This window comes from Vipera ursinii, assembly GCF_947247035.1.
Source record: "Vipera ursinii genome assembly, chromosome: 2".
Classification (NCBI taxonomy): Eukaryota; Metazoa; Chordata; class Lepidosauria; order Squamata; family Viperidae; genus Vipera; species Vipera ursinii.
The window spans coordinates 23,723,154-23,866,033 of NC_139513.1; the positions used below are offsets into that span (position 1 = coordinate 23,723,154).

Here is a 142,880-nt window from a genome sequence, read left to right on the forward strand (position 1 = left end):
TTTGGGAAAGTTGTGGGCAATGGAAGTCCTGCGCTTTAACTGCTTAGCAGAAAAATCCTTCAACTTCCTGTAAGGAACATTACAATGGAACATACATTTTTTTATTGGGAACTGCACAGATGTGATGAATAAACAAATAAACATATTCCATCACTGTAGGAGTAAAATGTCTGATTCCTCCCTGTGCCAAAATGTCTGTTTTGTTGAAATGCTTTTTTTTTTGTTAAAGGTACAGGAACCTTTTACCTATAGCAGAAGGAAGAAAGTTAAAATGTCTAGGCCAGGGGTCTTCAAACTTGGGACTTCAACTCCCAGAATTCCTCAGCCAGTGTGCCTGGCTGAGGAATTCGGGAAGTTGAAGTCTGCAAGTCACAAAAGGGCCAAGTTTGAAGACCCCTGGTCTAGGCAGTTGCTGCCAAAGGTGTTTCTGCTGCCTTATTTTAGTGACCAGGAATACCACCAGTATTGTTTTCAAAACACTGCTCTGCCTTTGTAAATGTATATTTTAATTCCGTATCTTAATACTAATGAAGCTTTTTTTAAAAAAAAATATCTTGGAATTCAGTGCAAAATAAATGTAATCTATTTTTTTAAAAAGAGAAAACTTGCTTGTTTGCCCGTGTTCTACTGTGTCTTAACATGTTTGGTTAAAAAAAATCCTTTCTTCTTTTCTCCTCCAACTTCAGTGGCGCCCTACGGGTTGGATGCTCAGCAGAGCATTTAATAATAGGCAAACGCTTCCGCCTGCGTAAAACCCCTTCCAACTCATAAAACCCTTAGAAGCCGGGACCTCTTTGTGAAAGATCAGTCCACAACAACGTTCCTATTTGGAGGAAGAGAAAAATCTCATTGGTTTTCTTGCACGACGCATCATCGTCCCATCAGAGGGGGAAACAGGGTCAGTGACACTGGAAACCGGCAACTTAAATCCTGTCCTTTTTATTACCAAAGAAAACATCTTTTCTTTGTTCCTGCTGTATCACAGAAATGTTCTGAGGCTAATTTTGTATCATTAAATGTTGTCCTTGCATTACAGGTAGTCTTCAACTTACGACCACAATTGAGCCCAAAATTTCCACTGCTAAGCAAGACCGTTTTGCTAAGCGAGTTTTGCCCCATTTTACAATTTTTTTTGCCACAGTTGTTAAGCAAATCACTGCAGTTGTTAAGTGAAACACGTGGTTGTTAGACAAATCTGGCTTCCCCCACAGACTTTGTTTTTCGGAGGCTAGCTGAGGTGGTTGCAAATGGCGAACATCACCCCTGGGACATTCCACTGTCATAAATACATGCCAATTTCCAAGAATAATCCTGAACGGACACTAAATGAATGGCTGTGAGTTGAGGACTATCTGTAGTACATATATAGTCCCTGACTTATGACCTCAATGGAGCCCAAAAGTTCTGTTGCTAAGTGAAACTTTTGTTGAGTTTTTGCCCCATTTTGTTTCTTGCCACAGTTGTTAAGTGAATCACTGCAGTTGTTAGTAATACGGTTGTTAAGTGAATCTGTCTTCCCCACTGACTTTGTCAGAAGGTCACAGAAGGGGTCACACTGCAATTGTCATAAATGTGAGTCAGTTGCCAAGTTTCTAAATTTTGACCATGGGGATGCTGCAACGGTCATAAATGTGAAAAACGGTCATAAGTCATTTTTTTTCAGTGTGTCATTGTAACTTTGGACAGTCACTAAATGAACTGTTAAGTCAAGGACTACCTCTATTGCAACTTGCCATGTCACATGACGCGACGTATCGTGGCTTTTTTTGCATTGCCGGCAATGGGGCGGGCACGGTTTTGGCATGAGACATCTGGCCCACGGGCCAACAATTTGACACCCCTGGTCTACTGCATGTGAACATCCTGCTAAAAACACTCCCAACACAAACATTCTGCGTTATGTACCGAAAGGTTACAGACAACAGCAAATAAAGGATCGGTTAATCATTACCCGTAAAATCTAGACCGGGATGCCTTGCGTACAGTCACTCATTGCGCTCGTGACTTCTCGTCTAGACTACTGCAGTGCTCTCTACATGGGGCTGCCCTTGAGGTCCACCCGGAGACTTCAACTGGTGCAGAATGCAGCCGCGCGAGTTGTCTTGGGGGTTTCCCGATACTCCCATGTTACACCTTTGCTCCGCAAGCTGCGTTGGCTACCGGTTGCTCTCCGGGTGAGGTTCAAGGTGTTAGTGATGACTTACAAAGCCCTTCATGGCATGGGTCCAGATTACCTACGGCAACACCTGCGGCCGGCGTCAACTTCCCTCCATCCAGTGCGCTCCCACAGAGGGCCTCCTCAGGGTGCCTCCGATCAAAGAATGCCGATTGCTGGCCCCCAGGGGGAGAGCGTTCTCTGTGGGCACGCCAGACCTTTGGAATAGCTTACCGGTCGAGCTCCGGATGGCCCCCGACCTTCGCTCCTTCCGGCGCGATCTCAAAACCTTCTTTTTTGAACAAGCTGGCCTGGTCTGACGGGATGGGATTGGGATTTTTATAATTAATTTTTATAATTAATTTTAATTTTTAATATGTATTAATTATTACGGGCATTATGGTTTAATCACTTTTTAATTTTTGTATTCTGCTTCTTATTATGTATTGCCCTGTTCACCGCCCTGAGTCCTTCGGGAGAAGGGCGGTATACAAATTAAATTATTAAAATGCTTTCATTGGAAACACCAATGCGTGGAAATGAGGGCTTCTTCATTCAAAACACTCCAAGCCAAGGGTGCCTCTCCTTTTCCTTCCTCGCTCTTACAACAGCATGAGAGAGAGTATGTATGTACAGAGCCCCAATCCCAGAGTCCCATCTGCTGTTAACTTCCATTTCAGTCTTTAGATAGGTCAAAGAGTTGGCCCCCACTTGTGTTGGCGATGGACAAGTGCCAGCTCTCGCAGCCACTATGGGAGCCGTTCCTTTTCTCCGGCACTCCAGGCGAGTTGGACTATAGCCCGGGTAGGCAACCTTGGCTCTTTTATGACCCGTGGACTTCAACTCCCAGAATTCCTGAGCCAGCTTGGCTGGCTCAGGAATTCTGGGAGTTGAAGTCCACGGATCATAAAAGAGCCAAGGTTGCCTACCCCTGGACTATACCGAGATTGCCTGTAGGGACCAGAGAAGCCCAACGCATCGGAAGACTCTTAGGGAAAACAGCTCAAATATGAACAGAACAAGATTCTGTTCCATGTTACAGAGGTCCCCAACCTGTGGGCCATGGCCCACTACTGGGCAGTGGCCTAATTGCCACCAGGGAGCGCAAGTGGCCGGCCAGTCCGCAGGCCTATGGGCACGCACACAGCACTATTTGCGTAAGGAGCGCTGCAAGCATCAGGCCTTCGCAGCCCCACTCGCACAAGCCCCAGAAAACCATCTCCTCTTTCCCGCCTCCCCCCTGCTTCGGGCCACCAATCCGGAAGAGTTGGGGAACTCTGCTACAATAGACCAGTAACGGCAAAACCTTTGGGTTCCACATGCCTAAAATTCAGAAAATGTCTGACTCTGCTCCCATGTCACCGCACCCCCCCAAATCCTATTCTTTCTTTCCCCCCCCCTCATTTAGGCCTCTATGAAGATCGACAATCAGTGGCTGTATTGAGATTGGACCTGAGATGGAGACCTGGGCCTCAACTTCCCCTCTAGCATCATCGCTACCATTCAAAAAGACCACCTTGCACCGTGCCCCAAGGGCCTTGGGGAACAGCACACGGTCCAGCACTCCGCAGGAACTGCCGCATGCCTTACCTCCAAGCGTTGTTCCCTGTTGACAAGCCCCCTTTGGCCTACCTGAGGCTACTCTGGGTTGCACAAGACCTTCGTTCTTGAAGCAGCTTTGGAGTATGCTCTTCTGCAGCCTCTGAAAACTGCATGAAAACGCACCACGTTCTTGTATGATTTTTTTTTTGAGGCTCCGGAGGCTGCACGAGAGCATAACCCTCTCTTGAGTGAATTCCAGAGTGTCTAGTGGCCACATAAGAGCACACCCCGTCTCACATGGCCTCTGCAGCCTCCCAAAATCATGTGAGAATAGAGCATGCTTTTGAGAATAGATGTTGCTGGGTGTTGTTGAACAGTTGTGTCACCCAAAATGTCAAGGCACGGGTGTCATTAGGTCCGCCATTACTGCACTTAATAATTGGCACAGATTATAGATAACAATGTATTGATTTTGAAAAGGGATAACCCTGAAGTTTTGACAGAAATTAAGCTAGTGCTGTCTTTAGACCATTGTCCTATATCCAGACAAGCCAGAAGACAAAAGATGATGACTAATGCATTATTTCCCTGACAATCATTGTCAAGAGATTTCAAATGAGAAAATGCAACCTTGGAAAATTCACTTGGTTACACAAGCATTTCATCTGAGAATGGTTAACAGCAGTTATAAGAAAGATAGTGATCTGTTGTCACTTTTGTTTTGTTTTATCTTGGGGTGATAGAAAACTTACATCCATTTAACATTCCTGTAACTCCCTCAGAATTGCTAAAAATTGATTCACACGAATGGAATTTTTTTAAGAGCACAGAATTAACGTATTGTCATTTGCCCCATTAATCTGGTTTTATCCTGATTTTTAGTTTGACTTTTGGTCTAAAAATCACACTAAAGCAGGGGTCCTCAACCCCCACTCTGTGGACTGGTACCGGGCCGTAGCATGCCAGAAACCAGGTCACACAAACAAGCGAAGCCCCACCCGCGGGATGCAGGCAGCATTCGAAACCACACCCCCGCCGGTCTACGGAAAAACCTCTCCACAGAGCCTGACCCTGGTGCCCAAAAGTTTGGGAGCCGCTGCATTATACATTCATTCATTTAGCCTCATTTGGCAATCAAATGATATCTCATCATTTGCGATGGAAGCTTTTATGTGTATATCTTGCACTAGATGTCAACGCTGCTAACATCAGATGTTTTTGCATTGACAACAAATGGAGATGCAACCATTTTCTTCTTTTTGCTTTTAGAGTTAGATGATGCTGGGGAGCGGGGGAGGAATGTGCATGAGAGTCTAGCTAGACATAATAATACTGCACCTAGTGTGAGAGCCAAGGTTATTGAAATAAGAGATGATAAGAATTGGCGGGCTGGAGAGCTGGAGGGAAAGCTTGCGTTTCAAACTAATTGGGGAATGTCATTTATGACTGTCATCTGGAGGAGAGAATTGTGCTTTGATACTATGTGCTCAGGGGAGGAGACCTCAGTTTTTGACTTCGATTATGTTAGTGCCGATGCTATGCTACTCAAATAAAGATTCTTTAAGGTAAACAATGCCTCAAAGTTCTTTGAAGAGTTTCATCTGTTGGAACCATGACACTAAATTTGAGAGATAGTCAGATTATATGGCAGTAGCCACCACAGAAAAATCTCTTTTCCATAAATGAAAATAAATCTCTTTTCCATAAATGAAAATGGTTCCATGGATATATCGTATTAAATACAGTAACTACCATGGAAACCAATGTAAGTGAAATCTGCAGCAGGACACTTACAAGGTAGGAGCTGCCCTGAGTCTTCGGAGAAGGGCGGGATATAAATGGAATTTAAAAAAAAAATTAGTGACCTATTTTTCACACGACCATTGTGGCATCCCCATGGTCACACGATCAAAATTCAGTCACTTCACAACCGACTCATATTTATGACTGTTGCCATGTCCCGGGGTCATGTGATCACCTTTTGCGATCTTCTGACGAGCAAAGTCAATGGGGAAGCCAGAGTCACCTAACCGCCATGTTACTAGCTTAAAAACTGCAGTGATTCACTTAACAACTCAGGCAAGAAAGGTCGTAAAATGGAACAAAGCTCACTGTCTGGGTTAACCACAGAAACTTTGGGCCCAATTGTGGTCGTAAATCAAGGACTGCCTGTATTCCCTACCCACAGCAGGCTCTGTTTTCACTGGGTTGTTTTGGGCGGTATGAATGATTAAAAAAATCCTCCCCTCCAACACACTTCTTTGTGCCTAAAGACGGCTCTACTTTTGCAAAGCCTGCTGTTTCCTTGAGCTTGGGGTTAATTTTGCTGAATGTGCAGATGATCCTGGCTAGATTACAAAAGGAGGCACATTTCTGAGAATGACTCTGCCCTAGCTCCAACAGAGACTGGACAAGCATTTGTCTGAAATGGTACAGGGTTTCCTGCCTAAGCAGGGGGTTGGACTAGAAGACCTCCGAGGTCCCTTCCAACTCTGTTATTCTGTTCTATTCTAGTGGCTAACCTCACAGCTCACAGTTCTGCATGCAGACGTCCCAGCATCTCCCAGCTAGCAACTATTACAAGAGTTCAGAGCAAGCGGACCACGGATCCTCCTGTGTTCCTAACCACTGACCTTTCACCTCTCCACAGCCACAAAGGTGGGCCAGGAAATAAACATCACCTTTATTGATACACCGCTCCGGAGCTGGGGAATGCACAGCGGGGAGGGCGGCTGGGTTGGGCTGGGCAAATCTATCGCCCATCCCTTAGTCCAAAAGGGGAAGCTACTAACATTCATCCTCCCCAAGCAAAGCAAACAAGTTCTGGGTCGGTAACTTTCCCTTCCTGGGAGGTGCCGGCTGGCTGGGCCCACTCTTGGGGGCCGAGAGGGGCTCCTCTTCCTCTTCGCCTTCTTCATCAGCATCCCGGTCTTTCTCTTCGTCCTCCTCCTCTCCCGAGCTGGAGATTTCGTCCTCCTCTTCTTCCTCTCCTTCGTTTTCCTCGGCAGAGCTGCCTTTCCCGTCTCGGAGGTGAACCTCCTGCAAAGCTGCCATCTCAACCGTCTCGGGGTGATGCTCCCACATGGCTGCAGAGAGAACAAAATGGAGGCGTGAGAAGCAAAGCGTCCACTGCTGGGGACAGTCTTAGGCCGTCTTCTGGCCTCAGCCACCACTTCTAGCAAAGCCTGTGCAGTGTATGCCTCCCAGCATACACAAAGGACAGCACAGCAGGAGGCTGATGGTGCAGATCAGCAGGAGGGTTGGACAGCTCCGGGCGATAACCGCTCAAGCGGGATAAGCCTAACAACTTAAGCTGCTGACAGCCCCAGGCATGGTCAGCCTGGCGGGAAGCCAGGATTTGAACCCATTGGTCACCTGCACTGGCGGGAAGCCAGGATTGGATGCAGGTACAAATAGACGCCAGGTACAAATAGACACCAGGTTCCCCTGTTTCCCCAGTTCGTTCTGTTCTGAATAAACTCATCGTTACCCCAGCTCTGTGTCCGTCTCTATGTGAAGCACGCGACCTTACAGCCTGATCAATTTTTTGAAGAGTCCAGAAGACTCTGCCATCTTCTGGACTCCTTACAGGAAGGAGTCTGTAAAAAGAGACACTTTCTGCTGCGGAAAAACGCTGAGCCGCAGTTACAATGTTTATGCTAATACGGTGCAGAAGTCATTGTGCATAATATGCTTCTAATATTCTCAGCAGGTAGGAAGATGTCAAAACAACATCTTTTGCCAAGCATTTAATTGTTCATTACTTCGACAGCTGATTCTAATTTTGGCTTCCATTGCACTAGTTTTACTCTTAGTTCCCTTTTGATCGCTGTGTGCCATCTTCAACGCTGGCATAGTCCAGAAGTTGAAGTACACGTAAAATAATACAGGTAGTCCTCGACATGCAACAGTTCATTTAATGACTGTTCAAAGTGACAACATTACTGAAAAAAGTGACTTACGACCATTTTTCACACAACTGTTGCCGCATCCCAGCGGTCACATGATCAAAATTCAGACACTTGGCAACTGACTCATATTTATGACCATTGCAGCGTACCGGGATGATGTGATCACCTTTTGCGACCTTCTGACAAGCAACGACAATGGGGAAACCAGATTCGCTTAACAACTGTGTTAGTAACGCTAACAGCTGCAGTGATTCACTTAACTGTGGCAACAAAGGTTGTAAAATGGGGCAAAATTCACTTTAACAACCGTCTCATTAAGCAACATACATTTTGGGCTCAATTTTGGTCATAAGTTGAGGATTACCTTGCATTTACCTTTTAAATGCAAATATAATAGTATAATATAAATAAAACAGGACAGGATGCCGGACTCCCTGAACATAAATTCCACTTTATGTTCACTTTCAATATTCATTTCTCAGAATTCGCTAGCATGGCTCAAATCATGGCCACCCGTACATAAGGATCAACATTCAGAAAACAGAGATGGAGGAATTCCATGAAGACATTCCCATTGCTTGCACATGGATCTCCTTCACTCTTGGCAGCTAAGCATCATGCTGCTCACATCTTTAACGGACGTGAAATAGGACTTGATGCCTGTACGGGTAGTCCTCAACTTACAACCATTCATGGTGAATGTGTGTCGTTTGGGCGTAGGACCGACACCAAACAACACCAGTTTGACTCATTGGCCAAGCGACCACCTGCCACGCTTGCGAGTTTATCGAAGCCGGGCGCTCCAACAAGCAATCCCATCAACAGACACGTCGACCTACAAGCAGCCTACGAACCCCTCAGGATCCAAATCAATTGCATAGCCAACCGGAGACGGCACCGACCCTCCACCAACTCATGCAAGCCCCCCTCCCCCCCCCGCCCACCAGCAGTTCACCTCCCAATGACCCTGGCCTGACGGAATGTCCCCATCACAAGCCTCTCACTGATGACTCACACCTGACCCATCACAAGACCCTCACTTGACACACCCACCCCTGAAGCCCTCACAAACAGAAGAACACTGATGCTGACATCCCTTAAACTCTGCTGAAGATGTTACCTAGCCAGGTAAGAAACCAACCCACAAGCTCGGAGAACGAGCTTGGTGGAGCAGTGGGCTAATGCCTCCTTAAGTAACACCAGCTGCCTGCAATTAGTGCAGGTTCGCATCCCACCAGGCTCAAGGTTGACTCAGCCTTCCATCCTTCCGAGGTAGGTAAAATGGAATTAAAATAAAATAAAAATAAAAAATAAACGGACTTTCTTCACCATTTACAACCGTTCGTTTCACGACTACTGAAAGGCACTGAAAAAATACGGCTTACGGCCATTTTTCAGTTATGACCATTGCAGCAACCCCGTGGTCACCTGATCCAAATTCAGGTGCTTGGCGACTGGCATGTCTTTACGACAACTGCATTTTCCCAGGGTCATGTGATCCCCTTTTGCAACCTCATCGGCCGGCTTTCAACAAGCAAAGTTAATGCGGGAAGCCAGATTTGTTTTAAGAGCCTCGTGATTCACTTAACAACTGTTGGGGGGGAGGAGGCAAAAAAAATGGACCAAAATTCACTCAACAACTGCTTTGCTTAGCAATGGTTATTCTGGGCTCAACTGTGCCCGTAAGTCAAGGACTACTGGTATTGAGAAAAGCACGTGGGAATTTATCAGGATATGGTCATCCTTTCCAGCAATTACGTGTGATTCCTGGCCAGCTAGGCGTGAGTCCTTCATAACGCCTGCCTATTTCCCTCAACCACTTTTCTCCAGCCTGGAAACTTGCGAAATGTGCTGGATTCATGGAGAACCACAGAGGTCCCATCTATCTGAAGACCAGCAGGCTAGAGATTGAATAGAATAGAGTTGGAAGGGATCTTGGAGGTCTTCTAGTCCAGCCCCCTGCTCAAGGAGGAGAACCTATACCAGTGATGGCGAACCTTTTAGAGACCGAGTGCCCAAACTGCAACCCAAAACCCACTTATGTATCGTCGGGTGCCGGGTGGGCGTGGCCCATTGGGTGGGCGTGGCTGCGGTGGTAACGGCAGACTGCGTGGGACTAAAAAGTTCAATCAATCAATTCCAACTTGGCAAGATCTTTTTTCCCGCGAGAAGTTGAAATTGATTGATTGATTGAACTTTTTTTTGTTGCACACGGCGGCGGAGGCCTAAAGCAAAAAGGTTTTATAAAACCCAGCTGAAATCCTAGGACTGGGGCGACGGCGCGCGTCCCCACAGAGAGGGCTCTGCGTGCCACCTGTGGCACCCGTGTCATGGGTTCGCCACCACGGACCTATACCATCTCAGAGAAGTGACCTTCCAGTCTCTTCTTGAAAACCTCCAGTGATGGAGCGCACCACCGTTTCTGGAGGCAAGCTGTTCTGCTGCCAAGATTCCCCACTTCCCTGTGGAAGTGGTGGAGAAACTGCTACAGGGGCTTCTGGTCAGAGACCTTTGTGTGACGTGTAGCCTGGAGGCCGCATACAGACACAGAGCCGCCCGTCAACTGCGAGGCGTAGAAGACTGTTAGCTGCTCGGTAAACATCGTTCCGGGCTCCTTTGGCTGTCTTGTAACCTCGTTTCTCAGCCCAGGCTGAAAAGAGAGAGAAGAGGAGGTAGCAGGTTAAGAGCCACATTGAACATCCGACTCAGCTGGAGACGTTGCTTCAGCACTCTTACCTTCACATACATCCCAGGCACACCAAGGGGGTTCGGCCTTGCCGTGTTCGGCGTCAGGATGCCGTAGCTTGAGCAAGGCCTGCACCGGAATCCGGCTAGCCAGGTACCCCACAGAAGTATAGGGCTCCTGGATTTGGGAAATAGGGTAGATACCAGCCAATATCTGAAAATTAAACAAAACAAAACAAAAGGATTTGTTGCTTGCCAGGGGTTGCTATTGGTAGGCTAAAAAAAAAAACTGGAGGAAAGGAGGGAGGTGGGTTTTTGGTGGGGGTTTTTTTTGACAAAAGACACAAATCTAGCTCCAAACATCGTCTCCTGCAGCCCAAGACACATCTCTCAGCAACACTGAGTCATCTCGTATTATTTCCAACTACCGCCCCTGAATTGCATAACAGAAGCTCAGAAACAAAAGTCTCTCCTTCAGTCTGATTTTTCATTGTTTTAGCAGATGCTCCAATACAGGAGATTTGGGCTTGCGGTACTCTCATCAAAGGGCATCTGGTTGTCTCATCTTCTGCAGCCAGGAAACATTCCCTGCCCTGCGGCAGTGCAGCCTGGTGGGCAGAGAATTGATTTTTAACAAGCGAAGGGACGTTCTTCTGTAATCATCATGGAACATGATGTTTTTCTATTATAATTTCCCTGCATACCCCCTAGTAGTCTGTCTCAATAAGAAATATACTGAAGTAGCCTTACATAAGCCTTCCTGAGCTGAAAGAGATGCTGGTGGTTGCACAAGCCTTGGTACTTGAGACCTTCCATCTGTCTTTTAAGCTTTTCCCAGTTGATTCACACACATATGTTCATCAGTCAGATCCAGAGGCACCAGCAACGTAAGTGGGCTTTTTCAGATTCAAAGCCCGCTCGTTTATTTTTCCTTGGCCCACAGTCAAGGAGTCAGAAAAGCACAGAGTCACTCTCTTTCTTAGCCTAATTCATCTCACAGGATTGTTGTGGGGAAAATAGGAGAAGATGCACTGGATATGTTCACCACCTTAAGCTATTTGTAAAAATAATAAAGGCAAGGTACAAATAAATAATAATAATAATTGCCTTCAATTGCAATTTTCATCACAGCACTACACTAGTATAGGAAACAAACAGATTTTTCCAGTTAGCAGAGTAGGGCTAACTGGAAAGATGCTTCGAAGAAAGATGCTTCAAAGCTCACAAAAACGTCAGCAAAGCGACTGTCTGCAATTCTTTGAAATATTGAAGATAGAGGGAAGCCCAAGGAAAGACATGGTGACTTTACAGAGTTGCAGGTAATGATACGATTGTACCTCTGCAAATGTCAAAGCATCTTCCGGTTGAGCTCCGGATGGCGCCCGACCTTCGCTCCTTCCGGCGCGATCTAAAGACCTACCTGTTCGAACAAGCCGGCCTGGCCTGATGGGTGATGGGTTTGGGTTTTATTGCTTTTTATGTATTTTAACTTATTGTTATAGTTCGTGGGCATCTTGTTTAATCTCTTTTAATTTTTGTATTCTTGTCTTTTAACATGTATTGCCCTGTTCACCGCCCTGAGTCCTTCGGGAGAAGGGCGGTATACAAATAAAATAATAATAATAATAATAATAATAATAATAATAATAATAATAATAATAATAATAATAATATCATCATCTTTTCGGAATTAAATCTAACCTTTCCACAGCCAGATCGGAGATACACTGCGTTAACAATACTCCCTACCAGAAGAGGCTGAGTGATCGAAGAATAGATGAACTCACAGTTATAATGCCTGCATGTGAATAAGCCCTAGAGAAATCACTTAAAATTCTCACTATCTTGCATTTTGCACCATGAGTTGGAAGAAAAGTCAGTTCAAGGTGAGGTTGGAGAAATTCTTTTTCTGGAGACTTAGAAAGGTCCTACTGCAGAGACCCAGAATAATAGTCCAGCTATTTACAGTATAAGAAAACTTTCTATGTTTAGTCCTTTATGCAGCTAGCCACAATCTTTTGCACATGTATTCCCACAGCACTGGAGTTTGACATCACAGTTTACATTTATATTCAATTACATCCCAAGGGCTATTCATGCTGGACAGGAAACCTTTACCGACTTTTTCCCTTTTCCAAGTCTTACCTGCTGTTTCCTGTCAACAACAGACGGGAAGATGAGCCCTGGACAATCACACAACTTGACCGTGGGTGTAAGGAAGTAGGTCTGGAAATACTTAGTATGACCGGGAGTGCGGGAGACGCTCACCACTTTGCGGCCCACCAGTCCATTGATAAGGGAGGACTTGCCCACGTTGGGAAAGCCTGTAGGGAGGTGGAAAGGGAAGGGCAAAATCAAAATGGCTCTTCTCATTATCTCCGTAGGGATGCGGTGGCTCAGTGGGTTAAGACGCTGAGCTTGTCGATCAGATGGTCGGCAGTTTGGCGGGTCGAATCCCGAGTGCCGCGTAACACAGTGAGCGCCTGTTACTTGTCCCAGCTTCTGCCAACCTAGCAGTTCGAAAGCACGTAAAAATGCAAGTAGAAAAATAGGGACCGCTACGGTGGGAAGGTAACAGCGTTCCGTGTGCCTTTGGCGTCTAGTCATGCCGGCCACATGACCACGGAGATGTCCTCGGACAAGCGCTGGCTCTTTGACCTTGAAATGGAGATGAGCACCGGCCCCTAGAGTCGGAAATGACTAGCACGCATGTGCGGGGGAACCTTTACCTTTACCTTACATTATCTCCACCATTAATCAAAGCTGTTGCCATGAATGGTTTGCTTGGGGGACCCTCCAGTTTTTCCATGAAACCAAACACTGGGACAGGTAGTCTATCTCAACTACCTTTCTTATTTATTATAACAAACTGATATAGCAGGAATCAGCTTCCTTCTTTTTTTCAGTCTGCATGGGGCAACTTCCATCTATACCAATTAAGCCCCGGGGTCTCCAAATTTGGCGATGTTAAGACTTGTGGACTTCAACTCCCAGAATTCCTCAACCAGCCTTGCCTTAAAGTTGCCAAGTTCAGAGACTCCTGAACTAAACTATCGCCAAGTTATTTTTTTCATCCATTCAAAACCTTAGCCAAGAACCGAGGTGAAACTACAGTGGCTATATTTAGCACCTCTAATCAGCAAGTTATAATGATGTACTGCATTCCAGATTTTTAGCTGTTATTAAAGAAAATTTGGATTTAATGGGCTGTTCTGGGGGAAGAAGTGCCCATTCGTCCCAAATGTCCATTAAATACGAGACTATGAAATTCAAATCAATCTGCATAATGGTGTCATGACACAAATTATGCAAAATAGCAAAGTGTGTCATTCTGCTTGATTTGCGTCTGAAAGCCATGACATAAATCAATGTCATTTGCATCATGATATCATACTGCAAATTATGCAAAATGGTGCAAATAAGAAATTTAGCGTTTTTCTTTTATTTCCTGAACATCTTGCCTGGACTACTTTAAGTGCAATGAACATGGCTATTACAGTATTCTAGAGGTGGGGGAATGTCCAGACAGAAGTTATGTCCGTCATTACTAAATAGGAGTCCATTAAATTGAGGTTTTGCTACACTCGTTTGATCTCACCTTTCCTTGTGAAGGGCTTAGGGTGGAAATCGTCATAATCATTCTATGAAATTAATTAGGTCAAAGAGAAAAAGCTGGCTGCAACTTTCAGCCAAGAGATCCATGAACAAGGGAGAACCTGAACCCAAATCCCACCAAGAGGAACCCAACACTTTAGCTAGTTCCTTAGACTGCCATCCGAAATTTGTTTACTTTAAAATAAGTCCTGTAAATTCAGTAGGCATTAGAGCAGGGGTCTTCAAACTTGGCCCTTTTATGACTTGTGGACTTCAACTCCCAGAATTCCTCAGCCAGGCATGCTGGCTGAGGAATTCTGGGAGTTGAAGTCCACAAGTCATAAAAGGGCCAAGTTTGAAGACCCCTGCATTAGAGGGACTGTAGTTCTCAACATACAACTGGTCATTCAATGGCCATTTGAAGTTACAGCAGACTTTATAAAAAAACTACTTATGACCCATCCTCAAGTTGTAATGGCAACCACCCCCACCCCCACCCCCGCATCATGTGATCATGTTGTGGGTACTTGGCAACCGACTTGCACTGACAACCGGTTGCCATGTTCTGCACCCACATGACCATGACTTGCAATGTTTTCTGGCAACAAAATGCAAAAACATCCATTGGATATGCTGGGTTTGTTTGATGACCAGATGGCTCACTTAACAACCATGCGATTCAGTTAACAACCATGCTACCTTGCTTTCTGACTATCATAAAAATAATCATACATTCAAGCCCGGTCATGTGGTGATTCAACTTACAGCCACAACAACATACAACTGAAATTCTGGGGCTCCATTTTGGCCCTAAGTAGAGGACTACCTCTGCTTCCAAATACATATGTACAGGATTGCCCTGTCAGTAATACACAGCTAGCTTTGTGTTTTGTGTGCAGGTCTGGACCTGACTTAGTCCATGTCCTTCTTCAGCACCTGGGTAGTAATTTCACCAAGCCTTGAAGTAGTCCTGGAAATACTCTGCTCTCTCCAGGACATTATCCTGCTGGGTAGCTTTGAAGGCTAACTCACCTATGCAGCCGACTGTCAAGATTCCATCTTTGTAGAGTTCCTGGGAGACTCCACCAACCTCCATAGCTACATCTGTCTGATGCTCCACCAGCACGGTTGTACTTCGGTCATCTTCCTCCTCTTCCTCAGAGTCATCCAGCGGCAGGCCAGCACCAGCAGCATCCCGCTCAATCTTCTCCTTCCAGCTACTCAAGTCCACTGTCAAAAAGAAAGGGGAAGTTACAATAATAGCAGAAATGACCAGCCACTTAAGTGTAGTGGAGGTGAAAGTGCTGGATTAAAAACCAGGAGACAGTGAGTTCCAGTCCTGCCGTAGGCATGAAGCCAGCTGGTTGGCCATTGTCCTTGTCTGTCACCCCAAACCACCTCATAGGAGACCTGCTATGTGCAGTGCCTTGAATTGTGCAAAAAGTGTGAGAAGGCGAGAGATAAATCTAGACATAAATAAACAAATGAGAGCCAGTTTGGTCTAGTAGTTAAGGTGCTGGCCTAGAAACCAGGAGACTGGGATTTCTAGTGTTACCTTAGGTGTGAAAGCCAGCTGGGCCAGTCGCTCCCTCTCTCAGCCCAACTCACCTCACAAAGCTGTTGTTGTGGGGAAAATAGAAGGAGGAAGGAGTATTAGGTATGTTCACTGCCTCAAGTTGTTTATAAAAATTATAAACGGGTTAAAAAAATAAAATTAAAATGTGCAATTTGTTGCCCAATGTATGTGTCAAATTAAATGAAAGAAATTGGAATGCATGCTTGTATTTGTTTCTTTCTTTGTTATGTGACCTTGTTGAAACCCTTTTACTCCAAATTTACTGACAAACTGGAGAACATTTCTGAATATATACAGTAAGCTAAGCCAGAGCTTATTCTTTAGTCAACTGAATCAAAGTGGCTGGGTTTCAAGGCAAAGAAAATAGCTTTTTTGCACCAACTTCTGGTACTTTTGCTTGCTAGCCCCAAAGTGAACCACAATGGCTCTGATTTTTAGGAGCAATTACATCCCATGTCAAAACACATCCAGCCAAAATGTAAGAGCAGTCACACCTTTGCCAGCGGTGATTGCCTCGCAGGCGCTCAGGAGCTGATTGGGGCCCATAGCTGTGCTCCACCCCTTCCGACGCTTCCGACGTTTCTTAAACACTGCAAGGAGAGAAAAAAGGCAGAAGATTCCAGGTCGAGATTTGAAGCCAAAAGTTGGATAATATCCATGACACATGAGGTAGTGAATAGGGGAAGAATCAAGGCCACAAACCACTCAGAGTTCCTGGGAGTTGGGTAGCATATAAATGTAATAAATTATTATTGATAAGAATGATCTTGATATTGTTTACATTGTTGACTGCCCAGTTCTTTTCAATACTGGCCAGAATATAAGAGGTCCAAAATATCTCAATAAATCCTGTTGCTTGTCCTCACATCAATGTTAACCTATTGACATTGTTTCCTCGAAAGTAAGGCCTACAGCAATAAGCGCTAGATTGATTTTTGGGGGTGGGCCTAATGTAAGCCCTATCCCCAAAATAAGCCCTAGTTTTGGGGCAAGGCACACACCTAAAAATCAAGCTAGAGTGGGGGTGGGGTGTGTGGAGCTGTCCCACATGCTCTGCACCCACTTACCTTGCAGCCAGGCCTCTCCTTGCTGGCCCACTTCTAATTCTGAGGCCTCTTCTGCAGCCAGGCTTGCATTTCTCAGTGACAGAATTTTCCGGAAGGCCTGTGCAGCCAAGAACCAAGCTATGGATTCAATCCATAGGTTGGTTCTGCAAGACCTCAGCAGCCGAACACTAAGCTATGGATTGACTGCAAAATGCAGGCCCGAATGTAGCTGCAGAACTTTGGCCCCAGAAGAAGTGGACCAGCTGGGTGTGGCTGTCGGTGCGGAGGTAAGGTAAGGCCTTCTTCGAAAATAAGACCTGGTGCCTCTTTTGGAGGCAAAACAAAGACCGTGTCTTATTTTTGGGGAAACAGAGTAGTACTTCCATGACACTGGCTGGTCAAGAGGAGAAATATTGGTAGCGCTTAAACTTATGTACCACTTCACAGTGCTTTACAGCCTTCTCTAAGTGGTTTACAGAGTCAGCATACTGTCCCCAACAATCTGGGTCCTCATTTTATCAACCTCGGAAGGATGGGAGACTGAGTCAACCTTGAGCCGGTCAGGATCGAACTCCTGGCAGTGAGCAGGGAGTCAGCCTGCAATGCTGCATTCTAACCACTGCACCACCACAGAACCTAAGAAATCTCAGAATGTAGTTAAAGGAATATTCCAGAGGAAGTTGAAGGCAAACCACTTCCATATATAAATATAAATATAATTGAGCCTGGAATTATGGTCATAAGTCACGGCAATTGTAAAAGGAGTCACCATGTGACTGTGTCTAATTTTATGACCTTTTTTGAGGCAGTTAAGCAAATACGGTAGTTGAGCAAACCTGCTGCGCTTAATGGGTGCTTTTTGCAACAGGAAATGCTAATTTCTGACAAAAAACTCCCAAATTGCAGTAACACGAGCATGGAATGCTGCACACAGCCCTAGATGCAAGCCAACTGCCAAGTGACCAAAATGCAATCATGTGACTGTGGGGGGGGGGCGGAGGGGAATGGCGGTTGGAGCTTTGAAATTGGGGCATAAGTAGCTCTAGGGAGGTCTGTTGTAACTAACAGCAGTCTCTAAGCAATCAGTCATAAGTTCAGGACTATGTGCATTTTTGCAAAGAAGGCGTCCTGAACATTGCACTTCAACTCGAGGGAGTTCATTGTTTTTAGAGACCAAAGTAACAAACACCTCAAATTTGGCCAAGGGATGAGGACTTTTTCTACATACTTTCCCCTACAATCTTTTTCTTATAAGAAAAAAAGAGATGAAAACAAACCAATTGATAATTCTGCTATTTCTCTCATAGCATACGGTGCTATGCTAAGCCTATGATAGCTCAACCAACACAGAACTACATTGAAACGTGAACATCCAGTGATAGACATGAAAGTTTATGAATATATTTCACAAAATACCCGCACTGGGATCTTGGTCTTGCTGTGGGTAAGAAGTGAAACAGATCACGTGGATCTCAGGGAACCGGCTCTTGAAATAATGCTTCCAGGCCACCACCAGGGCTGGTGGGGCTAAATCAATCTTGTTCAGTACTAAGATGAGGTTTTTCTTCATCTGCTTGGTGACAAACTCATAGAGAGCTGGAGAGAAGCTGATGACCTGAACGAGAAAGGTTTGAGAAAAAGAATATATATATATATATATAATGGGGAAATTTAGAAAAATAAAACATCGTCCTGATTTTAATTTTCTGGGCCAGGCATGTCAAACTTGCGACGTCACATGACGTGTTGCGACATATCGCGACTTTTTCCCCACTGCCAGAAATGGGGTGGGCACGGTTTCAGCATGACACATGCGGCCCATGGGCTGGCAGTTTGACATGCCTGTTCTAGGCATTGTGGAAAATTAGAATCCCATATGTTAACATGAACACAAATGTGGCTCGTTAGCTGTAGTTAGTAATTTAAACCTACACGTCTCTAGAACAGTGCCTGGAAACAGTGATTTCCTTTTTCCTTTTTTTATTTTTACAAATAACTCAAGGCAGTGAAATATCCAACATGCCTTCCTTCTTCTGTTTCCCCACAACAACCCTGTGAGGTGGGCTGGGCTGAAAGAGAGTGATTGCCTCAAGATCACCAGCTGGCTTTCGTGGCAAAGATGGGACTTGAACACATGGCCCCCCACCTTCTAACCTGGTGCCTTAACCAATAGACCAAACTGGCTCTCATCATTGACCATTTGTCTTCTTGAGTCTGACTGATGTTGCAATCCAACAACATTTCTAAACTTCTCTGGTTTTAATTTCAATTAGACAACCCATAACGCATTGGGTTATTAGGTCATCCTTTTACAAATATTCTCTTACCGGATTCTTCAATGCCTTCAATAGTGGCAGAACTTCTAAAGTATTAGGAAAGTTCTTTAAAATTCAGGGAGATTTGTATTCAAGGCAGAGATGTACCTACCTTGAAAATAGCTCTTGTTCAACTGTATAGCACAGCCAAACATCAGGAGCTGACTGTAGGAAATATTTTATGACATTTTACTTTATGATCGTTCTTAATGTCATAAAACGTTTTATAAAATTTGCTACATTTCAAGTTATGGTCCCAGATTTTGGATGCGTTCTGTAAGTCAGCCCATTTGAGATATCTTGGTTGAAAAGGTTTTGCTCTATGATGCAGCATTTTGCCCAGTTAAAGATTACAGACACGAGAGCTTTAGCAGTATATAGATAAATGTTATGCCAGAGGGCTGTTTTCTGCTATTAGGTGTCCCTAATACTGTCTACTGTCTCTTTGTCAATAAAGCCTTCTTCATTCCATCATTTAAAAGAGAAAGAACTCGGCCGATTGGGGCAGGATGAATGTCCAAGCATCTCCAGATCTTTAAAGCCTGGATGAATAAATAGCATGTGAATTAACAACTACAGAAGTAAATAGAAAGGCAAATAGAATGCCAACATCTGATTCTTCCATGCCACTCTATAACTCCTGCCGAGCAAAAAACTGCAACAGTCATCAATAGGATTCTCACCGGGTGCCGAATGTCTGTAATAAGCAACACAATGTCTGACATCTCCAATACACGCCATAGCTGCCTCCATGTCTAGAAAAGAAATCAGAACATTAAAAAAAAAGTCTTCTATAGAATTTATCTTTCCCTAATGAGCCAGTCACATCACCCCTGATCAGACTTTGTGTTACTAACAGAAGAGAATATTTGTAACTCAGGTTTGAACTGTGGGGTCCTTGGTGCTCTCTGAGCTTGGTTGTTTTCTTGAAGACGTTTCTGTTGTGATTCAGCGTCAGCCTGGGGTTCCGGCAGCTGGGTCAGATGATTCTGAAGAGGAGGAGGAGGAGGGGTTTGGAGAGCCTTTGGTGTCAGAGGGAGGTTCTAATGCACTGCAGGACTCTCAGCCTGGCCCCTCCCATCTTGTTCCTCCTCAGACTCAGCCGTGGGATTGGAAGAAGACAATCCACAGCTGGCTCTGTTCAGGGACGCTAGGAGCAGGAGGCAATCTAGCAGAGCAGAACAGAGGAAGGCAATGAGGCAACTTGGGAGAAGGCGATGAGAAGCCACGCCTTGAGACTGCTGATAAAAGGGGAAGGTGTGGGAGGTGCTGGTTGCTGAAGGCAACCATTTGAAGATCTTCTGCTAGAGTCCTGGTCTGTTATTCTTGTTATGGTAATTCTTGTTTGAACTTTTGGTTTAACTCTTGAACTTTTCATTTAACTTTTGTTTGAACCCTTTGTAAATAAACTTGGTTGGGTGTTTTCCATCCTATTGATTATAAAAAGGGGTTGTCCCTGACATTCAAACAGTTAATGAACTATCAACTCAGGCAAACAATCCAGTTGTAAACAACAGCCTAATCAAAGGACCAACAACAACATTCCCACCAACACTGACAGCCACTAGTATATAAACAGGAAGCAAACCTCTCACCTGCCCCCACTTCTAGCACTGATGATATTACCTAGTCATGTAATGAAACATCTGCAAAAAAGCAACTAAGTTCAGAGAGTACCAAGGATCCCACAGATTTTGTGGCCCTTTCAACTTTTCTTCTTGGGGCCATATAATTAATATTACCCAATCAATCCTAGTCCTCAAAGTGTACAGGTTGTTTTTTTTTTAAGCATCTACAAATACAAGAACAGATATTCCCCAAACCCATGCCCCTCCTCCAAAGGCATGCGCTATCAGGATTGATGGACAGCCTTTGACAACTGTAAATTAAGGGAACTGAATCTAGGGCACATGGTTTGTGAAGATGTACACGGTTATCTTTTTAAGGGGCAGAATCAGCACAGGCATACCAAAAATTTGGCATGTGTGCCCTGTCATGTATGCATTTTACTAGCATTTTGTTAATGTGTCATAACACTGTGTTCATCTATGGGGGGAAAAGCCAAAATCCGAATATCCAAGGGTCACGCAAAGACCATGAGATTTTCCCATTATCTGGTGCACAATATACTATAGCTTCTGGTAGAGAAACTGAAAAATATACCCTGGACATAGAAAAAAGGTGAATTAATTTTAGTGACAGGAGCAAATACTTATGTATTTATTTCTACATTGCTATCCCAATACTCCCCCCCATAGTGAGAGGTGCAGCAAATAGTGTTGGTATAAATTAAACGTAGTTACATTTTCTCTCCTATTCCATTCTCTCCTGTCTTTAATTCCTGGTTATCGCTTCCCTCTGTTTCTGTGCTTTGGGGATCACTGCTTTCCCAAAAAGCATGCATACAGTTAGCTAAATAAAACAGTTAAATTATGTATCCTACACATAAGAAAACATTATACAGCTTTCTCACAGCTCAGATTCAAAGCTCTCCCAAAAGAGAAAAGCGGACAACATTTTTCAACCCAGAGAGGGCTCTGTGTCCTGCCAAGGAGCCTCTTAGGTTTTGCCATGGTACCATGTCATTACTGGCAGGTGGATAGCTGAAATACAAGTAGTCCTTGACTTAAGACCGCTCACTTAGCAACCATTCAAAATTACAATCGACCTCCTGCACCGCCAAAAAGATATTTACAACTCAGATTTGAAATTCCTATGGCTGACTCATATCCCCCTACCCCCCACCTAATTCCACGATGACATTTTAGGCACTGAGTAACTGGCTGCATTTAGGACTGTTTGAAGCATCCCACAGTCACGTAATCATAATTTACCATGATTGTTTGCCCGAACCCAGCATATATTTCCAGTTTCTAGCAAAAAAAAAAAAAAAAGATCCCATTGTGCCCAATGGGTTCCCTTAATGACCATGGCATTCTCTTAATTGAGGCATTCAGATAATAACTGCAACATTCACTTAACGACCACCATGTTCACTCTCAAAACTTTTGCAAAAAAAAAAATGTCAGAAAATTGGGCGGGTCACATGGGTGCCTCAACTTACGACTGTTACGATGTGCCACAGAAATTCCAGGGTCCATTATACTCAATGAGACTACATTAAGCAGCTTCTAGTCAGTCACGCCTTGCATTCTGAGGTTTAAATATAGAGAGGCCTTACATCTTTCTTCCCCAAATGAGAAAGCTGGTGTCATGGTTCCGACAGATGAAACTCTTCAAAGAACTTCGAGGCATTGTTTACCTTAAAGAATCTTTATTCGAGTGGCATAGCACCGGGACGTACATAAGCGAAACCAAAATCTGAATTCCCCTCCCCTTAGCATATAGTATCAAGCACAATTCCCTCCTCTAATTAACAGTCACAAATCACATGGGAGCCCCGGTGTTGTTTAAAGGAAAAAAAATATCTGCTGCGAGCAAGCTCCACATGGTGTCAGGAAAGGCATGCGGCCTTAAACGCTCAGCTCAAGTTGCCACAACTCCAGAAGCCTGGACCGCTACCGACGAGATGAGGGCCCAGGCAGTCACGGGGACAACCAATCCCCAGACCGGTGTGGATAGGTGTGCATAGCGATCACCCAGTCTGGGCCCTCTGCAGCAATGGGGAATATGGCACTCTCCTTAGCCAGGTGGGTTTGTAAGTCCTTCACGAGTGGGGGAGGGGGTATTTATTTTCATTCTGGGGGCTTCAAAGGGGATGCCTGGGGGTGATGAGAGCTTAGGTCTTTCAAGGCTTACCTCCAGATTGTGCTCAAAGTAACTCAACTGGTTGGGCTGGAATGTACTATAGATATTCTCTAGATATTCCCGGAAACATTTCTCCTCTTGGGCCAACAACTGATCCTTGTTCATTTGGTAATTCCAAGGGGGACGTTTAGGAAAATCAAGTACTATCGGGAAAAAGAAAGACACAAGGAGCGTCAGGAAAACTTGCCAGCCTCATGAAGGAAGTGAGAATCAAGTCCTAAGAGGTTACAAATATTCTGAATGGATAAATGTACACAACCTCCACTTACACGCCTTCTTCTCTAAGACTGCCTCTGAAAATCAGGCAATGCAAGCCAAGTTAGAGAAGGATGAGGCGTGCCTTGATAGCAGTTATGTGATTATTACAGTAATGACATTAAATTAGTTTTGGGAGTTCTGGGCAAGAAGAGACCTTAACACAAGAAGGGGGATATAAGTGGTCCTCGACTTACAATTATTCATTTAGTGACTGTTTGAAGTTAAAAGGGCACTGAAAAAATTGATTTATGACCGTTTTCCACACTTAGAACTGTTGCAGCATCCTCATGGTCACTTGATCAAAATTCGGACGCTTGGCAACTGGCTGGTATTTATGATGGTTGCAGTGTCCCAGGGTCACGTGTTCAACTTTTGCAATCTTCAGACAAGCAAAGTCAATGGGGAAGCCAGATTCACTTTCCAACTTAACTACTGCAGTGATTCACTTAACAGCTGTGGCAAGAAAGGTCATAAAATGGGGCAAAACTCACTTAACAACTTTCTCGCTTAGCAACAGAAATTTGAGGCTCAGTCGCAGTTGTAAGTCAAGGACTACCTGTATGAAGAATGGGAAATGATACAAGACTTTAACTAGCCAGCAGCGTGCAGCAGCCGCCAAAAAAGCTAATAAAGTCTTTGGTTGTATAAGCAGAGGCATAGAATCAAAATCACGCGAAGTATTAGTACCGATTTATAAAGCCTTAGTAAAGCCACAGCTGGAATACTGCATCCAGTTTTGGTCAACATATAACAAAAAAGATGTTGAGGCTCTGGGAAAAGTGCAGAGAAGAGCAATTAAGATGATTAAAAGCCTGGAGACTGAAGCATATGAAGAACGGTTGCAGGATTTGGGTTTGGCCAGTCTAGAGAAAAGAAGGACTAGGGGGGACATGATAGCAGCGCTCCAGTATTTGCGGGGCTACTACAAAGAAGAGGGGGGGTCAACTTATTTTCCAAAGCGCCAGAAGCCAAGTCAAGAAACAATGGAGGGAAACTAATCAAGGAGAGAAGCAACCTGGAATTACGGAGAAACTTCCTAACAGTGAGGACAATTGACCAGTCAAACAGCTTACCTTCAGACGTTGTGGGCGCTCCATCACTGGAGGTTTTTAAAAAGAGACTGGACAGCCACTTGTCTGAAATAGTATAGGGTCTCCTGCTTGAGAGGGGGCTGGACTAGAAGACCTCTAAGGTTCCTCCCAGCTCTATTCTGACTCTGAGATTCGGCTGAATCAGCACAACTGGGCAAAAACAGTGTCTTGTCTCCAAACCAGCCCTCCCCAACTTGCTGTCCTTCAGCTATCTTAGGACTAGAGCTCCATTTTTTTTTCCTGCCAGCAGGCCATTTGTTGGAAAAACCCAGGAAGAGATTTATGCCGCGTTTTTTAGAAACAAGACGGAGGAGCAGAATGTTCGTGTTGAATCTTCAGACTCGTTCATGCATTTCAGATAATTAAAAGCTCCTCGGCGCAAATAGATCTCCTGCCTGAAGCAAGACCTTCAGAGGCCCGGGAAAGGCGAGGGAAGCCCTTCAGATTCACTCACCCACCGAGAAGCTTTTTCTTGACCATCTTCACCTACCTGATCCGGTCTTGTAAACATCTTCTATGTCCACTTCTGTCTCGATTTCTGACACCGGTTCCAAGATTTTCTCCCGGGAAATCTTTTTCCTCCGCTCCACTTCCTCTCTGCTTTCCCGCTCGAAGTGCAGCCGGTATCTAACCAGTAGAGAAAATAGCAATGTGGGACTAGTGGAGGGGTTATTCTAAGGGTGCCCTAGAGGGAACTTCCATTATAACTCAGAACTAGATAACACTGCTTAGCTCATAATTACAAGGAGTTGCACAATCCCTTGGACATAATATTGGGCATGCTGATGCTTGAAGGAAGGACCACATTTGAACTGGACCTATAACACACCAATAACAATAAGAGGTTTGGCCTTATTATTTATGAATTTATTCTCTTGAAACTTGTCATTTCACCAGTGAAAGGTTAGACACAGGAGACACTGTTTCTAAATAGTACAAACACATACCATTTTAATAGCATGTTGCTTTCAGACCATAAACACAAAAATAAGATGGGTACTTCATGAGAACCTTAAGGGACACAATCATAAAAATACAATAAAGCTAAGCAAAATATTCCATAAAAAGGTAACAGCATCATGAAGTCTGATCATCACTTCAGAGATAAGTCTCAGCCAATATTTAGAAGCTGGAAATCAAAATGGTCTTTTCTGACACTGAACAACGGATGCCAGACCAGTTTCTATGGTCACAACCTCAGAAATCAAGCAAACAAGCCCCAGGGGTTTCATCTTCCCGTAACTAGGTGTCCTCCCTATATGTTGGAATGATGATTCCAGGAATTCCAACCAGCAGAACTAAGCCTGTGAAGATTTTCAAGCAGGTAGTCCTCATCAGTTGAAACTTAACATTAAGAAAACCAAGATCATGGAATCCGGCCCTCTCAATTCCTGGCAAATAGATGGGGAAGAAATGGAGGTAGTTGTTCTGTACCAGCCTGCTACCGGCCCTGCAGCAAAAGCAGGGACAACCCCTTTACAAACGGCAAGAGGCTGGAATAAAGCCTGCCAAATTTATTAACATAAAACAGAGCAAGACAAGACACCAACCATGAAACAGGAGCTATGAAACAGGAACTATCCAAGCGGTTGCCTTCAGCAAACCAGCCCTCCCACACATTCCCCTTAAATACAGTTCAGGGCGTGGCCTCTCTCTGCCTCCTTCCGAGGTGCCCCATTGCCTTCCTCTGTTTACTCCTGATTGACTGCCTCCTGCGTCGGGCGTCCTTGAACAGGGCCAGCTGTGGGTCATCTTCATCCACGCTGTCAGGCTCACACAGCTGGGTCTCCATCGTGACCAGGTGGGAGGGGCCCGGCTGAGGGCTCTGCGGAGCCTCAAGGCCATCATCAGCAAGCTCTTCAACACCCCCTTCCTCCTCCTCTGAGTCGTACGACCCAACTGCCGAACCCACAGGCTGACCCTGAATCACAACAGTAGTGACAGATTTTATTTTCCTGGGCTCCAAGATCACTGCAGATGGGGACTGTAGCCAAGAAATTAAAAGACGCTTGCTCCTAGGGAGGAAAGCCATGACAAATCTAGACAGCACACTAAAAAGCAGAGACATCACCCTGTCAACAAAAGTGCGTATAGTCAAGGCTATGGTCTTTCCAGTTGCAATGTATGGCAGTGAAAGTTGGACCATAAGAAAGGCTGAGCGCCAAAGAATTGAGGCCTTTGAACTCTGGTGCTGGAGAAGACTCCTGCGAGTCCCTTGGACTGCAAGACGATCAAACCGGTCAGTCCTAGAGGAGATCAACCCTGACTGCTCTTTAGAAGGCCAGATCCTGAAGCTAAAACTCAAATACTTTGGCCACCTAATGAGAAGGAAGGACTCACTGGAAAAGAGCCTCATGCTGGGAAAGATTGAGGGCAAGAGAAGGGGACGACAGAGAATGAGGTGGCTGGATGGAGTCACTGAAGCAGTAGGCATGAGCTTAAATGGACTCCAGAAGATGGTAGAGGATAGGAAGGCCTGGAGGAACATAGTCCATAGGGTCGCAATGGGTCGGACACGACTTCGCAGCTAACAACAACAAGTCCTCATCAGAGAACACAACGATTGGGCATATTCTGCTCCTCTCCAATTGCCTTATAGCTAACCCTCATGATGGAGAGTGGCAGGCTGGGGAAGGTGGCCTTAAAAGCTTGTTCAGTCATTAATCCTGGGTATTACCTGTTGGGATCATAGCCCCGTTCACCCGGCTTGCGGATCTGAGGCTGCTGGTTGAGCTTGCGGACCTGAAGAGAGAAAGACTCGCTATCTGATGTGTCCGTGTGCTCCTCATGTCGATCGTGGCTGCCACTCCGACTGTTTGAGCTTGACCTCACACCATCCTGAAAGCCTGGAAAGACAACAAAGGAAGTTAGTCTATCTCACATGCTTTCTTCAATAGTGACTACATTTGACATTATGGTCAACTACAGAACAGGGGCAGGCTATTTTGTACTCTTCAGATTTTCAAAGTCAACCAGTCTTTGTCAGCTCTGGTTTTGTGGAAGCTGCATAGCCTAGTAGTCCAAGGTTAGGCAACCTTGGCTCTTTTATGACTCGTGGACTTCAACTCCCAGAATTCCTGAGCCTGTATAAAATAAATTCCTGTATTTATTTTAAAAGCGTTTTAACTTGATTTTCCTCAAAAAGAAGAGTCAAAGACTGCTCACATTTAAAAATACTAATTACTATGGTGGAGTAAAAGTAAAAGAAAGCTGTTAAGTAACAAAGCTAAGACAAAATCAAGAGGAAAAAGTAAGTATGTGAAAAAGATTTCCAACAAAGTTGAAGACAGTTAGAACAAGCCAAGTTCCTTAGAAAGAAGCTAACGATGAAAAGCCGTTATGGCCATTAATGTAGTGGAATGTAGTCTGGATTCCCAGGAGGAAGCGATTGCATTCCAGAGGGCAAAGGGACAGCAAAGTTTAGATACTTTGGTTGTAAGAAAGCTCTTCCCCAGCAACTCCCAGAGTACATCTTTAGTGTTCCAAGTTCAGGTAGTCCTCAGCTTACAACCACAACCGAGACAGTTGTTATGTGAGTTTTGCCCCATTTTACAATCTTTCTTGCCACAACTGTTCAGTTTTTTAAAGTTAGTAACATGATTGCTAAGTGAATCTGGCTTCCCCATTAACTTTGCTTGTCAGGAACACTGCAACCATCATAAATATGAACTAGTTGCCAAGCACCTGGATTTTGATCATGTATCCACGAGGATGCTGCAATGGTTGTAAGTGTGAAAAACGGCCGTAATTTACTTTTTGCAGGACCACTGTAACTATGAATGGTCACTAAACAAATGGTTGTAAGTCAAGGAATGCTTGTAGTTCAGCAAGCATTTCTGTTGACAGGTAAGTAATGAGTCACCTTACAGGAAGAGGGACGGCATAAAAATGTAATTAAATAAATAAAACAATAAAAAGAAGCAGCTCAAAAGCAACTATGTGTTTTTCTTGGTTCTTGGGGCCTTACAGTCAACAAAAGGGGATAACTTGCAGGATTATTTATTTATTTATTATTTATTTATTTATTAATTTTATTTGTATACCGCCCTTCTCCCGAAGGACTCAGGGCGGTGAACAGGGCAGTACATGTTAAAAGACAAAATACAAAAATTAAAAGAGATTAAACAAAATGCCCACAACTCTTACAATAAGTTAAAACACATTAAAAAAGTAGGTTAAAACACATTAATAAAACCCAACCCCATCCCATCAGGCCAGGCCAGCTTGTTCAAAGAGGTAGGTTTTGAGATCGCGCCGGAAGGAGCGGAGATTGGGTGCCATCCGGAGCTCAACCGGAAGATGGTTCCATAAATCCGGCGCGCCCACACAGAACGCCCTCCCCCTCGGGGCCACCAGTCGGCATTCTTTGACCGGTGGCACCCTGGGGAGGCCCTCTCTGTGGGAGCGTACTGGGCGGAGGGAAGTTGACGCCGGCCGCAGGTGCTCCCCAAGGTATTCCGGACCCATGCCATGTAGGGCTTTGTAGGTCATTACCAACACCTTGAACCTCACCCGGAAGACAACTGGAAGCCAATTATAAATTCTTAAAAAAGTACTGATGGATACTTTGCTACATGGGGGGAGGGGGGAACTAGATGGTCCAAACAGGTCAGTTTTTACCCTTTCGAAGGAGAATAATAGAAGATGACATCCACATATTACAAACAACATTATGTAGTCTTGTCTTACTTACAGGTGAGAAGAACTATAGGAAGCCATCACATTCAACTCTCTTCCGGACTACCTGTTGGCTAAAATTTGCAAGGGAAGGCTAGAGCCGGTTTGGTGTAGTAGTCAAGGCACCAGGCAAGAAACTGACTGTGAGTTCTAATCCCACCTTAGGGACGAAGTCAGCTGGGTGACCTTGAGCCAATCACTGTGTCTTAGACTTAGAAAGGATGCCAGGGCAAACTACTGCCAAAATCTCGCCAAAAAACCCTGCAGGGACTAGTCTAGGCAGTTGCCAAGAGTCACAACTAATTTGAAGGCACCAACAAAAAAAGGATGGTAACAGTTCAATTAGAAGAGCCTTCAAGCATTAATCTGATATCTATAGATGGAAAGAAACTCCATATTGATGAAGACTATAGTATATAGAGGGACACGGTGGCTCAGTGGGTTAGGACGCTGAGCTTGTCGATCAGATGGTCAGCAGTTTGGCAGGTCGAATCCCGAGTGCCGCGTAACAGAGTGAGCACCTGTTACTCGTCCGAGCTTCTGCCAACCTAGCAGTTCGAAAGCACGTAAAAATGCAAGTAGAAAAATAGGGACCACTACGGTGGGAAGGTAACAGCGTTCCGTGCGCCTTTGGCGTCTAGTCACGCCGGCCACATGACCACGGAGACGTCCTCGGACAAGCGCTGGCTCTTTGGCTTTGAAACGGAGATGAGCACTGGCCCCTAGAGTTGGAAACGACTAGCACGCATGTGCGGGGAAACCTTTACCTTTCCCTATAGTATCTAGCTTGCAAATTTTCATATAGCCAGGAGATGGCAACAAAGAGTTGAAGTTTTTCTGTATCTCTTCTGCCCCTAGTGATTGTCTGCAGTTTTACAGCACTGATCTGATTCCTTCTGTTTAGATGGGCAAAGTAGGAGAAAGTCTCCTGATGGCAAAAAATCAGGAGGAGCTAGTAGCACCTTTTCCAACTAACAGATAATATATTTTTTATTAAAAGCCATAAGCTCTTGTGAGCTGGAACTTACTTTGACAGATGCACAGATGCATCTGATGAAAAGTTGCAGTTCATAAAAACATATACCTTTTATGGTAATAAATTTTCATACAGATGAGCAAGTAAGTTGTGATACCATGAAAAAGAAGTGCACTAAGAGAGAATGGAAATACTCTCAACACCTAGATTGCAAATGCAAAACTTGGCTGCAGGAACTACAATTATAGAGAAAGCAGTCAGCCAAGATTGCTTCTAAATAATAACTCAGCTCTTTCAGATCACTGGGTTTTTTTAAAAAAACAATTCAAACACTGCCATGTTCTCTTTTAATCAGGATGCCCATTTTGAGACATCAAGCAAACTCTGACAATCTTGATGTAAGCAGATCGACTCATCCAAGAAATGTAAACTCTTTTTCAGCAAAGACATGTAAAATAATAAATTCAGGTGTATGATAGGGATACTTCTTATGAGGAAAATGTGATAATAAAATCTCCTATAAGTTGTGTTCATCTCCTAGAGCAGGACTTTTTAAACCTGGTTCTTCTAAGAGACTTAAAAAAGAAAAGTTCATCATCATTAGAGTTTTTGCCTCCTTTTTTTCTTTTTTTGTAATCTTTTTTCAGGCTTCTGCAGCCTGAAATGTTTTTGAAAATCCTCGTCTTGGACATTTCAAGGACTAACCCATCATTTGGGAAGGGGGGTAATAATTTAGAAATGGTTACCTTGTTTTGTTTTTTGGGTGACTTCCCAGTCTAGCTTTCAGTTATGAGATTTCCTAGTGGCCTCCCCTCCTTGTGCAAGCTACACTTGACTTTGCTTAACTTTGTGGGCTTGACTAAAGCTAGTCTGGCACTATTCCCTGTAATACAGGACTATCAAAAGCTCCTAATCATGATGGCATTATATAAGGCCACGTTGAGCAATGTGTCCTTCTGAATCCTTCTAAATATATCTGTTAACTAGTTTTGGCTCTGAATTGTGGAAATACCCCTGCATCTTTACACCCCTCCCAAATTCCTCCGATTGCCTTCAATGCCCTTGTTAGCTACTGTGACCTAAAAAGCTGTTAAGCACTGGGGATGTAGCCATCTCTGGGTGGCTCTCAAACTAGAATGAATTACAGCCTACAGTTCCAGCTCTCTCAGAGGGCTGAAGATCTATGTGTATTCAAATGCCTTTTAGCCAAGATATCATGTTATTTTGGCAATGACTGGCTTCTCAATGGCTACTGTCTAGCCTTCACATGAACCTTGCTGGAAATAAGCAAATATTGCGTAGACCAGAAATGTCAAACTTGCAACGTCACGTGACGTGTCGTGACGCATCGCATCTTTTTTTCCATTGCCAGCAATGGGGTGGGCGCGGTTTCGGCATGACGCATCCGGCCCACAGGCAGGCAGTTTGACACCCCTGGCATAGACTGTTTTTCCTTTGAAAAATATTTGTGGTTTTATATTACCGGAATTGTCACTTTATACACTTTTATCTATTTTGATTTGCCCTGGAATGACACTGCTGTGAAAAGCTGCCCAAAAACCATGTTCTTGGCACCGTTTGAATTGAATGTGATGCACTTGCTAGACTCTGGTGTACTACAGAAAAGAGATTATTATGATCATCAGTTAAAGGACACACGCCTACTTTTCCTGTTTCTGTTATGTGTTTGGAAGCTGCCAGACAAAAGTTTTGCTCCCAGCCAGCTGCCCATTTAATTCCCTGCAGTGTTATTTCACTACTTTTAGCACATAATTCATAACCCTCCAAAAGCTTTTGTCATCCTACTCTCGATAGTGAAGGCTTAACTTTTTTCAAAGTGTTCTGCCCAGTAACCATTTACATTCCCCCACTCTTTCTCCTAATTGCAAAGGCATTAGTCTCCTTTGTAAAATGTCCTTGGTTTACTTTATCCAACTACATAAGAGGCTCCAGGCTTTCTCTTTTGCTCTCTCTTCCAAAGATGTTAAAGTTTATTTATTTTATTTTATTTTATTTATTTTATCACATTTATATACCGCCCTTTCCCGAAGGACTCAGGGCGGTTTACAGGGTGATTAAAAAACAGAGATACAAAAATTAAAAACAGATTAAAAAAAATTAACAAAAAGTTAACAAAATCTACCAGGCAGCCTGGATCACTCCTGCTATTATTAAATATACTGAGATCAGAAGTGATTGTATTATATTGTTATGAATGGTTAAGTGATTTTTTTTTATCGATGCCCCACACATGTCTGTCTGTAGTTAGAAAGTCCTGTCTCTGAAAAAAAATAGTTAACGCAATATCTGACTCAGGAATGAAAGCTTAGACCCACATATGCATCACCATCAAGCATCATAAGGAACAATATGGAATATGCTTGTGCAATTGGCCACCCACCATACTACACACAGAACACTTGTCATGCACGACAGGCCATGAACGACTCAACACACCTCTTGATTCTGTAAACCCATCTGCTTTCCTTCCTGCCACTTGGGAGATAGATCCCACTTAGCTTGGCGGGGAATTGCAACATACACATGCGTCACATGAAATCTAGAAACTGCAATCCTAAACAAAATTCCATGCAACAGACACATTGTCCAGCAAGATTCGGGCTTGCTGCCCACATAAAAATCCTAGATTTATGACAACCCATCCAGTACAAATGCCATTCTTATGATTGCTGTATTGTTCCATTACATTGTTATCTCATCCCATTTTCAAGGTACTTTGAGTACTTCTCTCGTCACCCATGCTATCAGACTCACAAAAACTCTATGAAATATGTCTACTTTCAAATGCTTGGCCCAAGGTTACTTGGGGGGGGGGTGTTTATGACTCCACTGACATATGGACACAAAAGGGACATTTCTAATACATTTTTTAATTACAGCACCATACCCGTTTTCTTTGATATTAATTCTCCTCTCTTCTAAAATTAAAAGCTTTATAGAGAGAGGTTGGGAGATATTTAATAAAAAATATAACTAGGAAGAAAATAAAATTAAACATGAAAAGTAGAATATAATGAATGTGTATGGTCTCCCATATATATTTTTTGGAGGTAAGTGCTGTTTCTTTTCCCATGTCTGAAATATATTTCTTCTCCTCAGTTTTGGGAAAGAAGTTGAATCTAACAATGAGATAAATAGTAGTTCTAACAAGCAGTTTAAGTGGGGGAGAGGAAAAAGAGAGTGATATAATACCCACTGCATTGCAGATATTAGGGCAAAGAAATCCAGCTTTAGAAAGAAACTGTTATCTTTCAAGTATGGCTCAGGAGGCAAAGAAAAAGTCATTCTGCAAAAATTTTGGAAGATGGCCTGGATTTTATTTTGACGGAGACTAAAAGAGGAAAGTTGGAAGCCAAGGGGACTGGCTGCTTCTTCTAAAATGCCCAAGAGGTGGATTCTCTGAATTTTGTCATGAAGAAGGGTTGTTAACTGCTTCAAGAAAAAGTTGACGTTTCTGTGCAATTGCACTGAACACGCTGCTGCTGCTTCCCTAGCAGTCACACCTTAGTTAAATTTGGGCCACCTTTCTTTTTTTTTGGGGGGGGGCACTTAGAAAATCAGCCTTAGCTTCAGATTTTTCCAGAAGACAAACAGAAGAGAAAACATCAAGTGCTTTCTAAATATTTTCGGGAAAGCTTTGTTGCCTACAAAGAATTTTCTCTCCATTTCACCCCAAAAGGAGGAAATGGAAAGGTCACATTTCTCTCCCCGCCCTCCACTAACCAATGCTTCAAGAAGAGCGCCCCATGGGCGCCTATGGATGACCATTTGATAAAGGGACAACCCCTTTCCAAAACGTTACGGGATATCCGAGGGGGAGGAAGCGATGGGGACGATCCAGGAGCAAAGGACACTCCTGCATATTCTTCTAAGGAGGAAGGGGAGCTAGGAAGATGATCCAGATGTTTCCTGGAGACAGAGAGAGGTGCCCCGCCCCCCCTCCCGATCCCCTCCTCACCCTGCCGCTTTCGCTCGCGTTTGTCCTGCAGCTGCTTCTTCTTCTGCTTAGCGCTGAACGGCCTCTTGCGGGGCATGTCCCGTCCCGGCTACCGTCCCCTCCTCTTTCCGCTCCTCCAACAGCACCGAACTAGCAGTCCCGGAGTGGGGAGGGGGGGAGAGGGGAGGAGCCAAAAGAAAATTACTCCTTCGGCGGGGAGAAAAAAGATCCAATCAGCTCGGAGGAAGGGAGTGGAAGCACAGGGGAAAGGGGCGGAGCCGGCTCGAACTAAAGAATGAGAGAGCGTGACGTGAAAGGCTGGAAAACAGCTCGCTTGGAGGACCGGGGTGGTGGTGATGATTGGGGCAAACCATTAAGGGCAAGCGAAAAAAAAAGGGGGGGAAAGAGGTTGGAATGTGACGTGTTTGGAAAAAGAATTGACAGCAGCGATTATGGATTGTACCATCGAAGGCAGCAACGCCTGGAGTTCATCACTCCTCTCCCCCTCCGCGGAATGTACCATTCTAGTCGGGGAGGGGAAAAGGGCTAAACCAAATTGTACTTTTCCGTTTATTCTATTCGTGGGTTGTTGGAGGGCCGGGAATACCTTCGAGCATGACGTAGAAAGGCAGAAAAAAAAACTCATTACGGCCACGTTAATGACTGAAAGGGGTGGGAGGGGGAGATCGTCCTAGTTGGCAATACTTTCTTTTTTTTTTAAATAAGGAGCAAGAAAATTTGGACAAAATGTGTGTAAAGTCTAGATTATTTCAGAAATCCTTATCAGGCAGAATAGTGCTGTCCTTGATCAATAGGAAATAAAAGAATAGACTCTTCCATCTTTATTGCACATTCATCTAGCTTTGATATATCCATTTCTACAAGTCAAGTTATAACAGGAGAAAAAGCTCGTTTTTTACTTGAGAATACCTACATTTTTACAGGCAGGCGGTTATTATATTTATCATTTATTGCAAAAGACCCAAACGTTTCTGTGACTTGCCCATGTTTCACCTCCTAGACCAGTGTTTTGTTTTGTTTTTCACCATGAAAACTTAAAGAAGCTTGGACTTCAATCTCCAGAATTCCCAAGTTAGGCTGAAAAGTCGACAAATATTGATCTAGGCTATTCTGAATCTCATTTGCTTTTTCTAACAGGCTGAGTACTTCCGAATGATGTTAGTACAATATAGGAATGGACTCAGGATTAATTCAGCCTGATGCCAATTGTTTGATGGAATTTAATTATTAATAATTTTAAAAGCATATATTAGTATTTTAAAAATACGTCAACATTATACATACATTCAAAGTTATAAATATAGCAGATTAATTATCATAATAAAATTGTAAACAGAACGCTAAAAGATTTTAACATACGGCTTAAAAGTCTTCCGTGCTCCTTTGTTTTAAAAAAAGGAAATCAATAATGACCCACAAACCATATGAATAATACACTACTGCAATTCATATACACATTTTTCTTTCCAATATTAGTAATTTTTAAGACAGAATTAGGATCAGAAAAATATAATTAATGTCTTGATCAATTGATTCCAAATGCCAACCTAGGGCAGTATCTTTAACACACAGGAGTTCACCCAAAGCCATATTAGCCATCTTTTGAGCTTCAAAGGAAAGTAAACAATTGCAATTTTCTTTAATATAAACAATTACCAGATTCCAGTTTGTTTGCTTAATATTTTTACCTCTTTTTAATGTACAATTTTAGAGACATGTAATGAAAAAAAAAACTTACAACAGTTCTCACATTTATGACCATCACAGCATCATGGTCACATGAACAAAATTTGGGCATTTGGCAACCTGCATGTATTTATAATGGTTACAGCACCCCAGGGTCATGTGAATGACCTTTGCAGCCAGCTTCTGACAACAAAGTCAAAGCGAGAAGTAGGCTTTGTTTAACAACAACATGATTCATTTAACAACTACAGCAATTGACTTAACTGTGGCAAAAAGGTTGTAAAATGAGGCACAAATCACTTAACAATTGCCTTGCTTAGCAATGGAAATTCTGATCTCAACTGGGGTCATACGTCGAGGATTACCTATATAGCAACAACAAAAACTGCATGGTGAGAGTAATTGGTCCAAAATCACCCCATATAGTCATGAAGACTACACTATATGCAATATAGTTCTTGTCTTTATATGCAATAACAATAATAGAATAGAATAACAGAGTTGGAAGGGGCCTTGGAGGTCTTCTAGTCCAATCCACTACTCAGGCAGGAAACCCTATATACCATTTCAGACAAATGGTTGTCCAATCTCTTCTTACAAACCTCCAGTGTTGGAGCATTCACAACTTCTGGAGGCAGGTTGTTCCACTGGTTAATTGTTCTCAATGTCAGGAAGTTTCTCCTTAGTTCTAGGTTGCTTCTCTCCTTGACTAGTTTCCATCCATTGCTTCTTGTCCTGCTTTCAGGTGCTTTGGAGAATAGCTTGGCTCCCTCTTCTTTGGGGCAGCCCCTGAGAGATTGGAACACTGCTATCATGTCACCCCTCACCCTTCTCTTCGTTAAACCACACATACCCAATTCCAGCAACCGTTCCCTATATGTTTTAGCCTCCAGTCCCCCAATCATCTTTGTTGCTCTTCTCTGTACCCTTTCTAGAGTCTCAACATCTTTTTTACATCGTGGTGACCAAAACTGGATGCAGTATTCCAGGTGTGGCCTTACCAAGGCATTGTAAAGTGGTATTAGTACTTCACTTGATCTTGATTCTATCCCTCTGTTAATGCAGCCTAGCACTGTGTTTTCACTTCATCAGGTTATTTTTTTTTCTATTTTATGAAACAATTCTGTTATATTAGTTTTCTGTGATGCTTTCTGATTTTCATGGTCCAAGACGTGAAAACAAATCTTAAATTAAAAAAAAACGATGAAATGGTCAGTAAGAGACCACAATACACTACTGAGGAATTGGCCTTAGTTTATTGAAATGTAAGAAGCCTCCCATCCTGAAGTCCAAAGAAAACCTACATCTTGTCTACTAACTGGAAGACCTATTTGCTGCTCTTCGACTCTCTCTAAAATGACTGGGTTGCTCTCTATGATTGGCCTTTCTAGGAAGTGTCTCGATCTCTATCGTACAACCCGCTCTGCACTTAATAGGGCGATACTAGTCGCTCCTCCTGGCGTGGTCGCTCTCGCGCAGGCGCAATAGATAAAGAGGCGTGCAGGTGGGAAGCCCTCTTTTTCCGGGCTTCGGAAGGGCAGGAGCTCAGTGGCGGCGGTGGGAGAAAACCGGAGGGCTGAGCCATGCCTAAAGGGGGAAAGCAACACCACGCCCAGGAGGAATGGATCGGGGACGGGGAGGAGAAGACGTGCCCCGCGCAAGGAGCTGGAGGTGCGATGGGGGTGGCGGGGTTGGAGGGGGGAATCCAACAGGGATAACCTGGAAGAAGAGCTCAGTGGTGGGAGACTCTTCAGAAGCCTCTCTCGGAAGTTGGGGTGGAAGGGTTTGAAACTTCGGGAAAATAAAAAGTAGGGAGAATAATCCCCCTCCTTGCTATATAAATAGGTGTGTAGCCATAATACCAAAAAAAAATCCGAAATAAATAGCCGCCTTTCGAATAATTGTACATTTATTTATTCAGAAGTAATTTCATACGTAGTTCTTTCTAGAGGCTGGGCGAGAAGTTCTACTGTGAGTAGCATGTCTAATATAGATGGAGGGTTATAAGGAAGGAGAAGCTTAAGTAAACCTAAGTATGTAAAAGGGACGCGGTGGCTCAGTGGGTTCGGACGCTGAGCTTGTCGATCAGAAGGTTGGCAGTTTGGCGGGGCGAATCCCGAGTGCCGCGTAACAGAGTGAGCGCCTGTTACGCGTCCCAGCTTCTGCCAACCTAGCAGTTCGAAAGCACGTAAAAATGCAAGTAGAAAAATAGGGACCACTCCGGTGGGAAGGTAACAGCGTTCCGTGCGCCTTTGGCGTCTAGTCATGGTGACCACGGAGACGCCCTCGGACAAGCGCTAGCTCTTCGGCTTTGAAACGGAGATGAGCACCGGCCCCTAGAGTCGAAAATGACTAGCACGTATGTGCGGGGGAACCTTTACCTTTAAGTATGTATGTATTTGATTGTGTTTAGCCTCATGACATTTTTCTTCTTTCCATATGTCTAAACCAGCCCCCTGCCCGCCCCTCCTCCTTTTCAGTTTTCCCTAGCATATGTCTTGGAACACAGGTAACCCTCAACTTACAACCGCAATTGAGCCTGAAATTTCTGTTGTGTTAAGTGAATTTTGCCTCATTTTACAACCTTTCTTGCCCCAGTTGTTAAGTGAATCTCTGCAGTTAAGTTAGTGACACAGTTGTTAAGTGAATCTGACTTCCTCATTGACTTTGCTTGTCAGAAGGTTGCAAAAAGTGATCACATGACCTTTGGGACATAGCAGTGGTTATAAATATGAACCAGTTGCCAAGTGTCTGAATTTTAATCACATGATCTCAGGGACTCTACAATGGTCGTAAGTGTCCAAGCCACATTGGTTGATATGGTGAGTTTTGGTCAAGGGTGGGGTGATATGAATGTAGGTAGACAAGGTCCCATGATTATTTTTAGAGTGCTCCTGACCTGTGAGATGAGACTAAGTACATCTTTTGCCATTGCACGTTTACATTTTATCCAAAAAAAGATACTGAAGGGGCTAAAACTGAGTAGTATGTGTTGTTATATTGGAAATGCACCTGCAGTGACTGTGGCCTATAACAAACTAGGATAACTGCTTCGGAAAACTGATATTTAATTCAACTTCTCATTTCCTAAAAAAGTAAGGAGGCAAACATTATTTTGGCCAGGCTGATAAATATTCATAGTACTGTAGCTGGATAAATATTGCAGTCCACCTAACCCAAAAGAGTGCGGCTATATAATAAGATATTTAGATTTTGTATTACACTGTAGAGAGAGTGCTTCACATGCTCATTTTGGGTTGGTACGATTAATTCTGGTTGGAATTAATCCCAGTTGGATAGATTGGGAAAGTAGCTTGTAGCACTCTTTGTTCATAGTAGTTTGAGAGACACTTGCTGACTTGTAGCATCTTTCATCAGTTATGCTAAGATCTTCCATATGTTGTTTTAACTGCTATCATTCTCATTCCCACTTGGAAGGGCTGCATGTGTCTATCCCAAGTGATATATATTTATAATGAGAGGATGAGAATTTCCAGAGGGCAGAGTAGGTGAACCAAACTGGATTATTTCCTACTTGAGAATTGCAGGTTTTCTGCTGAAGCCCAAAATATTTGAAATTTAGCCTATGGCCATCCTAAAGTCCCATAAATCTCCTTGAGTTTGGTTCCACAGAGCCTAAATTTTCCTCTTTCCTCTCCTCTTCTTGCCAAAACCACATGGTTCCTCCTGATCCCAATTCTTACATAAGATGTCTTTCTCCATCTTCTTTCTGCCCTCTGTTTGCTGTACTGGGTTGTCTCCCATGTCACATTGCCGTTAAATTTCTTCCATATGTACCCACAACTTTCCTAGAATCTCCGTTGTTACCTTTCTCTGTCTTTCCTTCATTTAGTCATCTTTGTAATCCTGGATCCCTTTTTCTAGCCTAGTATACAAAGTTATTTTCTCATACTTAGCACAATGTACAAATTTCGTCATCCTTAGCATGGCTGATAGGAGTTCAGTGCATTTGGGAGGTCTAAATGAGGGGACGTGGTGGCTCAGTGGGTTAAGACGCTGAGCTTGTCGATCAGAAGGTTGGCAGTTTGGCGGGTCGAATCCCGAGTGCCGCGTAACAGAGTGAGCGCCTGTTACTCGTCCCAGCTTCTGCCAACCTAGCAGTTCGAAAGCATGTAAAAATGCAAGTAGAAAAATAGGGACCACTCCGGTGGGAAGGTAACAGCGTTCCGTGCGCCTTTGGCGTCCAGTCATGCCGGCCACATGACCACGGAGACGCCCTCGGGCAAGCACTGGCTCTTCGGCTTTGAAACGGAGATGAGCACCGGCCCCTAGAGTCGGAAACGACTAGCACGCATGTGCGGGGGAACCTTTACCTTTACCTTTTTAAAAGAGAGAGGTTGCTATGATTGTTTCCTGTTCTGAAGAAAGGGAAAGAGTCCTTGGCCAAGATCTGAAGTGTCAACTCCATTGATTCAGCATTTTTAATACAAACCAGAAACCTGTTTACTGAACAACTCCCCAAAATTTCTCACCACCGGATATTATAGCTGTTATTGGACTTCAGCAACTTCTGGAGAATTCAGTAGATTCCCTGGAGAGCTATGCCAGTTTTGTGTGGCCCAATGAAATGTTTGTTAATTTCATCTTGAGCTCCTGTTGTAATGGCCTAATACTGCCCTGGAAATTTGTCAGCTCCAAATTACAAATACATAGACATTTGGCTGGAACAGAGCTGGCAATTATATTTATTTTCCAGCTGGGCTCCTGAATTTTTAACAGCTGTCAGTGCCCTAATCTTTTTCCTAAGTCTAGGATGGGGGGAAAAAAAAGTTTCAACCCTTCTGCATGCAGCTTTTAAAAGATCCTGGAAGCAAGTGGAAGACTGTCTTCTACTTGCAAATTTTTGAGTTACAAACTTTTGCCAGTAGTAAACAAACCTGTCTGTAGCTCCAACTTTAAAAGTCCTGGAAGATGGGATATAGTTTACAGTGCACCTCATACATACACTTGGCAGCCCCATTGCATCCTGGGTGACTGAGCATATGCCATTTTGGACACTATCCTGTCTGCCAATCTTGTGTTTAGTTTTCAGTGTTCAATTTGCACTGTTCTTTCTTTGATTTACAGTATGTCTTGAATTACGTGTAAGAATGAGAATTTGAGAGGGGGGGGTAGTACTAAGAGGCGTCAATCCATCAAGATGGAAACAAAAATGGAGAAACGTGCCATATCGATTCCATAAAATGGACCTAAGCCGTCACCATCAGGTATTCTGACACACACTCCAGTTATGTAAATTGAGAACCCTGCCCTAGACTAGCCATTAAACAAAATAAGCAGGTGCGTAGGGCACCAAAGGAAGAGCGCATTCACAGAGGCTTGGCGAGCCAATTTGTTGTAGTGTTGAATCTGCCAGCTTAGAAACTAGAACACTAGACTTCCCTTTAGGCTTGAAAGCCAGCTGAGTGACTTTGGACAGTCACTTTCTGTAAGTTGAACTCATCTCACAATATTGTTGTGGGAGAAAATGGGAGGCAACAGTGTTAGATGTGTTGGCCACCTTGAGTTATGGGACAAGAGATGGGATAAGAATATAATACTGTAGTAATACTTTAGGTGCTTAGATGACTTTGAAATAAGTCATAAACTACAGGTAGTCTTCATCTTGCAACCATTCATTTACTTTACTTACTTTACTTACTTTTATTAAATTTGTATACCGCCCTTCTCCCGAAGGACTCAGGGCGGTGAACAGGGCATATATAAATAGCAAATACAAAAATTAAAAGGGAATTAAACAAGTGCCCAGATAAAAAACAATCACAATATAAGAAACCCATTAAAAAACCCTAACGTCCCCCATCAGGCCAGACCAGCTTGTTCAAATAAATGGGTCTTCAGACCGCGCCGGAAGGAGCGAAGGTCCGGTGCCATCCGGAGCTCAACCGGCAGTTGGTTCCATAGAGCCGGAGCGCCCACAGAGAAGGCCCTCCCCCTGGGGGCCACCAGTCGACATTTAGTGACCATTTGAAGTTACAGCATCATTGAAAAAAGTGACTAATGAATGACTGGTTTTCTCTTACGACCATTGCAAACATCCCCATGATCATGTGACCAAAATTCACATATTGGTCAGTCAGCATGTCTTTATGACAGCTGCAGCGTCCCGGGGCTATGTGATCACGTTTTGTGACCTTCTGACCAGCAAAGTCAATGGGGAAGCCAGATTCACTTGACAACCGTGTTATTAACTTAACAACTGCAGTGATTCACTTAACAACTGTGGCAAGAAAGGTCGTAAAATGGAGCAAAATTCACTTAACTGTCTTGCTTAGCCACTGAAACGTTAGCCACTGACTCAATTTTAGTCCTAAATCAAAGGCTACCTGTGTGTTGGTTTGGCCTTTATTTTTTAAAGTACTATATTTGGTTTGAGCAACACTGCTTAGAGCAGTGTTTGTGAAAATCCCCCTAATTTTATACACGTGACGACAATTCTGGGAGGCACAGTAAATTTGATTGATGCAACATCTCTTAGGTTCCATGGTTCCTTTCAACTCTGATTCAAATAAAGCAGGGGTCTTCAAACTTGGCCCTTTTATGACTTGTGGACTTCAAATAAAGACTTCAGCCTGCAGATCCCATCCAATACTTCAATCTTTATATCACACTGGCTCATACTTTGCCAAGCGTGAGAAATGGTTTTTAGTTTGCCAGGACTCCCATCTTCCTGTTCTCATTCTGTTTTGGTTGGACACAGAACCGAATGATGCAAGTCTTGGAGCTTCTTCAGAACAATGGTACTTTGCAACCCTTGCTTTGATTTTTGTTGTTGTTGTTTCTTTCAGACAAATTAGTAAAGAAGGGAAAGAAGGATAAAAAGACGAAAAAATCGGTAAGTTTCAGTCTTGTTGCTTAAAGGTTTTACCGCAGCTATTTTTAGTCAAGAGAAACTAGCATTTCTCAATAGTGAGAGCACTTAGACGTATATGCCGCTTCATAATGCTTTACAGTCTTCTCTGAGTGGTTTACAGAGTCGGCATATTGCCGCCAACAATCCGGATCCTTATTTTACCAATCTTGGAAGGATGGAAGGTGTTTTGTTGTCTTTAGGGTTTCTGGAAGTAAAATTTGTGGAGCAAAAATCAAGCCCCTGTCTTAAAATAACTGCTAAGCTTGTAAGCCGCCCTGAGTCTTCGGAGAAGGGCGGGATATAAATGGAATTAAAATAAATAAAATAAATAAAAATAAAATGTTTCTCTGTATCTCTTAAGAAGTACCATTAGCATAGTTGTTTAAATACAGGTCTGAGTGTCTGATATATATATTGGGGTAAAAGCTCTTTGTGCATGGTTTTATCCAGATTGAACCCTGAACTTTGATTCCTGTAATTTCAGTAAGACACACAAAAGACCCAGGAAAGGGAGCTGAAACTAATTATTTTGCAATTGTTTAAGAACTGCCTAGGATCAGCTAGGCATCAGCGTGTGAGACAGAAGGCCATCTACATGCTTTAAATAAATTCCATCATCCTTTTGGTAGGTTAAACCCAGAATGAGCCAGTCAAAATACAGGGAGTCCTCAACTTACAACAGTTCGTTTACTGACTGTTCGAAGTTACAGCCACATTGAAAAAAGTGACTTACGACCATTTTTCACACAACTGTTGCAGCATCCCCATGGTCACGTGATCAGAACTCAGATGCTTGGCAAATGATTCGTATTTATGGCCCTTGCAGTATCCCAAGGTTGTGTGATCACCTTTTGCGACCTTCTGACAAGCAAAGTCAGTGGTGCAGCCAGGTTCACGTAACAAATGTGTTACTCATTTTAACAACTGCAGTGATTCACTTAACAACTGTCTCACTTAGCAACAGAAATTTTGGGTACAGTTGTGGTCCTAAGTCGAGGATTACCTGAAGTAGGCACTTTGTTCTGTAGGTAATGGATGAGCTAAAATAAAATCAAATCAGTGCCTTAAATCTTGTAGAAGTTTAATGTACTCCTTTTCGTTACTGAAAAGCCTAATTCCATTCCTTCCCAAATTCTGTATTTTCTATTTGGAGACTTTTATAAGGAACATAATGTCCCCATTACTGTACTTTAGCTCAGGGGTCCCCTGACAGGCTGGCCAGCATGTGCACTCACCCCCACTCGCACTAGAGCCCACAGACCCATTTGCACATGCGTGCAGGGCTAGAAGCAGCGATGGCTGGCGCCTGTGCAAATGGGGTTGCGCAGCCCATTTGCGCACGCACATGGGGCTAGCAGAGGCAGTGGCTAGCGCACGTGTGCATAGGCAAATGGGCTGTTAGCCCTGTGTGGGTTGCGCGGCCCCTTTGCACATGCATGCAGGGCTAGCAGAGGCGGCAGCTAGCCCCTCTGCACATGGTGCAAATGGGGCTGCTAGTGCTGTGCAGGTGCACGCGAATCCATTTGCGCGCAGCCCTGTTCATGTGTGTGTGTGTGTGTGTGTGTGTGTGTGTGTGTGTGTGTGCGCAAATTTCCCACCTGCTCCCTTTCCCTCCGGGCTGCCAGCATGAAAAGGTTGGTGACCTCTGCTTTAACTTTTCCCCAAAGCACCTAAACATTGTCCCATCCACCCTAACATCATGGCATAGGCCAAATGTCATCCTCCCGTAATTCCCGAAAGTTCCTGCACCCATCTCCTTACACCTCCCAAGTGCCAGAAAGTAACACACCCTTGCAGTAGGAGTGGCAGGGTCAGAAATATCTTATTTATTTATTTATTTATTTAATCCCATTTATATCCCGCCCTTCTCCGAAGACTCAGGGCGGCTTACAATCTAAGAAGCACAAATCAATGTGCTTAGCAATAGCCTTCATTCTATGTATATGCCTGCTTATTAGGGCTTTCACACACACACACCCCAAGCGGTATTGCTGGGTGGGTCATCTTTCTGCCACTGATACCCCCAAATTTCTTTCCTGCGCCCCAAGTTCTTCGAGGAGCTGGCTGTGGAGGAGAAACACTCCAGTGAGAACCATACAGCGGAGAAAGAAAAGAAGGAGCAGCAGCAACAACAACAGGCAGGTCATTTCCGTATCATCTCACGGGGCAGGTCCTCGTGGAGCTTGCAGTCCAGTCGTTAGCTCTGTTGAGGGTAAGCGGGTTGCCCGTCCCTTGACCGTCTCTCTTTCTCGGGGTGGGTCTTTTGCCTGCAGCAGCAGCAGCAGCAAAAGAAGCGACGCGATAAGAAAAAAGAGCAGAAGAAAAAACTGGCAGAAGAGGAGGAGGAGGAGAGCCAGCTGATCGAGAGGCTGAAGAAGCTGTCCGCCCAAGCCAGCGATGAGGATGAAGAAGGTGGGAGGCGGCAGTTTTCGTTCTGCTTTTCAGGCGCCGGTTATAGGGGTCAGCCTTGACCGGGGGGGGGGGGGGAGGACCTCCTACCGTTTAAGCTTATAAATGGCTGAGGCCCTGGGAGATTTCAAGGCTCCTGCCTGAGGATCTCGCGAGGTTTCGCGGACGAGTGACAAGTTCTTGCACGATTTCAGGCCAGTTTGCCGAGAAACGGAGGTGTTCTTCAAGGCCCACCATCCTCTGCCAGTTGTAGTCCGAAGCGCTTGGATTGATTGGGGAGAATGCTAGAGAGTGTGTATTTCAGATTGTAAGCTTGATCCTGTTTACAGTCTCTCTAGTTTACAACCCAGTGTGACTTTTTCTTTTTTCTTTTTTTCTTTTTTCGCTTCTCTTCCAGTGCCCATTCCTGTCGCCAAAGCAGGCAAGAAAAAGAAAGTAAGTCCCCGGCTGCTTTCAAAGTACGAGAATGAGAGGTGAAAATGGAATGACTTACTTTCTGAAGAACAGAGTTTGGTTGCAGTAAACTAGCCTTTGCAACCTTTAACTTGAGGCTTTGGCTCAACCCCGACAAGACCGAGTGGTTGTACGTTCCGGCATCTCGGGAAATTCAGTCCATTCCATCTTTAACCATGGGGGGGGGGTGTTACCACCCCCCCCTGTAGATAGGGCTCGCAACTTGGGTGTCCTCCTGGACTCACAGCTCAGTTTGGAAGACCATGTAGGAGCCGTGACCTGGGGGGCTTTTGCCCAGGTTCGCCTGGTGCGCCAGTTGCGACCCTATCTGGACCGGGATGCCCTGCGTACAGTCACTCATGCGCTCGTGACCTCTTGTATAGACTACTGCAATGCTGTGTACATGGGGCTGCCCTTGAAGACCACTCGGAGGCTTCAGCTGGTGCAGAATGCGGCCGCGCGAGTTGTGATGGGGGTCTCCCGATACTCCCATGTAACACCTCTTCTCCGCGAGCTGCATTGGCTTCCAGTTGCCCTCCTGGCAAGATTCAAGGTGCTGGTGATGACCTATAAAGCCCTAAATGGCATGGGTCCGGATTACTTACGGGAGCACCTGCTGCCGGCGTCATCTTCCCTTCGTCCTGTGCGCTCCGACAGAGAGGGCCTCCTCAGGGTGCCATCGGTCAGAGAGTGTCGGCTTGCGGCCCCCAGGGGGAGAGCATTCTCTGTGGGCGCGCCAGCACTTTGGAATCAATTACCGGTTGAGCCCCGGATGGCTCCCGACCTTTGCTCTTTCCGCCGTGATCTGAAAACCTATTTATTTGAACAGGCCGGCCTGGTTTAAGGGTTTGGGGTATTTTTAATTATTTATTGTTAGGGCTTAATTAATTTAATCTTTTAACTTTTGTATGTAGTGCTTTTATTGCCCTGTACACCGCCCTGAGTCCTTCGGGAGAAGGGCGGTATAGAAATTCAATTAAGTAAATAAACTGTCTAAAAAATCCGAGTAATGAAAAGTACAAAATGATGTTCTGCGCGGCTCTGGTGATCAAGGTGGTGCCCGGGTGAACCCCGTCTAGTAGCAGATATTTTACTCCTAGGACACATCAGTCTATATGGCCCCTGAAGCTGTTGCTGGGGAAAGGAGTGAGAAGGAATTATGAATATAAAGAGTCAGAATAAACAACTTAAATTGGGATGGGTATCATTATTTAAGGAGATGCGTATTACTTTAATTTAAATAACTAAACATGACTTCTAGATGTTGCTGAACTTCCACCCCAGCTGGCTGACATTCAGTTCCTCATTTAAAGAAAAAGTAATCAGATTAGTAGGCTTGCTTCCTACGTAAGAGTAATAATTTGGGAGGAAATTAATACAGTTTGAAAAATTACTATAAGTCATGTAATTCGTTAAGATCACAATGTCATTGGCGGTTGCGAGCCATTTAACGATCAGGATTTTGTTATGTCTTTAGGCAAAGAAAAAGTGCTTCAGATCATATTCCTAACCCAATACCTAGACCAGGGGTGGGCAACCGTGGCTCTTTTATGACTCGTGGACTTCAACTCCCAGAATTCCTGAGCCAGCATGGCTCAGCTTGGAAACCTCTCCCTTTCCCCTCAGCATGGCTGGCTCAGGAATTCTGGGAGTTGAAGTCCACGAGTCATAAAAGAGCCAAGGTTGCCTACCCCTGACCTAGACAGCCACTAATGGAGTCTGTTCAAATTATATTCCTTGATAGCATTCCACGAGAGACTAAGGGGGAAGGGGGTTTCAACTAATTTTCTGTTGCTAGACTATTGTGTCTTGATCAGATTCTGTGACCTGAAAAAAAAAATAGGGCTAGTTCACTCTGGTGCCTAGATGAGGCGGTTCCGTTACCTGGTTCTTTTCTAGACATTCTTCTCCCAAGTTTTCTCTCTCCTTGTCTCCGTCAGGGAGGAAATGTGTTTGCTGCCTTGAACCAGGAGCAGAGTGAAGAGGAGGAAGAGGAAGAAGAGGAAGAAGAAGAAAAAATATCAAAGCCCATCAAACCTGACAGGAATAAGAGCAACAAGGTGAGCTTGCATTCGGGAATAATTTATCGGGAGTGATCTGACGGTTAAGTTTCCAGATTCGGGGTGGGCAGCCTTATTTCATGTGGCCTTTGGCTGAACTGTAAAAATATTGGAAGCAGTCCTGTCTGCCTCACCCTGCTATGTGAGGAAGGGGTCAGAAAAAAGAAAAGAGGGGGTCAAAAAAATAACAATTACCTGGCAGAAAATGCCATGGAGAAGAGAGGCAGCTCCATCTGTGATTGCTATGCCGTTGTCCTAGTTCAGGGGTAGGCAACCTTGGCTCTTTTATGACTTGTGGACTTCCAACTCCTGCTGGCTCAGGAATTCTGGGAGTTGACGAGTCATAAAAAAGCCAAGGTTGCCTACCCCTGTCCTAGTTACTCTTAAGGTGATGCAGATGATCCCTCCCCCCCCCAAAAAATGGGTACACTTGAATAAGAACAACAAGGTCCAAGGCCTCCTCAAGGTACCGTCAGCTAGGCAATGTCGGCTGGCGACCCCCAGGGGGAGGGCCTTCTCTGTGGGAGCGCCAGTCCTATGGAATCAGCTCCCCCCTGAGCTTCGGATGGCCCAAAATCTCCAATCCTTTCGCCGCGGCCTCAAAACACTCTTTTTCCACCAGGCTGACCTGGACTGACAGGCATTTTAATTAATTATATTTACAATTTTTAATTTATTTTTAGTTTTTAAATTGTAATTTATTGCACAGATGATTTTAATTTTATTTTTATCTTAATTTCTGTACTTATTATATGTTTTGTTGTTAGCCGCCCTGAGTCCTTCGGGAGATAGGGCGGGATATAAATCAAATAAATAAATAAATAAAGAAAGAAAGAAAGAAAGAAAGAAAGAAAGAAAGAAAGAAAGAAAGAAAGAAAGAAAGAAAGGGTGGGGTGGGTCATGCCACATGGCCACAGAAAAAATATTCGTATGCTTGCTGATTTTAAAGAATTCTGGATGTACCCTGGACTCGGTTCAAGGGCACATCGCATAGTTCACAAAGCTTAACAGGGTCAGTAAGAGTTCTGCATGTTTTCTGACTTTAGTCCGATAAGAGTGGAAGGAAGGGATAATTTTAACTGGAATTTTTGCCAGAGCAGTTGTAAATCAGGCTACCTTCCCTGGTTAACCAGCCTTGTTCGAATCCCAAATCCATCATCAACTGTAGCAATGAAGTGGAGATGCAGATTAGCAGGAAATGCATGTTGTTCTATTCCAGCCAGCAATGCAGAACAGGCAACATTGATTGGCTGCATTATGCAAGCCCCAGCACTGCACTCTACCTGGCCAACTAGCAAAGAGGCCATTGATGTAATGGATCCCATGCTAGATTGGAAGAAGGCAGGGGGGCTTTATTCCCCTAAATGGTGGTCTTTGCCCCTAATTAGTAGGATTGTATGTTGCCAGATCTAAAAGTAAATGGGAGTGGTTTGTGAGCCCAGCTGATATGCAACCCATGCTTCCATTGTTTTTCTTGTTTTAAAGCTAGCTGTAATGCCTACGTGTAGCTTTTTTTAATGCTTGGGAAAAGAGTGAAGGCTGAGGTCTACAGTGAGTGGTCATTCCTGCTAATGAGGGCTCCTTTGAGCACAGCAGGAATAAACAGGAAGTCCTCAGCTTACAACCATTCGTTTAGTGACTATTCTAAGTTAGAACAGCACTGAAAAAAGTGAGTTGTGACCGTTTTTCAAATGACCGCATACCCATGGTCACATCATCGAAATTCGGACACTTAGTGCAGGAGTCTTCAAACTTGGTCCTTTTATGACTTGTGGACTTCAACTCCCAGAATTCCTCAGCCAGGCACGCTGGCTGAGGAATTCTGGGAGTTGAAGTCCACAAGTCATAAAAGGGCCAACTTTGAAGACCCCTGACTTAGTGGCTCATATTTATGATGGTTGCGATGTCTCAGGATCACGTGATTCCCTTTTGCGACCTTCTGACAAGCAAAGTCACTGAGGAAGCCAGATTCACTTAACAACAGGGTTAGTAACCTAACAGCTGTAGTGATTCACTTAACAATTGTGGCAAAAAAATGCATAAAATGGGACAAAACCCTTCACCACAGAAATTGTCGTTAAGTCGAGAATGCTGTTTAATTTTGTCACCAGTCTGGTTTTCTTTGGTCTTGTTTTATTATTATTATTATTATTATTATTATTATTATTATTATTATTATTAAAGAGTTTTAAAAAATTTTTACAATACAGATCCCCAAAACCCACCCACCCCAACCCACCCCCCTTCCCCCCACTTCCCAGAGCTGAATACAGGGTTATAGATATAATAATCATATTCTAACTAAAATTATCCATTATAAAATTAACCAAATTCATAATGGGCTTTAACTCCCCTTAACATAGATACATTCAAATTATTAAAAACATAATAATAATAACTTAAGCAAAAATATAATCAATACTAATACTAAAATTAATAACAATATTCCTCTAAAATCTACTCATAAGCTAAGTGGAACTTTTTAGTCCCATATTTATTCTGAATATAATCTATCCATCTTCTCCAAACTGAAATATATCTTTCTTGTGAATGGTCCTTCAAATAAGCAGAAATCTTAGACATTTCTGCAAGATTTGATAGTTTAAGTACCCATTCTTCTATAGTAGGCAAACTATCCTTCTTCCAGTATTGTCCCACCAGTAACCGTGCTGCTGTTATCAAATTCAACATCAGATTGGTTTATTTAGTATCACAATCCATAACAATACCCAATAAAAACAATTGTGGAGAAAACTTTATCTTTCTCTTAAAAATCTTTTGGGTCTTGTCTGTTTCTTGAAAGCATTTGCTTTAAAGTCTCACTTTATGAAAAGGACAGAAGGGTTGAGATGTGTTTTTCCAAATTCCTAGGCAGTGATAATAAAAGCTTGTTTGGCCCTGGCTCTTTCCCAACAATCAAAATAAATTCTGTTTCCTAATAGAAGAAATTGCAGATGTCTAGGTATCCTGATGGTCAGATTCCTTTTGGGTTTTTTTTCCCAATCTTGGAAATTTTACCTTCCACATATTTTTGTTGAGCATACAGGAAACTGTAGCATGAATGTCAGAGATGACATTTTGGCATTTTTCTAAGTAAAACCGGTACAGAAATAATCAAAACCCAACTTTATTTCTTTAGACAGCCTCTGATGATGAAGAAACAAAGAAACCAGGAAAAAAAGGCTCTAAAACCAAACAAAAGGTCAGTCTGGACTGTCTGAAGTACAGGTAGTCTCAACTTACAACCTCACTTCTGAGGTGAAAGCTTACTTGGATCACAGAAGACAAACCGCATTCAAAAGTGCTATTCCAAAGTCCAAATGCTAATACAGGTAGATCTTGACTCGTCACAATTGTTTAATGACCAAAGTTATGATGACACTGATCCTGTGGCTGGTACTCACACTTATGACCGTTGCAGCATCCCCACCGTCATGTGATCAAAAACAGGACATTTGGCAATCGGCAAGCATTTAAGATTTTTGCACTGTCCTGAGGCCGCATGATTGTCATTTGTGACCTTTCCAGGGGGATTCTGACAAGCAAAGTCAATGGGGAAAGCTGGATTTGCTTAGTGACTGCATGAGTTGCTTAAAAGCCGTAGTCATAAAATCAGGATATAGCTTGCTTAACAACTGCCTTACTTAGCAAAAGAAATTTGGGTCCCAATCGAGGTCATATGTCGAGGACTGCCAGTAAACTGAGACCAGGCAATACTTAGTGCAGAGAATGAGGGCTTGCAAGGATCCTGGTTCATCGTTCACTCTTGAGGAAGGGGTCAAGTGAGGATTGAGCTCGGAGTCCTTACGCTGCCATAAATGGCATAAGCGTGACCTCGCCCAGGATCTAGGAAGCTTTATCTGGCCATTCCCAGGGGAAGGCAAGCAGTCTGGCGAGATTCTTGTAATATAGGTGACAAACAATAAAGTTTCAGCTTGAGGCTTTTCACGAGTGGTTCTGGTTACTTCCGCCTGACGAGGACCTTGCTGTGATCGCTGTTATCAAAAAGGCTCAAGCTGTAGCAGACATTGCTCAAAGAGATCTTTAAATACATTTAGCCATTTAAAGTGAAACATATACCGTAAATGCCGAAAGCCCTAATAAGCAGACATACTGTATACATAGAATGAAGGCTAGTGCTAAGCACATTGATTTGTGCTTCTTAGATTGTAAGCCGCCCTGAGTCTTTGGAGAAGGGTGGGATATAAATGGGATTTTTTTTAAAAAAGTAAGCATGTGGTAGTACTTTAAAGCTAGATCTGTGGGAGCATTTTGTAGCTATATGACAGTGAAGGAAATACATATGGATTAGTTCCAAAGCCCTTCGGTTGGTGCTTCATTTTTTCCACGGTATTTATCTGGACATTGAAAAATGGACCGTCACTTAAATCATATATATAGAAATCAAGTCATGTATAGAAAAGATTTTATTTGTTCTTGTCTTGGAAGCCCAGCATTCTGAAAAGGGGCCTGGCGGGGAAGTCTTACTCAGAGGTGCCTGCAAAGTGTGATTTAAAAAAAAAGTTGCAGTGGTAGCTGCGATGCTGTGATCAAAACTCTACTTGTTTTTTTTTTATGTGCATCATACATGCAGAAACCAAGTGGAGCTTCAATCACAGAACCGTAATCACCATTTTAACTTTTTTTGACATGTGAATCTTCCTTGTTTCACTGGCAAAATGAATAATAATGGAATGTCTGCCTCTCTAACTCAGGAAGAGGAAGAGGACAAGGAAGACACCAAGGGAAAAAGCAGGAAGAATGAGAAGAACAAAGGAAAACAACAGGTTTGCAACTTCAGTTGTATCCTTCGTACCTGATACAGAATGTTAATGGTCGGTTTTGTAGCTTAGTATCCCCTTCTTTCAATGCATCTTACTTCGTGTAAGCTGGGCCCATTACTTGATGAGCCTTTTCTAATTAATGTTTCAACCATCATTGTACTGTCAAGGAGACTGATCAAGTTTGCTAGTTTAAACATAGAATGTAGAGCTGAAATAAATACCCTTGGACTGGAGTATCTTTTTTATTCAATGGTAAATCTTTCTCCACCCCCACCCCCAATTCTTTTGAGTCAAATTTGACTCCTGGTGACTGTCTGGGGAAATCCCTGCAGTTTTCTTGACAGATTTTGGAAAGGTTTGTCCTTGTCTCCTATGGCTGAAAGGGAGTGAATGGCTCAAAGTCTCCCAGCTGGCTCTGTGGCTAAAATGGGGCCATAACTCATGGTCCCTCAGGTTTCTAGCCCAGGGGTAGGCAACCTTGGCTCTTTTATGACTCATGGACTTCAACTCCCAGAATTCCTGAGCCAGCATGGCTCAGCTTGGAAACCTCTCCCTTTCCCCTCAGCATGGCTGGCTCAGGAATTCTGGGAGTTGAAGTCCATGAGTCATAAAAGAGCCAAGGTTGCCTACCCCTGTTCTAGCCTGATGGCTTAACCACTGTACCAAACTGCCTCTTAAGCGGTTCAAAGAAGAACACTAGCTCACCTGTGAATCCTGTTGTAGAAGAGAAATCAGAAATGGTTACAGAAATGGCTTGCATATCCGTTGGGTAAAAGCAAAAAATTGTGGTTGTAGGTTTGTTACCTTCTACTGTGCCTAAAGAGGGTTGGAGGTCAGTGCCTATTTTTCTTTTTTTTTCCTCCACACTATCCCCTTTTCTCCCCCTCCCTTTTCTCTTAGTTTTCCACATTATTTTTCCCTTGTATTTTATATTTTGATAAAATTAATAAAATTTCTGGGGGGGAAAAAAGGTGAGAAAACGAGGAAGTTGGCCATTATATACAGGCTGGATGGTAGACGGTTTATGTGACAAGGGCCCAGGAAGAGTGAACAATCCCCAGGGAGACTCAGTACCTTTCAGGAAGGAGAAACGAAAACACACACACACACACACACACACACACACAGACAGACACCTTGTGTGGAATTTGTGCTTGGTTGAGTCATTCTCATTAGGGACGCGGTGGCTCAGTGGGTTAGGACGCTGAGCTTGTCGATCAGAAGGTCGGCAGTTTGGTGGGTCGAATCCCGAGTGCCGCGTAGCAGAGTGAGCACCTGTTACTCGTCCCAGCTTCTGCCAACCTAGCGGTTCGAAAGCACGTTAAAAAAAATGCAAGTAGAAAAATAGGGACCACTACGGTGGGAAGGGAACAGTGCTCCGTGCGCCTTTGGCATCTAGTCATGCCGGCCACATGACCACGGAGACGTCCTCGGACAAGCGCTGGCTCTTCGGCTTTGAAACGGAGATGAGCACCGGCCCCTAGAGTCAGAAACGACCAGTAGGTATGTGCGGGGGAACCTTTACCTTTACCTTGAGTCATTCTCTGTGTGTTTTTCTTTCCCTCCCTTCCTTTTTTTACATTCAGAGAGGAGGCTCAGCATTTGCAATCCTGGCTCAGAGTGATGAGGAGGAAGCAGAAGAAATCAAGCCCAAGGAAAAATCTAAGGTGTAGGAGAAGAGGAATGTAGCAAAATGAGAGCTGAAGTCCACAGAGACCAGCTGATGGAGAGATGGCTAATTAAGTTCTGGTTGGGATTGTTTTGTTAGCTGGTCAAAGTAGCTCAGCTGGGTAGAATTCAGGGTTTGAGCTCATCTTTTCCAGGGGATGCCAGACCCTAAATATTGAAACACTGATCTGAAGTGGATGTGATCTCTTAAGTCGCTGTCTTCTCCTATTCAATTTCCAAGGCTAACAGCTGTGAAGGCTACATCTCCGTGGCATTGTTGTCTCTTAACCCTGCTAACTACAATACAAGTAGTCCTGGCTTACCGATCTGTCATTCAGTGACTGTTCGAATTATGATGACACTGGATGAGTGATACTTAAACAAATATCAACACTCCAGCTGTTGCTTTTGTCTCAGTGTGTGTTTGTGTGTCTGTTTGTCTGTCATAAAACGGCCATCTTTCCCCACCCCTGATCCAGCGGGACAAATGATAGGATGCTGTCATCCCTGATGAGCAGGAAGCAGACTATTTTGAATTAAAAATAGTTTCTTCCCTTAAGGAGGGATGTTTCTGAGTAGGCTGATAATTTTTAATGGTTCTATTTCGACAATAGAACCCCTGTGCCCTGTGTACGGTCACTCATGCGCTCGTGACCTCTCGTCTTGACTATTGCAATGCTCTCTACATGGGGCTTCCCTTGAAGACCACTCGGAGGCTCCAACTGGTACAGAATGCGGCCGCGAGAGTTGTCTTGGGAGTTTCCCGGTACTCCCATGTTACACCTTTGCTCCGCGAGCTGCATTGGTTACCAGTTGTCTTCTGGGTGAGGTTCAAGGTCTTAGTGATGGTTTTTAAGTCCTTACATGGCATGGGTCCGGAATACCTCGGGGATCACCTGCTGCCGGCGTCGACTCCCCTCCGCCCCGTGCGTTCCCACAGAGAGGGCCTCCTCAGGGTGCCTCCAGTCAGAGAATGTCGGCTGGTGGCCCCCAGGGGGAGGGCCTTCTCTGTGGGCGCTCCGGCTTTGTGGAATCAGCTGCCAGTTGAGCTCGGGATGGCACCGGATCTCCGCTCCTTCCGGCGCGGGTTAAAGACCCATTTATTTGAACAAGCTGGCCTGGCCTGATGGGGAATTACTTAGGGTTTTAATACTTATATATATTTTTTATTGTTTTTATTGTGGGCAATAATTTAATTCTTTTTTAACTTTTGTATTTTTGTAGTTTTAAGATATGCCCTGTTCACCGCCCTGAGTCCTTCGGGAGAAGGGCGGTATAAAAATTTAATTAAAATAAATAAATAAATAATAAATTTGCAAAGCTGGAAGAGAGTTGGAATTACTATTGTGTTTTTGTTTTGTTTCCTTGCTTAACCAAATGTTTATACCCATTTCCTTGGTTTTCATTTCAGGCTGGAGCCAAACAAGCTGCTCAGTCTGAAGATACTTCCCAAAAAACAAAAGGGAAAAAGAATCAGCCAGCCAAGGTAAGTGTAGACAATCTAATGAAGCCAGAATGGCCAATTTTGATGGTTGTGTGGAAGATGCCTGCGATTCCGTTACTGCTCTGTGAGCTGAGGAGTTGCCTTTTTCAGCAAGCTCAGAGCAGCTATTTCAACCTTTGGACTGACATCTGCATCTTAGACAAGTCAAGGTGGTGTCCCTCGAGGAGAGTTCAGGGTCTTTGAATGCAGTTGAATGCAACTGTCAGTTAGGGTGGGCGAGATTGTTAATGATGCAAACTTAATTAGGGTTTGCAGGCTTAAGTAGGAATCTTGACAAAAGAAGCTACAAAACTGTGTAATTTCATAGGATCATGGAGTCATAGGATTGGAAGCCACCTTGCAGATCTTCTAGGTCCGATCCCATCTGAGAGAAATTGTTGCCCAGCCTTTCCTGGAAGCCTCCAACAATGGAACATATCTTTGCCTTGTTCCTAGGATTTTAGGAGCAGTTTAGACAATTTTGTGTTCCTTTGCTTTTGTCTTCCAAGTCCGACTTGGCTCCTGGTACTACATGGATAAGTCCATTTATTTTTTTTTATTTATTAAATTTTTATACTGCCCTTCTCCCAAAGGACTCAGGGCGGTGTACAGGGCAATAAATATTAAAAAACAAAGTACAAAAGTTAAAAAACAATTACATAATTTATGCCCGATATATACAATAGTTAAAACCATATTAAAAACCCAACCCCAACCCCATCAGACCAGGCCGGACTGCTCAAATAAATAGGTTTTTAGATCCCGCCGGAAGGAGCGAAGGTCAGGGGCCATCCGGAGCTCAACCGGCAAGCGGTTCCACAGGTCTAGCGCGCCCGCAGAGAATGCCCTCCCCCTGGGGGCCACCAGTCAACATTCTCTGATCGGAGGCACCCTGAGGAGGCCCTCTGCGGAGGGAGGTTGACGCCGGCCGCAGGTGTTGCCGTAGGTAATCCGGACCCATGCCATGTAGGGCTTTGTAGGTCATTACCAGCACCTTGAATCTCACCCGGAGGGCAACTGGCAGCCAATGCAGCTCGCGGACCAAAGGTGTAACATGGGAGTATCGGGAGACTCCCAACACAACTCGCGCGGCTGCATTCTGCACCAGTTGGAGCCTCCGAGTGGTCTTCAAGGGCAGCCCCATGTAGAGAGCATTACAGTAGTCCAAACGAGAGGTCACGAGTGCATGAGTGACTGTACGCAAGGCATCCCGGTTCAGATAGGGACGCAACTGGCGCACCAGGCGAACCTGGGCAAAGGCCCCCCTAGTCACAGCTCCTATATGATCTTCCAAAGAGAGCTGTGAGTCTAGGAATCATGTGACCCCGGGGATGCTTCAGCAATCATAAATGTGACAAAATGGTCATGATTCACTATTTTCAGTGCCGCTGTAATTTCAAACAATCACAAAACAAACTGTTGTAAGTCGAATTACAATCATTAGTGGCCATTCAAAGTTACAACAGCACTGAAAAAAAATGACATGACCTTTTTTTCACGTGATCATTCCAGCATCCTCATGGTCACACTATTGAAATTCAGAAGCTTAGCAACCGGCATGTATTTAGGATGGTTGCAGTGTCCCGGGGTCATGTGATCCCCTTTTGCGACCTTCTGACAAGCGAAGTCAATGGGGAAGCCAGGTTCACTTAATAATAATAAAGTTGGAAGGGACCTTGGAGGTCATCTAGTCCAACCCCCTGCTCAGGCAGGAAACCCTATACCATTTCAGACAAATGGCTGGCCAGTCTCTTCTTAAAAACTTCCAGTGTTGGAGCATTCACCACTTCTGGAGGCAGGTTGTTCCACTGGTTAATTGTTCTAACTGTCAGGAAGTTTCTCCTTAGTTCTCCTTAACTGTGTTACTAGCTTCAACTGCAGTGATTGATTAGACAACTGTGACATGGGGCAAACCTCATGTTGCTGTCTCACTTAACAACAGAAATTAGAATAGAATAGAATTCTTTCATGGCCAAGTGTGATTGGACACACAAGGAATTTGTCTTCGGTCCATAAGCTCTTAGTGTATGTAAAGCTAGGAGTGATAAATCATGATCATAGTCATCACGCAAATACATTCATCATAGATCATAAGATACAACAGTGATAGTCATAGGATACTAAATAAGCAATCGACATAAATCATACTAGGAAACTAAAACAATATAAATTGTAAGATACAAGCAACACAGTTATAGTCATAAGGAGATAAGGAGATAGGTAATAGGAAAGATGAGAAGAATATTAGTAATTCAGCCTTACTAGATAGTTTGACAGTGTTGTGGGAATTAGTTCTAACTATCCGTTGAAGTCTGTGTCTTGTTTGATCGCAATGCCAAACCCAGATAGTCACAGAGGCGCAGATGACAGACTCAATAATTCCTTTGTAGAACTGTATCAGCACCTTTTGGGGCAGTCTGAGCTTTCTGAGTTGGCGCAGGAAGAACATTCTTTGTTGTGCTTTTGTGATGACATTTTTGATGTTAGGTGTCCATTTTAAGTCTTGAGACATTATAGAACCTAGAAACTTGAAGGTCTTTACCGTTGATGCTGTGTTGTCTAGTATTGTAAGAGGTAATAGAATAGGAGGGTTTCTCCTAAAATCTACAATCATTTCTACAATTTTGAGGGCGTTTAATTCAAGATTAACAAGGCTAGTTGTTCAGCCTCCCTTCTTTATGCAGATTCATCGTTGTCTCAAATGAGACCAATCACTGTTGTATCATTTGCGGACTTCAGTACTTCAACAGAGGGATCCTTTGAGATGCAATTGTTGGTATAGAGCAGGGGCAGGCAACCTTGGCTCTTTTATAAATCATGGACTTCAACTCCCAGAATTCCTGAGTCAGCATAGCTGACTCAGGAATTCTGGGAGTTGAAGTCCATGAGTCATAAAAGAGCCGAGGTTGCCTACCCCTGGTATAGAGAGAGAAGAGAAGTAGAGAGAGCACACAGTCCTAAGGGGCCCCTGTGCTAATTGTACAGGTATATGATGTGATTTTGCCTAGCATCACCTGCTGCTTCCTGTCTGTTAGAATACCTATGATCCACTTACAGGTGTTGTTAGGCACAGTTAGCTGATTCAGTTTAGTTAGAAGAATATCTGGAATGATGGTAGTGAATGCCGAGCTAAGGTCTACAAAAAGGACCCTACAAAAAGGATGTTGTAGGATGTACTGCAGAGCCATATCAAGAGCATCGTCGGCCGATCTATTTGCTCGTTCAGACGAATTGCAAGGGATCTAATTGTGGTAGTATGGCGAGGATCACCTGTAATGCACTCTGTGGTCCTTTTTGTGACGAGGACCTGTGGAGCTGCTGGAAGTGAGCGAATGAGAAGCCCTTTCCAATATAATGTATAATATATTCTTTCCTTGACGTTGGCTTCTCCATCGTTGCAGAATATGTTTGCTGCCCTAGAGGCAGAGGAGACAGATGAGGAAGAGGATGACAGGGAGGAAGACTTCACGGAGGAGAAAGAGAAGTCCAAACAGGACAGCCAGCCGGTAAGGATCCAGTTCTCTAGGGTGAAGTATGAAGCCATTGGTTTAGTGCACCTTCCTCTGTGCTGCCCCTTCTTACGTGTGATGGGGTAGTCTGGGCGACTTGGGAAGAAGAGCAGACCTCAGGAACCTGACATCCTGCAAGGTATTTCAGACATTTGAATGCTGTAGAGCAGGGGTCCTCAACCCCTGGTCCGTGGACCGGTACCGGGCCGTGGCCTGCCAGCAGCTGGTCCGCACAAACAAGCAAAGCCCCATCCGTGGGATGCAGGCAGCACACAAAACCACGCCCCCCCCTGGTTTGTGGAAAAACCCCTCTCCACAAAACCAGGTTGGGGACCTCTGCTCTAGAGCTGACACTTCTACCTTCGTTCTCCACCCATGTCAATCGTGAACTGGGGAAAATGTCTTAAAATATTTGTACGTGAGGAGTGGGGGAGGACTGTTGAGAAATGAAAAGATGTTATTGAAGGCTCTCTGCTCTTTAAAGGTCCATAATTTGCCCAAAATGTAAAAAAGAAAAAGGAAGGACTATTTTAGTCCTTTCCACTTACAGGAACTCAGAACGTGCTACAGAAAAATAGTTTCTGGGGCACCTAGATATGATAGGCAGTGCAGCCTGTTTATCGCTGCTCCATAAAGCTCTCAGGTTTTTCCCCCTGGTTTTTGCTGTCTACACTGTAGAGCAGGGCTTTTCACCCATTGTACCACTTTTAGGATATGGCAACATCTGAGGACCACCAGTCGCCTAGCAAGGTGTCAAAACCTTGATGACCAAAAAAAAAAAAAAAGGAAAAGGAAAAAAAGTGATGAAGTACAGGTAGTCCTTGACTTACAACAGTTTGCTTAGTGACTGTTTGAAGTTACAATGGCACTGGAAAAAGTGCCCCTCAAGCCACAGCCGAGCAAGACACCTGCCTGCCTGCCTGGCGGTGCTCTTCCTCCTGTCCGAGGTTTTCATTGTTGTGAGCATTTCTGTTGAGGATTGGCAGCGGAGGTGGGGTGGGAGGGTGTTTGGTTTTGTCCCCGTCTGCTGGGTGGTTGCAGCAGGTTTTGGTCACTTTACATGACCCTGGGACACACTGTGACCGTCATAAATATGAATCAGTTGCCAAGCATCTGAATGTAAATCACAAGAGCCTGGAGATGCTGTAACATTTCAGTTGATCGGCACTTCTTCTGGGCTCAGAAGCGCCAGGATCAGCACCGAGCTCCAACTGGAGACTGTCGGTGATCCTGGTGCTTCCACTGAGCCCTGACAGGCCTGCAGCTCCAGCCATCTCACGCTCAAGCTTGTCCGGTGCTGCCATCAGTTCAGCTCATTCCCCTCCCCTGCTACCACTTCTCTAGCATGGTCGCATACCACCTGCCAGGTGCCAATGTACAACAGGTGGTACCCGTACCACTGGTTGAAAAGCCCTGCTGTAGAGCTTCATCTCGGGAAGGACCAGTGGTGAGATTCAAATACCTGAACAACCAGTTCTATTATGTGATGCAGGCCTGGGCCTCTGATGCCTAGAATGGACTTCCGGAAGTGGCATCAATGGACTTCCAGTGGGCCATTCTAAGCCTGGGAGGCCTCCTCCAGACCTCCGATGCCTAGAACAGACTTCTGGAAGTGGCATCAGTGCACTTCCGGTGGACTGTTCTAGGCCTGGGAGGCCGCCTCCGATGCTTAGAATGGACTTCCGGAAGTGGTATCCATGCACTTCCGGTGGGCTGTTCTTGGCCTGGGAGGCCTCTGAGGCTTAGACTGGACTTCCTGAAGCCAGCCGGTTCTCCGAATTCAGGCAGATTTAGCTACCGGTTCTGAACCAGTGGAAACCTGCTGAATCCCACCACTGGGAAGGACTCTACTTGGGGGTGCCAGATCTTGCCTTAACTGAGTTGGGCCATAATAAAATTTCAGTGGCAAACGGTCTGTAGCATCTCAGGAGGGCACTATGGGAACGCCACTAGATTCCTGAAGGTGCCCTGCCCTCCCCTCCCCCAACTTACCTGGGGTTGCTCCTTCCTGCTGCAGAGAGCATTATATGTACAAGTGAGATGAACGGCCAGTCTAACAACTTGGGATTCACACAAGAATCCCAGCAGTTAATGTAGCAATAGCAGTACGACTTAGACTTATACACCGCTTCACAGTGTTTTACAGCTCTCTCTAAGCGGTTTTACAGAGTCAGCATATTAACCCCCAAAATCTGGCTCCTCATTTTACTGACCCTGGAAGGATGAAAGGCTGAGTCAACCTTGAGCCGGCCAGGATCAAACTGCCGGCAGCCGGCAGTCTGCAGAAGTAGCCTGCAGTACTACACTCTAGCCACTGCACCACCACGGCTGTAATGTACTTTCTAATAAGATTGGAAAGACGGTGTAGAAATGTTTCCTCCCTCTCCTGAAGATGAGTCACTTGTGATAATAGAAGTTGAAGCAGACAAGCAGTCGAAGCAGTCTATTGAAGTAAGATTGATGCTTGGAGATGAACATGACGGGACTTAATTCTGCATCCGAGCTCCAAAGATTTCACAGTAAACTCTTTTGTTCCCCACATGATAATGTTCGGCTGCCGTGAACTGGATTCCTCTAAACTCTGTAGCCATCGGAGGAGGAAGATGAGAAGAAGGATGATGATCCCTATGCACATCTCAGCAAGAAGGAGAAGAAGAAACTCAAGAAACAGGTTAGATGTGGTCCTCCAGTGGAGGCCAGCTGTAACTTCTACTTTTTGTGGCTTTGCTTGTCTTTGCAGCCATAACACGCATTCTTTTTGTGTGCTCTTATTCTCTTCTCCCTGTTTTAAGGGTTTATAGAAGCAGATTGCACAAAGGAAGGTAGAAATCAATCTTGAGATTGGGAATAAACTCTGTTGTGAAATCTATCTAAAATAGCTTGCGGGACATTTGAAATTGTAGCAGAAACATAAATCCCTAGATCCCATCTGACGTGGAAATGAAACATGGATTCCCATAGCTTCCATTTCTTCTTCAGAGAAGATAAGATAACCTTTATTGACTTTTTCTTTTACTGTGGGCACAACGGCACACATCAGAAATGAAATTTAGTTGCCCGCTCTCCCAAATAAAACACGTACATGACACACACCTAAAACATACTATATACAACATCTGTACAGACCCACATCCCTACATATACATAACAAATAAATATTAAATGCTGCCCATCTTGAATATAAGGGACACGGTGGCTCAGTGGGTTAGGACGCTGAGCTTGTCGATCAGAAGGTTGGCAGTTTGGCAGGTTGAATCCCGAGTGCCGCGTAACAGAGTGAACGCCTGTTACTCGTCCCAGCTTCTGCCAACCTAGCAGTTCGAAAGCACGTAAAAATGCAAGTAGAAAAATAGGGACCACTACGGTGGGAAGGTAACAGCGTACCGTGCGCCTTTGGCGTCTAGTCATGCTGGCCACATGAACACGGAGACGTCCTCGGACAAGCGCTGGCTCTTCGGCTTTGAAACAGCCCCTAGAGTTGGAAACGACTAGAACGCACATGCGGGCGAACCTTTACCTTTACCTTACTATGTTTAATATATAACGGAAGGAGGAAGCTTGAGATGGGGCCCAGGAGGTGGGTGTCTCCTGTTGTGATGCCTCGTTTTTGGAACGAACATCCCACCCCCAAGATTATGTGAATGCTTCTGATCCTCTAAGCTTTCAGGAAAGTTTTTAAAATGAGTCCTCCCCCCCCCCCCGGTTGTTGGGTCAGGAAAATAGATAAACCTGTCTTCTGGAAAGTGAAGTGTGTCCTTAACTGTTTGTTTGTCTGATACACTGGTTGTAGGTTTCATGTTTTTAGATTTTGTCTGGTGTTTTATTTATAATTATTGTTCCCTGTTTGGTTTATACTGGAGGCACATTGCCCAAAAATTATGTGCTCAGTTATGTGCATGGGGCAGTTATGTAAACAGACATATATTATAGCTGGGTGCTGATAGAGCTTGCTGGGTCCAAAAGGATAGGGGGTATGATACAATTGTTTTACAAATGTCAACACTGCTAACATCGGATGTTCTTGCTTGACAAGAGATGAAGAAGCAGCTTATTTCATATGTTAAACTTGTGCATTGCTTTAAGAGATAGGGTTATGGCTGGGAGGAGGAAGATTGTGCCTCAAGGCCATATGAAATTAAAGAAGATAAGAACTTGGCGGGTTATCTAACGGAAGGGAAACTGATTCTTTAAATTAATTGGAGAATACGGATTAACAACAAAATTAGAAAGGTGGAGAATTGTGTTTAATATATTGTGCGAGGGGGCGGAGATTTCAGATTCCAGCTTCCTTCGAGCAAGCATTTGCCGGTGTACTGGGCTAAATAAAGGACTTTTAAGGTAAACAATGCCTCAGAGTCGCTTGAAAAGCCCATACGTCGGAAACTTGACAACAAATGCTTATAATATCTCCTGAACAAAAGTATTGTCAAACAGTTCACAATAACAAAAGTATGGCACATTTTGCAGTTTTAACTCCTGCTGTTCAAGATGGCTATGTCTCGGAAAGCAGCACGTCATGTGAAAATGTGAAATGATCTGATCTGAGCCTTTCTTTGCTCCACCAGCTGGAATATGAGCGGCAGGTGGCATCCTTGAAAGCAGCCAACGCAGCGGAGAATGACTTCTCAGTGTCCCAGGCGGAAATGACCTCGAGACAAGCCATGCTGGAAAATGCCTCGGACATCAAGGTACCCCGGTCTTCTTTCGGACTCCGCTCCCTAGCTTTGCTTCTCTAGCTCTTCGTTGTTCTCCGTTTCTCTGCTCTCAGCTACGCCTTTATATCTATCTCCCGCTGGCATTGTGACTCAAGCGATCATTATATTTTTGAGAATTGTTGAATTTTTGCCTGCTCGGGATTGTAAGTAAATAAGTTTTGCCTTTTTTAAAAGGACCTTTTTTTAAAAAAAAAATCATTAAAAAAACCCCTAAAAAAATTGACAACGATACTAGTTTCTCATTTTGCTCAGTCTGGTTCTGTAAGAGTAAGTGCAGATAAATTGTGACCTCTTTGCTTAGAATGGTGGCATTCTGCGCTTTGTTGCAAATATCTTCCAAGCTAATCCCCCAAATAATGAAGGCAATAAAATGCAACCTTGGAACCATCAAAGTAAACAAAACAGTGAAATAAGTTTTTATAAAACCCTTTATTATCCTTCATTTTCTGTTTCAGCTGGAGAAGTTTAGCATCTCGGCTCACGGAAAAGAATTGTTTGTCAATGCAGACTTATATATTGTAGCTGGGCGCCGATATGGCTTGGTGGGCCCGAATGGGTAGGTGCCTTTTATTGCAGTGATTGTACAAGTGTTATAATGCCTCCTGAACAAAAGTATTGTGAAATGGTTTTTACAAATTAAAAAAAAATACCCTAACAATATGGTGAGACCATGTTGTGGTGGACTAATTGGCAGGGCTAAGGTAAAGGTAAAGGTTCCCCCGCACGCACATGCGTGCTAGTCGTTTCCGACTCTAGGGGCCGGTGCTCATCTCCGTTTCAAAGCCGAAGAGCCAGCGCTTGTCTGAGGACATCTCCGTGGTCATGTGGCCGGCATGACTAGACGCCAAAGGCGCACGGAGCGCTGTTACCTTCCCACCGGAGTGGTCCCTATTTTTCTACTTGCATTTTTACGTGCTTTCAAACTGCTAGGTTGGCAGAAGCTGGGACGAGTAACAGGCGCTCACTCTGCTACGCGGCACTCGGGATTCGACCCGCCAAACTGCCGACCTTCCGATTGACAAGTTCAGCGTCCTAACCCACTGAACCACCACGTCCCTTCAATTGGCAGGGCTAGGTGTCCGATAATAAAATTCCGTTGGGTCGCAGAACCCACAGTGATTTTCGTCATTGATATAATATTGCCATTTGTTTATTTAGAAAATTTATGTAGCCGCCTACTCGCTCTCAGTGACTCTAGGTGGCTTGTAAACAATAAAAACACAGTATAGATTTTTTTAAAACATAAAATAATGCACACACGTACACAGTGACAACAAACACTCATATCAGCCGTTTCCCAGGCTCCATCCCACATCTTCAGGCCCTTATGAAAAAGTGCCAGAGTGGGGTCCAGTCTTAATTTCTGAAAAGATGATGTTCCGGAGGGAGGGAGCCACTACGGAGAAGGCCCTTCTCCAGATGCACCTCCTTAGGGGACGGGACCTGCAACATTCCTTGCCTCCCCACTCTAGTGGATCGGGTAGATGTGACCGCAGGAGATGGTCCCTCAGATAACACAGATAACAAGAGAAGGGTGAGGGGTGACATGATAGCAATGTTCCAATATCTCAGGGGCTGCCACAAAGAAGAGGGAGTCAAGCTATTCTCCAAAGTGCCCAAAGGCAGGACATGAAACCACGGATGGAAACCAATCAAGGAGAGAAACAACCCAGAACTAAGGAGAAATTTCCTGACAGAACAATTAACCAGTGGAACAACCTGCTTCCAGAAGCTGTGAATGCTCCAACACTGGAAGTTTTTAAGAAGAGACTGGACAGCCATTTGTCTGAAATGGTATATAGGGTTTCCTGCCTGAGCAGTGGGTTGGACTAGATGACCTCTATGGTTCCTCCCAACTTTTTTATTATTATTGATCATCGCAGTCAGCCAGATGTTCAGATTGGATTTGGCATTTTTGCCTATCTTATCGAGTCCTTACCAAGGACCTGGGATAGGCAGATGTGGATGTTTGATGGTATTACAGATATCGTCGCAGGATGGAAGCAGTTCCTAGTAAGGCCGCCTTTTGCAATTGATTAATAGTGAATTTCTCAATGCCAATGGTGTTCAAGTGGTGCTCCAGTTTAACATATTATTATTATTATTATTATTATTATTATTATTATTATTATTAATCACCTACTACTACTACTACTACTACTACTACTACTACATTTGACAAGCAGAAATCCGTACTATTCCTCCCATTTTTCTACAGATGAGGCATGGGAGAAGAGAAAAGTCTCCCAACAGGCATCTTAAAAACATTTAATAGGAGATACTTCACAAATTACACATGATGATGTGTTACCCCTGGAATTTCTACTGCTTTATTTGATTACCCCAACATTTGGGGGGGGGGAGAAATTTTTTGACTGTAATTTGTCCAATACTAATATCTTGCTCAGAAAAACCACTCTGAAATGGGAAGTTGGTAGGTTGTGTTTCTCCTCATGCACCTTCCATATTCTAAAATACTTGGAAGAGACTTTGATGGTCAACTCCAGTGTCTCTTTCGTCTGATCTGTATCCTTCTTTTCAGGAAGGGCAAAACCACTTTGCTGAAACATATTGCTAACCGGGCCTTGAGCATCCCTCCCAACATTGATGTACTGCTCTGTGAACAAGGTAAAGGAATAACGGGGGGGGGGGGGGGGAAACAGCCAAGCAACTCTTGGGCTCATTGGTCCCTTTTTTGAGGAGAGGAATTAAAACTCCTATGTTGCTGGGCTGATGAAGTTTGAAATCTAGTAAATAATAAAACCTTTATTGTCAAAGTACAACATGTGTACATTGAGATTAGCTGAGCCTCCCCCCCCTGCTCTCTCCCCCCAACACACAGTGACAACAAACCCTCCATCCCACCACATTATGTGAACCAACTACACCACACACCGGCCTCCCAAGTCAATTCTGCATAAGATTATGTCCCATTTAAAAGCCTAACAGCCCACGGATAAAAGCTATTTTTCAGCCTGTTGGTACGGCTGGCTATATTCCTATAATCTCCTACCGGATATCGAAGTCGAGTCAGTACAGTAGGAGAGTGCCCGGTTGTAGCATGCCGGTCAGTTTGGCATCTTTTCTCTTAGGCAGAGAGCACTTTCTGTTGTTTCTCACTTCAGACCAGGGGTCTCCAAACTTGACAACTTAAAGACTTGTGGACTTCAACTCCCAGAATTCCCAGCATGGCTGGATGAGGAATTCTGGGAGTCGAAGTCCACAAGTCTTAATGTTGCCAAGTTTGGAGACCCTTGGTTTTTAGACCCTTGCAACTCACGAAACCAAGGATTTTCTGTAACTTGTGAACCAGCGTCATAATCTGTATTTAAACATGACAGAAAGCTCGGATTTTTCAGATTGGCTGTCAGGTCTCTTAGCTGCCCAGTTTCCCATCATCTGATGACGTTAAAGTCCATAAACAGATAACCTGGTGGCCCCCAGGGGAAGGGCCTTCTCTGTGGGTGCTCCGGCATTATGGAACCAACTGCCGGTTGAGCTCCGGATGGCATCGGACCTTCGCTCCTTCCGCCGCGGGCTGAAGACCCACTTATTTGAACTAGCTGGTCTGGCCTGATGGGGAAATATGGGGGTTTTTTTAATGGGTTTTTTACTATTTTGTTGTATTTTAATTGGGCATTGGTTTAATTTCTTTTTAATTTTTGTACTGCTATTTATATATGCCCTGTGAACCGCCCTGAGTCCCTCGGGAGAAGGACGGTATTGAAATCAAATAAACTTAAACTTAAACTTAAACCTGCATGTGGAAGACAAGCATATTGCTTGTCTTTTATTGCCACCCTATTTCCTATTTCAGGATTCAGAGAGATGTGTTTCCCCCACCCCCATTTGTTTGAAAGCTTTTAGCACTCCATAAAATCATGCTGTTAGGCTTGTTGATGCCCTGTTCACCCAGATCAAGGGTAGGCAACCTTGGCTCTTTTATGACTCGTGGACTTCAACTCCCAGAATTCCTGAGCCAGCCACACTGAGGGGAAAAGAAGAGGTTTCCAAGCTGAGCCATGCTGGCTCAGGAATTCTGGGAGTTGAAGTCCACGAGTCATAAAAGAGCCGAGGTTGCCTACCCCTGGCCCAGATGATCTTCTTTCCATTTTCTCCTCTTCCTCTTGTTCCTCACAGAGGTTGTTGCGGATGAGACTCCAGCGGTCCAAGCCGTGCTCAAGGCTGACACCAAGCGACTGAAGCTGTTGGAGGAGGAGAAGCATCTGCAGGCCCAGCTGGAGAAAGGGGACGACGCAGCAGCAGAACGCCTGGAAAAGGTATTCAGGAGCCATGAAGGGCTTTTTATCCTGGCTGTGGGAATGGGTTGCCTGTGATTCATTGACAGGTAGTCCTCGACGTGCGACTGGTCACTTAGCAGGTATCTGAAGTGACATCAGACCTAACAGCTCTCCGCCCCCACCCCCCCAAGTCTGCATCTGGCCCACATTTTTTATGATTTGCAGCATCCTGCGGTCACGTAACCTCAATTTGTGACTTTTTTTTTTTTTGCTGGAAACTACCATTTACTTCCGGTTTGTAGCAAAAAAAAAACAACCAAACAAACACACCCATTGTGGATAATGGGATTCACATGGCAACTGTGGCAATTCACTTAGCCCTGAAAGCCAGCTGGGTGACTTTGCCCCGCTCAATCTCTCTCGGCCCAACTTACCTCAGCGGGTTGCAGTTTTGAGAAAAATAAAGAGGAGGGAGGCGTGTCAGATATGTTCGCCACCTCGAGTTGTTTATAAAAAATAATAGGCAGGTTATTGAATAAATAAATAGCAGCTACAAGCCCAGCTGGGCCAGTTTGGTTACCTCTGTGATGAGGCACGATGTCCCTCAACACCAGTTGCAGGGAATATGCAGTGGACAGAGCTTTTGTTCGTAATACTGTGGGCGTCAGTTGAACTGCTCTGGGAAAGGATGTTGGACTAAGTAGTCCAGACTTTCCCAACCTGGTGGCCTCAGATGTGTTGAGATGGCCACTCTCAAAATTTTTTAAAGTTTTTAGGGAATTGAACAGAAAAATGTGAATGGAATTGAAAGACCTGTCTCCGTCCTATCCTAACCCTGACCTTAACTCTAGCACCTGGAACGGCCTGTGATACTTACATGCCCTTTCCTAATTCTTCCAGGTCTACGAGGAACTGCGGGCTACAGGAGCAGCGGCAGCAGAGGCCAAAGCTCGGCGAATCCTGGCTGGGTTGGGCTTCAACCCTGAGATGCAGAATAGGCAAACCAAGAAATTCTCAGGAGGTTGGCGCATGAGGGTCTCCTTGGCCAGGTAATTGTTGAAAGCTGAATATCAGCCAGAAGGATGGAAAATAACGTGGTGACTACTCCAAAGCAATGCTGGCTTCAGATGATGAACGCTGCATTTTAACGCATCTGGAGAAGACCAGCTTGAGAAGCTTTCTGCCGGATAGACCAGTGTTTGGGCTTGGTCAGAAGCACCTCCCAAACCCCTGTTGATCTTCCTAAAAGTAATAGGAGAGATCTTGTCTTGGTTTAGAGTACTTGGTTTCACATGGCAACCAAATCCAAAACTCAAGAAACTCTTATGGCTTCGTATCCAATCCATAGCTTCCAAATTTATCCTTTTTTGGAGTGCTCCCTCACGGCTTCTTCTGTCTCCTTCCTTGAGTCTCAGATACAAGTAGTCCTCAAATTACAGTTGGTCACTTACCAAGCGTGCAAAGTTTTGACCGACTCTGAAAATGGGACTTCTGACCCGATCATTTCTTTCTTTTTTTTTCCAGAGCCTTGTTCATGGAGCCCACATTGCTGATGCTTGATGAACCTACCAATCACTTGGATCTCAACGCGGTCATCTGGCTTAATAAGTAAGTCACCAGCTAAGCACCCTGGGGAAGAGAAAGTCAGTTGCTCTGCTTTTAAGTCTCCTTCAAGTTATGGGACATAGTTACAGAGCAGATAAATAGCTTGGCAAAAATCCCAAAAGAACATAGTAAGGGTGTATGTCTGGGCCACATGTAAACAAAACTTCTTTTACTCTTACCTATTGTTTCTCTTAATGACACCGGAAGTGGTTCTAGCAGCATATAAAGAGATTGCGTACACATTTGCAAAATTTATTGTCTATAATGCATTATTACATGCCATCTTTTGTTTCATTAAATCAATTTCTGACCTGGCTTTCCATCTGTCAACAGACTCGGGGCAGCTATCAGCACAATATGATAGTAGCATTTAAAAACAAATGTATGTATCTGAATATTGTGCCAAATATAGCAGATGCTAATACCTTAGCTGAATGAAACAGAAATAATGAAATGTATTATTCAGGGCTTTTTTTCTGTAACACTAGTTGCACCATTCTCATATTTACATTCTCAGTCACATAGAGATATATCTCGGGGTAAGAGCATCCTGTCACACAGCATCACAGTCTGGTTTGGAAGCATCACTGCTTCAGACAGGAAGGCGGTGCAGAGAGTGGTGAGGATGGCCGAAAAGATCATTGGCAGTTCCCTCCCTCCCATCCAGGACATAGCACAGAAGCGTTGCTTGAGCAGGGTCCGCAAGATTATCTGGGACACTACTCCATCCTCTTCACAACCTGTTTTCCTTGTTACCTTCTGGGAGGAGGCTCCGTGGTATCCGTAGCAGAACATCCAGATTCAGCCATAGTTTCATTCCATACAGCATTAACCTTGTGAACTCTCAAGCTTCCTCCTTCCGTTATATATTTAAGATGGACAGTATTTAATATTTAATATTTATTTGTTATATATATGTAGGGGTGTGTGTCTATACATATGTGTATATAGTATGGTTAGGTGTGTGTCATATATGTGTTCCACTTTGAGAGCGGGCAACTAAATTTCATTTTTGATGTGTGCCGTTTTGCCCACAGTAAAAAAATGACAATAAAAATTATCTTATTGAAGTCAGTCCTAATGTAGAACAGCCCACTCTTTGTTTAGTGACTATCTCATTGACCATTCACAAATGCAACAGTAGTCATAATAAAAAAAATGTTTTTCAACCAATGTGCCTGACAACAAAAGCCTTCAGTGAGGAACTGATTAAGGTCTGGCCAGTTTCAGGCAGTAGCTGAGGGTTCTAATGAATGAATTAAGGTCACAGAGCTTATGCTGTTAATTTACCTTTAACACTTTTTAGGGCCATACTGCACCATGGAAAGAAGCAGCTCATGGAGAGAGATCTAGCTTGTATACGCAATCTTTTCACCCTCAAAAAGGGGGGAGTGCTCAAGCACAAGACGCTGTGTGAAAGCACAAGACACTAAAATGAGATAGCAGCAATCGGTGATCCTCACATCTGTCTCTCAGTCAAGTGGTCAGTTAGTGACTGTTCCACTTAACAACCAAGTTGTGGTACCACAGTGTGGTCGCTAAATGAGGGGAGGGTAAAGTAGTTGTAACTGTTACTATTTTAATTGTTCTGTACCAGCCTGCTACCGGCCCTGCAGAAAAGGCAGGGACAACCCCTTTTACAAGAAGGCAAGAGGCTGGAATTATGCCTGCCAGATTTATTGCTACAAAAACAAATAGAACAAGACACAAACGAAGAAACAGGAGCTTTTCAAGCGGTTGCCTTCAGCAAACCAGCCCTCCCACGCATTCCCCCTTAAGTACAGTTCAGGGCGTGGCTTCTCTCTGCCTCCTTCCGACGAGCCCCATTGCCTTCCTCTGTTTACTCCTGACTGACTGCCTCCTGCGTCGGGCGTCCTTAAACAGGGCCAGCTGTGGGTCATCTTCATCCACGCTGTCAGGCTCACACAGCTGGGTCTCCGTGGTGACCAGATGAGAGGGGCCTGGCTGGGGGCTCTCATCAAGCTCTTCAACACCCCCCTCCTCCTCCTCCTCTGAGTCATCCGACCCAACTGCCAAACCCACAGGCTGACCCTGAATCACAACATTAATTCCCTTCTGTTCTTCTTCTTTCAGCTACCTCCAGACATGGAAGAAAACCCTTCTCATCGTTTCCCATGACCAGGGATTCTTGGATGATGTGTGTACAGATATCATCCACTTGGACATGCAGAAACTTTTCTACTACCGGGGAAATTATAGTGAGTATTTATTTTATTTATTTATTTTTGGGACTTATATGCCACCCTATCTCCCGAAGGACTCAGGGCGGCTAACAACAACAACAATAATAATAATCATAATCATAATAATCATAATAATCATAATAATCATAATGAGGATGTTGGAAGGGTTAGGGGAAGGTGGCTTTGTGAGATGGACGGCTATATCAAGCTAAATAAAATAAATAGATAAAAGTGGCAAATACAAAGAACGAGGGAACCCAGCTGGCAAACACATAAAATGTGTAATTCTTAGATTCGTAATGTGAAAATCTGTATTTCAAGCCACAAAGTTTGAGTGTTTGCTTTTAAAATCCATTTTAAAGAAATGATTTTTGAAAACCGGCGTTCAGACCTCATGATTTCAAATACAAACAATGAACCCAAGAAGTTATCCTACTTTGAAGATGTTATCTTAAAATGACCCATCCGCTTTTAATTAAATGTCAAACATTTTGAATTGCTGGGTGTTTTTGATGAGTGAGAAAATGCTCAGTGTTGCAAGCTGCTGTGCTTCACAGATATTGATCTGGTTCCCTGGAACAATGCTGCTGTATGTGACTTTTAATACTTTTTTCCTGCTTTAGGGGGGGAGATCCAGGACAGAATTTAATGTTTCATTTGTCCCTTGAAAAGGTAAAATGGAAGGGGGTTATTGCAAAAATGGCAGAAGACCCAGAGCGCGACTGCTGGAGAAATAACTGGGATGTTGCTGCTTTAGGGGTGACCTTAACTTGAATAAGTTGCTCCCTTCAAAGAGATGTATTTTTTTTCCAGACTGCTTTGGAGTGAGAGGCTGCTTTAAAGATATTTAAGTGGCTTTACTCCTGAGTGAGGTTCAAAAGACTGTTTGCAAATTATTTCTATGTCCTAGGCAAAATTCATTATGGGTTCATCAAATCTACCCCCTTGCCAAATTCTCTGCATTACAAATAATCCATAACTTACAGCCACAATTGAGCCAAAACCTTCCGTTACTAAGCAAGGCAGTTGTTAAGCGAATCGTGCTCCATTTTACGATCCTCTTTCCCACCTTTGTTAATCACTGCAGTTGTTAAGTGAATCGTGTCATTAAGTGAATCTGGCTTCCCCCATTGACTTTGCCTGCTGGAAGCCGGCTGAGAAAGTTATAAATCGGTGCCACTGTCATAAGTACACGCCAGTAGCCAAGTGCCCAAATTTTTATTTTGTGACCTCAGGCATGCTATAATGGTCATAAGTGTGAAAATCAGTCATAAGGCACTTTTTTCAGTGGTGCTGTAACTTTGAATGGTGGTACGTTGAGGACTGCCTGTAGTCCCTGGTCCATTTTCCCCCCTCAAAACGTAGGAACTTTAAAATGTGTGGATTTCAACTCCCAGAGTTCTCAGCCAGCTATGCTGTAGTCTAGGAACTAAAAGTCCACACGTCTATCTTAAAGTTTGCCAGCATTGAGAAACACTGTCCTAATCAAATAGATTGATATTCCAGAGGGCCAAAGGAGGGGCCTGAAATAAACTGAGATTTGGATCCTAAAAATGAATTAAAATATATTTTGAAGCTGAAATAATCACCAGAAGCTTCAGATCTTTAAATGCCTGAAGTCGCGATCTTACAGGGAAGGGAGATCTGAAGTAGCCAGGAGCTCACTGAATGTGTTCCTCATCATCCTGTTCTTTTTTTTTTTTAAAGCATTTGTCCTTTCCCCTTGAATCTGGTTGATGGCTTGGTGGCCTTTTTATTTTTTTTAACGGCAGATTTCCTTGTTTTACTGCAGAGTCAGGACCAGTTGTAAATTAACAAGCAGAAATCTGCTTTCAGGCTCTGGATCAGTCATCAGGGCCAAAGGTTTAGTCTTTCGAGCTTTCAGGCTGGCGCTGCAGTCCATCCTCTGGGAACTTCTCTCTAGCAGAATGTCAGCTTATCAAGTACTTAGGCGGTGAGGGCTTGGCAGCACAAGGAAACAACAGCCAACACTTACCCTGTTTCCCCAAAAATAAGACCCGGTCTTTTTTTCGTTTCTTTTTTTTTTTTTTTGCCTCCAAAAGAGGCATCAGGTCTTATTTTCAGGGTAGGCCTTACCTCATCTCCGGCACTGACAGCCCCACCCAGCCGGTCCACTTCTTCTGAGGCCAAAGTTCTGCAGCTGCATTCGGGCCTGCATTTTGCAGTCAGGCCTTTCCAGAAGGCCTAAGCAGCCAAGTAGCGAGCTATGGGTTCAATCCATAGCTTGGTGCTCAGCTGCTGAGGTCTTACAGAACCGAGCTACAGATTGAATCCGTTCTTGGCTGCAAAGGCCTTCTGGAAAGCCCTATGACTGAGAAATGCAGGCCTGGCCGCAGAAGAGGCTGCAGAAGAAGAAGAGGGCTGGCAAGGAGAGCCCTGGCTGCAAGGTAAGTGGGTGCAGAGCGGCAACTCTGCACACCCCACCCTAGCTTGATTTTTAGGTGTGTGCCTTGCCCCCAAACTAGGGCTTATTTTGGGGATAGGGCTTATATTGGGCCCACCCACCCCCAAAATCAAACTAGGGCTTATTGTTGGTGTAGGCCTTACTTTCTGGGAAACACGGTAATAGCCAGCCACCAGCACCTCAATCAACATCTAAAAAGCCACATACAACAGGCATCACACCACATACAGAATAGCCCAAAAGACACACACTGCTAGAGAGAAGTTCCCTGGGGAGGGGAGTCCAAAAGCTCGGAAGACAAAACTTCTGGCGCAGTGACCAACCCAGATCGGATCCTGCAACATTATCCTGGGGCATGTATATTCTTACCTTCGTTTGTCAGAAACTGGCCTCTTCCCTTGTTCAGTGATACCAAGCTGTCCAGCAGGTTGGGGATGGAGAAATAGGCTTAACCTTCTCATGTCCCTGGCAGTGACTTTCAAAAAGATGTATCAGCAGAAACAGAAGGAGCTGCTCAAGCAATATGAGAAGCAAGAGAAGAAGCTCAAAGACCTGAAGGCCGGTGGGAAGTCGACAAAGCAGGCAGTAAGTGTGTAGCTGTGCCAAGGTAGAGGACTTGCTGGCTGAAAAATGTTGTGCAACTACCCTTTTAGCTGAAGTGACTTGGGGAAGCAGGATAGTTATGCTGAGTTAAATCTGCAGTTCTTCCTTGCATTCTCTGGATACCAAAGCTATCATAAAAGTAGTCCTCACCTAGCGGCAACAATTTGGACTGACAGCTCTGTGATGGCGGTGGTCCCTAAATGAAGCTGTGCCCTTTCTGATCTTATTTCAACATCTTGGGCTTTACAGACCTGCAGAGGTCGTAAATGTAAGATTGGTTATGAAATTATTTATATTTCCGTTACCTCCATAGCTGCGAATGGTTACCGCCTGAGGTAGTTGCTAACTGAGGACTATCTGTAATGGTGATTTTAAAAAAGCTCACCTTAAGTTTCTGGAGGTCCGGATTCTTCTTCCAGCAGGGAAGAGGAGAGAAGATTGACTCATAAGTAAATTTGCCATTTTTAGGTGGGCTTACTTGAAAACGAGCATCCTTGCTCTCACAGGAGCAGAATATACAACCAAAGGCAGGGGTAGGCAACCTCGGCTCTTTTATGACTCATGGACTTCAACTCCCAGAATTCCTGAGCCAGCATAGCTGACTCAGGAATTCTGGGAGTTGAAGTCCATGAGTCATAAAAGAGCCCAAGGTTGCCTACCCCTGACCAAAGGAGTTCTTGGGGCACTCTGAGCACGGCCCTCCTTATCAGTGTTCTGACACCCTATCTCAGAGGTCTGCAACCTTGACAACTTTAAGACTTGTGGACTTCAGCTCCCAGAATTCTGGGAGCTGAAGTCCACAAGTCTTAAAGTTGTCAAGGTTGCAGACCCCTGCCCTAGCTTAATTGAGAAGGCCAACTAATACAGCTATACCCTGTTTAATCTGGGATACAGTTGCAAGAAAAAGTATGTGAACCCTTTGGGATTACGTGGAGTTTTGCATGAATTGGCCATAAAATGCGCTCTAAACACCATGTAAGTCACAACAATAGAAAAACACAGTCTGCTTAAAATAATACTACACAAACATTAGCTGTTGTCATGTTTTAATTGAACATAAGATGGAAACATTCACAGTGCAGGGTGGAAAAAGTATGTGAACCCCTAGCCTAATGACTTCTCCAAGAGCTAATTGGAGCCAGGAGTGAGCCAACCTTGACTCCAATCAGTGTGATGATATTGGATGTGTTGCTGACAGCTGTCCTGCCCTTTAAAAACACACACCTCTTTTGGGTTTACTGGTCTCAGGAAGCACTGTCTGATGTGAACCATGCCTCGCAGAAAAGAGCTCTCAGAAGACCTACGATCAAGAATTGTTGACTTGCATGAAGCTGGAAAGGGTTACAAAAGTATCTCCAAAAGCCTTGATGTTCATGTGTCCACGGTAAGACAGACTGTCTACAAATGGAGAAAGTTTAGCACTGTTGCTACTCTCCCTAGGCGTGGTCATCCTGTAAAAATGACTGCAAGAGCACAGTGCATAATGCTTAATGAGGTAAAGAAGAATCCTAGAGTGTCAGCTAAAGACCTACAGAAATCTCTGGCACATGCTAACATTTTTGTTGACACATCTACAATAAGGAAAACATTAAACAAGAATGGAGTACATGGGAGGACACCACGGAGGAAGCCATTGCTGTCCAAAAAAAATATTGCAGCACATTTGAAGTTTGCAAAAGAGCACCTGGATGTTCCACAGCACTACTGGCAAAATATACTGTGGACAGATGAAACCAAAATTGAGTTGTTTGGGAAAAACACACAACACTACGTGTGGAGAAAAAAAGGCAAAGCACACCAACATCAAAACCTCATCCCCACTGTAAAACATGGTGGAGGGAGCATCATGGTTTGGGGCTGCTTTGCTGCCTCAGGGCCTGGACGGATTGTTGTCATTGATGGGAAAATGAATTCCAGAGTTTATCAGGACATTTTGCAGGAAAACGTACAACCATCTGTCTGCCAACTGAAGCTCTGCAGAGGATGGGTGATGCAACAGGACAATGACCCAAAGCATACAAGTAATTCAACAAAACAATGGCTTCAACAGAACAGAATACGCCTTCTGGAGTGGCCCAGTCAGAGTCCTGACCTCAACCCGATTAAAATGCTGTGGCATGACCTTAAGAGAGCGATTCACACCAGACACCCCAAGAATATTGCTACACTGAAACACTTTTGTGAAGAGGAGTGGTCCAAAATTACTCCAGATCGTTGCGCAGGTCTGATCTGCAACTACAGGAAACGTTTGGTTGAGGTTATTGCTGCCAAAGGAGGGTCAACCAATTATTAAGTCCAAAGGTTCACATACTTTTTCCACCCTGCACTGTGAATGTTTCCATCTTATGTTCAATTAAAACATGACAACAGCTAATGTTTGTGTAGTATTATTTTAAGCAGACTGTGTTTTTCTATTGCTGTGACTTACATGACGTTTAGAGCGCATTTTATGGCCAATTCATGCAAAACTCCATGTAATCCCAAAGGGTTCACATACTTTTTCTTGCAACTGTATACTCTGAAGCCCCTTCTGATTGTACTAACAGAATACAGGTAGTCTTCATGATCGGAATTAACAACATGCCAGTTGTTAAACGGTTGTCACATGAGCAACCTGATTTTTTTTAAAAAATTTTTTGCAGTGGTCCTTAAGTGAACCACCACGATTTTCCTGCTTTAGCAAGGCCAGAAGACCTCCAAGGTCCCTTCCAATTCTTGTTACTCCCTTAATTGTTGCAACTTCAAAGTTTCTTTTCTCCTACAATTTCCGATCGTTAAGCAAATCATTACAATGGGCATTTTGTGAGAAATGCCGATTTCCATTTTACAAAAGTCATTAAATTGTGGTCACGTGACTGGAAAACGAAGGCTAGCTGCGGAGTGTCCGACGTGTGATCACGTGACTGCAGAGGAGGGAACCTCATCAGAAGTTTTGGGTCATAAAGTAACCTTTGGGAGGGGGCATCGTTAACTTCAAAGGGTTGGTAAGGAACTGGTCATCAGTCGAGGACTGCCTGTAGGCCACCCATGTTTCGTCCTGTTGGAGATTGGCAAATCTGAGATCACCCGTGAGAAGAGCCGATTCCAACTCTTGTCAGAAATCCCGAGTCCTGCCCGTTTGGGGCCGTTGGAATCCTTGCCACGGTTCTCGGCACTAAAAGAAAGAAAGAAATATACCTTTCCTTTTGAAAAAATAATACGTTCCTGTGCCCATCTTGTCTCCCTTCCATGCCCCCCCAAAAAAGGAAGGGCAGCCTGTTCCTCTTGTAACCTGTCTTACTTGGCCCAGGAAAAGCAGACAAAGGAGGCCTTGACGCGGAAGCAGCAGAAATGTCGCAAGAAGAACCCGGATGAGGAATCCAACGAGGCCCCCGAGCTCCTGAAACGGCCCAGAGAATACACCGTGAAATTCACCTTTCCTAACCCACCGCCTCTTGCCCCGCCCATTCTGGGCCTCCACGGTAGGGCCTTTTTTTTTTTGGGAGGGCAAATTGTAAGGAATGGGGTGCAGGGGAAGGATCAGGAGCCTGCAGAGGAGTGAGTGATTTTCTGGGGGTGGGGGTGGGGGGACAAAGAAACAAAAATCTCTTGTCAACAATTCTGAACTTTATTTCCTCCCCCTTCAAGCGGTGGCTCAGTGGGTTAGGACGCTGAGCTTGTCAATCAGAAGGTCGGCAGTTTGACGGGTCGAATCCCGAGTGCCGTGTAACAGAGTGAGCGCCTGTCACGCGTCCCAGCTTCTGCCAACCTAGCAGTTCGAAAGCACATAAAAATACAAGTAGAAAAATAGGGACCACTACGGTGGGAAGGTAACAGTGTTCCGTGCGCCTTTGGCCACATGACCACGGAGGCGTCCTCGGACAAGCACTGGCTCTTCGGCTTTGAAACGGAGATGAGCACCGGCCCCTAGAGTTGGAAACTACTAGCACGCATGTGCAGTGGAACCTTTACCTTTACCTTTTTTCAAGCATTTTAGGAGAGGGAGGGAAGTTGAATTTCCGGCTGTTGCTAAACTACAACTCCCAGTGTCCCTTGCTCTGACTAGGCTGGCTGAGGCGTCACAGGAGAGGAATGCTTGATTCCTTGTGGGTTGAGCCCTTATATCAGGCAGCCCATGTGACTTAGGTTAAGTTCCTGCCCTAGTTTTTGCTAATCCCAGATGGCCAGGACAGGATTTTGCTCACGGATTGCTAATGGATGGAGAAATCATTGAGATCTGTGCCGTCGCTCAGCTTCCCCGATGCTAGAAAACGGGCGCAATAACAGCGTGTCTGCATGTGCCGAGGATTCTATCAATAGGATGAGCGTATAGTTAGTTCCCGACTTAACAGTTGTAATGGAGCCTGCTCATCACAGTCGTACGTCATGACAGTTATGTGACTGACCTGATTTTACGACGTTTTTATGACCACGTAAAACGTGGTCACTTGACAGGGGAGGGTGGCTGTTGGAACTTCAGATCCCGGTTGTAAGTACCATTTGCTGCGGGGGTGGGTCTGTTATCACTTCAGTTATAAGTCGAGGACTACCTATAGGAATTAATGGAGTGAGAGATCAGGTGTCAGGGACACTGTAGAATAGCAGTCCGTGTAACCTCCTGGTTTGGGATTCCTAAGGATTTCTTTTGTATGTTGCCTTCCTATCATGCTTGCAGCTAGTAACCGTTGCCCAGAGGGAGAAGCTGCCTTCATAATGGCTGCAATACATGCACACTGCATGCCAGGGGGATTTTTCAGGAAAAGGGCTGGCAGCCCATTCAACAGAGAATGGCAAGCTTTGCTGTCCTTTTAAGTACATGGGTTACTGATTTCTGTAAGCTTTTATTATCTGCTAGGGATCGGTTTCCCGGAGCAGCTTGCATACCATCAGTGGGTCAGTTCAAAGCCAAGCGTAATCCCTTTCATTGAGATTGTCAGTCCAGCACTCAAGATCAAGATGGGACAGGGATGATGGATGAGCTTAAAAATCCCAACAACGTCAGTTCCAAATTCTTAATGTTCAGTCTAAGCTCTGCTATTCTAACCAGCTGGGCTAAGAACTGATTTTTTTTCAGTCTGGGTGTTAACTTGCTGCTGTTCTATCTAAACCTTACTTCCATGTTCTTGAGAAAACATTTTTCCCCCTTTTGATCCTTATCCCCTTGCTTTTTCTTTTAGCTGTGAATTTCAGTTACGAAGGGCAGAAGCCCCTCTTCAAAAATTTGGACTTTGGAATTGACATGGAATCACGAAGTAAGTGATGTGGAAGGATCAAAGGGAAGGTTTTCGTGCTGTCAGACTTCTGCGTGCGGGTATAATTTGTGTTTCTTTGTTTCTTAAGGGGGGGGGGGAAATCCTCACCAGGACTTTCTCTTTTTAATCATTTAAAAGTGCTGCAAGCTGGGAAAAGTCACTTCTGGCTCCTGCTTGTCATTTAATTTCCTTCACAGGTGTTTCTCAACTTACTACCACAACTTGAGCCCAGATTGTTGGGGGCAATAAGCTGACTTTGTAAAAATGCCGCTTGGGGGGGGGCAAAAGCCCTAATAAGCAGGTATATACATAGAATGAAGGCTATTGCTAAGCACATTGTGCTTTAGATTGTAAGCCGCCCTGAGTCTTCGGAGAAGGGCGGGATATAAATGGGATTAAAAAAAAAATTTTGTTGCTAAGCAAGGCAGTTTAGTGAGTTTTGCCATTTCGACCCATTTTACAACCTTCCTTGCCTTTGTGTTTAGGTTAGCGGGACAGTTGTTAAGTGAATCTGGCTTCCCCCTTGACTTTGCTTGTCAGAAGGTTACATGATGCTGGGACATTGTTACTCTCATAAAAATACATGCCAGTGCCAAGCACCCGAATTTTGATCAGCTGAACACGGGGATGTTTCAGTGGTTGTCATTGTTGCTGCTGGTGTACCTTTCGCCTAGTCACGCAGCAGCAGCCCTGCCTGAGCTTCTCGATGTCCTCTCTGGGTTGGTGGTTGAGTTCCCGAAACTTATAGTTTTGGGGGACTTCAATCTACCATCTCTGGGAGGATCATCTGAGTTGGCTCGGGAGTTCATGGCTTCCATGACGGCCATGGACCTGACGCAAGTAATTTCAGGACCGACTCATGAGGGAGGCCACACCCTTGACCTAGTTTTCTTATCTGGACGGTGGTTAGATGATCTTGGTGGGGGCTCTCCAATTATTATGCCCCTGTCATGGACCGATCATCATCTCCTGCGGCTGGTCTTCCGTTTTGCTACCCCCCGCCGTGGTTGTGTGGAACCAGTTAGATGGTACCGCCCCAGACGCTTAATGGATCCCGTGAGGTTCCAGGCAGCGCTGGGGTCCCCACCTGCCTCCCTCACTCACAGCTCGGCAGATGCCTTAGTGGAAGCCTGGGAAAGGGCAGCCACTGAGGCTCTTGACCGAGTTGTACCCTTGCGGCCCCTGACCCGATGCAGATCCCGTCGAGCTCCATGGTTCTCCGCAGAGCTCCGGGAGATGAAGCGTCGGAGACGGGGCCTAGAGAGCGGTTGGAGGTCCAGCCGATACGAATCCGACCGATTGCGACTAAGAACCTATATTAGGTCTTATCTCGCTGCAATAAGGGTGGCAAGGTCTAATCACTTCGCTACCCTTATCGCGTCCGCAGATAATCGCCCGGCCGCCCTGTTTAGGGTGACTCGCTCCCTCCTTAATCAAGAGATGAGGGAGGAACCCTTGCAGGGTCGTGCCGAGGAGTTTAACAATTATCTGTCGGACAAAATCGCTCGGATTCGGACCGGTCTGGACTCTGACTGAGCAGAGTCTGGCGATCAGGACACGGGCGGTCTTGTCGATATCACCTGGGAGGAGTTTGATTCTGTGACTCCGGAGGAAGTGGACAGGATTACGGGGAGGCTGAGCTCCACCACATGTTTATTGGACCCGTGCCCTTCCTGGCTGGTTTATGCAGCCCGGGAGAGGACACGCAGCTGGTTCCAAGCAGTTATATCAGCTTCTTTGAGTGAGGGTAGCTTCCCTGCTGTCTTGAAAGAGGCGGTGGTGAGGCCTCTCCTCAAGAAGCCTGCCTTGGACCCAGCTGTATTGAACAACTTTCGTCCGGTCTCCAACCTTCGCTTTCTTGCGAAGGTTGTTGAGAGTGTGGTGGCGCATCAGCTCCCTTTGGTCCTGGATGAAGCGGATTATCTAGACCCGTACCAATCGGGTTTCAGGCCCGGGCACAGCACGGAGACGGCATTGGTCGCGCTGGTGAATGATCTCTGGAGGGCTCGGGACAGGGGTCATTCCTCTGTTCTAGTCCTATTAGACCTCTCAGCGGCTTTCGATACCATCGACCATGGTATCCTGCTGCGGCGTCTCAGGGGACTGGGAGTCACGGTTTTACAGTGGTTCTCCTCCTATCTCCAGGGACGCTCGCAGTCGGTGTTGACAGGAGGGCAGAGGTCGACCGCGAGGTCTCTCGTTTGTGGAGTTCCTCAGGGGTCGGTCCTCTCGCCTCTCCTGTTCAACATCTACATGAAACCGCTGGGTGAGATCATTCGTGGTTTTGGAGTTGGGTATCATCAGTATGCTGATGATACCCAGCTTTTTCTTTCGACCCCAAACCACCCCAGTGATGCCCTCAACGTGATGTCCCGTTGCCTGGAGGCGGTTCGGGTCTGGATGGGGAGGAACAGACTTCAACTCAACCCCGACAAGACCGAGTGGCTTTGCATACCTTCATCCCGGGTCTCTCTCTATGGGGGGTGAATCATTACCCCCCGTAGATAGGGCTCGCAACTTGGGAGTCCTCCTAGATTCACGGCTCACCTTGGAAGATCACATGGTGGCTGTGACTAGGGGGGCTTTCGCCCAGGTTTGCCTGGTGCACCAGTTGCGGCCCTATCTAAGCCGGGATGATTTATGCACGGTCACTCACGCGCTCGTGACCTCTCGTCTAGACTACTGCAACGCTCTCTACATGGGGCTTCCCTTGAGGACCACCCGGAGGCTCCAGCTGGTACAGAATGCAGCCGCGAGAGTTGTGTTGGGAGTCTCCCGATACTCCCATGTCACACCTCTGCTCCGTGAGCTGCATTGGTTACCAGTTGTCTTCCGGGTGAGATTCAAGGTGCTAGTAATGGTGTTTAAAGCCCTACATGGCAGGGGTCCGGAGTACCTTAGGGAACACCTGCTGCCGGCGTCTACTTCCCTCCGCCCTGTGTGTTCCCACAGAGAGGGCCTCCTCAGGGTGCCACCGATCAGAGAATGCCGACTGGTGGCCCCCAGGGGGAGATCCTTCTCTGTGGGCGCCCCGGAGCTATGGAACCAGTTACCGGTTGAGCTCCGGACGGCGCCCGATCTTCGCTCCTTTCGCCGCGATCTGAAAACATACTTGTTCAAGCAAGCCGGCCTGGCCTGAGGGGGGATTGGTGGGGGTTTTTACTATTTTTATTGGGGGGTTTTAGTATGTATTAACTGTATTTTTAATTGGGCATGTATTTAATTACCTTTTATCTTTTGTAAATCTCTGTGTTTTATTCTTGCCCTGTACACCGCCCTGAGTCCTTCGGGAGAAGGGCGGTATAGAAATATTAATAAATTAAATTAAAATTAAATTGTGAGAAAAGGGCCGTAAGTCACGCTTTTTCAGTGCCGTTATAACTTCAAACGGTCACTAAACAAATGGTTAAGTCGAGGACCGCCTGTATTGAAAGATGGCAGGGGGGAAAATGTCAGATTCCTAAAAACGTCATCTGCCTGGCGCCATCTTGTTGCTAATGGTAATCCCTTCTCTCCTTTTCCTGCCTCTCAGTCTGTATCGTGGGCCCCAATGGGGTGGGGAAAAGTACACTACTATTGCTGCTAACTGGGAAACTTACACCGGTAAGTACCATCTCTTCAGACTTTGGCTTCTCTTGGTGTGGATTGTCCTTGCCTGAGATTCCCTTGACTGTGTTTTGGGCCCCTTTTGATCGAGCCCCAATTGAGTGCAAGTGATTATTGGGGGAAGGCGATAGTATGAGTCCGTGAAAAAAATGACTTCCCTTTTAATCTGATGGGATTGCGAACCAAGGCAATGCTAACTTCCTGTTTTTCTCTCTCTCTCTCTTTCCAGACCAGAGGAGAAATGAGAAAAAACCACAGGCTAGTAAGTATGGATGAGATTTCAGTTGGGAGGTGGTCGGGAGGGCAGTGTATAATTTGAGGGGGAGCCATATTGGAGTGGAAAGCAGGCCTAGCAGTCAGGGTAGGAAGCCTTTGGTCATAGGGTTAAGATACAGGGGGATCTGGACAGACTCGAACACTGGGCACTATCTAACAAAATGAAATTCAATGGTGAAAAAAGTAAGGTTCTACATTTAGGCAGGAAAAATCAAATGCATAGGTATAGTATAGGTGGTACCTTGCTCAATAGTAGTAACTGTGAGAGGGATCTCGGAGTCTTAGTAGACAATCACTTCAATATGAGCCAGCAGTGTGCTGCAGCTGCCAAAAAAGCCAACACAGTGCTAGACTGCATTAACAGAGGGATAGAATCAAGATCAAGTGAAGTACTAATACCACTTTACAATGCTTTGGTAAGGCCACACCTGGAATACTGCATCCAGTTTTGGTCACCACAATGTAAAAAAGATGTCGAGACTCTAGAAAGGGTACAGAGAAGAGCAACAAAGATGATTAGGGGGCTGGAGGCTAAAACATATAAGGAACGGTTGCTGGAATTGGGTATGTGTAGTTTAATGAAGAGAAGGGTGAGGGGTGACATGATAGCAGTGTTCCAATATCTGAGGGGCTGCCACAAAGAAGAGGGAGTCAAGCTATTCTCCAAAGCACCTGAAGACAGGACAAGAAGCAACGGATGGAAACTAGTCAAGGAGTGAAGCAACCTAGAACTAAGGAGAAACTTCCTGACAGTTAGAACAATTAACCAGTGGAACAACCTGCCTCCAGAGGTGGTGAATGCTCCAACACTGGAGGTTTTTAAGAAGAGACTGGACAGCCATTTGCCTGAAATGGTATAGGGTTTCCTGCCTGAGCAGGGGGTTGGACTAGATGACCTCCAAGGTCCCTTCCAACTTTATATTATTATTATTATAGGAAGTGGTACACACATGGGTAGTTGTTGCTTTGTGTTGGTGTACTCTGCTTGGAGAGGGGCTTGTTTGATTGAAGGATATCCAATATACCTTTTGGCCTTTCACATATTAGCGTGCCTGCAGGCAGCCTGCTTATTCATGTCCTCAACTTGGCGGTTGAGGCTTAGAGCAAAACCTCCTCCCACAATTTGGAGACTGTGATTTCAGGACGGCATCGTGTCCTAAATTAGAATTAGGCAACCTGGTTATTTCTTATCCGATGTTTTGGATGACATCTTACAACATCCCAGCCAACATGAGCCGGTGACGAAGGGCTTATTCTAGCCCAGGAGAAGGCACCCTGAAATGCCAGCTGTGGCCTTGGGAACGGTGTGAGTTAAGCTTGAGTGGGTTTGAGGGAGGTTTCACCCAATTTTCCTCTTTTTCTCCTGGTAGAAAGTTGGCTTCTTCAACCAACAGTATGCCGATCAGCTGAATATGCAGGAAACGGCCACTGAATATCTTCAGCGCAATTTCAACCTGCCTTATCAAGATGCCCGTAAATGTTTGGGCCGGTTCGGTCTTGAGAGCCATGCCCACACCATCCAGATTTGCAAGCTGTCTGGTATGAGAAGCTTTTCTTGGTAGATGGGAAATGGGGGCGGGGTGGGGTGATGGCGGGTCAAGAGCTTCGCAAGAAAAGGCGGGAGCTGCTAGCATAGCTTTCTCTACCTTGGCATGTGCCAAATGTGCTGGATAATAAAAGCTGTAGCTAATCACACCTGGAGGGCACTGAGTGTTGGGAGCTTTAGTGCATAACAGTCCACCTGTGTCTTGAGCAGGACATAAGACACAGGCTGGAAAGATGGGTCAAGACTGACAGACTTCAAAGAGGAATCAGGTTCTTGCGAAGCTCAGAAGCTCTGTTCTGTTCCAGCCTACGACCGGCCCTGTTTGTGTATCAGGGACAACCCCTTTTTCCTTTTTACAGTCAATAGACTGGAAAAACCCAACCCAAATTTATTTACAGTTCAAACAAAAAAGCAATAGAATAAATAAATCAAAATATCAAACAAGAGTTAAACAGAAGTAACAAGAACAGACCAGGACACACTCAGAATGTCTTCAAACAGTTGCCTTCAGCAACCAGCCCCGCCCACACCTTCCCCTTTTATTATCAGTCCCAAGGCGTGGCTTCTCACTGCCTTCTCCTCTCACTGAGTTGCCTCATTGATTTTCTCTGCTCTGCTCTGCTGGATTGCCTTCTGCTTCTAGCGTCTCTGAACAGATTCAGCTGTGACTCATCTAAGTCCGATACCTCATTCTCACACAGCTGGGCCTCATGAGGAACATGACTGGAGGGGCCAGGCTGAGAGTCCTGCAGTGCATCAGAACCTCCCTCCGACACCAAAGGCTCTCCAAAACCCTCCTCCTCCTCCTCCTCAGATTCATCGGACTCAGCTGCTGGGAGCACAGGCTGACACTGAATCACAACACTCTGATCCCGATGCCCCGTTTATCCTTCCAGATGTCCTTTCAAATTCTGATAGCGAGATTTTATCTGCGTCAGTTTTGGGGAAGCGGGCATGTTTTTTGCTAATCTTCTAATTCCTCTTTTCTCTCCTTTGTTTTTTTTCCCCTTCCCATTATCAGGGGGACAAAAAGCTCGTGTGGTATTTGCTGAACTGGCTTGTAGAGAGCCAGATGTCCTTATTCTGGTGAGTTTATCTACAATCATCTATATTGAAGTCTGTAGTATTCTCCCCCAGCAAATCCAAATCGTCACCTTGTCTCCTTCTGCACTAGTGTATTTCATAGGGTACCCAGCACCATTATCCCCTTGTGAAAGCTGAAGAGAAGACAAGAGTCCTTAAATGTCTCTTTGTTCCTTCCCCCTCTCCCCCCAGGATGAACCTACAAACAACCTGGATATTGAATCAATCGATGCCTTGGGAGATGCTATCAATGACTATAAAGGGGGTGAGTGAAAACTTGTTGGGCCTGAAATAACTGTGGTGATAACACAAGACCCATCACGCCCACCTCTGCTTGCTGTCCTTACCACTATGCTGTCCTTACAAATTTGAAGTAGAAGGGACCAAGCATTCCTAAAGTGACATTGGGTCTGTTCCATCCTGTCCCGTATTTTACTTTGGTTATTGTAAACCAACTTTGCTTTGTCCCAGGGGGGTCTTCAAACTTGACCCTTTTATGACTTGTGGACTTCAACTCCCAGAATTCCACAAGTCATAAAAGGGCCAAGTCTGAAGACCCCTGCTCTATCCTATCCCTTGGCAAGAAGGGAAAGACTGAAAATCAAAGGCACCATCTTAATGCCTAAGAATGATCAGTTTCTGGTCAAGTCTCTATGAACACCAGAACTAATAAATTTGTAGGTTAGGGTTGATTAACTGAATAATTTGTGCATGGCGCAATTTAGGTAGCAGGGCACAGCCACACTGGGCTTTGCTGCAGATCTGGAAGGCAGCATCCCCAAACTAAACAGAGCTAAGACTCCACGTTTTGAAGGATTTTGAGGACACTTAATGATTCCTCAAGCTACCTCGATGGTTAAAGTACTTAGGTGAATCCTTCATTTCCCCCAAACCCCTAGGGAAAAAGAAAGGATGTAAAGGTAAGCCAGAGTTTTAGTCTTGCTCTTTCTGGTGGTCACCAAAGAAATGTTGATGGGCTGCATATATTTTTTTTTTGCACCCTGTACCTACTTGCTATCTTAAGAAATAATTTAACCGATTAGATAAGTTTGGGGGAGCTTATTTGGGAGAAAAAGAAATCGCCAGGTTGCCTGCCTCTGCTTTAGTAACTGGAATTGCACTTGGGAGGTGGTTGGTTTACACTCCGTTCCGAATGGCATTCTTTTTTGCACAGCTCTTGAGCACATCCGAGGAAGGTGGGGTGGGTTGTTGTTATTTTTTTTTTAAGGTAGCTTAAGGTCTTGCTAACCCTTCTGTCTTTTCCAGCGGTGATCATTGTCAGTCATGATGCCCGGCTTATCACAGAGACCAACTGCCACCTGTGGGTGGTGGAGGACCAGACAGTCAATCAGATCGATGGTGACTTTGAAGACTACAAGCGTGAAGTGCTGGAAGCCTTGGGTGAAGTCCTGGTCAATCGGCCAAAAGAATAAGGCCCTGAGAAGCGGAGCCAGCAGAACATGCACCGCCTCTTTCCATTTTTTCCAGGGGGAAACTCCGCCCTCTCAAGCAGCGGGGCTTTTATTTATGTGACACGGAGGGACAGATTTGAACATCTGCAAGAAATTAAAAACTCTGGATACTTTTAACTCTTCTTCCCTTCCTCTCCCAACCAGCATGGAAGTAAACTTACCAAAAAGGTAATGGGTGAATATCCCATCATGCCTTTCTTTCCCACCCACCCAGCAGACATTTTGGAAGACTACTTTCAATTTACAAATCTCTCTCCTTTCCTTCCACTATTTTGGGGAATAGTTGGAGCACAACATTTAAACTTACTAAATTAAAAATGTGGCCGTCACTCTTGTGGATGGGCGTTTCCTGATTTCTTACATTTTGGACAATGCAGATAGTTCTCAACTTACAAGCACAGTTGAGTCCAAATTTTTGTTGCTAAGCAGGACGGTTGTCAAGTGAGTTCCCCCCATTTTATGACCTTTCTCGCCACAGTTGTTAAGTGAAACACTGCAATTGGTACATTAGTAACACAAGTGTTACTGCATTGAATCTGGCTTCCCCATTGACTTTGCATCTCAAAAGTTTTCAAAAGGGGATCACATGACCCCAGGACACTGCAACCGTCATAAACAGGAGTCAGTTGCCAAGTGTCTTAATTTTGGTCACATGACCAGGGGGATGTCCTAACGGTCATAAGTGTAAAAAATGGCCATAAGTCCTATTTTCAGTACTGTTGCAACTTTGAATGGTCACTAAATGAATTGTTGTAAGTCAAGGACTAGCTATCGTTGCCTAGAAAAGCCGGTTGTTTGCCAGTTAAGTGTGGCTCTTCAAGTTGCACTTTTTGGTGTGTATTGTGGAGAAAGCAACCAAAACCCACAATATTCAGTACTCTACTTCAAGGGATGCTTTTTCCTTCAGTTGGGAGAAATTCTGAGAGGACAGTGAAAATGTATTGTCTGTAGCAAGGGTCCCCAACCCCCGGGCCGTGGGCCGGTATTGGGCTGTGGCATGCCAGCAACCAGTCTGCACAAACAAGCAAAGCCCCATCCGTGGGATGCAGGCAGCACACAAAACTACACACACACTGGTCCACGGAAAAACCTCTCTCCACAGAACCGGTCCCTGGTGGCCGAAAGGTTGGGGACCTCTGGTCTATAGAGGTTGTGATTGTCACTTCCGCAGCTTTTGAAGAAGGTTTAATGCACTTTTGTGTGGATTGCCAAAGGTTGGATTAAATCAGGGCTGTCAAACTGGTGGCCATGCCCACCCCGGCTTCACAAAGGCAAAAACTATCACAATAGGTCACATGATGCAATCAGGTTTAACGCAATCCAAGTTTAACACCCGTGCATTAAATGATCCTTGTGGTCCTTCCCAGCTCTATGATTCTATTGTTCTATGAGGCTACTATATGGAAGCAAGACCAATGGGAAAGAAAATGATCATAGCAATCTTTTCAGCTGTCCCTTTATCCCGAGAGACTCCTAACCTGGCAGCAGTCTTAAGTTCCAAAGGCTAGTGCACTGGTTTGCAACCCGCGGCTCTGGAGCCGCATGCGGCTCTTTCGGCCATCCCCTGCGGCTCCCAGTCCAAAAAAAAAAAAGTGGAACTAAAGAAGTCAATTCAAATATGCAGGGTAGGTGCATATCTCGCCTTGGCTCCACTCTTCAGTCAAACCCTGTTCTGCGCATGCACGCATGTACGTGCATGCGCACACAGTTTTTGCGGCTCCCAGTTTTTCCTTTTGCGAGGGAACCAGTTCCGAGTGGCTCTTTCACTGTTTCAGGTTGCTGACCCCTGGGCTAGGCAGTCCCCTTCCTTTTGGGTCTCTCTTAGAACTCTCATTGTTCCTCCTCATTGGCTAAGCTGCCTTCGGTTAAATAAGCCCTGGAGATCAAACATGTGAAGGGAATCTCCGTGAACCGTGCAGAATGGATGGAAAGCGAAAATGTAATGGGCTGCTTATAGCCATATTTGAATTGGGAACCTCAAGTGAGTGTGTCTTTTCAAGCTACACCAGGGGTCTTCAAACCTGGCCCTTTTTATGACTTCTGAGCTTCAACTCCCAGAATTCGTCTGGCTGAGGAATTCTGGGAGTTGAAGTTCACAAGTCACAAAAGGGCCGAGTTTGAAGACTCCCGAGCTACACACTCGTCCCGAATCTTGCAGAAGGTTAGACAGGTGCACTCGCTTTGTGCATCAACGCTCATGTTATTTGCCGATTTTCGGTTTCACCACCTCTCTGACCTTCAGTATTTATGTCTTTCCAATCCCATGGATCAACAGAGTTTGACCCAAGGCATTTGCTAAGTTTTTTTGTCCTACTCCATTAGGGCCACACTACCCAGTTTCCCCATAGTCCCCCTCAAAATGCTTCATAATAATAATCTAGTCCCACCCGCTTCCCAGATAGCAATAGGAAATAATCGGGGGGGGGGTTGTTTTATTTTGAGTGGTTATTTTTTCTTTTTTTACACCTAAGGCAGAAATGCTTCTTTGGAATGTTTTTTTTCACTTGCAATTTGATTTGATCTCAAAAACAAGACTTACACATCCCAGAGAAATTCGAACAAGTGGGCTAATGCCTCCTTAAGCAACACCAGCTGCCTGCAATTAGTGCAGGTTCGCATCCCACCAGGCTCAAGGTTGACTCAGCCTTCCATCCTTCCGAGGTAGGTAAAATGAGGAGCCAGATTGTGGGGGGCAATTAAGCTGACTTTGTAATAAGGCCGCTTGGGGGTGTGTGTGAAAGCCCTAATAAGCAGGCATATACATAGAATGAAGGCTACTGCTAAGCTTGTAAGCCGCCCTGAGTCTTCGGAGAAGGGCGGGATATAAATGGAATTAAAATAAATAAAATAAGTAGTCTCCTGTTTCGGTCAACGTAGCCGTGAGCTTGGGCCAAATGCTTTTTCCACAAAGAAAATAGGTTTCAATCATTATATTTTTGATGAGATAAAACTCTTTTTTCAAGCGGTGGGCCGTAGGCAAAAGTCAGTAGTGTGTTAAGTCTTTAGCGTTTGAATTAAAATCTGTTCAGATGACCTGCCGTTACCAGTAACGGGGAGGAAATACATGGCTGTATTTGCACTCCATTCATAGACGAAATGCCTTTCTGTACGTGGGCCAATAGCCAGAGAATGGATGTTTCTGAGTAGTAGTAGGAGAGGAAAATATTTACAGCAAGAAGTCTTTGAAATTCCAATATCCAAGTTGTTTTCCTCCATTTTCTCTTTATTAAATTGTACATACCGAATTCATCCTCCAACGTTAATACAAATGTTAACATTGTTACCATTACAGTTACAAGCAAGCAATATATAATACATAACATAAAGTAAAATTAAACGGGTATCTTGGTTTTTGTAGTGTCGTCAAACATTTTTTCCAGGTTGTTTAAAATTTCCTTCCTTGCTTGTAGGATAAAGATTGACTTCCTTGTTGACAGAGCAATACATAGCAAGTAGCAAATTGGATGGATTTAGCCTTCTGATATTACATGGTAATTAGTTGGCTTGCCCACCCCTGGAACAGCAAGGTCTTGGATCAATACCAGTATGTACTAAGGATGCTCCTTCAGCATTTGCCCAGATACACAACAGAGATTTGATTGGAAGCCACTGTGTCAGGGTGAACTGCCCACTTTTGCTGTCCTTATAAGTCAATAAATAGCTTTCTAACAACCCACACCAGAATGCAGAGTACAAAATGGAGTAGGCATACACCGTGTTTTTACCCCAGTCTTTTTACTCACATTTTAGCCTTTGCAGTCAGGTGATTTGTTATTGAAACTGACTCTTGGGAGAATCAAGAGCGGACATTTCCTTCCACCCTCAACTAAAAGTAAAATGTGGTCCTTTGTTTCCTGTTTACCTAATTCTGTGATGAATTTGTAGCTTTGCAAAAAAAAACACGCACTCGGAGAAAATCACACCGAGCCTGGGTTAATTCTCTTGCAGTCATACAGATGTGCTTCACCTAAGTATTCTTTAGTTCAATAAAGGTTTCAATGCTGTTTGAGAATTCCCAGGGCATGCTAAGATACTAGCCTACAATCTGCACACTGTAATCAACCTCAAATCCATCCTGCATACAAGAAGTGTTTATGATACTGGGCCAATTCACACAGCATGCTGTTACAATGTTCAGTTTGGGCTTAATGTTAGGTAGCCTAATCACTGCAGTTTTTAGCAACCAGGATTTCATGGTATGGTTCTTGTAGCAAACCATGACTTTGTATAATGTGTAGAATCCCTGCCATTACAAGGACAACCTACAAGGAAACAGTATGTTTACTGCAGGGGGAAGATCATTGAGCGACAGGTAATAAGCATGCTTTATGCTAGGAATTAGCTACCTTTCAAATCAGCCTCTGTTTGCTTCATGTAGATTATTAAGTTTATATGCCGGCCATCTCACTGTTAAGAGGGACTCTGGGTGGTTTATGTAGTTTTAAACCGGAGATATAGTGATTTTCCTAGATGTTTACAAATGGACTGTAGGCATAAGCAAACCAGTTGGTGTCATTTTAATAACTGCTGACCCAGATCCTTTATATGGACCTATACTTGATCCCACTTTCATTTCACCTCTTTGGAAGGAAGCAAAATTCTGCCCAAAGATTAGTCAGGATATTAACCATGGCAAAAACTCAACTTAAGATTGATGCAGGGTTTTGGGGGTTTTTTTGGTGGTCAATTATCCTGCCTTAGGGCGGTCCTGCAGAACATTAGTTTTCAACTGGCTGTTGTATCATCTGGATCAAATCTCCACCTACCTGAGGTTGTGTTACTTGCTAAGGCTAATGCACTACCATTGTATGTGTGGTTATTAAGCAACTTAAAACTGTCAAAATTCTGTCTTCTCAGCTAGGGGTCTGCAACTTTTGACAACTTTTAAAACTTGTGGATTTCAGCTCCCAGAATTCCTCAGCTAGCTATGTTGGCTGAGGAATTCAGGGAGCTGAAGTTCAAGTCTTAAAAGTTGTCAAGGTTGCAGACCCCTGTACTAAGCCACCATTTGGATCATTTAAAACGGAGCTGAGCAATTAAGTGAATTCGTAGGAAATTCTTGTGTGAGGAGAAACTGACCTTAAGAGCTAGACACATGGTACTGTTTTTAACCATCGTTAGAAATGTATTTATATATTATTAAATATATATGCCACCCATCTCATCCTTAAAACTAGTTTTATTCTAAGTCAACGTTCTGTATTGTATTTTTGAGTTTTTTGGGTTTCTGTATTTAGGCCCTCAGCACTTTTCCTGTGGAAAAAAGGCAAATGCTATGGAAGATAAACATGACTAACTCATTCTCTCCACACCAACTCACGGCTAATGGGTCCTCTCCAGGGAGCAAGCTCAGTAAAAGGCAAGACTTCTGAGGGGAATAGTACTTAAACTTGAGATAATCAGAAGCACAGTAGCATGAAAAAGCTAGAAAAGCTTAGCTATGGTTGAAAACAATGGTTACCATAAGGAGCAACTGGCCTTTTAAGTTCATTAATGTCCGGAATTTGGAGGGAGAATGCAAACTTCTCCAAATTATTTAAAAAAAAAAACAGCTTTGTTCAACAGAATAAAAAAATACAAGCAGAAAAGGCATGGTTTCAATCTTACATAACAAAATTATTTTTCACATAGTTTTCGTGTGGTACTTGGGAAGGATGGATGACATACGAGAAAAGATGACCTTACAAGAATGTACTGCATGCTGTAAAAAAAAAAACCACTTGATTTTTTTCCCCTTTAAAGTCATTTTGGTACCAAAAGTAAAGTCTTTTGTAAATCTTGTAATATTTTACAAATGATTATACACGTCTTACTGGTTCCATTTGACTGCCTTTACCCCTGTGTGTACATACCACCTTCCAAAGAAACTCGTACTTATCCACCAAGTAACACCACTGTGGGTTGCAATCGTTTAGATTTAGAAGAACTTCTCTCCTAATTTTTTCCTGGACTACATTTTGACTGAGGAAAGATTTAGGCTACGTTCTTCTTCAGGACAATTTTCAAAACATTTTCAAACATTTTGTAAAAGGTATGGAAACATTGAAACCTTTGGTGTTCCCTAGAAACTTTCTGAAAGAATGTGTATGGTCTTTGCCAAAATTCTTCCAAGAAATACTGAACACCTCTCCCCTCCCCCACCCCCAAGGAGCAAACTTTTATTGGTGTTATTTTTAACCCAGGCCAACGAGGTCAAGGGCTGGCTTGACCAATAACGGAGACCATCCAAGCAACTTCCAATAAGTACTTGCTTCATACTCGGGAGAATTGAAAACAGCCTAGAAATGAGTATATGGATTTTCCCTTCCATCCTCTCACCCAAAGAATATCATTATTTATCTCAAAATTGTTCAATACAGTAGTGCTAGCGTCTTCAAGCTCGACTTAACTGGCTGGTTAATGTACATTTTGAAGACCTGGGAAATTATATTCAATTTTTGCTAACAGAATGCAATTTCCAAACTCAGCAATGAACATGTCCACACTACTCATAGTTAAATTAGATATTTCTTTTTTTTTCACCATGTTTATTACTAATGTACAAAATATACAAAACTTAGAGCAAGACATTTTGTTCCCCTCAGGAGAGGGGTTTGCTGCACCCACTTCAGGACGAGGGGAGATGAAAGATGTTGAGAGTCCACATCTTATGAGACCGTTTTTTAAAAAAAAAACAACCCACAACCAACAGCGTAAATCAGGAAAACAAAAGTTTACCCCCCTAAACCATTAGTCTCCAGATTTAGTTTTCACAGAAAACAGTTTGTAGGTTTCCCCCAATGGCAGACTTAGCACCAAGGGAAACCACATCTGCGCAGTCAATAGGGCACTGCAAAGGGGTATTTTTACAAAGGGCCATCCTGGTTCAAGAGGGTATTTGTGCAAGTGGCGGCGGCTGGAATTCTCCGTTCTCCCATTGGGCCTTTTTAGGCAGGAGCAATAAGATTTCCGGCCCTTGGATCTCCCAGAACAATCCACAAGCAGTTGCCGCACCCTCTCCCCTGCCTCACGCGCACGTGCCTAAAAAGGACGCTTTTTCCTGCCGATGCCGGGTCTTCCTCCAGACCGAAAGCAATTCACCAGTGCCAGTCTGGTTCCAGTCTGGGAAGTTGGAAGAACGCTGCCCAGTCCAATCAAGGCTGTGAGCAAGAACATCCCCTTCCTTTGCTGGTTCCACAGGTATATTTACATAAATTGCTTTAAAAACAAAAAAAACAAAAACAAAAAAAACAAAAACAAAAAAAACCCACCCCATCTTTCAAGTCTCTTGTGCTTTCACAGTCATTGGTTGCTTCACCTCCCCGGGATGGGGAAAGGGGGGGAGGAGGGGGGAAAGATGCCTCCCAACAGTTTCTCTTTTGAGGGTGTGGCAGTTCATCAGTAGCAGCAAATGCCGAAGGAGGAAGTCGTCTTGCATTCCCTCGCTCCGAGCATTTAAAGGGCCTCACAGAAGCCATAAAAAGCAGGTGCAGCATCAGTCAGAAAGGGGAGCGGGAAGGGCTTGAGTTCAAGGTCAATTGGGAATGTGCGGCCGATGCCACGGTCCGAGTAGGCGAGGAGGACGCGGGATTCCTTCTGCTAGGGCAAAGGCGGCCCATTCACTCCGGGATGGTAGAAGGCACAGTTGTTTTCGTACCTGCAGCTGCCTTTCATGGTGAAGTGGCGACATACAGGACGCTTTGACCTATCTGAAGGGCGGAAAAAGAATAAACGAGAGCCCGTCAGCCACGACAGCGGGAACACGCGGGGACTTCACGTATATCACTGCTCCCAGCAAGCCCACTGTTCTCTGTCCAGCACAACTCCACCCAGAGCACTAAGATCACAATTCTAAAAATGGCAAATTGCAGGGCTTTAAAACAAAACCGTTTTATTTTAAAACCTAGCTCGACATTACTACACGTCTTTGAAGTAACTGTTTAGAAGAACCCTGCCCCCCCAAAAAAAATTCCCTGGAATAAAATGCCACCCCTAACTTGCTTTTATGGCGGCCTGCTTCCCCCATGCAATTCAGAATGCTAGGCCAATCCCTCTTAAAAATCCCACCCCCCAATGGGCGCAGGAATGAATATTTACCTCCACCGTGGCCGCCTCCGTGCCCCCAGCCGTGGTCCCCTGGGTGACCTCTGCCGTGGTCCCCTGGATGTCCCCTGCCGTGGTCCCCTGGATGTCCCCTGCCGTGGTCCCCTGGATATCCCCGGCTGTGGTCCCCTGGATGTCCCCGGCTGTGGTCCCCTGGATGACCGCCTGGATGTCCCCTGCCGTGGTCCCCCGGGTGGCCCCCTCCTCCGTGACCTCCGTGGCCACCACCGCCGTGTCCCCCTCCGTGGCCACTGCTGCCGTGTCCCCCTCCGTGGCCACCGCCCATGCTGTTGTTGGGAGGGCCCCCCCTACCATTGGGGGGACCTCCACTCCGTCCGCCTCCTCGCCCTCGGAAAGGAGGCTCTCCACCTCTGCCACCACGGCCACGATGGAAAGGGCCGGGTCCGGGTCCCGGGCCGGGACTGCCACCTCTCATGCCTCCGTGGGGCCCACCACGCATGCCACCATCGGGAGGATCCCAGTATCCATCATTACACTGGGGAGGTGGTGGACCCATCATCCGTGGTCCATTGGGCACAACAGGGCCTGGGGGCATGTTAGGACCGCCCGGGCCTCCGTGGGGTCCTAGGGAAGGGAGAAGAGGTGTGGGGTTAAGTTAGCTTCAGATCCCACCATCTTCACAGCCCTTGGTAGACCCTGCCCTCTTCACTTGCCACCCCATCTCTAACTCTTCCCTTCCCCGATTTAACAGATCTCTGCTTACCAGGCATAGGTCCTGGACCTCCAGGAGGGAAGTGTTGCATATTTTTGGGGCCTGGTGGGAATCCGTTGGGGACCGGGCCAGGTCCCGGTCCAAGAAGCCCATGTGGGACTGTAAGAAAAGCAAAGCAGCTGTTAATTAAACCAATACCAGAAATAAACAATAGCTAGTCGGACTAAACTCAGACCGGGTTAAGATTATCTTTTTCTTTTCTTTTAAGGACACTAAAGACAGACTTGTATCTAAACCGGGTTTCCATTTTCAAAGCTATACAAAGGGGGATACAAGTCTGACGCATTAGATGTGTTTTTAATGGGAACGAAACAAATTCAGCTGGAACAGCTAAGGAAAAACAGCCCATCCGTTCTTTTACCTCCCCCTGAAGGAACTGGTCCAGGCTGGCCCTGCAAATTGCCAAGCAAGTGCTTAATCTTGTCAGAATAATCTGGTTGCTTCATCAACTCCTCTGTTTTATGATTGTTTGAGCCACCCTGCACAAAACGAGAAGAGAAATTGGAAGAAATTAGAACGCGTTTTCTTTCTTAACCTTCCTACCTCCTCCTCCTTTTGCTGCTCTGATCCTATACATAAACCTGCTTTAAAACGCTACTGCCACAAGTGAGTGATTCAGTCTTCTACCCTTCGCAAAAAGGTCTGACTTGGAGGAGCAGAAAATGGGTTTCAAGAAAGAATCCCATTTATCGGCTTCACTTATTGATAACTTGGAATCTCTCCTATTTTTTGTTGTTATCCTAGTCTTTAAAATTTTCTGGAACCTACATTTTTTGGAGGGCTTTGGGCAATAGGACAAAGATAAGCTGGGGAGTCGTTTTAAGGTTCTGTGCTATCTTCAAGGCAGGTGGCAAGCAAGTAAATCAAGGGCCACATTCATTGCTTTCTCAATCGATTATCGTTTCCGCTATTTAAAAAACAAAAAAAAAAAAACTATCCTACGACGCTTCTAGTTACCATGATGGAGGTGAGAATCTCTTGCATGTTGATGGAAGAGCTGGGGTTGGGGCCCTGCGGAGTCTTGCCTGCCCCCATGCTGCCCATGAGGTTGGCCAGGACCGGGGGGAGCTTGGAGCCCCCAGCTCCGTCCGGAGACCGCGAGGCAGATGGGTCGAGTCTTTCATCGTAGGTGGCCTCATCCATGGAGCATTCCTGAGAGAGGTGACAGAGGAGACACAAGGAGTCAGGAGGAATTGGCTGCTGGGGAGCTGGGTGCTCAAACCCGAGGTGGGGGGGAGATTGGCTACAAGAGCTTGGGGCATACAAAAGGGGGGGAGGGGCTGGAGGACCCTAAGGCAAAGCAGGTACATGAAGAAATGTTCCCCATCTCCACTGTTTCTGTTACGCACAAAGGAAACAGAAACATAAGAGAGGGGGGACGGTTACAGCACACAGGACATCATCCAGTACCCTTTTGGAAAGTTCTTTGCTAAATATATGGCACTCGGGAGCCTTACCTATTAAGTATCCTGAGCTAAAAGAATACTCATCCTATTTTATAATTTAAAGGCAAGCTCTGACCTGTCATTCCCACTCTACTACAGCCCACTGAGTTTTTTTGTCTTGTCTGTTTAAAATAGAGGGTGGAATTAAAAAAAAAAAAGGACCAAGCATATTTACCTCATCTAAAGGAATCAGCTTAGGTGGCACTGGCTCATAGGACTCTGGGTCTGGCTCATGAGGGTTGTCAGGAACACTTAAGGAAAAAAAAAAGACCAAAAAACATCAGCTCGACGTTAATAAAGATGAGGGGGAAAATGTTCAATTTGTATTAGCTGAGATAACTGGAATGTTAAAAGTAGGTGGTTTAAATCTCTGGACAATATACAGTATGAATTATAAAAAAAACTCTCTTCCTCCTCCCACAGAAACACCAATGGACGAGCACGGCCAGAATTGCTCAACTGCTAAGCAATACAGAAAAACTGGACTAGCCGTATGATTTCCTTCAGCGGTTTTTTTTTTTAATTTCTCACCAATAAGTCATCATTGCTCTCTTCCTGAGTAACGTTTGTGAATCAATCTTTTTATATTTAATTCATTACTACTAATTCATTACTACTACTTCATTACTACTAAGTCAACTATGCGCATGTATTTTCCGGCTTAGAATCTTGTATGCATTTCAAATCTGTCCCAACAGCTGACTCACCTCTCTTTGGAGAGAAAGATTTCCTGTAAAATGCCTTTCTCGCGCTCGGCTTGGGTGAATTTCTCCTGACTGCCACTTCCTGGCTGAACCAGCGGAGCAGGCAAATCAATGGGCTTTGGATAGACCCAGGGGACCTTCTCTTCCATCGCATCATGGCTAAGTCGACGGGCTGTCTCGAAGGCATGGCGATCCAACATTATTTCTCGCTTGGCAGCCTCGCCAAAGTCTTTGATCTTATTTACGTTAACTGTAAGAGATTGAACGGAAATTGTATTCCACATTTATTTACTTACTTATTTGCTTATTTATTTGTTTAACCCAGCCCACCTCATTTGCATGCGACTCTGGGGGAGGTGTACAGAATTAAAGCACAACAATTAAAACCAACCATTAAAGCTAATTAAAACAGTTAAAAGCTATGGTTTTAAAAAAAGCACAACAACAAAAAGACAGGGAAAAATACAGTTATACGCAGCACAACTATTTAAAGGGCTCCGTGCTTCCGTAAGACTTAATAAAAGTTCCACGGAACTTAATAAATGCCTAAGGTTAGCTAATAGACAAAACTTTCTACGTCCACAAAATGCTTTAAATATTTTAAATAAATAAGCAGTGAATAAGCATATATAGGTACATCTCTGAGGGGAACACCCCAACTTATGTGTCAGGCCTTTGATCAATTTGTCCATAGCCCTCACGTCTCCATCTCCGAATTAGCTTCAGAATCATAAATACTAAGCAATTAAAGGTAAAGGTAAAGGTTCCCCCGCACATGCGTGCTAGTCGTTTCCGACTCTAGGGGCCGGTGCTCATCTCCGTTTCAAAGCCGAGGATCCAGCGCTTGTCCGAGGACGTCTCCATGTGGCCGGCATGACTAGACGCCAAAGGCGCATGGAACGCTGTTACCTTCCCACCATAGTGGTCCCTATTTTTCTACTTGCATTTTTATGTGCTTTCGAACTGCTAGGTGGGCAGAAGCTGGGACGAGTAACAGGCGCTCACTCTGCTACGCGGCACTCGGGATTCGACCCGCCAAACTGCCGACCTTCTGATCGACAAGCTCAGCGTCCTAACCCACTGAGCCACCGCGTCCCTTTTGTTGATTAGTTGGGCATATGTTTAATTTTCTTTTAACTTTTGTATTTTTGTATTTTTTATATATCTAGTTTACAATAAATATCTTTACGGCTGAGGGGGATCAGAAAGGTAAATGGGGGGGGTCTTGAGCAAATAAAAAGTTGAAAGTCGTAACTATGACAGGCGTAACTATGTTCTGTGAGACTTCCCAGGACTTTTGCAATTTGCATCTTTGGAAAAAGGGGGGGGGGGGAAAACCACCACTCACCTCTTTCTGTCTCATCCAATTCAAAGTAGAAATACTCCCGCAGTTTATTCTCCTCAGGCCAACTCACTGTTTTCTTCTTTTTGCCCTTCTTTGTCAACTGGGTCGAATCAGCTGGGCTCTCGGTTGGCTTTGAATCCAATAAACCTCCATGTTCAGAGGAATCTGAAAAAGCACCCGCCCATTCAGCAACAATACTTTAAAAGCAGGCTACGTGCCTCAAGCACTTGGAATAGCCAAGGAAAGAAGGAAATCCCCCATCACCCAAAGCACCCTAGGCTGCCATGGCGTTCCAGATACCACTTGCGTAATGAACCGCCAGTGACCGACTGATTAGTACCTAGTAAAAAGGCTGCTAGCCTAGGCAAGAATGGTGGGGGAAAAAAGTATCACGCTACAACTACAGCGCATCTTTGTTAACGCCGAGTGTGTTAATTCTCCCCTCACTCACTTGTTTCCATAGGTTCAGGCACCTCTACGGCTGGCACAGGGGTACCAGGTCGATCCACATCCATCGGTTCTGAAGCTGGGTTGAGCTCCGGTGAAGACGGCTTGGCAGCGGCGGTCTCTGGGGCCGGCTTGCCTTCAAAAGGACTTGGCTGCGAACCGCGAGGAACAAAGCAAAGTGAGTTGACTTCCAAATTTAAAGCCATCTCCGTCAAAGTAGGATTGGCTGGCTCTGCACAGTTTCCTACCTTAGCTGCGGTTGGAGACAGGACTTTCTTTTTCTTTTTAATCTTGATTTCTGGGACAGGGGCAGAGTTCAGGGCATCCAAGAAGCCCAGTCCTTCCATAGCTGGAGAAGTAAATTGAGAAGGGCTTAAAAAAACCATTCGGTACTAAAAGTTTCCCAATGATATGAACGGCCTTCCTTTCCTTCTCTCCCAGGCCACTACTAGTGTATTGCATTGATGGCCCAATGCAGCCTCTTCCCCTCTCCCTCCTCAGTCAGTTCCACCAACGCTCTTGGCTTTTACCCACTCTTGCTTCCAGCCACCCCCCCAAAATTGCTTCCGTTTAAGAGAACTACGTTTTACTCTAGTCTATACTGAAGCAAAACAGCCCATCGATCAAACATCTCCAAGGTGCACAATTTGAGCGTAAATTGTTCAAAACCCGGCTAATATTAATATGCATGGAACATTTTGTGCACTGAATATCTACATATCCCTAATCGACATGGAAGAGATTTCAGTTGGGGAAATTCAGCAATTAACTAACAAGCAAGATCAAAACATTCAACTTCTGTCCTCAGTGGCTTTAATCTATAGCCCAGGTTACTCCTTAAACTCCATGGCTATGAAATAGGAGAAAGCCTTACGCTGTGCGGGGATGATCTTCACTTTAATTTCCTTGGTAGCATTGGGCGTGGTGTTGAGGGGTTTGTATTTCTTCTCAACAGGTGGGTTATCTGCCATTGGGTTTGATATGCTATGGAGAGAAACAGGCCTCGAGTCAGTCAAAGGGAAGATGCTGAATAGTTCAGAGTTGGTAATGTCTTTCATGCCAAACAGATTCCCACTTCTGGGTATATATTTGATCTATTCCGTCTTTGACAAAAAAATCACCAATATAAAAGGAAAAGTAGTTGCTTCATCATACGCCATTTTGTGAATATGCTTTTTTTTTCCCCGTGCCTGTCCTCTACTCCTTTGACCTAAAGCCTATATCTAAAGCTCCACAGGTCTCTTTGGGTGCAGCCAAGCCAGACCAAATATTCTCCGTTTTTGTGGGGGAATGATGAAATATTTGGAATTTTAAAGAGTATTTCGTGGGAAATTGTGGAAGGAGCTTGTTTATTTGGATGCAGTCTTAGTGCAAATGATAAAAACAAGCTGGTGTCCTTCCCAGAAATCTCCTGCCTATTTCTGTTTTCTTTTTAAGCCCAGATCAAATTTCTCAAGAGCACTTCCTAAATACCTAAATGTTTATATCCAATTATGACGTTAAAATTGTATTCTATAATTGTTTGAATACCAAAGTAATTGGATTCCGGTTCATATATTAGTTAGAGAATATCAAGTTCTTATAAAAATGCAAACTGAACAAACTCCAGGGTCCTTGGTACTTTCTGAACTTGGTTGTTTTTCTTGCAAACATTTCATTGCCCTAACTAGGATGCACTGATCACGTTACCTAGTTTGGGTAGTGAAATATTTGCAAGGAAACCACCAAAGCTCAGAGAGCACAAAGGACCACTCATGTCAACCCTGCGCTTACAAATATTCTCTTTTATCAGGGAACAAGCTTTCCTGAGCTTCTGAGCTTCAAATACTACATTTCTTGTGTTACGCACAAGAAATTTCTCCCCACTAATGTAGGGTTACAAATTATAAAGGTGCAGGCTTGTATCATTTGAACAACTACATTACAGATTCAGTCCCACATCCGATAAATTAAGAGACAAAGTGATTTTTCCCCCCTTTAAGATCATATTACTTACATCTGTCTTTTCAGCGGTATTGGCTTGAAACTATATTTATCAGAGGTCACTGAAGTATTTATGTTCTTTTTCACAGGAATGAGTGAGGGAGTTTCCATTTCCAAACCTGCAAGCAAGCAGCAATAGTAAGTAACGGAACAATTTAAAAATCCCGGAACGTGCTACGAGCACAGACCGAGCTGTTTGCCCAAGGCCAATGAAATTCTGGCTAGGCTATGTTAAGGTAATTCTAACCCTAATTATACAGCCATTGACAATTCTAACTGCACTTACCTGTGGAACGAAATTTGGCATGGCTAGGTGCGGTGGTGCGGAGAGATTTTGGTTTTTCTTTCTTCTTTTCAGGAGCCTCCTCAGGCTTCACTTCTGATTTGGTTTCCTGAGGTTTCTCCTGAACAGAAGGTGATTTGTTCTTGTTTTCTTCCTTTCGTTTTTTCTTTTCTCGCTCTGCAAAGTACAAACAAAGCCAGCGACTTAGCAGGGCTAAAAAAAAATCGTGTTTTCTGGTCTTTCTGAAAGCACCCCCCTTTTACAATACAACATCCAATCACATGTTTGCCTTAACATTACAATGTCTGACAATACATAAACACAACCACTTCTTGGCCTTTTGACTAAGATCAAGTGTAAAAAAACAACACGTAAGCCAGACATGTCAAACACAAGGCCCGGGGGCCAGATCCGGCCCGCAAAGTGGTTTCATGCGGCCCGCAAAGCCATCCTGGAAACAGTGAGGGAACGGCCCCCACTGCCTTGGCCCTGGCCCAGAGACCCTCCTTCTGCCAGAGACCCTCAGATCTGTCCCACTCCTGCCCAGGCCCCCATAGGCACCCTTGAAAACGATGTAGAGCTGGCCACGCCCACCCAGTAGGCCATACACACTCTAGCCACGCCCACCCAGGCCATACCCACCTGGCCCCTTGAGGGCAACCACAATGCTGATGCGGCCCTCAATGAAATTGAGTTTGACACCCCTGTAAGCAATACAGTGGGGAGACAGCTTATGACTTAACAAGGCATGTTTAAAATATTCTCTGTCTCTCATCTGGTTGTTTCCTAAACAGCATCTCTTTTTCTCATCCCCAAGGTTATCCACCCATTCCACTACACCTGGAGTACAAAGTAGATGATTTATTTTAAGCAACACTGCGGTCCCATAGATTATTACAGTTAAGAGTCTGATTTCACTACAACAAAGCTTTCACGGTCCATGCTTCTGTGGAAATATAAAGCCACTAACCTGCAGGCTGAGAGCTACTCTGAGAGCGGATCACACCCATCCAGTCGCTCACCAGTATGGAAGCCAGTCGACGAAGCTCTAATAAGGAAAGAATGTAAAAGCACTCAATTAATTAAAAAAGTAATTTCAAATAGGACCTTGCAAACCCAGAATGGTGCTCAGTATCAGACATCTGTATACGGCCAAGTGACAATTACCTTCATCATCACTTGATTTGCTGAGCTGCTTCACCAATTTGGCAGTATTGTTCTGAAAAAAAAAAGGAAAAGGAAGAGTTTGTTATGTGACATAAAAACTACAGGATGTATCCTTGCAGATTATCACCCGTGAAACTAGGAATATTGTTTTGAGTACTGACTTATATAAACCTGAAGAAAAGTTCAACCTCACAAGTCCTCTTCCTTCCTTCCAATTTGGGACAGAACATTTTTTGCTTTGATCTTGGAAAGGTCAAATTAAAAGGATAACCTCCACTATTGTGCAATTAACTAACCTGTTTCAGATGATCCACAGTCAGAGGTAAGTGTTGGAGTGTGAGTAGAATCTGCTGGAGGAGGGGTACGTTACTGGATGCTTTCGAGCTTGTTAGCCACGTGTTAAGGAGCTTATAGCCACCAACTTTGATGAATCTATAGAATGAAGAGACAAAATTGTGGTTCATAAGTAGAATGATATTATAGCTTGCTTCAACACAGGTTATAGAATAACTACAAGTAGCTGGATACACATCTTAAGTCAAGCAACAATCACATTACTGTAATGGCTGCAAAGAATATGTGTACTGTACACATGTGCATACACACTCACACACTTAAATTGCATATTTATATTTTGTTTTGGCTTCATAATAGATGAGCGCATTCTTAGAATTTCCAGGAATACATACAGAATTAGAACTTCAATATTATGTCTCCCTCCTCATAATATCATCACCGCTCCCATCTATGCTCCCATTTATATTCCTTCATTCTATTCCATGAACAAGGTAACACTGTACTGGAATCTGACTGAAAGCAGATCAAGTGAACAGCGATGCAAAAAAATGCCCCAAAGCCATAATAAAGGCCAAGGAATCAAATTAAAATAGCAACTGTTAGCAGAATTCATTAAAAAAAAAATAATCTCACTTGCTTTTAACACACTGAACATCTAACTTCATTCCCCACAAACATGCAGCAGAACTTACTTTGCAAGTATATCTTGTGCTCGGGTCTGCAACAGAATGTTCAAGTAGATGCAACGACTGACCATCTTCTGTGCATCTTTCATTAAACTGAAGTGAAAAAAGCCAAGAATGGAAATTTGCAATTTGATAGCAGATAAAATGAATGGAGGACGAGTGTGACGAGTATATAAATGCCAGTTGAGATTGGGAGAAATAGTTGGGGGAAAAGGAAAATATACCCAATTACACCATTCTTGAACATCCCATGTAACATAACTGTAGGAAATTGCAAAAGGCTGGGCAAACTTTCTCTTTAAAAAAAATACATCTATCAACATCCTTTTATATTTTTCAACTTAAGTGGCCTATAATTCATATCAGTACAAAGAAAAGCAAACTTGGTCTCAACAAAGTATTAATAGTACAGTATTTCAATATGCCAATATTTTTGCAGTTACAGGTAATTAATAGATTCTTGACACTAATACTTACTTAAAAATTTTAGTGATGCCTTCATGAGTTTTGACTTCTCCATCTTTGCCAAGGAAACAATCCAGTCCCTTTAGGAGCTCCTTTGGATCTATGGGTCTAGAACCCATGTTTGCAAATTCTGTCAAAAACAGGAAAGAGGCAATTTTGAATTCTTCTTTGGGAAGATAAAAAAAAATGAACAAAACTTTCAAGAATGTTTTAAAAATAAAATTTCCAAAAGTTAATAAGATTTATTATTGTAGCCTAGCAAAATGCAAAACATGGGGAAAAGGTGCAAAGTATTATCATATATCTTCTAGTTTCTTGAAGTTTTGGGGATCCAGTATTTCACTTAAAACATCTATGACTATTTTGGTAAAGGAAAAACAAAAATCCCCACTCCCACATGTACATTCATGTTTACTTGTCCTTAAAATTACGAAGAGTCCCTCCTTCCGAAAATATGTAAAATATTGAAGTATTTTGTTGGTTCAAGTAAAATTCAGTCCAAACTCCAGAGCAATGCCCATCTGCCTTATTTTCCAAAAAGGATACTGTTTCTCCTATCCCCAGAATTTCCACTATGTGTCTTCAGCTTAGAATAGCCAATCCAAGGTAGATAATTGATAGGGATTTCAGTGGAAATTTATTCACAAAAAGTCTCACTGAATTCAGTTTAATTTATTCCCTGCTAAAGTATCCAATACTATGTTGTTCTTTCTTAATATCATAATTGATAGTATTTCCCCACATCCATACAGACGATTGCATACAAATATGAGCCAAAAACACATACACTCATGTTACAAATGATGAACTATCCCAGTGGAACTCCATAAACAGGTTACAGGTCTCATTTGTCTCACATCTAATTGATAAAGCACAGTAATGAAAGTTCTTTAGATTTCTACTACCCTACACTGATGGCCTCTATTAAAACCATTTGATTGTTGGATTCACTGTACTTGCTCAGTAAATGAGTACCAAAAGTAGTAATTCAAATGAAAAGAATTTCAAGCACCCCGATTATACATGGTACACATTTTCCTTTTGCCCTCAGGTCTTGGTGCACAGTGGGAATCAATTAGCTGATTTGCAAGTTGTAGTCAAGTGCTCTTAATCACAGGGTTTGTTGTTTGTGCTCAGAAAGTTGCTTAATATGGCTTTCTGTGCAAGACTGTTAGTTTAGAAACCTGCCACAATTCTTGGGATAAAGAACAGTTTGTTTGCAAGACAACTCAACAATCAAAGATGATAGTATCAAAAAATGTATAATAAATTTGTGTTGAATGTACTTGACCTTTTGTTCAGAGCTCAAGGTGTATATATATATATATATATATATATATATATGCGTGTGTGTGTGTGTGTATACACACACACATATATATTCAAGGAACAGAATTTTAAATATGTAAAATTATGTAAGAAAGTTAGGTTTATCTGCTCAAGTAACATTTGGCCTAGGCATGGCTGACAGATACTCAGCATTGGCCCTTAATTTTAACTTCTAACTATACCTTAAAGCAGCCTTTTAATTCCAAACGTGGTTCCTCTAAACCCTTTTTAAGGTGTAAAGACATATTGGCTGCCTTTCATCAGTTTATTAAGCTCTGCATAAATAAGGCCTACACTGTGGTATGAGTTTATAAATTTCATGGTAAATGGAGCATCACCACCCCTTGCACTAAAAGGTGTAGTTCCTGAAATTATGGTAGCCCTACTGGGATTAGGTGTGGATGTTTGGTAATGGGCTTGCAATTGCATTACTGAATTGCTTTTAGAAGTATGTAGACAGCATGATTAGGCGCATATGATTAAGTTCTTATAAGTCTGATGCAGTGAACTGTCCATCTTAAATAAATTTGCCCAGGAATATTCCGTTTTGAGTTCAAAATGAGGTACAATAAATGTACCTTAATGAAATAATTTTATGTCATCTTGTAGCACATCGCTCTTGCAAAATTCAGTTTGCTAAGCTTTGGCCTTCCCCATTAATATGCAGTATTTTTTTTAAAAAAAATTCCACAGCATTAAGTAATGGCATCTCTGTGGTAGAAGCAATAGCCAAGTCAATGGAGCAGTCTTCTTTTGTTTTCCACAGAAAGCATCTTCAGTTCTTTTTAGTATAGTAAATTGGACTAAGCAAATACCCTACTTTTTCCAAAGCCATGAAGATTAGGTATTGTGCAGAAATGGTTTTCCCCCAAAGCAGGAGGGCCCAGTCCACGTGTATTCCTATGTTTTAGATATAGTAATTTTAAAAAGTCCATGACCAGAAGAAATCAATTATCGTGTTGTGTTTTCATATGGAAAAAAAATACTATCCAGGTACAGATGATAGTAGAGTGGGACTGTAAAGTTGTTACCAGCCTGTGGTGACTTGTAGAGTCCTTATGTGGCTTCAGTCCAGTTCTGAAGAATTGCTATTGAAGTTCTGTATCATGAGTTCACCCAGGAATGGAAAGACCAAATGAGGTGGGCTTTGGAGACTGAACTCCCCTGTCACCCCACAACATGGCCTTTCACATGCAAGACAGCAATACACTGTTGAGGGAAACTTGGCACTGATGAAACTTGGGCTCAGCCTGCTTTGGTGAAGAGGACCTCAGTCTCCAGAGCTGTCATTCTGGCACTTTTTCAGCACTACAACCCCAGGAGAGAATTGAAAATACAAATGTTACTTATAATTTATGCAATTTGAGTTTCTAAACCCCCACATCTGTAGTGGTTTTGCCAACAGTATTTCGATACCTACTCCAGCAGCCAGGGAAAGCATTCTTTCCATTCATTCTGCCCTTGATCACGATTGCCTGATTAAAGACTATAAAGATTAAAGACTGCTAACTGAAGTTTTGTTAGTAGCAAACCACATTCCAAAAACATTACACAATGATGATATAATTTTATTTTTTTTGGAAATAGAACAAGGCAAGCTTTCGTATTTCTGTTCCATTTGAACTGGCATAATATGAGGCTCTGCAGCTCTATAACTGAAGTAATTCTGAGTGATGGGTGCATTACAGATCATGTGAGATTCCAGGCTAATCTTACAACTTCCTTAGCTAACAGATTGTGATTATAATCTTACTACAGAAGTTGTATCTTTATATATATTAGTAAGGAACCTATATAATTTGAGAACTTTACATTATAAATCAACATTTTTTAAAGAAGCAAATACTTAATAAAATCAGTATGGCCACTATCTTGAATTTAAGAAAACAAAGAATCCAGCAACACCTGAAAAGCCTAATAAATATATTAAGAGATAGTACTGGACACCTGCAGCGAAGGATATACTCAAGATATTCAAAGGATATTCACGAATATAAGCTTTTTAATTTTCTCTTTTTAAAAGAAATGTTTTAAGGCAAGGGGCCCACAACATATCAACTAATTCAAAACTAATTTGTTTCACAATGCTCACCCCAAGCAAGAGCTTCTAAAATTCTGAGTTCATTTTTTTCCTCTGTATAAACAAAAGTAAAACATTTTGACTCAAGAAATATGCAATCTTCTCACAAAAGGTTTTTGCCTCATCAAAAATTAAAGATTCTGAAAAACAAGTTCACTTAAAAGAATTTTTGGCTTAAAGTTTTTGAAAAACCAAATCTTAAAACTTCTTTTTCTGTAGGAATTAAAGGCAATTTAACAAAAAGCCAATAACTGTAATTTGGAAACATTACTACATAATTTCTTTTGCAACTATACAGGAAAAAAAAGTTGCAACGTAAATGCATTTGGACTAAAAGAATGAGTAGTTCGGCCAGACACAGCATTTCAGCAAAACTGCTCATTCTTTTAACCAAACATTGTTTAACCTTGGTCCCTATTTCAAGTGTCTGTTGGATTGCAGATTTTAATTTGAGGAACTGAAGCGGCAACCCAGCTGCCATTTTTAAGTTTACAGGTATATTTTAAAAACTGGAAGTTTTATGGCAGTTAATTATTTGAACTGTAAAACTATCAACTATTAAAACCTCATCTTTGAGTCAGATTCTAAAATTATAGTTATGAAAAAGGTGTTGTTTTAAGACATACTAATCAAATTAGGTTAATTAGTATGTTAGCAGCAAATACTTTTTTGTGCAGTTGATTTACATTCCCAGTAACTTAAATTTATTCCAAACTATAGTTAGCAAGTCTGAACAACACAAATTTCATTCCAGATTTATCGAAAGTTGCGTTTCAGAAACATTCTAAAAACATGCTCTTTTAACTAAATAAAGCTAATTAGTAACTATATATTCACTTGGAAGCATCTTTCACTAAAACTGCTTTCAAGTACATAAGCAGTGAGCAAAACTACAATAAACTGAACAAAATTAAAATTCAAGAATTACCAGCTGTTTGAAAATAATCCAAACTTGAAGATTAAGTAAAAACCAATGATATATATACATTAGAAGTAGTTTTCTAATGTAAACTTATAGTACCAGCTAAGTTAGACATTTATTTATTCATCATAATTGCAAATAGAAACCGGGCTTTCTATGAAGTTCAGCGTTGGTTACCATATGCTTCATTGATAATGTTCATACTTATTATATCCATGCTATTTTCTCACATCTGAAATGTGACTCGATTAAAAAGCCAAACTTTTTGGTTCAAATCTGAAACTGTGACATCAAGCTTTGTTAGTAATTCTGCATTTAGCTAAATCTCAAGTAAAATATATGCAAGTCATTCATTGTTAGGGGGAAAAAGGGCATCAGAAATTAAGTTTTCTATTCTATTTTTTAATCATTAAACTTTACAACTCTTGGATTATCAGTAGTGTCTTGTCAGCCTATTTTATTAGTTTAGCATGGATGTGAAAAAAATCTACATGTAAGCTTAAGCTTTACACAACAGCCTCTAATCCTAAATGTACACTTAAAGAGTAAATGCATCTTGGCCCTCATTCTATTTTTAAATTTCATTTTAATAATGTATATGAGACTAATTTTATTATGAAGCACATCAATATGTCTGGGCTAATAAACATCTAACAAATATTAGATATTCTACTCAGTAAGCTTAAAGGAAACTTTACTGTTTCATGACATCCTTAATTTGATAAATGCTCTAAAAATAAGAAATTCAGTCTCACACACAAACTTGTTAAATTACAAATTTCTTATAGTAGTTCAGTCATAGTTCATTGCTATAGTTCAGTACAGAAATTCATCTGAAGAAATCACCTACGGTCATCAAGTGGCAATAGTCTTTAAATCTCTCAGTTTTAGTAGACGTTCATTTGAAAGCTTTGATGTCTTATTGTTTCTTAGTATTTAATACTACTTATATATTCTATACCAGAGCTGGTGGATTAATATGGTAGACTGTTCATTATATTTATAAGTTTAAACAGGTTACCTTGATCACATAGGAATCTCAATAGAATAAAACATAATAGTACTTTCATCTTCCCAAAGATCAACGTTCACAAAGATGGGAAAATACTAAATATTTAGCCGTTACCATCACTGCATTTGTCAGACAACTACACTGTAACTTTAGATCCAAATTGCAATGCAGATACCATAATTTTTGCACATTGTACAATGCAACACAACAAATTTTAATATACTTAGCTATGACTAATAACATCTAAAAAACAATTTGATAGGAATTGTAATGTGGGGGAATGTCCAGCATATCCCACCAAGATATTCCCATGAAAAAGGTAACAAAAAGCAGGCTGTTAACTGTTGTCAGATGCAAACCAGTCAGGTCCTTGCCATTATACTCTTTTGGTTATCCTGAAAAAAAAATCCTAGAGAGCTTTCCAAGAATCTCAGAATTTGGATATGCTGGAGCAAAAAGAAGTTAACATTAAAGTTCTTGAAGCCTGGATGAAAAACAGAAAAATGAAGGACATTGACAAGAGGCGAAGCAAGGTATAGGTACTAGAAACATTATCTACGTTGCATTTCCCTCTCCAAGGTGCTCCAATTCATCTGAAAATTAATTATCCAGAATTTGACTCCCGAGAATCATTTTGTATTTGTAGAGACTTAATATCAAGATTTTAACCCAAGACTTTTATATCCTACAATTCTATTGTTAGCAAAGTGCTTTAAAATGTGTTCCCAAGGGAATTACTAGTTACAATTCCTGTTGTTTTACTAGCTATTGCAAGTACTCAGTTCATTACTGTACCGTGCTAAAAGCCTCTACTCCCAAGAATTTCTTGTCAATCCCATCAATTGTAGACATATTTGCTGTAGACATACAGCAAGTATATCAATTCCATTTGAAGTCAGAATTTCTGAATTGATGAGCTACTTTCATTTTCAACCATAAAACTGAGCTAGTATCAACAGTCTAAGTATATTCTGTGTTAAGAGGATAGATGAGCCATTTGAGCCTTATTATAGTAGCCTTTCAATCAGTAACGATGTTTAAAATACATCCATCTTCAGGCATACTTAGAAGCATATCCTTTAAGGATCCGTTTTTTAGGGAGGAAAGTGGCAATACTTTTATTATTCCCCATTAAATTGAACATAATTTGACACCTTCTTAAGCAGATTCGTTTAGGGTTCAGTTTCCATCCAAATTATACTTACATGGAAATTAGCTCCAGAGAAATTTCCATTAAGTATGTTCAGAAGTGAAGGTTATATTCTTTGTCCATATACCTCCCCATTTACTTAGTGCTCAGTAAGTAGGGGAATATATTGCCATGTTGAACTATTATCAAATTTATGCTCAAGTTCTAGTACAATTCCAATTTCCTTCAGATGATGTTTTAAAAAACAACAACTTTGTCTTATATAAAGAACAAGCAAAGCAAACAGGGCTGGCTTTCCACATGGGATTTTACATCACAGAAGGAATTTCACCCAGGTTATTCAGTGTTATGACATGTCATTGCCTCATCTAACTGACATAATAATATAGCTCAGTATCTGATAAAGGAGCTAAGCCACAATAGTAGTTAAGGCTGGAATCTGGCAGCATAATTCTGTTGAAACTACAGCTTGACCTTCCAGAATTAAAATTTCAGAATCTTGAACAAACCAAGATTCTAAAAGTATTGTTTCTTATCCATATAAGGGAATCCTCTAAATAGTGGATTTGGAGGGAAAGCTGTGTATTTTCCTATAATCTTTTGATTAATTTGCTGGCAAGCTGCTGTGCTGTTATTCAAACCAATAACTGTGTAAAAACTGAATCTTAACTTCAGAATAGCCCATTTCACAATGAAAACAATACTTATGTTAGCCCTCAAGACTGTATTACAGTAGTATTAACCTTGCCCTATATTTTGCTCTAATTTACATTATTTTGTTTCAACTGTTGTAGGCTGTTCTAGTCAGATCAGAGCTTTCTTAATCAAGCGTTTTGAATAGATGTGAATTTTACTGAACACTTGAAAGCAGTTATTTTCTGCCAAGTTTACACTCGAGGCTGCCTTATGCAGCAAGCCTACCCCCCCACAAATTAAATCGACTTTGTATTGCACAAAACACCTTGAGATGTCATGAGGTGCAGATTATAAAATTTTATAGCCAGAACAGTGTCACCGATTAAAAAAAGGGGGGAAGAGATGTTTCTATATGAAATGCTACCACCGGAGGCAGAGATGGAGGCATTAATTTCAGCTTTGTGAAATATTTCCCCACAGTATTGAATAATCACTACTTAAGTGAGGAAAAGTCACAAAGGCAGCATTTCTTAAATGCTATCTGATGCTCATGCAGACCCATTTAATAAACTTTTACAGAATTAACCAAGCTGGGAAGGAGTAATTTAGCAGCCTCAATAGATTGGCAAACATTTAAAACCCATTACAGCCTGCATGCATCAGTAGGAGTCACTTCATGGTGTTGACATGGAAGAGAACAGCAGCAAAAAGAAATGAATAAAAACCAAAGTGGTCTGGAATAGAAATGAAGGTTGTGAAATGTAATTAATACCATAAAGATTTTGCTTACCAGGTGGAATTGTGGCTGTTCCCCTCCCTTTGGTGAGGTAATACAAGTAGCTGGATTCCCATTTTTTCCTAATGAGCACTTCTTTCCTAGTACATTGTACAGGAACGGTGGAATGTGGCAAATTAATACAAGACTTACACCACCACCCCATTCCCTTTGTGTACATATGGCCAAAGAAAATGAAAATACAACACCCCTCCCTTCGTTTTTTTTGTAATTCCAGCGTCAATGACACTAAATATTTGGGATCCAGTGGTAGCATTTCATATTTCTTAACAGTTAAATCTGACAAGAAAACATGCTTCCCTGACCCATATCCCATTTCAGAGACCTCACGATGAAAAAAAAAGAGGAAGAGGAAAAGACACAAAAAAAGTTGTCGGTCTATCACAAATATAGGCACTTAATAAATTTGTCCAACAAATACAATCATGTAGGTATCACAGAAAGCCAAAGTTCTCATGTGATGTTGAAACCTTAAAAGAAAACTCAGTGGATTTATGATAATACTTTGCACTTCTAGCAAGCTGTACCTAGATATTTCCTAAAGATGAAGCAGTAGCGGAAGTTTGTTAAATCATTTGGAAAAGTGACAAAACGGTTAGCCAGTTCTGCCCTCCCCAACTGCTTGCTCTGGGCTCCAAACATAAGGTAGTGAAGGGGAGGAGCTAGCTACAAGCTGCTTACATCAGCTCTTGAAAGCCTCGTGGGTTCTTGTATAGGAGAGAGAGAAGGCGCCATTTTAGCACAGGCGGATTAAGGGGGGGGGGAAAGCAAGAGCCTCCAGAATCTATTTAGGAAACTATAGCAGCAATACAACCCATCACATGCACAAATTCTATCATTTTATGTCAGTTCTACCAACTAGAACCTATTTAACAGTTCAAAAAAGGGGATCCCTTGTTGGTGAGTGCCAGAGACTCAAAAGAACCTCATTATTCACCATTGTATAAGGTCAGTACCTCCTGCCCAGTTTTTTCAGTAGATAAAGGTAGAAGAAATAAAAATGGAAACATCCTGTAAAGGAAAATTGTAATGCTGCTCGTCAGGGACAGAAAGATTAAAAATAACACTGCCATACTGCAGCGCGGGGAATGAGAAAAATAGATGAGACATTTTAAAAGCAAATTAAGACCTCATTTGAATCCAATTGGTTTCTATTAGTTCTTTTAAAAGATATCAAGTTTAAAATGATTTTCCAAACTCATTTTGCAATCTTTATTTCTAGATTGCTTTCATATTACAAACCTACATATACATTTTAAAACCTTGTTTAAAAAAAACACAAAACCCCTCCAACATTGCCATCCTTAGAACTATAGGTGCCGACACATAAACCCATCCCAAGACTCCATCTGGCTACTACTGTAGTTATTGCTTTGTCCCAACTCTTGCCCTGCAATCTTTATGTACAGATTGCTTATTTAATTCAAGCACTTGTCTCCCACACAAAGAAGCAGCACTTTATTAGTTCAGTCGCCACCATCTGTTATGTGGGAGCTCATTAACCCTTGACAGTCCTGGAGAGGATGGATTTTCTAAGAGACCATCATTCTCCTTATATATACATTTTTGGTGGCAAAATGCCTGCGTCTTAAGGGTTAACACCTCAAACAAAACCCGCTTTCCCACAATTTTTGTCTTTTCTTCGTGCCATTAGCTCACTTCCACATGGATGAATTTTTTGGTCAGTTGGTTGAAAATGCGACACTTACTATCCAATTAATTTTGTCGTCGACAGCGCCTCAAGGTTTAGCTTTTTTGGATTAAGCTGTGTTTTTAAAGAAAAAAATGAATTTGGTTTTGCTCATTTTAAAAAAAAAAGCAACTTTTTGTAATAAAAAGTTGTTTGATAAAAAAAAGCATCAGGGTAAGTTGTTGCTAGATATTAATTTTGGTTTTTATGTTTTTAGTGGCAGTTGTTCTCCTTCAGATCATAAAGAATTTTAACAGCTTCCCAATACAGACGATCAGAAATGTAGATGGCTTTTTTGTGTCGTCTCAGAGGCTCAACTGTGGGGCAATTTTTCTGTTTCACGATGTTCAACGGTGTCTCAAGATCAAAGGAAACCTACAAAATGAAGAAATTAATTGCAATTAAATTTCAAAAATTAACCTTCAAACAACAAGTAAGACACAGCGTTTGGCTAAATCTTCCCTTTCGTCAATCTTCCGTTTCTATCGGGTTAAAAGAACCAGAGGACAGATAATAAATTTATCGGACAATGTTAATTTTTACGTTTTTTCGGCTCGTTTTTGAGTGGCTTGTTTTAATTTTTTTAAGGGAGAACTGAGTTGAGGGCTTTCTTGAAGGTTCAAATTGACCTTCAGGATAGCCTAAGGAAAGAAATAGGATTTTGCAAATGTCAATAACATTATATTGCGGGAGAGAGAGGAAATAAAATTATCAAACCGTAATGCCCTTTTGTCCCCTCCCAAGCCGCTCCCATAATAACGTCGTCAGAAACACAGTACTCACCTTTAAACAGACCCCAGAATGGCCGAAGCGAGCGCGCGCGGAGGCTTTTATATGGCGGCACTCCCTCCGCTTAACGCCTCCTCCCACCGTCGTGCGCTGCGTCCAAAGAACAAAGCCTTGGCCGTCTGCCCCGCCCAATTGAGTCTCCCGTTTGCCTAAAGACGGGATAAAATTTCTATCAACGCACACGGTTCGAATTCTATTTTGAAAAGCAGTTCAACGGTGTGAAAAGAATTAAAAAACAACGTGGATTAAGCTTGTGACGCAGTTAGAAAATCAGGAACGCGCATGCGCAGACGGGTGCCAGGCGGTCGCCGTAAGAGTGCGTGCACGCGCGCGCCCACGGTTTTCTCTTTGGTCGAGGTTGGGAACGAGACGGCGAGATGGTCTCCAGAATTGGGCATGCGCGTACTTTGGACTTGTGCAGGCAGAGCCTCCTTTCCGAGAATTATCAATTCTGCTCATGCGCAGTTAGGACCAGCGCTTCCGGTGCGGTTTTATGTGGGAGAGGGAGGGGTAATTGGGCGAATCAACCGTGGCAAAAAGATATCGAAGCAAAAAAATGAAAATATCTTTAAATATATTGTGAGGTTTGTTTACAATAGATGTGTGATTGCTTCTCCTGGAGTTAAGTGGAGATAATAACTAAAATGACTTGTCCTTGAAATCGGGGCGGGAGGAAGTGCCTCAGGTGACCTTGAAAAAAAAAGAGGCACAATGGCGCATGCGCAACGGTCTTTGTGCTCCGCGCAAGATGGCGGCCTCCAGTGGAGCCATGTTGCTGTGTGGGAACGTGGGGTCTTTAGCGGCTCGTGTCGCTTTTAATAGGTTTTGCGGGCTACGGGTAAGAAGACGTTTGTGTTTTTTTAATGGTTAGATTTACAAGGGATAGATTAACATTTTTAACAAGTAGCTTTAGTGTGTGTGGGGGGGTATTTATTTATTTATTTATTAATGGGACTTATATCCCGCCCTATCTCCCGAAGGACTCAGGGCGGCTAACAACAACAAAATTAAAGGTCTCTGTACAATAAATTTAAAATTAAAAATTAAAATAAATTAAAGATTAGAGTTAAAATTGTAAACATAATTAAAATCCCTGTCAGTCCAGGTCAGCCAGGTGGAAAAGGAGTGTTTTGAGGCCGCGGCGAAAGGACTGGAGATCTTGGGCCATCCGAAGCTCAGGGGGGGAGCTGGTTCCACAGGGCTGGCGCTCCCACAAAAATTCCACGGTGTATTTTTAATTTTGCATTATCGTCAGCTTGCCTGAGGATTTGGCCATGTTATCTTAGTATAAATTATATGAAGTATTCTCTAAAATTTGCTCGGAAGTGTAAAGATAGTAAGTGCAGAACTTACTGTCTTGCATAAGGCTTAGTGTAGGGATTCCCAAGGTGATCAGTATTGACCCCCGAGGGTCGATGTTATTATTCGCAGTTACTAAGGACGTTAGTAGTAAGCTATTAACTTAACAATTAGGTGCTATTAAAGTAGTATTCAGTTATTTTCAGATTATAAATATTTAGTGGACCAATGAGCTGAAGAGTTTGGGGGACCCCCGTTTAGACTTTGTGCATTCTGTTTCTAAAACTTTCTCATAATTGGTCATTCCCCTTTCTGTAAAAGAACTGTAATTTTCATGGCTTGTTTTGTGTTCTTTAAGAATAAATGGTCTAAAGTTCATGCTAGAGCATTGGCTATGTCATGCCGATTAAAAAGTCTTTTCTAGAGAATCCCTGCATTTTTTTCTAGGCTATGTTTATTGAAATAAGCTACACAGTTTTGCTTTGTTCCTAAAGCCTACACTTTTTAAATTGTCTAGATTCTTATAAATATGCACATGTTCAACAGTACAATAGAAGACCCAAGGTACCATAGTTACAGCATAAATTTCTTCCATTGTCATTTTGAGTGACAAGTTGGGAAGCTGTGATCCTCAGAGGACTGCTTCAACTGGCCTTTGGATCCAGGATTCTTGTCTATTGCTTATGAACATGTTTTCCCTCCTCATGAATAACAGGAGAAAGTAGCACATTAAATGGAAACAATCAAGGTCCCAGTTTAAATCTCACTGCTTAACACTTCTCTCCTGATATTTATAGGCTATGGTTCCTCAGTGTTGGGAAAGTTGTATCTGTATATTGTTGTTACAGATTTTAATTAGGGTCCTTAACATGACTATCTGTAAATATAGAGATTCACAGGTTGCTTACCAACTTATTTTATAGATAATAGTACCAATTGTAAGCTTTGTTTTGCTAGTCTTCTGCCTACCTCTTGAGGCATCTACAACATAAAGTGTAAGGAATGCAGCAGCTATGTAGGACAGATAGGCAGAAGAGTTGCATGAACACCAACTAACAAAAGACATGATGAAAACTCATTAATCTTACAACAGATGGACAGAGTCAATCATAGTTTCAACTGGGAAACGATCCTTTTTTTCTCCTTTTAGTAGTGTCTTCATTCTTGGATACTGCCTGGAGAAGTTTTTTTTTGGGGGGGGGAGGTTTTTCAGAAATGGGATACCACTGCTTGTTTCTTAGGGTTGGGAGAAAACGGCCCAAGGTTATACAGTTAGCTTTGTCCAAGGCGGGATTAGAACTCGTGGTCTCCTGATGCCTTAACTCAGAGGTGTCAAACTGCCAGACCCCAGGCCAGTTGCATCATACAAAGGCTGCACCCATCCCAACTCTGGCAATGCAAAAAAATGTCACAATGCGGCGGGTTTGACACCTGTGCCTTAACTGTTAGACCAAACTAAATCTCTGTGAGCATACTAGACCATGCTAAATCCAAAAATTCAAAGGAATACCTGAAAGCTTGGCATTCAGATAAATCAGCCATTAGTAGACACACAGAAATAAACCATATTTACACACCATTCAGAAGAGACAATAAAAGCTAAGAAGGAAACAAAAAGACGAGAACACATCCTATCCAGTAGCCAACTCCTGTACAAGTAGGGATTAAGATCAGATAAACTCAAGCTCCCTGCGCCCTGTGCGTTCCCACAGAGAGGGCCTCCTCAGGGTGCCACCGATCAGAGAATGTCGATTGGTGGCCCCCAGGGGGAGATCCTTCTCTGTGGGCGCTCCGGAGCTGTGGAATCAGCTACCGGTTGAGCTCCGGATGGCGCCCGATCTTCGCTCCTTTCGCCGCGATCTCAAGACATTTTTGTTTGTACAAGCCGGCCTAGCCTGAGGGGGAGTGTTGGGGTTGTTTTATCTTTTGTTTTTTAATTTTTCTGGGGGTTTTTAGCGTTGTATTTATATTGTTTTTAACTAGGGCAATTGTTTAATCTGTTTTTAATGTTTGTATTGGTTTTTTTATTCTGCCCTGTGAACCGCCCTGAGTCCTCAGGGAGAAGGGCGGTATATAAATGTTATTAAATTAAATTAAAATTAAATAAACAAGCAGAAAATAATCAAGGAACTATCACTGTAGCAGGGTAAACTACTGCTTTCAGGGAGCAAACCCAATACAGTGATGATGTTATTTAGTTGGTAATAAAATACTTGAGTAGGGACGCGGTGGCTCAGTGGGTTAGGACGCTGAGCTTGTCGATCAGAAGGTCGGCAGTTTGGCGGCTCGAATCCTGAGTGCCGCATAACAGAGTGAGTGCCTGTTACTTGTCCCAGCTTCTGCCAACCTAGTAGTTTGAAAGCACATAAAAATGCAAGTAGAAAAATAGGGACCACTCCGGTGTAGCGTTCCATGCACCTTTGGCGTCTAGTCATGCCAGCCACATGACCACGGAGATGTCTTCGGACAAGCCCTGGCTCTTCGGCTTTGAAACAGAGATGAGCACTGGCCCCTAGAGTCGGAATCGACAGCCAAGCTCACAGAGCACCAAGAACTCCATAGGCTAGTTATGGTTATGCCCAACTCTGAATAAAATTGGATTGCTTGAAAAATGCCCTGTTGTACTTGTGTGGCTGAATGGAACTTTCTCACTTCCTCTTATAGAAACTCTCTAGGCCTCCACTCTCTAGCCCCTCTGCCTGTTGGTACAGTAGTTCTCACTTGTATTACTATCTTCTAGGCTAGGGGACTTCTCAGCTGTCACATCCTCCTCCTCTAACCCCAGTGTGTAAGAAAGATAAGACCCGCACTACCCTCCTGCCATTACTAGCAAATAAAAAAAAATGAATACATGTTATAGTGATTGGATATGGGGCTTGAGAATAACTTTGGAGTCAGCCTAGATCACAAATGGTCTGAGTCAAAAGGAGGAATGTGGGTGGGGTAAGAGTCTCAGAAGGGACCCTCCCTAGTTCTGTGGAAAGTAAAGGCAAGGCAGAGGAGAAGACCTTTCAGACTTCCAAGATTTTGTCATAGTAACTTTATATTAAGGGTAGTAGTGTTACTCATGATTTTTGTTTCCTCTCTAGACTACCTTGCAGGGCTGAAAGGCTGGATAGACTTGAGGTGCGTGACTAATTGTAGAATCAACACTTCCTCAGAGAGAAAAAAATGTTTTTAAAAGGGCAAATCCCTTTTTTAGCTTAAAATAATCCCCTGTAAAACATTCAGTAGGAAAGCAATAAAAATATAAAATTGTTCCATTTTCCTATAGAAAAATATAAAGGATTGGTCTGTTTTCAATTCAAAAACAACATGGTTACTGAGCTTGTACAGAGAATAAAACCAGAAACAAAGATGACATAAGCACATACTGTATCTGTCTTTCAGAGACAAGTTTTTCTGAAAGAGGACAGCCTATAATAAGCAAAATAAAAAATAAAAATCAGGAGGAATCTGGTAGCACCATTTCTGACCATACATTTTATTTAAAGGCTTCCCTTTCAGATCCATGGGGATTTCAGTGAGTTGATTCTGAGACTGTTGAAGAGACTGAACACACTTATTTCTTAGCCTTCATTCCCAGCTGCTGTTCTCATTTTAAAAAGGCTTTTTTCCCCCTATCTCAGGGGTCAGCAACCCGAAACAGTGAAAGAGCCACTCGGAACCGGTTCCCTCACAAAAGGAAAAACTGGGAGCCGCAAAAAATGTGTGCACATGTGTGTACATGCGCGCATGTGCAGAACAGGGTTTGACTGAAAAGTGGAGCCAAGGCGAGATATGCACCTACCCTGCATATTTGAATTGATTGGTTGAACTTTTTTAGTCCCACTTTTTTTTTTTTTGGACTGCACATGGCAGAGGACTGGGAGCCGCAGGAGATGGCTGAAAGAGCCGCATGTGGCTCCGGAGCCGCGGGTTGCAGACCTGTGCCCTATCTAGCAGGAAAGGAGTGATTTGGGGATAATTTCCTTGTATATGTGATCTCAAGCTATGTGTTAGTCATTTTGAATGTTGACTGAAACTGATCATATTATGTACAGTATGTCTGGTGATTCCTAATTAAAAAAAAGACTATTTGTAGCTCAGGGTTAAACTGCAGGGTCCTTGGTACTCTCTGAGCTTGGTTGTTTCCCTGCAAATGTTTCATTATCTACCTAGGTAGCTAGAATTACCAGTGGCTTGCCCTGTCGAGAAACCCCCAAGAACACTCCCATCAACACTGACAGGGCAAGCCAGCAATATACAAAAAGAGAGCAAATCCAGTGCTCCCTGAATACCCTGCCATATTGGTAGTTCCTTGATTATTTTCTGCTTGTTTGTTTATCTGATGTTAACCCTTCTAGCACTGATGATGTTACCTAGTTGGGTAATGAAACGTCTGCATTCTGCAAGAAAACAACCAGGCTCAGAATATCCAAAGAACTCATGATTCCTAATAAGGATGTCACTACTCCCATACGGCTTCCTGGTGATCAGTGAATTTAGGAGTAGGTTGTATGCTCTCTTACACATTAATTACTACGCCATGCTGACTCGTAGTTGCAGAATTCCATGCTTCCTGGATAATAAAGCAATTACAGCGAAGAGGAATCAATCACTCTTAAAGGTGAATAAGGAAAAAAAATATTGGTATTAAGGCAACAGGAACCATAAGAAGAGACAACTTCGCATTTTGAGTTTTAGTTTTCATAATCCCTTCACTGCAGATAGCTAGAGGGTAACCAGTTGCCTATGCATTGGAGATACTGCTCTTAATTTCTGAACATCTGATTGAAAATGCTTTTTTTTAAACTTGATTTTTTTCACCTATTATGTCACTGCTAGCCATGCTGGTACCTGTATTTAGTACTTGCCTTCCCTTGTTTGTTTCCTAGCATATACCCACTACTTGCCTCCTGCTACCCGACCAATTGGCCTTTCGTACGTACTGCACAGAGGTCAACCAAGAAGAATCCACAAAGCCAGATGGCCACAAGACAGAGTCACCTTACAAAGAAATGCCATGGAAATACTTGGAGAGTGAAGGTATGCATGAATAGAGGTAGAAGGGAAGAGTTTCCGCGGGTCTAGAATCTGATGAAAAAATGCAGTTTATTTGGTAGGTGTTTTTGTATAAATTTAGCTAGTTTTGGTTACATAACAAACCCTGATTGAATAACTGGCTTAGCACAGTGTGGGAGATGAGTGTCTCTGAGTTTACAAAATGCCTACAATAACAAAGATCGTGCTCACACAATATGATAGTAAAATACAGGTAGTCCTTGACTTACAACTCATCACTCAGCTGTGCCCTGTCCTGGTACATGACCACATTTTGGACACTTACTAATTGGCATTTTATAGCCTTGTGCAGGGTCCCAGATTCACTTGACCATCGAATTATGACATATTTGCTGAAAACTGGTGTTTTTCACCTAACAGCCATGGCATTTGTTTTAAAGACTGCAGATTCATTTAACAACCATAGTGATTCACTGAAATGACCAGTACAAAAAAGATAAAATTTGGTCAGTCACATGCTGGATGACCTGCTTTATGACTGTCACAAATTATGATTCTAATGGGCAGGCTCCTTTCCAGTCGTAAGCCAAGGACTACCTTCATAAAAAATAAAAATGAGCAAACAGAAACCATTATAGTCACAGGTGCTTATTTCTACTTAGTAACATAATTAAAGATCACTGCAATTGTACCTTTGCCCTCACCAGTTAGCTTCTACAAACTCTTCAATCTGGAATAGCAACACTATAAATAGCTGGGTTCACATCTAAACCGAAACTCCTCACTTAGCCTAAGGTATGAGCCCAAATACTCGTTCTTCCAGAGAGAGAAAGAATGTGAATATGAGAAAGGATCGTTCATGCTGCCTTAATTTTCCTGAAGCAAAGGCTCAGGATACGTAGTATCTTCCGGGAGTTTAAAGCTCATTCATATACTTTATCAATGTTTCTTAGTTTTTAGGATGAGATAATGTGTTATATAGTGCACACAGTAGAAAACATGTTTTATTTTGAATCCGGAACGAGCCATTTTGATCTGGATGTTTTGTCAAACCTTTTTGGGTGAGGCTCAGTGTGGGAGACACAAAACCTAGTACCTTTTAGTTATTCTAGGTTTTACACAAATCAAAATCTGGAAGCATCCTGGTTGATTTTATGGGATGCATTAGAATATGAATCACTGCCCAGTCATCCCATGCATGGAATAATTCCTACGTACCATAGAACATTTTGCATATTCCTACAGTATAGGTACCCAAGGGACACGGTGGCTCAGTGGGTTAGGACGCTGAGCTTGTCGATCAGAAGGTCGGCAGTTTGGCGGGTCGAATCCCGAGTGCCGTGTAACAGAGTGAGCGCCTGTTACTCGTCCCAGCTTCTGCCCACCTAGCAGTTCGAAAGCACGTAAAAATGCAAGTAGAAAAATAGGGACCACTACGGTGGGAAGGTAACAGCATTCCGTGCGCCTTTGGCGTCTAGTCATACCGGCCACGTGACCACGGAGACGTCCTCGGACAAGCGCTGGCTCTTCGGCATTGAAACGGAGATGACCACCGGCCCCTAGAGTCGGAAACGACTAGCACGCATGTGCGGGGGAACCTTTACCTTTACCTTTTTTACAGTATAGGTGTTTTTAGACCTTTCTTGCCATAGTTATTAAGGGAATCTGGCTTCCCCATTGACTTTGCTTGCTAGAAGGTCACAAATGATGGTCACATGATCCTGGGACATTGCAAGCATCATAAATACATGCCAGTTGCCAAGTGTATAACTTCTCATCACGTGACTATGGGGATGCAGCAGCGGTCAGAAGTGTGAAAAACAGCCATACGTCACTTTTATCTGTGCAGTTTTAATTTTGAACGGTCACTATACGAAGAGTTATAAGTCATGGACTACCTGCGATACGAGTGTTCTGTTTGGCTTAGGGATGCCCCGCAATTGCAAGTAAATAGGGAAATGTAGGGTTGTGTCATGTAATAAATCCTCAGGAGGCTTCATTGCTCATATTTACATGTTTATAAGCTGAAAGCTGCTGCTGTGGAATGCTGTGTTCAAGAAAGAGGGAGAGATGAACATACAGATGGTCCTGTATGAAGAGTCTTTGCTTTATTGGAGTTCCACATTTGTCAATTTTAATCATTGCAAATTTGCTTTTCCCTTTTGGAACAATACTTAAAAGAGTCTTGAGGTGGTTCCCAAACATGTTCAGTTTCAGCATATTTTCCTAGTGCAGGGGTAGCCAAGGTTGCCTACCCCTGTCCCAGTGTCCTAGTTCGCTTTGCCAGTTTCTTAGATTGCTTTCATCTTTTCTGGGCTGGGCCTATTCATTTCTCCTTGGCTTCCTTCCAGATGGGACTGGAAAAAGGGAAAACCTATGCCTAGTTCAAAATATGGTAGGGGATACTGCTAATCAGAAGACCGCGGGGCTCCAGGTGGGCAAGTGGACTTGTTTAGTATAAAATAATTCCTTCTGTTGCTATAGTGAGCAAGTCACACAGCCAGAAAAACTGCCTGTCCTCATGTAATGTTTCCTGTTCCCTAAAATATCATGGAGACTAGATAAACAGGATTACCTATAAAATGGATTCATTTAGTAAACTCGAGCCGTGGTCTTTTCAGTGGTGGCCACTCCTTTGTAAATTTTTCAATGCATAGAGATAAGATCACATCAGGTCTGGTTATATAAATGGGTAGAACTCCATTTCTTTTTTATTATTTCCGTTTAAGATACTTTCATTTAATGAGCTTGGCTTACTGTACATTTCATTTCAACAGTCTTGAGTTAACACCAAGATGAATTGTTAAACAATTGACTGGCAGGCAGTTGAGAGTTGGATTAGTTAAGTCCTGAGAAAGAAAGCATGAGAAAGAAAGTTAAAATAACTTGCCTTGATTCTGTTTGGTAGAAGAGGGGGCAAAGGGAGACACACGTGGGCTTTCAAGATTTCTGTTATCATACCTTACAACTATAAAACGGCAATTCTGGAATCCTTGAGGTATCTGTTTCCTGACCAGACTTACTTCAAAGGGTTGATGGTGCATATGAGATGGTAACTTGTTGTCCTCTGCATACTGAGCACGTTTGTAAAATGTTAGGCACAGGTCATAATTTCCTTTTCCTTTTCCCTTTAGAATACATAACTAAATATGGCAACAACCCTGTCTGGTTTGGATACAGGCGTAATTTCAAAGGTCAGGTTCCACCACAGAAAACCCGGAAGACGTGCATTGTGAGTACATTCGGTTTATGTAGGTTTATGTTCCCGGAGAACTGAGCATAGTATTTGCTAATGTTGCAAAAATCATGCTTACAGCATTTTCTTTCTTTTTCTTTCTTTCTTCTTTTCTTTCTTCTTTTCTTTCTTTCTTTCTTTCTTCCTTTCTTTCTTTCTTTCTTCTTTTCTTCCTTTCTTCTTTTCTTTCTTTCTTTCTTCCTTCCTTCCTTCCTTCCTTCCTTCCTTCCTTCCTTCCTTTCTTTCTTTCTTTCTTTCTTTCTTTCTTTCTTTCTCTCAAGGTGGTGAACATACTCCTTCCTTCTATTTTCTCCACAGCCAGGGCTTTTTTTTTTTGTCATAGAACGCACCAGAACAAAGTTCCAGCCCCTTTTTTCAACAGGTGATAACATTAATAGTATTAACTTAACCTTGAACCAAATCCTAGTCTTTTAGATAAACTAAAAACTGAAGAGGTTTTTTTTTCATCTACAAAGGTAAACCTTGTAGGGTAGGCAAGGCAGGTTGTATGACCTGTGTGAGTTCCGGCACCTTTTTTTTTTTTTTTACAAAAAAAGCACTGTCCACAGCAATAATCCTTTGAGGTCGGTTGGGCTGACAGCTGGCTTTTATGCCAAAGGCAGGACTAGAACGTACGGCGCCCTGGTTTCTAGCCTGGTGCTTTCAACAAATAGGCTCTCTTTAATTTGTTAGGTAGTGTAAAAAAAAGAAGCATTAAAATTGTACGGACAGTTGGATAAGATGCAGCGTATCTGTAATTTGTACTTGAAGGGATTTCAGGCTTAAGGGATCAGTCGTGTGTATTATTAACTCTATGCAGTATCACATGGTTTGCTCCTGGAATGAACCAGGTTTTTCTCTTTGAATGAGCTAATCTGAGTTTTGGGGAAGGGAAGGGCAGATTCTTACTCTGAACATTGTAGGAGCTCCTAAGAGCATTGAGTTCAAATCCCTTCTCAGTGTGGGAATCCTAATTAATTCATCCTGTCTGGTTTCTGCTTGAACCTATCAGGACAAATCCACGGGGAGGCCAATTATTGTCAAGCCAATTACTTGATGTTTCCGTGAGACGTGTCCCAAAATGCAGAATTATGGATTTGTTGTTTATAGTAAGGAAAAACAACAAGCCCATAATTCTGCATTCTGGGAAAAGGGGGAATCAGTCTTCATCTTAGATTATGTGATATTATAGTACAGTATTTTAAAATTTCACCCTGGTCTCTTCTATGCTAAACATTTACAGTTCCTTCAATTTCTGCTCCTGAGACAATTCCCAGTTTCCTGCTGACTCTTGAACTTGTTCCAGGTGTTTAAATGTTTCTTAGAGTAGGTGCCTATCATCATCATCATCATCATCATAGGTGAAAGGGACCTTGAAGGTCATCTAGCCCAACCCCCTGCTCAGGTAGGAAACCCTATACCATTTCAGACAAATGGCTGTCCAGTCTCTTCTTAAAAACTTCCGGTGTTGGAGCATTCACCGCTTCTGGAGGCAGGTTTTCCACTGGTTAATTGTTCTAACTGTCAGGAAGTTTCTCCTTAGTTCTAGGTTGCTTCTCTCCTTGATTAGTTTCCATCCATTGCTTCTTGTCTTGCCTTCAGGCGCTTTGGAGAATAGCTTGAGTCCCTCCTCTTTGTGGCATCCCCTGAGATATTGGAACACTGCTATCATGTCACCCCTCACCCTTCTCTTCATTAAACTAGACATACCCAATTCCAGCAGCCGTTCCTTGTATGTTTTAGCCCCCAGTCCCCTAATCATCTTTGTTGCTCTTCTCTGTACTCTTTCTAGAGTCTCAACATCTTTTTTACATCACGGTGACCAGAACTGGATGCAGTATTCCAAGTGTGGCCTTACCAAGGCATTGTAAAGTGGTGTTAATACTTCATGTGATCTTGATTCTATCCCTCTGTTAATGCAGCCTAGCACTGTGTTGGCTTTTTTTGGCAGCTGCAGCACACTGCTGGCTCATATTTAAGTGATTGTCCAGTAGGACTCCAAGATCCCTCTCACAGTTACTACTACTGAGCAAGGTACCCCCTATACTATACCTGTACATTTGGTTTTTCTTGCCTAAATATAGAACCTTACTTTTTTCACCACTGAATTTCATTTTGTTAGATAGCGCCCAGTGTTCAAGTCTGCCAAGATCCTCCTGTATCTTAAGCCTATCTTCCTGAGTGTTGGCTATTCCTGCCAGCTTGGTGTTGTCTGCAAATTTGATGAGTTCCCCATCTATCCCCTCCTCCAAATAGTTGATAACAATGTTGAAGAGCACTGGGCCCTGAACAGAGCCCTGGGGCACCCCACTACACACTTCCCTCCATGTAGATGCAGCTCCACTGAGGACTGCATGCTGAGTATGGCCGGTCAGCCAGCTACAAATCCATCTGGTGGTGATGCTGTCTAACCCACATTTTTCTATCTTATCAAGTAGTAGGTTGTGGTCTACTTTATCAAATGCCTCACTGAAGTCCAAGTAAATTATATCCACAGCATTTCTCTGGTCCACTAATTTTGTCACTTGGTCAAAGAATGCAATAAGATTTGTCTGGCATGATCTGTTTTTGACAAACCCATGTTGGCTTTTAGTAATGACTTACTAAAGAATGAATTATTCTAAGTAATCTGTGATGAATGGGACATTTATAGCATTTTCTTTTCTTAATTTTTTTACACAATAAATTGTTTTGTTCTGTACTTACAGAGAGGAGGTCACGTTTGTGGGAACCCCTGTCCCATCTGTAGAGATCAACATCTTTTTTTGGATTATAGGGTAAGAGTGGTGGGATTTTTTCTTCTTATATTTCTGTTTAAATATACCGAAATTGCCTGAAAGTCCCCAGAGCAGAGATGTGAATCTGTTCCATTGATTAAACATAGAAGAAGGAAGTTACAAACAATATACACAATATAAAATGTAGACAGTTCTGGAGCAGCTGGACATAAAAAATATAAGGGCAGCATTGGAATGTTAATGGAAAACAATTGCCATAGCACCACAAGCTAACTGGGTGAACTTTTAACGGGAAGTTTGAAAGACCGATGCCAGTGGCAGAAACAATTCTGGTCTGTCTTGCCACCAGTTGTATTCGGGCAGCAACAAAACAAGAATTTAATGAATAAAAACAGTTGCAGTTGTTGTATAAGCCTTGTTTCCTTTTCTAACCGATGAGTAAAATTGGGCATGCCCTTTCATCTTACAGAATGTGAAGCTTCTTGAACAGTTTATCTGCCCCCACTCAAATATCGTCCTTGATCCAATCCAAACAGGTAAAGCAGCTATTGCATTTCATGCCTGCTCCATTTAATTCCCTGTCCTAGGTATATATTCTCTCTCTCTCTCTCTCTCTCTCTCTCCCTCCCTCCCTCCCTCCCTCCCTCCCTCCCTCTTCCCCTTTCCTCTCTCTCACTTGATTTGTGTAACTATTCTTGTTAATTCTGCTTTCCCATAGACAGTGTTTTTTATTAAAAAGTTTTAAAATACATTTTTAAAAACATAAATTCCCTCCCTCCCCCTCCCCCCCACTTCCCCTCCCTTCCCCCGACTTCCCAGAGCTGAATACAGGGTATAAACTTTAACCAACTTAAGCTAAAATATGCTAACCAAGTAAAAAAGACACTTTAAATTCTATCGCACTTTTAACTCCTCTTAAAATAACTAAATAACTAAATAATAATAACTAATTAATAATACATCATATAATACTAATACTTATTCATATACTAAATGAAACTTTCTAGTCCCATATTTATTCTGAATATAATCGATCCATCTTCTCCATTCCAAAATATATCTCTGTTGCGAGTGTTCTTTCAAATATGCTGAAATCTTTGCCATTTCCACCATGTTTGAAAGTTTTAAAGTCCACTCTTCTATAGTAGGCAGTTCCTCCTTCTTCCAATATTGCGCTACCAAGAGTCTTGCTGCCGTAATTAAATTTAACATCAATTTAGTATCTATAACAGTACAATCTGTAATAATACCCAACAGAAATAACTGTGGAGAAAACCTTATCTTTTTCTTAAATATCTTCTGCATATTCCACCAAATTTTAATCCAAAAAGCTTTAACTTTTTTACAAGTCTACCATATATGATAATAGGTTGCATCATCACAACCACACCTCCGACATTTGGGCTGATAATTCGGATACATACATGCTATTTTTTTTGGATCTAAATGCCATCTATAAAACATCTTATTAAAATTCTCTCTTAAACTTTGTGCCTGTGTAAATTTCACATTTCTGACCCATATCTTTTCCCAGACATCCATCGTTATGGGCTCCTGAAAATCCCATACACAGTGTTATCCTCTCACTTGATTTGTGTAACTATTCTTGTTAATTCTGCTCTCCCCCTACTCCATACACAATGCTATGGCTGACCACATTTGCAGCAACCGTAGTATTTCCCAAAACCTTATTTTAGACAATGTCACAGTTGGTTTGCTACTCTTCAGGCAAGATGCCGGGACTTTGGAGTGACAGCATTTTAGTACAATATCTGAGGACCTAGGTTCAAAACCACTGGACCTGTGTTACACACAATCAAGTCCCTGGATGCAAATCCGTCTAGACCAGGGGTCGGCAACCCGAAAAAGGAAAAGAGCCACTGGGAACCGGTTCCATCACACACAAAAAAGTGGGAGCTGCGTGTGTGCGTCCATGCACGCGCATGCGCAAAAAACGTTTCTTGCGGACGCGCGCGGTTGCCTTTTTTTTTTAAATGTGTGATGGAACTGGTTCCCGGTTGCGCAACGGCGACGGCCCGTCTGCAAAGCTGCCGCTTTCGGCAGCTTTGCAGACAGGCCGCGGCAGCTTTTGCAACAAGCGGGGCCGCTACCCATTCTGAGAGGTGCACACGCACCTCCCCAAACGTCGGCAGGTCTCCGTACCTCCGCGCGAATGGGCAGTGGCCCCGCTTGTTGTGAAAGCTGCCGCGGCCCATCTGCAAAGCTGCCGAAAGCGGCAGCTTTGAAGACGGGCCGCGGCAGCTTTTGCAACAAGCGGGGCCGCTACCCATTGCGAGAGGTGCGCGCGCACCTCCCAAAACCTCCCCAAACGTTGGCAGGTCTCTGGACGGCGGCGGCTTGGGAGAGGTGCGTGCGCACTCTCCAAACCGCCGCCATCCCGTTTGCACAGCTGCCGTGAACGCGGCAGGTCTCCGGACGGGACGGTAGCAGCTTGGAGAGGTGCGCGCGCACCTTCGGCAAGGTGCACGCGCATCTCTCGGAACGGGCGGTGCCACTCTCCATTTGGAGAGGTGCGCGTGCACCACTGCCCGTTCGAAGAGGTGCGCGCGCACCGGCCGGCTGGGAGCCGCAGGAGACAGCTCAAAGAGCCGCATGCAGCTCCGGAGCCACGGGTTGCCGACCCATGGTCTAGACTCTAGAATTTACACAGTACTTACGTAACCTTTTGGACATATAATGTACTTGTCCTGTTGATTTGAGCAGGTGTGAACAAAGCAAGCTAGACTGAGAGGCCAGGGATTTATCAGCAGTACAGGAAGTTGCTGAGTTGTTGTTGCTAAACGAGGACTAACTGTATTTCAGGTACAGTTGTGGTTTTTTTGTTTTGCCTGCCATAATGATCTCTTATTAAGTCTTGGAAACACATTTCCTCTTGCTTCGTAGGCCTGTGTGTGAATAAGCAGAAGGCGCTAGTCAAAGCCATTGATCAAGCTCAAGACAGTGGTGAGTAGCATAAATTGGGACTGGAAAATAAGGCACGAGTTCAGCGGAAGGTGGCAAGTGCCTGTATGATACGTTTTGGAGTTTTTAGAGCATCGAGGGCGAGGGTGGGAGTGGCTCACAGAAGGCTTGCACACCCATTTTTATTATTTTACTTTCACCATACCATTTGCCATTTTGCTGCCAAATTTCAGCAGCATGGTCTTGGAGCGCTTTGCAGGTTATAGATAGGATGCTGCCTGCCTTCCCCCACCCATATGAGCCATACATTATCTACCCTATGCCATGGTTTATAAGCTCACTCAATGTATAAGATAAGCTAAGCCAGGCCCCTCCCCCAATCTTTTATTAGATAGAAGGTGTGAACCAGATCAGTCGCTGTCTTCTTTCTAATATGTTTTCTCTTTTTTTTCTCCTTTGTTAGGACTTATAACAGTTAGCACTCCCTTGGTCTCCTTCCAGCATGTGGATTGGAGCAACCAACATCCAGCTGTTTCCAAGACTCCTCCATCCCCAGCTCTGTGTAGCAAGACATCATGGTATCCTTGGTATGACTGGCAACAGCCTGCGGAGAAAAAAATTAAACTCTTCAGGAGGATTTACAAGGATTACCTGAAAGAAGAGAGCAACCTTTCATAAACCAAGCCCCCCCAAAAAGTAATTATAACATTCCCAACAAAGCCTGTAATCGATCCTTAAAAATCCTCTGAAGAATATAGTTCAGCTGTTTAGAGGGCTGCTATTATTTCCTCCAGAAGGACTTCCAGTGTCACTAAATTGACTCTGGTGATTGAATTTTGCTGGAAACACTTGACTGAATGGGGTAGGTGGAGGGGTGTGTGTACGGCAATGGTTAAAAAAAAAATTCCCTTGAAAAGCTATGTGATGTGTGATGGGCTCTTTATTTTACAATAAATCATGTTTTTGTTAAATAGACTGTTGGCTGCATTCATACAAACCCTAAACAGGTTTGCTCACCCCACACCACACTTATGCTTAGGACAGGGGTCTCCAAATTAGAGACAATACAGAACTTTCAAGATAACTTTTTGGGGCAGTTGGTTTGAATCCAACCAATATATGCAATTGTAGCCATTTGTAAAAATGCTGAGTTTAATGAAGGTGCTTGACAATGTGCATCTATTGTAAAAAAAAAAAGGCCAGTAGGCCACGTTAGGAATAACAAATGGTGTTTAAAAAATAGATGCAATTATCCTAATGCCTAAAGGTAACTCATTTGTATAACCATATCTAGAATATTGTGCATAGTTCTGGCCAACCATACCTCAAAAAGGAGCTAGACAAAGTTCAGAGGAAGGCAACTAGGATGATCAAAGGGCTGGAGTGGCTTCCTGATAAGGAAAGGTTGGAACATGTGGCCTTTTTGGTCTAGAAAGGAGTTGGATGAGGAGATTTGAGGTTTACAAAATTACGCATGGTGGGGATAAAGTAGACGAGAAGCTACTTTGCCCTTCTGACAATACTAGAGTCACCTGTCTGAGACGGTATAAGTTCTCCTGCTTGAGCAGGGGGCTGGACTAGAAGACCTCCAAGGTCCCTTCCAGCTCTATTCTATTCTAGACCCCGCAGTCACTAGAATCACAATGAGATGGAATCCTGGAAGAATCAGGACAGACTTAAGAAAAAATAATTTTTATCCGAAGCTTGGCTGACTTCAAAAAAGAATTGAACCAAATCACCAAGTCATGGGGATCTATGGCTGTTGTCAACATTGATGGCAGTGTGATTGCCTCTGGAAGCCGCCCACTGGGACACTAGTGGATTCCTTGAATAGTTGGTTCTTCCTTCTGAGAAAAAACTGCTGAATTACATGGGCCAGGAGTCTAATTCAAGGATTGAAAGAAATCCCTGGATATCCCAAATTTAGGATTCCAAATGGAGAATTTATCGCTTTGATGAATGTGTCATTGTGAAGTTACTGGCCTGTTTAATTACTCATAAAAGTCATAGGATCTCAGTTCAATTTAGAAATATATTCAAAAATACGAAGGCTTCTCTAACAATATGAAAAGTCAATAAATGCAGGGTACATATTCTGCAAATCGATAAGTTCTTGTCTGAAATGATCAAATGACATGCTTATGTTCTGATGAGCCTTCATCTCAGTAAAATACCATATTTGATCTAGTGATGATGATTTGATCTAATGGTTAAAGGTACCAGTTAGAGACCAAAGCTGAGTTCTAGTCCTGTGTTAGCACAAACCCAACCAAGAGATTTTGGGCCAGTCTCTCTCAGCCCTAGGAAAAATAGCAAGCCTCTGATGAAAATGTTGCTAAGAAAACAATTGGCAGGAATCAAGACTCAAAGACACATTAAGAATTCATGAATAATTTTGGAGATTTTTTTCCCTAGGATATTTCAATGTTAAGAAAACTCTTTTAATTACACAATATATGAATGACAACCCTAGGGTGATCAGTGTGTTTTTCTTATATAGTAACCGCATTCATATGCTGAGAAACTTAATGAAACTCTTACCTAGTGGAAATATGAGAATGTTGTCAGAAATTTATTCCTTTAAAAAGTCAGTAAAGAACAATAGGATGTTATAATAATAATAAAGTTGGAAGGGACCTTGGAGGTCATCTAGTCCATCCCCCTGCTCAGACTACCTTATACCATTTCAGGCAAATGGCTGTCCAGTCTCTTCTTAAAAACCTCCAGTGTTGGAGCATTCACAGCTTCTGGAGGCAGGTTGTTCCACTGGTCAATTGGTCTAACTGTCAGGAAGTTTCTCCTTAGTTCTAGGTTGCTTCTCTCCTTGACTAGTTTCCATCCGTTGCTTCTTGTCCTGCCTTCAGGTGCATTGAAGAATAGCTTGACTCCCTCTTCTTTGTGGCAGCCCCTCAGATATTGGAACACTGCTATCATGTCACCCCTCACCCTTCTCTTCATTAAACTACACATACCCAATTCCAGCAACCGTTCCCTATATGTTTTAGCCTCCAGCCCCCTAATCATCTTTGTTGCTCTTCTCTGTACTCTTTCTAGAGTCTCAACATCTTTTTTACATCGTGGTGACCAAAACTGGATGCAATATTCCAGGTGTGGCCTTACCAAAGCATTGTAAAGTAGTATTAGTACTTCACTTGATCTTGATTCTATCCCTGTTAATGCAGCCTAGCACTGTGTTGGCTTTTTTGGTAGCTGCAGCACACTGCTGGCTCATATTGAAGTGATTGTCTACTAAGACTCCGAGATCCCTCTCACAGTTACTACTATTGAGCAAGGTACCACCTATACTATACCTGTGCATTTGATTTTTCCTGCCTAAATGTAGAACCTTACTTTTTTCACCATTGAATTTCATAAGACACATGTAGAGACTCTAATAAGGCACAGCAATGAACAATGTAATCTTGCAACTTTATAATAAAGTTGGAAGGTACCATAGAGGTCATGTAGTCCAAACTTGTGCTCAGACAGGAAACCCTGTACCATTTCAGACAAATGGCTGTCCAGTCTCTTCTTAAAAACTTCCAGTGTTGGAGCATTTGCAGCTTCTGGAGGCAGGTTGTTCCACTGGTTAATTGTCTGTGAGGAAATTTCTCCTTAGTTCTAGGTCGCTTCTCTCTTTGGTTACTTTTCATCCATTGCTTCTTGTCTTGCCTTCAGGTGCTTGGGAGAATAGCTTGACTCCCTCTTCTTTGTGGCAACCCGAGATATTGAAACAGCTATCATGTCACCCCTCGTCCTTCTCTTCATTAAACTAAACATACCCAATTCCAGCAACTGTTCCTTATATTTTAGCTTCCAGTCCCCTAATCATCTTTGTTGCTCTTCTCTGTACTAGAGTCTCAACATCTTTTTTACATCTTGGTGACCAAAATTGGATGCAGTATTCCAAGTGTGGCCTTACCAAGGCATTGTAGAGTGTTATTAACACTTCACATGATCTTGATTCTATCCCTGTTAATGCAGCCTAGCCCTATGTTGGCTTTTTTTGGTAGCTGCAGCACACTGCCGGCTCATATTTAAGTGATTGTCCACTAGGACTCCGAGATCCCTCTCAGTTACTACTTTTGAGCAAGGTGTGATCACCTATGCTGTACCCGTGCATTTGGTTTTTCTTGCCTAAACGTAGAACCTTACTTTTTTCACCATTGAATTTCATTTTGTTACATAGAATTTCATTTTTGATAGTCTGTGAAGATCCTTCTGTATCTTAGCCCTATCTTCTGGACTGTTGGCTATTCCTGCCAGCTTGGTGTTGTCTGCAAATTTGATGAGTTCCCCATCTATCCCCTCATCCAAATCGTTGATGAAGGTGTTGAGAGCACTGGGCCCAGAACAGAGCCCTGGGGCACCCCACTACACACTTCCCTCCATGTAGATGCAGTTCCATTGAGGACCACAAGCTGAGTATGGCTGGTCAGCCAGCTACAAATCCAATTTAACCATTAAATTGATGGCACTTAAACATTAGTCTTTTCAACTGAGAACTGACTTCCTCAGTGATTATCCGACCTCTGCAATTTCTCAATACAAATGTCGTAACATTGCTCACCCTGCAGTTTTAGATACATATAAGAGGAAAGCACAACTGAGACTTAACCGAGACAGATCAGTTGCTGTTTCAAATGGATAAGCATTGAAGCAGCTTACGCCAAAGTGGAATGCGTATGGTAATGAGTACGTAACAGGCTCTCTACTTTGGAACCCACCTCCTTTTGGGAAGTATGTTAGTGTTTAGAGACAGATTGGTATAGGGCAGGGGTAGGCAACCTTGGCTCTTTTATGACTCGTGGACTTCAACTCCCAGAATTCCTGAGCCAGCTATTCTGGGAGTTGAAGTTCACGAGTCATAAAAGAGCCAAGGTTGCCTACCCCTGGTATAGGGGTTAAGGCACCAAGCTAGACACCAAGTGGTTGTGAACTCAAGTCTTTTATTAAAAAGAGTTTTCTTCGGCATGAAAGCAACTGTTGACTTTGGATCGGTTGCTCTCTCTCAGCCTAACCCACCTCACAGGGTGGTTGTTGGGGAGGAAAGAGGAAAAAGTATTATGGTTGTTCCAACAAGCGGGCCTGGACTGACTACGTTTTTTAATTAGGCTTTTTACTGGGTTAAATTGTCTCGTAATTATTTATCTATTGTTTAATTCTTTTTTTAAAAAAAATTACTCTTTTTTTTAATTTTTATTGTTGTGAGCCGCCCTGAGTCCTCAGGGAGAAGGGCGGCATATAAATTTAATAAAATCAAATCCAAAATCAAGTATTATATACGTTCACCCGCTTGAGTTATTTGTAAAATAATAATAATTAATAAATAATAATAATAATAATAATAATAATAATAATAATAATAATAATAATAATAATTTTTACTAGGTTAAATTGTCTCATAATTATTTATCGTTTAATTCTTTTTTAAATTTTTTACTCTTATGTTTTTTTAATTTTTATTGTGAGCGGCCCTGAGTCCTCAGGGAGAAGGGCGGCATATAAATTTAATAAAATCAAATCAAAAAGTATTATATACGTTCACCCACTTGAGTTATTTGTAAAATTAATAATAGTAATAATAAATAAATTAATAATAATAATTTTTACTAGGTTAAATTGTCTCATAATTATTTATCTATTGTTTAATTCTTTTTTAAATTTTTTACTCTTGTGTTTTTTTAAATTTTTATTGTTGTGAGCCGCCCTGAGTCCTCAGGGAGAAGGGCGGCATATAAATTTAATAAAATAAAATCAAAAATCAAGTATTATATACGTTCACCCGCTTGAGTTATTTGTAAAATAATAATAATAATAATAATCAATAATCAATCAATCAATAATAATAATAATTTTTACTAGGTTAAATTGTCTCGTAATTATTTATCTATTGTTTAATTCTTTTTTTTAAAAAAATTACTCATGTTTTTTTTTAAATTTTTATTGTTGTGAGCCGCCCTGAGTCCTCAGGGAGAAGGGCGGCATATAAATTTAATAAAATCAAATCCAAAATCAAGTATTATATACGTTCACCCGCTTGAGTTATTTGTAAAATAATAATAATAATAATTAATAATTTTACTAGGTTAAATTGTCTCGTATTTATCTATTGTTTAATTCTTTTTTAATTTTTTTACTCATGTTTTTTTTAATTTTTATTGTTGTGAGCCACCCTGAGTCCTCAGGGAGAAGGGCGGCATATAAATTTAATAAAATCAAATCAAAAAGTATTATATACGTTCAACCGCTTGAGTTATTTGTAAAATAAATAATAATAATAATAATAAATAAATAAATAAATAATAATAATAATAATAATAATAATAATAATAATAATAATAATAATAATAATAATAATAATAATAATAATAATAATAATAATAATGGCGGGCTAGAAATAAAGAAAACGACTCATTATTTCGCTAAGCGGCGAATTGAACTTTCAATGGAACATTGACAGCCGTCGTGGGCGAGGCCGTCCGCAGTCTGGAACTGAAGAGATGCAGAAAACAAAGGAACGCATTCACACCGCGTCAACGAGACCTTCGCTTTTAAAATGTTAAGCAGGAGAGCGGGTGACCGGCACGACACAGCTCCTATCCACATTCTTTCACCGCTCAATGTACGCATAGAGAATTGAGCCGCCTCATCCTCCCTTTTCCCCCACCCCCACCCCCACCGCTGCGTTCCACTCTCTTTCAGATTCCCCTCCTGGCTGCCTTTCGAAACTTGCACCGATTTTTTTAACCATCGAGCCAACGGCCGTTTCGAAGCTCCCCCGGGGTTCCACGCGCGCAGGCGCGCGCGGCGCGCGCCCTCCTCCAGGCCAGGCGGAGAGGCGCGGTCGCTGGAGCGAGCCTGTTGCTAGGCGAGTTTGGCGGCTCGGTTGCTAAAGGCGGAGCCGAGCGCGGGCCGTCGCTCCGAGACGGCCGGGCCGCCCCTGCGTCGTTAGGCGGAAGTCGTAGAAGACATAGAAGAAAGAAAAAGACCCGGATGCCGAAAGTATGGAGTTCCCTTTCGACGTGGACCTGCTCTTCGGCGAGCGGATCACGACGGTGGATCAGCGCTTGCAGCCGTCGGGCAGAAAGGGAGCCGGGCTCGGCGCGGCTCACAGGTAACGTTGGCGGCAAGGCAGCCTCCGGGGAAAGCTTTGCATTCCTAAGCGTTGTCCCGGGGCATCATGGGAAGCTCCGTCTCTCCTGTCTGGCCGGCGCGCGCGTCACGCCTTCCTCCGATCTCCCCGGCTGTCTCGAGGCTCACAAAGAGCCCGAGCAGCAGCTGGGCGGCCTTTGGAGGCCGGGAGGGGGAGAGGGGAAGTGTGTGGGGGGTCGCTCTGCGGCCGCCACTCACTAAACCAGGGGTCTTCAAACTTGGCCCTTTTATGACTTGTGGACTTCAACTCCCAGAATTCCTCAGCCAGCCACGCTGGCTGAGGAATTCTGGGAGTTGAAGTCCACAAGTCATAAAAGGGCCAGGTTTGATGACCCCTGCACTAAACAGAAGAAGGCCACTGAAGGCAGATTTGGGTTCAGGAGGGCAAGAAAGGGTCATAGACTGAAACATAAGAAATTTGGGGGGGGACACAAACACGCATACACACGCACACAGCGGTCTGTTGTTGAGCAAAAGAGCCTTGGTGGAGCAGTGGGCTAATGCCTCCTTAAGTAACACCAGCTGCCTGCAATTAGTGCAGGTTCGAGTCCCACCAGGCTCAAGGTTGACTCAGCCTTCCATCCTTCCGAGGTAGGTAAAATGAGGACTTTGTAATAATTGTAATAATAAAGCTGACTTTGTAATAATGCCGCTGGGGGGGGGGGCGAAAGCCCTAATAATAAGCAGGCATATACATAGAATGAAGGCTATTGCTAAGCACATTGGTTTGTGCTTAGATTGTAAGCCGCCCTGAGTCTTCGGAGAAGGGCGGGATATAAATGAGATTTAAAAAAAAAAAAAGTTAAACTGGCTAAACCAGGGGTCAGCAACCTGAAACAGTGAAAGAGCCACTCGGAACCGGTTCCCTCACAAAAGGAAAAACTGGGAGCCGCAAAAAACGTGTGCGCATGCGCACACATGTGCGGGACAGGGTTTGACTGAAGAGTGGAGACAAGGCGAGATATGCACCTACCCTGCATATTTGAATTGATTGGTTGAACTTTTTTAGTCCCACTTTTTTTTTGGACTGCACATGGCAGAGGACTGGGAGCCGCAGGAGACGGCTGAAAGAGCCGCATGCGGCTCCAGAGCCGCGGGTTGCAGACCTGTGGGCTAAACGTAGAGCTAGCTCATGAGTGGAAAGGTAGATGGTTCGAAAGGGGTGGGTAGGCGAATACATTATGTTGGGGGTCTCATGCAATATTCCCCCACCCCCCGGTATCCTTCCGGTGCTCCGAAGCACCCACAGAAAAATAGAGATGCGTGAATGAAAGAGTTGGACGGAAAATAAAGGGATTTGGGACTGTCTCCACACTGTTTCTATGACTGATTGATTCTGCACCATCAAAATGATGAGTCTTTGAGGACCACGTTTGTGTGCGTGTGTTTTGCCTTTGAGGCTTTGTTGATTCCTGGCCTTGGCCTGGATCAGCAGGATGTCAGAAGTGGTTTGCCATTGCTGCCTTCTTCCTGGGGTTGAGAGAAAGCGACTGGCTCAAGGTCACCTGGCTGGCTTTGTTCCTCAGGTGGGAGTAGAACTCACAGGCTTTCTGGATTCTAGACTGATGTATTAACTGCTATGCCCACTAAGGACTACATAGATAGATGTATTTCACACCTTGTAGATAGATACTCCTATGCAGTGCTTTTTTTGTAAAAGAAAAAGGTGCCGGAACTCACACATGTCATACAACCCACCTTGCCTACCCTACAGGGTTCCATCCAAAAAAGGTGCCGGAACTCCGTTCTGGGCATTCTATGAGAAAAAAAGCCCTGCTCCTATGTCTTAAACCTCCAGCTCAATTTTAACTTGATATGTTGTATCTTTAAAACTAAGCTACAACCTCCTCCTCTTCCACCCCAGCGAAATGTTGCACAAGGTAAAGTAAGTATGAATGCAGTTCAGTGCTGCTGGTAAAGGAAGAAAGATTCAGAGGTCAAAATCCCCTTTTTCACCAGTCTTAATAAGAAATTAACTTGCTTGGGGTTTTTTGGATATATATATATATATATCTGTATATGAATTCTGGTTTGCTGTGGCACATAAACTCAGCTCATGTGTCAGATAGGACAATCACTTGAAGCCATCTTGTGTTGAATCCAAAAGTGCCACACACACACACACACACACACACACACACACACACACTGTATATATAGAAATCAGTCCTGGATTGTATTGTATCTCTGATGCATCAAATTATCCATTTTTTAAAAAAAGTGGACAACCATTTTGTTCTTGTTTTATTTTTGCCTTTCCGATTGTTACTCCATGTTTTGTTTTACCAGAGTTGATATGCAGCAACAACTCATGAAGATCATAGATGAGATGGGTAAAGCCTCTGCCAAGGTAAGTTAGTGTTTGTTAAAGACTCAGTTATATTTTTGGAAGAAGTAGAGATAGCAACAAACTATTGGGCTGAATTTTCTAAATTAGCTCATTGATTGAGCTAGAGTACAAATCCAATCAGAATCAAGGAAGAGCTAGCTATTGCTTTGCCAAATGTGATCCTGCTCATCTGGTCCAAACATTAAGAGACAATTAACACACACATCCTTTTGAACTAGGATGTGTGGATCTGGATCCAAAAACAACATAAGAAATAGGCAGGCTTCAGGACTTTTTATTTCCCAAAATTAGCATTTTTTCCATGTGCTCAAGCCCAATTTCCTTTTTCCAGTTGAGATGACATTTTTTCCTATATTTTCTTAATGACTTGTTTCCTTTTTATCTACCTCCCCCAGAGGATTTCTGGATTTTTATCTTCTCTACTTAACATGCCTCTGAATCTTTAGTTAGAGCAGTTTCAGCCTAGTTCAGGGGTAGGCAACCTTGGCTCTTTTATGACTCGTGGACTTCAACTCCCAGAATTCCTGAGCCAGCCATGCTGAGGGGAAAGGGAGAGGTTTCTAAGCTGAGCCATACAGGCTCAGGAATTCTGGGAGTTGAAATCCACAAGTCATGAAAGAGCCAAGGTTGCCTACCCCTGGCCCAGTTTCACATATAGGAAGTCCTTGACTTATGAGCACAATTGAGCCCAAAATTTATATTGCTGAGACAGTTGTTAAGTGAGTTTTGTCCCATTTTATGATCTTTCTTGTCACAGTTGTTAAGTGAATTGCTGCAGTTGTTAAGTTAATATCACAGTTGTTAAGTAAATCTGGCTTCCCCATTGACTTTGCTTGTCAGAAGGTTGCAAAAAGTGATCACATGATCCCAGGACACTGCAACTGTCATAAAGATGGACTAGTTGACAAGCATCCAAATTCTGATCCTGTGACCATGGGGATGCAATGGTCGTGTGAAAAATGGTTGTAAGTGACTTTTTTCATTGCCATTGTAAATGAACGGTTACTAAACGAATGGCTGCAAGTTGAGAGCTATCTTCATTCCTCTTGGTTCAGGGTGCTGTGATTGGTGTATAGATCCCAGGATACGCAGGCTAAATGAGGAGATGAGGAATAGATGAGGCAAAGAGTATATTCTTCTCTCTAAGCATTATTTCAGATGCCTATCATGTAATTGCATCTTCTCTTCCTACCCTCTTCCATCATTCTGACCAAAACTCATATCTCCTTGATTTCAGGCCCAGAATCTGCCAGCTCCAATCACCAGTGTCTCACGGATGCAAACCAACCGCCATGTGCTCTACATCCTGAAAGACAGTGAAGCAAAAATGTGAGTGTCATAGCAAAAAAGAATTTGGATTCTATATAGCAGGTGTCTTCAAACTTGGCCCCTTTATGACTTGTGGACTTCCAACTGCCAGAATTCCTCAGCCAGGCATGGCTGAGGAATTCTGGGAGCTGAAGTCCACAAGTCATAAAAGGGCCAAGTTTGAAGACCCCTGCTATATACAGTCTGCCTGTTGGGAAGTAACGTTTGCTTAGTTTGGAAGGATTGATTTCCAGATAAATGCATAGAGCAAAGCTTTTCAAATTGTGGGTCAGCAGACTCATAAGCAACTTTGAGTAGTGAAACAGGGTTTTGTTGTTTTTTTTTGAGAAAATTTTGTCAGGCTTATGAAGACAAAATGGGAATGTTGTCAAAACTCATTCTTGTTTTGGCTCATTTTGCTTTTAGAAGCTCACAGTTGGTAGAATCCTCTTTGCTATGTAGCCTAAATCCACATGAATTCATTTATCATTTTAAAGGTGCAAAGTACTGCAAGAAGCCTTGGCATATAGAGTTGCATGGCAGTCAAAGGATACTTTTGTGAAGGGAGCATCTGCTATATATCTAATCTTAATTTCTTGAATATTTTTCTCATCGCTAGAATAAAGCACGATATCGCAAAGAGCACTGCAAAACAGAGTTGCATTGCAGCTTCTCCAAAAAACTTTGTTCAGCTGCAGTGGTACTCCCTATGTCAGTGCCCATTGCAGTATCATGCTTTACCCTAGCTGTATGCCAAAATGCTTTTGACAAACTGGTGTTGTCGCAATCCTTTGTGTTAGGATCAATCTTTGGTCAAGTTTTATCTAAATTTCGCAGATCTAGATAGATATTCTACAGAATATTTGCTGAATATTTACCGCTTTTAATCTTTCCCTGAAGAAAATCTCACTTTTTGTAAGATGGGCAGCTATATAAATTTGATTGATAAATACATAAAATAAAGCTTTCTGTCTTTTTTTTTACTGATTTCAGGACTGGGAAAGGGGTTATAATTGGCTTCCTCAAGGTTGGTTATAAAAAACTCTTTGTTTTGGTAAGTACACGGGGAGGGGATCACCCTTGATACATGGAATTTTTGCTACTAGTAGAAAAGGATGCTTGGTTCCCGAACAGGATCAGTGCAAGTTCTGATTGGGAAGTTAAACTAGTAGATCTCCAAGATCCCTTCCATCTTTATGATCCAGGAAGTTTTAAATTATACTGGTACTGGTATATTTCCACACTGATTTATTTGAGGCGTACTCTAAGAGATGATAAGAATAAGCATAAAATAAGAATAAAATCTCTATTTGTTTGACACT

At 43.2% G+C, this 142,880-nt stretch overlaps 5 protein-coding genes across 14 annotated transcripts in view; 3 read left to right on the top strand and 2 right to left on the bottom strand.

Annotated features, from left to right (window-relative positions):
- Positions 1-6,359: 6,359 nt before the first annotated feature.
- GNL1 (G protein nucleolar 1 (putative)) lies at positions 6,360-33,707 on the bottom strand. Its single transcript, XM_083355157.1, has 12 exons — positions 33,574-33,707; positions 26,619-26,787; positions 24,432-24,568; positions 22,584-22,735; positions 19,508-19,579; positions 17,926-18,124; positions 15,958-16,053; positions 14,920-15,117; positions 12,439-12,617; positions 10,345-10,507; positions 10,118-10,258; positions 6,360-6,783 (listed from the first exon to the last, which is right to left on the bottom strand). The coding sequence occupies exons 1-12, from the start codon at positions 33,647-33,649 to the stop codon at positions 6,485-6,487; spliced, it is 1,881 nt and encodes a 626-aa protein (XP_083211283.1). The 5' UTR covers positions 33,650-33,707; the 3' UTR covers positions 6,360-6,484.
- A 3,035-nt stretch (positions 33,708-36,742) lies between these two features.
- On the top strand, positions 36,743-87,845 carry ABCF1 (ATP binding cassette subfamily F member 1). Of its 6 annotated transcripts, none has more exons than XM_083355972.1 (28): positions 36,743-36,930; positions 42,069-42,115; positions 44,182-44,271; positions 44,407-44,545; positions 44,940-44,977; positions 46,936-47,055; positions 50,195-50,257; positions 51,771-51,842; positions 53,426-53,506; positions 54,919-54,993; positions 58,392-58,496; positions 61,087-61,170; positions 63,065-63,187; positions 63,670-63,770; positions 65,757-65,842; positions 67,355-67,494; positions 68,356-68,504; positions 68,980-69,063; positions 71,155-71,279; positions 74,162-74,274; positions 77,582-77,753; positions 79,449-79,523; positions 83,056-83,126; positions 83,359-83,391; positions 84,776-84,944; positions 85,973-86,037; positions 86,227-86,299; positions 87,301-87,845. In XM_083355972.1, exons 1-28 carry the CDS (start codon positions 36,843-36,845, stop codon positions 87,465-87,467), a joined length of 2,748 nt encoding a protein of 915 aa, XP_083212098.1. In that variant the 5' UTR covers positions 36,743-36,842; the 3' UTR covers positions 87,468-87,845. The 6 variants fall into 6 exon arrangements, with proteins under 6 accessions (XP_083212098.1, XP_083212100.1, XP_083212097.1 ...); XM_083355974.1 differs by having other exon boundaries at positions 44,413-44,545; XM_083355971.1 differs by having other exon boundaries at positions 44,182-44,270; positions 44,403-44,545.
- A 6,928-nt stretch (positions 87,846-94,773) lies between these two features.
- On the bottom strand, positions 94,774-115,673 carry PPP1R10 (protein phosphatase 1 regulatory subunit 10). The gene is made up of 20 exons (XM_083354080.1): positions 115,542-115,673; positions 114,778-115,133; positions 105,156-105,273; positions 104,685-104,771; positions 103,992-104,127; positions 103,696-103,747; positions 103,499-103,576; positions 102,532-102,705; positions 102,259-102,364; positions 101,137-101,246; positions 100,511-100,611; positions 100,267-100,414; positions 99,819-99,980; positions 98,474-98,720; positions 97,942-98,017; positions 97,279-97,473; positions 96,683-96,800; positions 96,313-96,420; positions 95,583-96,173; positions 94,774-95,194 (listed from the first exon to the last, which is right to left on the bottom strand). The coding sequence occupies exons 3-20, from the start codon at positions 105,260-105,262 to the stop codon at positions 95,085-95,087; spliced, it is 2,706 nt and encodes a 901-aa protein (XP_083210206.1). The 5' UTR covers positions 105,263-105,273; positions 114,778-115,133; positions 115,542-115,673; the 3' UTR covers positions 94,774-95,084.
- A 247-nt stretch (positions 115,674-115,920) lies between these two features.
- Positions 115,921-131,431, top strand: MRPS18B (mitochondrial ribosomal protein S18B). Its single transcript, XM_083351195.1, has 7 exons — positions 115,921-116,385; positions 121,724-121,874; positions 124,985-125,082; positions 127,794-127,862; positions 128,293-128,359; positions 130,728-130,787; positions 131,209-131,431. Exons 1-7 carry the CDS (start codon positions 116,266-116,268, stop codon positions 131,421-131,423), a joined length of 780 nt encoding a protein of 259 aa, XP_083207321.1. The 5' UTR covers positions 115,921-116,265; the 3' UTR covers positions 131,424-131,431.
- Positions 131,432-137,221: 5,790 nt separating this feature from the next.
- ATAT1 (alpha tubulin acetyltransferase 1) overlaps positions 137,222-142,880 on the top strand; it is a 35,903-nt gene continuing 30,244 nt past the window's right edge. For all 5 annotated transcript variants that reach the window (XR_014491681.1, XR_014491682.1, XM_083356039.1 and 2 more), the window contains exons 1-4: positions 137,222-137,862; positions 140,190-140,250; positions 141,488-141,579; positions 142,552-142,612. Coding sequence is in view for 3 of the 5 variants with exons in the window: in XM_083356039.1 (XP_083212165.1) it covers positions 137,753-137,862; positions 140,190-140,250; positions 141,488-141,579; positions 142,552-142,612 (324 nt within the window). In the remaining 2 variants the exon portion in view is untranslated. The remainder of the gene's footprint in view (positions 137,863-140,189; positions 140,251-141,487; positions 141,580-142,551; positions 142,613-142,880) is intronic.

Coding starts and splice junctions, on each gene's coding strand:
- ABCF1 (XM_083355971.1), top strand. CDS start 36,843: ATGCCTAAAGGGGGAAAGCAACACCACGCCCAGGAGGAATGGATCGGG. Junction 36,931..42,068: donor CCCCGCGCAAGGAGCTGGAG/GTGCGATGGGGG, acceptor TGTTTCTTTCAG/ACAAATTAGTAAAGAAGGGA. Junction 47,056..50,194: donor ACAGGAATAAGAGCAACAAG/GTGAGCTTGCAT, acceptor TTATTTCTTTAG/ACAGCCTCTGATGATGAAGA.
- PPP1R10 (XM_083354080.1), bottom strand. CDS start 105,262: ATGGGTTCTAGACCCATAGATCCAAAGGAGCTCCTAAAGGGACTGGAT. Junction 99,981..100,266: donor GCCTGAACCTATGGAAACAA/GTGAGTGAGGGG, acceptor GTGCTTTTTCAG/ATTCCTCTGAACATGGAGGT. Junction 97,474..97,941: donor AGCTGATTCCTTTAGATGAG/GTAAATATGCTT, acceptor CACCTCTCTCAG/GAATGCTCCATGGATGAGGC.
- MRPS18B (XM_083351195.1), top strand. CDS start 116,266: ATGCGCAACGGTCTTTGTGCTCCGCGCAAGATGGCGGCCTCCAGTGGA. Junction 125,083..127,793: donor AAACCCGGAAGACGTGCATT/GTGAGTACATTC, acceptor CTGTACTTACAG/AGAGGAGGTCACGTTTGTGG. Junction 127,863..128,292: donor ATCTTTTTTTGGATTATAGG/GTAAGAGTGGTG, acceptor TTCATCTTACAG/AATGTGAAGCTTCTTGAACA.
- GNL1 (XM_083355157.1), bottom strand. CDS start 33,649: ATGCCCCGCAAGAGGCCGTTCAGCGCTAAGCAGAAGAAGAAGCAGCTG. Junction 16,054..17,925: donor AGACCAAGATCCCAGTGCGG/GTATTTTGTGAA, acceptor CTCTCCTTGCAG/TGTTTAAGAAACGTCGGAAG. Junction 15,118..15,957: donor GGCAATCACCGCTGGCAAAG/GTGTGACTGCTC, acceptor TCTTTTTGACAG/TGGACTTGAGTAGCTGGAAG.